The following is a 109,576-nucleotide window of genomic DNA, read 5'->3' as shown; positions in this document are numbered from 1 at the left end:
TTGCAGAAAAATAAGATTCCTTTTTTTGCAGTGACTTTCGTCTCCTTAGCTTTCAGTAATAGGGTCAGAGGGATGGATTTAATAAAACAGGGCTGCCTCTGTTAACAAAATCCAAATCACAGGAAACAAAGGCATAATCCAATTTTCTGTCCAGTATAATATGGAACCCATGCCTTTTTAGAGCTCGTGTCTCTCTCCCTCAGGAATGGCAACAGAGGATGACCCTGAAAAGTCCAGCAGATGCTTTGTGTTTAACAGAAGGCTTTCACACTGCAGACCTGCTGTGGGGAAAGGTTGTGAGGCCTTTACAAAAGCCCTTTCCTCACTTGCACTTCATAGCAGCAGCCAAACGCTGCTGACAACCCCAATGTTCTCCTGCGATGGCATGAAAATGGTCTTATCTCACTCCAGCCCAGGTTTTAACTGGTTTCGTGATGATCCTTCCAACACTGAGTTATCATGAGCCTTTTAGGGCTCCTCCTCCTGATGCTTTTCATGTGGATTCATGTGACTAGACAAGCCTTATTAAACTCCCATTAACCAAAGTCTGAGTTTGCCAGACTAGAAAACGGGAATTTTCAACCTGCAACGCAAAGCATGTGTTCTAGCACTGAACTAAAACTTACATGCCATGAGGGATCAAGTACCTCTAGGGGTCCCAGAATGGAGAACACTGACCTGGATCTTTAGTTTGGAGGGTTGATTAGGGTTAGGTAAAAGTAGTCAACTTTATGCACTAACTTTTGAGAGTATGCAGTGCCCTGCATGACTTTTCAAATATTTGCTGGCAATCCTGAGAACTAGAAGCAAAAGGCAAGGAAACATGCAAAGTACGAGTACCAGGCTCCAGATCTATACCACTTGTCTATGGATGTATACTATTGTTGTTTCTTTCCCAGTGGAATGGATTCTCACAAGGAGTCAGATGACCAAATATTATATATTTTGGAGGGATGGAGAGAAAATCTGTCTAACTCTTAGCAATAAATCCAGCTCCATAGTGGAAAGGAATAATAAAAGGCTCATACATCTCATAAAGCTAACAAGAGTGGATCCCAACTGCAGCTTTGAGCGGGGACCCTAGAAGATAGGTTGTAGGGATTCAGTAGTATGAGGTGTGCAACCAAAAGAGGGAACTTTGGGGAGATGGCTACGCCATCCAAGGAAGTCTCTTTTCCTTCTGTAGGGAAAACAAGGGCAAACACTACTCTGTGACCTCTCTCAAGGCTCCTCGTGTTTGTTTGAGTAACAGAAAGATTCTGCTTTTCCTGATGCCCCTTGACACCTCTAGTTTATGCTTAATGTACTTCAGCAAGAGCTAGATATGAGATCTAGGCATTGAATGATCAGTGAATATTCAGCAGCAACAGCACCAGGCTCGTCCAATGTATGCAAATCGGTTCCCTTTGCATTGATCCAGTGTCATGCCTTTAGTTAGCATATACATTCCACACCACAGCTGCATTCACCTCACCAGATGTTGCTGTGCACTCACCCTCCATCATCCATAATTATAGCCCCACAGTCACAAATGTCCATATATTATTGTGCAGATTTGCATTTGTATTTATTATGCGCATTATATATTGTACGGCATTTGCCCGCTCCTGTCTTAAACGAGTAAGAGTTTTTTTCCCTGCTGTCCCTGATGTCATCACAGAAGCTGCTAACTGTTCATAGTTAGGCTGTTTGCGGGTTGTTAATCATGAAGACTGAAGTTTCCTCAATGGGTGAAAAGGGGATCCTGAAAACTGAGGTTCTCTCTCAGATTCTTTTCAATGGGATCTCTAGCATAGTGCAGAGAAGATGATACTGCTCCAACTCAGAGGTTAGGGTGGGGAGAGAGAGACAGCAAAAAAGATCTTTGCAACTGAAGGAGAAGGAGAGTGAGAAAGAGGAGCATTGTCTGGTTGGAGTTAGCAGGAAACCAGCTTGCAAAGCTGTAAAGAAAGAGTGGCATTAGTTGCTGTTTTGCAATCTCTCAAGTTATGCACCCTCTCCTTACAGGTATGGATAAGCCTGTCCTGTCCTCTGTCCTCTTGTACATAAAGCAAATATCGATGTACATGCAAAGGACACCCAGTGATCTCATTTGCATGATACCATAAGTCAGAATGAGATCCATCTGGTTTTAGCTTAATTTGCTATGTGGAGCCAGTCCCTGGGATTTGCAGATCTTGATTTATGGCTTAGCCAAGGCATAGGTAACTTGTTGCCCAAGGGAGGGAGGGAGATAGAGATGTAGATATAACTCAGTGTCAGACTCGGTGACAAGCCAGTTAATAAATAACACACATCATACACACCATGCACTGATAAACTTTGCTGTAACAACTAGGGGAGCATAGTGCAAAAACAAGCAGATCCTGCAACCACGTGGGAAAGTCACTAAGAAAAGCCATTTTCTCTCTCTTTTCTCTCTCCCCCATCCCCCCAGACAGCTGACTATGACTGTTGAAAAATCACAGCATTTTCCCATTATTTTCAGGTAGGAATATATGAAACCTGACGTTTAAGCCCTAAAGTAGCAATGAGATAGTAAGAAAAACAATCCTTTCAAAATTTCCCTTCCAAATGCTGAGGGGAAAATAGAAAAACTCTTTTTGGTGGGCTGTGGGGAGCTCATCTGTTTTCCTTGATGCTCTGCCTGGCTGCTTAACCCTAATTTTTACATTTTCTTTCATGTATTTGCTGATAAAGGTTTTTTGAATCTGTAATGTTTTCTTTCTACATCCCTGGGCTCACAGCATAACGTAATATCTACCTCCAAAATTTTGAACTCTTCCTTTTGAAGGAGGAGGGTTTGGGGATGGATTTAAGGTTTAGGGAGAGGTTTGGAGGGTTGAAACATCTCTTTTGTCTGTCTCTTAAATGCTATCAAGAATGGAAACAGGAGATCAGCTGCGGGCAAGGTCGGGTGTTAATTATGTCCTGCCCATTCAGGGTAAGCTCTGGGGGCCGCAAATAGGGTTGAAGGGGATACATGCTCCTAGAAGCCGTGAGTTGCCCACCCTTGATCTGGGAAGCCATTTCACCCTGTATCTCACAGTGATCGAACCAATAACTCTGAGACACCCATATGGGCAATCTCAACCTCCTGCTGATGTTCCCCAGGGCTGACTTTGAGAAGCAGAATACTCAATATTGGCATTAATATTTGTGGTTGTTCGGTCGTCAAGCCGTGTCCGACTCGCCGTGGCCCCATGAACCATCTTGTGCCAGGCCTCCCGGTCCTTCGCTGCCTCCCTGAGTTGGCTCAGTTTCACGCTCATGGCTTCGGTGATGCTGTCTAACCATCTCATTGGGTTGTCTTTGTAGGCTAGTACTTCATGCAGCTAGGCAGCACAAGAAGAGGCACTCCAGTCATTCTCTGCTGCACCCCGTCCTCATCCATCTCTTGCCTTGCCTCATTCGTTGTGGTTTGTTGTTTAGTCGTCAAGTCGTGTCCGACTCTTCGTGACCCCATGAACCATATTGCGCCAGGCCTTCCTGTCCTTCACTGCCTCCCTGAGTTTGCTCAGTTTCATGCTCATTGCTTCAGTGATGCTATCTAACCATCTCATCCTCTGCCGTCCTCTTCTCCTTTTGCCTTCAATCCTTCCCAGCATCAGGGTCTTCTCCAAAGACTCCTCTCTTCGCATCAGGTGACCAAAGTATCTGAGCTTGAGCTTCATTAGTGCCATAGAAAACCTTCCTTCCAGAACTACTATAACACCAACATCAACCTCTGTCATCACATCTCTTTAGATGACTTCAAGCAGAACCTGGATAGACATTTGTTAAGGATGCTTTAATTTTTATTCCACACTGAACAGAAGGTTAGGCTCAATGGCCTGAATCAGTATCTCTTAGGTTCTGCAAAACTAGTACTCCATAAAAAGCCTGCAGATACTATATGTCATAAGCATTTATAAAAATACCTTAACCTTGGAAGCTTAGTCACTATTACACATGCAGAGCTGTGCAAATCTTCAGCAAAGCAATTCAACACACCGCCCTGACTACTGCTGTGGTGCCTGTGTGGGAAGGAGATTGCTCCACCGTAACCCTTCAGACTGCAGTGGGGAAAAGGCTCAGTAATGAATCCAGCCACTTTTCTGCACTGGACATGTCTTCTGCATCTGTGCAGAACTTCCTGCTCAAGCCACTGCAAAGTGGGGGATTACTGACTGAAACCACACTGTCAGGTCATCCCCACATACATTTGGCCAGCCTGTTGCAAAGCACCCATGGTTCCAGTGGGTTAAGAGAGTTGGCATTCCCTTTGGCCAGTAGATGGAAGTAGAGATGCAAGAAGAAAACAGAAAGTTGGCATCATATGTTTCTGCCACAACCCAGTAGCCTAGTAGCCTTCTCCATAGTCATAGGTTTGGTTTCCATGTCCTTGAAAAGTTTAAGAAACACTGGCCTAATTATCCCTTCCAACACAATGATTTTTGGGAATATTCATTCCCCTTTGTAAGCAGATGTTAAGTATATGTATACTTTCCTGTTCATAAATGACTGTCACTAACTGCGTCATGTTTTCTTATTACCTGTTACAGATGTTAAGCCCCTTGACAAGAAGATCTGTAAGGCACCATAGCTAGTGAGTTCTACAAAGGTATAGGATGCCATGCCCATGAAGAAAATGCCTTATGCAGTCTGGACTGTAATTTCATCGCCTTTCTTTTTTCTGAAGCCTCCTCAATTTTGTTGATGGGTAGCATCCCCCCCACCCCACCAAGGGGATTCCATGTGTTCAACTATGCCCAAGGGCCTCTGAGAATTAATGGGACTCTGAACCAGGCAATAGCTAACTTGCTGATGCACTGTTCTTATTAACCATTCTGTGATTAACAGGGTCATTACTCCAGTTGAACTTTAGCCTTTTGCCTGGAGCTGAAGAAGAGGGATGAGACAAGAAGCATTTTTAAAATATATTATTCAGCATCTGGATGCCAAAACAACCATCAGTGAAGGCACACTCACCCGTTGCAAAAAAAATGGCAGCATTTCTGGCTCATATCTTGTTTCCCTCTTGCACCAACATAAGGATTGCAATATGATATTCCAGAGCAATTCCTCCCATCTTGCTAATGGCTATAATTCAGGAAGGAAGAGGAAGGAAGATAGGAAGATATCTTTTCAGGCATATTTTAACCAAGCTCCTCCTACATGGAACATCCTTATGAATCAGTTTAAAAAAGGAGTATGATTTATGAAAAGTGGCTATCTAAGAAATATTTAAAAATGTTGTGCTAAGGTAAAAGGCAGGACCTCACACCTGGGATTGGTGTAGGCTTCTCTCTTAGGAACACTGGCCAGCCCTGATGCAAGAACCTAGGAGGGGCTTTTGCATCCTGAAATTACACATGATGCAGAGAGCTTGTTAGAGAACCAGGGAAGGGAAGATATCATTTCTATTCTTGAATTTGTCCCATTTTAAGAGAGGCAGACAAAAGGCAAAAAGTATTGATGTATGATTGGGCTTTATGCATGATCAGATATGGTGGTGTGATGTGGAAACTCCAGAATGACACAGTCAAAGAACAGGTCTAATTTAAGTTCTCCAGTACAAGCTTTTTTCATAGGAAAAGGGGGCTATGCAAGAGCATCACCCCCATGAAATCACTTGGCTGACCAAACAGGGAAACAGGAGGTTATGCTAGACAGGACTTTAGCCTTATCTACGAATGTTCTTCTTATGTCCTTAATTTCTCAAGGCAGGCTCTAATTCCAGACGTTGCATGCAATTAACGAATGATCCAGTTACCCTGAGAAACAGAGTCAACTTTGCTTTTTCATTGCTCTCCGAGCACCTTACTCTGAGTCACTTAATTTGCTCGCTTTCAGTCAGCAAGATGCCAGCGGGAAATGGATCAAGGGAAATGTGACCACTTTGGCACTTGGCTCAAAAGTCAGATTTTTAAGAAGAAACTAGCGTGCTGTTGAGCAACAAAACCTCAAGGGTGTCTGAAAAGACACTGACATTGTTAAGTGGGTAGTGAGAAAAATAATAATTGTGAGGGAGTTTTTGGTTCAGAAAGAGACTGAGCCTACTGTATGCATAGCAGGAATGATGAATCTGTGCTGAATGGTAACCCCAGAGGAGGTACTCAGAAGCCAATCAACTGTGCAGCACTAAATAGCTGCTTGGAAACCCTGCTCCAAGCATGGTCCAGAAATCCTTCATTCTAGCACCTGGAGATTCTGACTGGACAGATAAAATGAAATGTGGTTGTTCCTCAGAAGAAGCCACAGGGCAGCGGAACAGTGAGAGGAGGATGACAGGAAAGACCTTGTCTAATTCTGTGTGACTAAGAGCACAGCCAAATGGCTATGATAGTGGTTTCCTATCATGAAACCATATCGTGAAATGTGTTGCCATAAAGTGTCCTGCCCACATTGTTGAGCCTTATTCTGCCTTGGTAACAAGGCTAGCAAGTGATGCTCTCACTATTTTAAAGTGGGCCATCTTTAATAAAGTGATTGGTGGATATCCAGGCCTCATTTCTTCACCCACCAACCATCATCTACTCGTGAGGAGAGGCAACTATTAGTTGCTTTCATTAATGAGTAGTAAGACAGAGATGGGCAAGTGTAAGCAGGTGCTTGGAATATGAAACCCATTGTTCATAGAAGCAGCAGGATGCACTCATTGGTGACAGAACCAGCAACACACAGTTGGTAGAACCCAGCTCTCTTTCCCAATTTAAACTGCCCTTTTAAAACACAGGTCTAGCACTCAGGTCTAGTGCTCTTTTGAAAGAGTGCTAAACCTCTGCTTATAAGGAACTTTTTAAGAGCTGGTCAGGCATTAAGTGGGCGATGGCTCTGAAGAAGCCAGGTCTCTCCTGGCCATGGAGGGCAGTACCAGTAAGACCACAAGAACTTAACATGACCAATAGAAGCCAGAAGATCCCAATCCCTGACTAGCACATTAAGCACATTGTCAATGAAATGTACTAGGCTGTGTCCACAGTAAAAACCATGTCAGAAGAGGCAGCATACTACTTTAAAACTGGAACAGCTAAGGATGACTTTAAACTGCTTCAGTTGTAGGCTGTGGCTGAGATGAAGGCAATGCCATGAGGACATGGCATTCTGTCCAGTTATGGGGATATGTGGAGAAAACCTAAGAAAGATCCATCGGTGGTGGACAGACATGAGAGTGTATCCGTGGAATCTGTGAGATATCTTTGAGAAGTGAAGTTGGGGATGAACAACCAGCAGTGTTCATCACTTTCATGTCTTGGTTGAGAATTCCCAGAGAAGCATGGATCTGAGGAATGAGACTTCTTCTGATCCAGTGAGACAGAGGCTATGCATGCCCAAGAAGTTACTGAATTAATCGTTGTTAGAGAATGGACACCGTCCCCTTGCCGAAATAGCCATGCTTGCTATTGTTGATGGGAGCTGCAAGTCACTGAATTGAGAAGGTGTCCAGTCACCAAACCTGGAGGGAAGCACTCAATTCTTTGAGTGCTGATTCTTATGGTTCAAAAGAGCATGACAACCTCATGAGAGAAGGATCTTTCGGCTGAGGGAAACCCCCAGGCTTGTAGAAGTACAAAAGCATATTTAAGAAAAAGAACTCCAAGAGCAGACTGAGAAACCAACTCAGTGCAGAGAGATCATGCTTAGGATGCAGGGAATGCTGGCTGACTGTTGGAAAGGGGGAAAGGGTGGAATATCCCGAAAAGGTGCATTTTTGACTGCCTGATTAGAACCCTGAAAAAGAGTCTTCCATGTTGCAACATTCTGTTGCAGATCTCACTTGTACAACATAATTACATATTTTGACTAGGAAACAGCTTCCTCCCTTGACTTATAGTAATAAAGAGGTCTTTTATTTCTGGTCTCTGTTTCTTACTGTAGTCAAGAAAAAGTTCAGAGGTACTGGGCACCTGAGAGAGCGTTCCCAGTACTGTTCCTCGTGGAGATGTTCTGCTGTTCAGATTCGAAGGTGAAGCGTCGCCCCCACTTCCCTTTTTGGAAAGAAGAGGGGGAGTTTCAGATTTCAGAAGAAAGAGTGCAGCTTCTTTGGCTCTTAGAGTCTCAAAGTTAGATGGGAGATGGGGAAAGAGAGGTATGCATTTTAAGGCATTTCTAGCAATTGCTTTGTATAACTGCTATGAATAAAAGAAAACTGTCCCATTTCAGTCTGAAGCTAAAGGATTTGTGGGTTTGGGATCCTTCAGGGCATGTCTTGGCCACCTATGCTTCTCATAAGCCATGCTTCACAAACCACCCTGGTTTATACAAGATGAGCTAAGACCAAACAACCCAAGGGCAGGCGGGAGGAGGTGGTTCCCCTTCCTTCCCAGCTAAAAAAGGCATTTCCTAGCTTTGCCATTCAAGATCCCTCAGATGGAGCAGATGGAGGTTACTCCTAAGATCTAAGACGTGACTAAATCAACACGTATCAAACAGCAGCAAATTTGTAAGAAAAAGGTGAAAGTATCGATCACGTTAGTGGACACAGCAAAATTATTCAGACGGTCTATAAACAACATCATGACCGTATAGCCACTGTGGTCCCCCGGCATCTATGCAAAAACTGTATTTTCCAAGTTTCCTGAATGTGGTATAATCACAACACTGAGGGAAAAAAGATGTTAAATGTTTTGGGGATTTTTCACAAAGAAACAGATTGCCATCTAGAATACAACACACCAGATATAACAAATTTTTTTTTAAGAGTAATTTTTGTAAATGTGGCACTACTCAGGGACAGCAGTTTCAAGGGAAAATAATTGGAATATATATATATATATATATATATATATATATATATATATATATATATATAAATCATTGGTGTGTGTGTGTGTGTGTGTGTGTGTATATATATATATAATTTAAAAATCTAATGACTGAAATAGGTAGATTATGGAAAAGATCTTGCAAAGTCATCCCTATAGTTATTGGTGCATTTGGCAGAATAACAAACATATTAAACCATTTTTTACAAGAATTAAATATTTCAGCTAGACCTCTGTGCCCTTGCAAAAAAACCACTTTGCTGGGCAGATATTATATCTTACAACATTATTTCAAGAATTCCTGGTTTCCTAGCTGGAACTCAAATTTACAAAGAACACTAGTCAAAGAATTTATTCTTGTTGTTTGTTCTTTATACTGTGTCTTTCCTTGATGAATAAAAACATAACAACAATAATAATTTTGTTATGTTTTGTTGTGAACCGCCCAGAGTCCCTCCATGTGAGGGAGTTGGGTGGTGATAAATTTGACAAACAGACAAACAAACAAATAAAGAGTAATAATAATATAACGCCTCTGCTCTGCGAGCTGCATTGGGTGCCAGTTTGCTTCTGGGTCCAATTCAAGGTGTTGGTTATCACCTTTAAAGCCCTACATGGCATGGGACCAGGTTATCTAAGGGACCTCCTCTCCCCTATTACTTCAACCCGTCCCACCCATTTACACAGAGAGGGCATGCTTCAGACCCCCTCAGTAAAAGAACTCCGTCTAGCGGGGTCCAGAAGGCAGGCCTTCTCTGCGGTAGCCCCTCAACATCTTGCCCTCAGAGGTGAGACAGGCCCCCTCACTCCTGGCCTTCCAAAGGGCCTTGAAGACCTGGCTCTGTCACCTGGCCTGGGGTGGGGTGGGGTGGGAATACCTCAAGCATGGGGATGGCTAGCCCCATAGAGGCCTTCTGCCTTCAGCCTCAGATTTTTCATCCTCTTGGTCTCTCCTTCTTCTTTTTAGTAATGTTTTTAATTAAGGTTTTATGTATTTATATATTTAATGTTTTTAATGTTTGTTGTGAATCGCCCAGAGTTCCCCCATTGGGGGGAGATGGGCGGTTGAAAAATTTAATAAATAAATAAATAAATAATACAATACAATACAATGCATTCAGTACAGGCAGTGCAATATGCCCTGAGCTCCGGTGGACCCCCTCCCCATTACCCAGCTTAGCTGTGGCTTTTTCTACTTAAGAGTTGAACATTTATATTATGCTTGTTAAACTGTGCTGTTTAAAACCAAATTGGCCTGGATACTGAAGCAGAGAGGAAGGAAGGGGTCTTCCAATCTTGCTGTTCTTCCAACCAGGAATCAACAGATTATGGTAAGACTAGAAGGGAGGGGTGGAGAAGGGTAAGAATTGCAAAGCAAAGCAAAACTACTGACAAGAACAACAATTGAGATGCATGAATAGCAGCTGCACTGGACCAATCTGGATTGGTATGTCTGGTGTAGTGAAGCTAACTCTTTTCCCATTCCAAAAAAAATAAAACAAAAATGGCATCTTCTCTTCCCATATCTAAAATTTCTCCTGACAACAAAACAATTATATCTAGAAACTGTTCTTTAATGGTTCTAAGTTCACCAGTTGTAGTCCACCATAGTTGGAGGACAAGACTTGGTTAAAGAATTCATAGCTGTCTTCACATCTGGAGGTCAAGGTTGGTACATAATGATCAGGAGAAAGGCCTCTTAAAAATGACACAAAATGTTCTGATATTCAAGCTCTTATTGAATTCGATACATAAGAGAAAAGCAAGATAGCGCATATTCATTTACTTTAATGGCAATTGTATACACTCTACATCAGGGTTCCTGAACCTTGGCAACTTTAAGACGGGTGGACTTCAACTCACAGAATTCTGGGAGTTGAAGTCCACCTGTCTTAAAGTTGCCAAGGTTCAGGAACCCTGCTCTACATACTCTAGCTAACATACAAGAGAAGATAAAATCAAGATTCTAGAAAGTTCTAGGTAACATACTAGAGATTTTTTTCTTGTTAGCTAGAGTATGTATAGTCTAAGATATTGCCTGATGAGAATACCAAATGAAACCAACAAGATAAATGTAGGGAAGGGAAGGGAAGGGAAGGGAAGGGGCTTGGCAGCTGTTCATGCAACAATAAATAAATACTGAACATTTTTGGAAACAGATTGTTCAGTTGATGGACTTTGGTCTGATCAGATCAACAAAGCATGTCTTGAGTCCTTATTAGTAAATATTTCTGTCTTTGCACACAGCGATTTGAGATAAAGGCAAACTGGTAAGAATCGGTGGGTGGGGGGGGCAGGGTTGTCTTACACTTGAAAATCATTGGTATAGACTTGGTTCAAGAGTAATCCGGTATAAAAAAAGCAGAGACTTTTTCATCTGATACAGGCAAACTCTGTTTAACTGATTTATTGGGAAGTTTTTAATATTTTAATAATTTCTATACTATCAACAATGTTTTATTTAACCATTTTAAACATTATTATTCATATAAAATAAAAATGCATAACGTATTTTTACGTTATGTAAGGAGGAGGAGTTAACAAAAATAAAAGAATTAAATACAAAACCCAATGGCAATAGAATCAGAGTTGGTTTAATCCTAAACCTGCATGTATATGTGTGCATATAATTTTATTTGACTTTCTATTATTTCTCCAAAATCTATTCCAAACATATTTAATCATATAGTGTTCCTTTCTTCTATTATTCCATCAAATTCATTTTAAAGAATCTATTAGGGCTGTCTGTTAAAGAGGATAGCTGCTTAGCTTTCATCTCAAATCTAAATTTCTTAACCCAGAACCAACATTGCAGTTGTTATTCATTAACCCCTTTTTTCCTGAAGAAAAGTCCTTACAACACAGAGAGGTATTCCATCACTTGATTTCTTCCAACTCAGCAGTCCTGACTGAACTTCTGGGCCTCCCCTCTGTCTAGTTCTGGTGCACTGTGAACATCTAAAAAGTTCAGCTTTTAAATTCCCCCCTTTTCTCTTTTAGGGCTCTTTAGTGGAGGACATTCTGCTCTGCAAGTCTTCCCTCTGAGTTTCAACAAAAGCCAAGTATAATGGTAAGAAATTTATTTTAATGTTGGGAGAAACTGTATTTGAAATGATGGATGAGTTGGGTTGAGGAGTCCAAGGAAAGATAACCTCATCTGAAATTATCTTGAAGGCACTGAACTGACAGGAGAGAAATGGTGATTTGGTAGTATTTGGGAAAGGAGGCTGTTATCTTACTTTATTTTATTTATTCCTCTGATTTATTTTATCACCATTTCCAGAAGGGACCACATCAGGGGCAGTTTCTGTAGAACACTACTTCATAGTGTACCATATTGTTTGCCCAGAAACAACAAGGTTCCATTCATTGCTCACCTGCTTAAAACATTCCCACCATGGTCTGTTTGAAACTTTGGGGCAGCCACTCACCAGAATAGGGAAGCACTCAGATACAACATGGATTAGCATTCTTTTAATACTAGGGTACCGAGATCCCTCCCCTATGTAGAATATATATAGTTTGTGTGCTCCAAAGCAAAGCTAGTCTCTTGCATTATCTCTTTCTAAGAATGCATCTGAAAATATGTGGCTGGTGTGTAATCATTTGCTTGGAAGTATCCCCACTAATCGGAAAAGGGAGGAACCCATAAGTAAACTATTTTGAGAGTTTTTCTAATGGGAAGCAGAGAACAAATGTTTTAAAGAAATAAATAAATTGAGCAGTACAAAACCTGGTGGGAAGCAAAAACACATTTCGCCATCTGATAAAGTGCTGTGAATGGTTAGCAAGTCTTCCATGGGAGACGTTTTGTGAGAATAACCATGACACATTAGAATTCCAAGTGTGGCCATGGCACAAAAAAGGCTTGGAATTTGAATATTTTTCTGTGAGCTATGTTTGCTATGGATGCAACAGCTTGGGGGTTGGGAATGTATCTTGTTTTTTTGTTTGTTTGTTATTTTCCTCAAGGGTTTCATGAAGGTAAGAATTCCCTTGAATCAAACTTGACTTTGGCTGGCTACATATATATATACCCATGTCACTTTCTTGGCAGCAATACAGAAATGGTTTGCCACTACCTTCTTCCAAGATGGTTGTTTTAACTCCTCAATCTGGCCTATAGCTCTAGGATTTCCTAGTCGTCTCCTATTTAAGTACAGTGTTAGTCAGGCTTTTTTGAGATCAGCCAAAGTCAGCTACATACTGCCACCGCCCAAGAGCGAACAGCTATGGATCATGAGAGATTACAATTGCAGCCTCCAACTTCAAAGTCCAATGTTGGAATGTCAATGGATTTTCATTTCATAAGAGGAACACAGTATCCTTCACAGAGGTGGTTCACATATCTGACCAAGAGTCATCCATGTGCAGAAAGAACCTGCTCCTAAGCTTTTGGGAGCCAGACTCTCTGTCACCTAAACTGGTTATTACAGGATTTCTTGTCCCTTAACAACTGGCTCCAGCCTTTCAAGCCCCTTTTTAGGCTAAGAATGACATTTGAGTAGTGACCCAGGGCCCATACTCCAGAAAGTGGGTGAGACCAAAAGAAAAAAAAGGGCAGGCAGGACCAAGACAGCAACTAAGTTTGATTTAATTGAATTTCAATGCAAAGTTGAAAAGAAATTAATTCAATAAAAGAATATGATTCCTCCCCTCAATTTTTAAATAATTTTTCTCTTCTGTCCTATTAAAAATATTCATTTGGCACCCACTTTTGAAAGCAGTCTGGAGGTGGTGGGACATCCAAATCTTCTGAGGACATCAAACAGTCCTGCAGCTTCAGCTGGGCCCCCTGTCAAAATGGTCTGGGGCCAGGTTATTTGTTCATCATGGAGGTGGTGCAAATGTATGAATTTGCCCAAGTTTTAAGATCAGCATCAGAGGCTAATCTGGTCCATCTTTAAGGTCAGTTAGATCAGTGTTTCTCAATCTCAGCAACTTTAAGATGTGTGGACTTCAACTCCCAGAATTCCCCAGCTAGCATGTTTTCATAATGCAGGAGCCACCTTCAACTGTTTCAAAAGGCTTGTAATTTTTTTTTTAATAAACTGTCTCAATACTTGATGTATTAGTTGGGAAGAGTATATTTTAGAATCTGTAAATTACAGTAGCTTACAATATCTCATTTTGTGCATGTAGCTTGTTTACCATTTCGAGTGGAGTTAGTCCAGTAAGGCAGTCTACAAACAAAGCAATCCTCCCTGTTAAAATAAATCCTGCAGCTAAAACTGACAATCAGTTTTCAGGAGACCTTCTACAATGAATTCTCAAATGGATGGGCTTCCACTATGTCTTTTTGGGCACTAGGTACACGGTGAAGGTGGAGTCAGATTCCAGAACTGGGCTAGGACCTATGGTTCCTCTCCAGAAATGTATTTCCAGCCAACAACAGTTGATGAGATCAAAGAGGTAAGCGTGGAATGGGTGACCTTTCCAACTTTCCATAGATGCACTGTATCAGAAGTCAAGGACTATGGTAAGAAAAATGAAAATGTACTACAACCCTCCCTGCCCCCACCTCTCCAAAATAAGCAAATAATGAAGAATGATTATTTTGGACTGGGCCTTTCTCAACATCCTTTGATTTCAGGAGAAAATTATTGATGTGTCCACCAGGAAACCAAGTAAAATCAAAATCCATTTAAGCATATTCTGTTAGTAAAATCAGTGCAACAGAAAGGTTTTGAAGTGGGGGATGTGGTGATTGGACTATACCACACTTTATTTTTGAAGGGGGTTTCTCAGTCATGAATTTTATTCTGAACATCACTGAGCTAAGTTTCGTCCAATTTGGCAGAAGCACAGAAAAGGGGATTCCAGTTCAACCCTAGGGTAAGCAATCTGGTAGGCTACAATTCCTATTGTTCTCTACCACTATTATGCCAACTGGGACTTATGGGAATTATTATACAGCCTAGGGAAAGTGCCAGGTTGTTTACTTCAAATGTGAAAATGTGTGGTTAACATCTCTGCAGATCTTGGCTCTAGCCAGGCAGAAAAGCAAGAAAGTGAAAGTGGTTGGTGGTGGACACTCCCCATCAGACATTGCCTGCACAGAGGATTTCATGATCCAGATGGGAAGGATGAATAAGATCCTCAAGGTAAAAGAAGTGCTTAGCACAAGAACAGCTATGGCACTGGGTCAGATTCATTATTCATCTATCTTGACTTCAGAATTCTGAAGGTTTCTTTTCTTTTTATGAGAAATGCAGCAAAACCAACAAGACTAAAGACTGCTAGGAATGAGTAAGGAGTTCCTAGATGTTGGTAAAGGAATGGAGAGTAGTTACTTCACTATATATCTGGGCATTATCCACTATGAAAAGTAGTGCTAGGGCTAGCACTCCAGATATGCGCAGATGCCTTCCTGGCCTCCAGGTCACTATTGCAGCCAGATGACCCACAAGTATCTTTAAACTGCCCTATCCTGAACCTTGGCCTAAAGCCTGGCCCTATTCTGAAGCATTCACAGCCCAAAAGAGTCCTGGCACCCTTCATAATGCCTCTTGTTTTGCATATTCCAGCAAACTATATTCCAAATGCTTTTGAGGGGTGGGGGGATAAACTCTTGGTAGTCTCCTTTCATGTCCTAGCACTGTATTATCAATTCTGTTATCATATCCTATCCTGAATCCTGCCCTAAAGCCATTGCAAGCTCCAAGTGGACAGCCTCACTCCCACCCATCTACTATCAGCTGAGTCTATTTGCTTCTCAGAACTATTTGTTGTGATGAACCTTGATCCATTCCAGTGTTTAGCCCAAGTTTTCAGAGTTAGAATCCTCTTGAACCACTGTGCTATTGCCTTGGCTTCATCTTCAGTATTTCCTTAAATGTCAAAGGGGAGTTTCAGAATCTAGTGGAGAATCCACTGGCTGGGTTCACACATCATGCTAAACCACAGTTTGCTTTAATTAAGGCTGATCAACAAAGATACAGCGAGCTGGAATTCTCACATCAAGTGCAGCATAAACCATCTTTAAAGATCACGATGCCTAATTCTATACAGTTATCCAATGGGGTTTTTTGCTTCGTCTTTGGCTTTATATTTAGAACTCCTTGTGTCCACTTTGAAAATAATTCTGAAGAAACAAGCACAGCACCCCTCTACAACTCATTACAGCATGAATACTTTTAAAAGCTTTGATGCATGCTTGAAAAAGATGCTGCTGCTTTAGAATCAAATATTTAATGCAATTTCTTAAGGTGGAGGCATCTTTTCAGGCTTGTGTGGAAGCCTGGAACATGCTTGTGAGAAGTCTGATGCATTTCTTCCAAATTATACTTGGCCCATGCACAGCCATACATTGTTAAGTCCTGATAGAATATTCCTTCCAGGGCTTTTATGATGACCAACATAACAACACACATCATCTCTTGCAGGTGGACAAAGAGAAGAAGCAAGTGACAGTAGAGGCAGGACTTTTACTCTCTGATTTGAATGTGGAGCTGAGCAAACACAACTTGGCTTTACCTATGTAAGTAAGCCTTCACTAAGATGGTATCTTGCCCAGATAGTTGAGATGCATAGAAGATCAAATGTTATGGCTCGTCCATAAATGTGACCAAATGTGTGATAGAATTCTCAGTGACAGAATGGACCAAACCACATTAAAAAGTAAGGGGAGAGAACTGTTTTAGAGAATTCCCTCTTGAAAAAGTCTCCAATGCCAGGGTTCAACATACCTAATCAACATAGACACATATATTGCAAACTTAAGATTCAAGGCACAAATTTGCTTCTACGGCAGCATAGGATGATTTTAGCACAGGAGCTCAGATATAGTTGACTTCAAAGACTTTATAATTGCATACAGAGGGAATCCTTCATCCCATTGACCTTTTTCAGAAAGGCAAATGAATTCTTTTAAAGCAAACTGCAAAAAGAAATGGCTTATGGGCGCATACACAAATTCACTCGTGTGGTGACACCAAGGTGGAAAGAGCTCTTTAATCACAGAAGAACTTAATAAGACTGACTTTTTTCACAGCCAAGGTTATCCAAGAGTAATTACCAACACACGGGCATCCAAAACTGGGTTGTTGTTGTATTTTGCAAGTGGGATGTGGATGAAAATGGGAGAGGAACGTTTAGAGAGATTTTAGAGGAAGCAAGGAAGGATTCCTGGGGGTGGAGGTGGGTCCCCTGCTAATTCAGCACACTCAGGAACAACATTTCAGTTTCAGAAGGGTCAGAAATGCATGCATCCCTGACTATATCCTTGCCAGGATATGCTGAATCCAAGGAACCACGCCAGGATCAGAAATACACATCTGTGTCCAACATCCCTTCATATCCAGTGCCCTATTTTTATGGCTTGATGGGCTGTGACATATGTTCCGCACTCATTGGGGCATGTTTTGGAGCCAGGCAGGTGCAGTTAATTAGCTTTTTGTATGAATGTCACATTTCTTAATATCATTGCCTCAACAGCTACCTTTGGAGGAATCCCAGCTAAATCTCTCCCTTTTATGCCTTTTGGGGCCCAGTTTAGGAGCTGTGTCAGACGTGGCAGCTGCTGGAGTCATTGGCACTGGCACACACAACACCGGCCTCAGTCATGGCATCTTGGCCACTCAGGTAAAACCCCAGTGAGCTGTAGCTAGCAGGGTGTAAAAATTTCCCGGCCACTGTGTGACTGCAGTGAGTCATCAGAATGCCCATATTTCAACTTTTACTCCACTGTGGGAGAAAAAAGTGAGAACAAAGTAGGATTAGTTGAAGTCCCTTGGTATGCAAGGCACCACCGCAGAAGTAGTTATTCAAAAGGCAATTTCTGCCTAGATTTCAAACCCTAGTGGGTACTTGGATGGGAAATCCCAGGACTATAGACTAAATTGGGAAGCTGAAAAACATTCTGGAGGAAGATACCAGCAAACCCCTTCCATATTATTGTCAAAAACACTACATACATATGTTCACCAGGTTGCTGGGAGTTGATTTCAGTTGGAAGAAAATTTCCCCTCGACCATCAGGAATCTGGCAAATAGTAATGTGGTGTTGCTTGACACAACTTGCTGGACTGCCTCCCCCCACCCCACATCTCACTGCAGACAACCCCGGAGAGGAATGATCTGTGCCCAGAACTTTTCCTTAATATTCCAAGACTGTGGTAGACTTTGCTAAGACTTTCAATGCATCACAAAGCTGATGGCATCTCAGGGTCAGAATTTTGCTGGATGACAAGTGTAGTTCCTTCAGGCAATGGTGATCTTGCCCTGCAGTGGCAAATCCCAGCACACCTGGCCTCTGAACTGGAAGCAGACCATCTTTGATTTCCAATTCAGAAGAAGTGCAAGAATCTTCCCAAACTGCAACTCGCATGGAGATCTGATCCAAAAGCTGTGATGATAGGGTGGAGGCAATTAATGAACTTCTCAATCTTCAGGCTTCTAAAAGTAGAATTTCATTAGAGTTTATTTATTTATTATGGCCAATGTAGCCAACCAATTTGCCACAAGAGACATTGTTTTTACATTATTTCTTTATTAAAAATGGGGGGGGGGAGGAATCCCCATAAAATCAATGATATGACAAGAGGAAAGGAAATAAACCAGATGGCAGTTTGACAGATAGTAGGATCTTTAGAAGCTTTTCCTCGATTGAGGTGATGGAAAATGCATTAAAAAAATAAGGCATTTTAAAAGCCATTTGTCTTGCTTGTAAGTACTTGCAGTAAATGTTTGCATATCCAAATAGGTACAGGAGAACTGACATATTGTATGGCACTCCACAAATCTCCCCCCAAATCAATCAATGTGAAGTGATAAGGTACCAAAGAAGGCAGGCTCCGCCAAGGACCTCTCAGTGTTGTTTCTGTTGAAAAACAATAAAAAGGAGCAAGGAGAAAAGGGTCCATCTCTTCTGAACCCCAGCAGTCAATCATGTGTGGGGTTTGAGAGCTCAGTTTAGGTTTTTCCGTGGTTCAGCTATAATTTATTGGCAGCTGGAGCCGAAGTGGAATTTTCCTGAGAACTGTTGTCCTAAGCTTGCTGTTTTCTCCTTGGATCACCCCATCCTCTGTACTCAATTAGACCTCACAACCCTACATTTTAGCAACCTGTTCCTGAGTCTATCTGCCCCTCTTCCCCACATCAGTCACAATGGCATCATACAAACTCTGGTTATGGTTACTGAGGAAAGTACCTGGTTGTGAAAGTGCTAGCATGATCACTAGCACTGTTCACAGAGGCTATAAAATGCAGTGGAGGAAAGGTAACCTAGGGGCTTCTTAACTCCTTCTATTAGCAATTAATTTGATTTTATGGCAGGCAAATGCCTGTAATGTATTAGGAGACACATGCATTGACTATCTCATTGCTTAATGCCTTTTTGTGCGGAATGTGGGCAAGGGGACTTTTGTAACTCCAGGATTTATGGTTGGAACAGGAGAGGTGGTGTTGACTAAATGCTCCATGCCATCTGGATCTCTGGACCCAAGAAAGTGGACTTTCCCTTCCTCTTTCCTATCACACCACTGCAGGCTTAGACCTTGGCAGTTTTCAATGGAAGTGCTGTTTTCTGCTCTCTCTTACTGGTCAGCTTTAACTTGCTTTGGAGGGACTGGGAGCAGAGATTGAAACAGTGGTAATATACCCTAAATGGGAAAAAAGGAGGCCTTCCCAGCAAAGACAGAGGTGCTGTTCCTGTGGATGTCTACCATTTTAATTTCCCATAAGTCTTTTGAGAATGGCACTCTGGAATGCCAAGCTGTAGCACTATTCCCAAATGCCATGCCCTTTGAAGCAAGCAAACTCAGGAAACAGGATTTCTGCAAAGGTCTTTATTGCAAGCAGGGTATTGTAACAGAAAACTTGAAAGCCTGCCAAAACTTAGCATAACTAAGGCAGAGTTTCTCTGAGTCTCTTTCTCACGTGTCCTCTCCTGGACTCAGGGCTCTTGTCTGTAAGGGCCCTGCTTCTGTCTGTAACTGATGTGCTCCCTCTACATTCCCAGGGTCTGTTAGCCAAGGGATGTTTTAGAAATAAATAGCCAGCCACAAAAGGAAGGGACTGTGACCATTTCAGCAATCCTTCCTTCCTTCCTTCCTTCCTTCCTTCCTTCCTTCCTTCCTTCCTTCCTTCCTTCCTTCCTTCCTTCCTTCCTTCCTTTTCTCACACACAGGCCAAATTTGAAGATAAAAGTGCAAAGTTTTGGGCTGGGAAGGCACATATGGCTTATGGGCAGTAATCTGCCCACTCTTTGCAAGCAAGGAAATGTTATACTAAATCAGGGTAAATGTTTAATTGCATCCATATTGCTGGCTCTGATTGGCGTCAACTTTCCAAAGTCTTCCAAATAAGTATTATCTGCTACATGACCCTGTTTTAGCTTGAGGAAGCAGGGATTGATGCTGGGTGTTCTCCACGCAAAAAGGAAGTTCTTTCATTGAAAACTGCCAAGGTCTAAGCCTCCAATGGTGTGGTAGGAAAGAGGAGGGGAAAGTCCACTTTCTTGGGTCCAGAGATCCAGATGGCACAGAGCAGATTGAACTCTGCCATGAAGAAGCTAAGCTACAGATCTTCCTTGAGGATATTTCAGAGATGTATTCCCCTGTATCTCATTACCTATTGTCAGGATCTTGTGAAATTGGCTTGAATCAATCAGAAACCAGGTTGGACTAGAAAAAGCCATTTTCTGAGCAGAGAGGATGCAGGTCTACTGAGGCTTGGTCCACTGAGACCCTCTCCTGAGTAGGTTGTGCCTGCGTAGTTAGATTAGGGAAGCTGATCTAGATAAAAACATCCTCCCCTCTCACAAGACTTCACAGTACCCTCCATCATGGTCAATGGAAACTATTTTACAGCCTCATTGTTCCACGGGGGGTTACTTGAGGGGGCTACTGCTAGGGAGGGAAGGACTTACTATTTACTCTCTATTTCTACAATTCCTTCTTGAAAATCCCCATCCTGTCTGTTACAGTAAAGCGTTAAAACAATTCCACTGTAAAGCCAATGCAATAGAGATAGGAATGTGCCTCTAGATAGGTGTGAAATGCACTTTCCTGAAATGGCAACCTCCTTTCACTTTGGCTCACAGTTGTGTTTATGGAGGGCTACAACCCTGTGCAGTTCATCCCTCAGATCAGAATAAAATCCCCATCCATAGACATGATGATCCTTTCACTTTATGATTGTATGAAAATCAACAAAGAAAGTCATGGTCCAGTAAAAGCAAACCAACATATTATGGCATAACTTCAATAGAGTACCCATCATCAGATGCAGGAATCCTGCAGAATGACAGGGCTAATTGTGGTAGGAAAGTTAAGAAGGCAGATCAGAAAGAGAGACAGAGGAGCAACAGGTAAAAAGTCTTAGGAAATGTCCCTGATTTGATCCCCCGCACAGTGCCTGCCAAGCAACAGCCTGCCCTCCCCCCATTACTTCCTTGCATCTGCTTGGCTTCTTGCCTAAGTCGATTTTATTATTGTTGCTATTATTATTGATTCTTTTAATTTAAAAAACTGGGAAGCCAGCATGCTGCCAAGCAAAACATATCCTGTATTTCCAATAATAACAATAGGCGAGACATAGATTCTAGCACCATTTTTCAAAAATAAAGTGGGGGTAGTGGCAGTGTGTTTTGGCTGGGTGTGTGCTCATCTGTCCCCCCAAAAGTTCAACTGTAAGATGAGGAAGTTGAGGGCATCCTGGAGTGGGAGTTATGGGGAGTAACTTTACTATTTGGTTTAATGGCTGTTTCGTGATTGCTTACTCCCATCATGGGAGCCATTTTGTAAGAATGACCATAACAGGCTGTCGAAATTCCAGATATGTCTGCCAATCCAAAAGTTTAGGAAGCCATAGTAGCTAAGCATAGTTGTCAGGACGTATACAACTGCATTTTCAAGTATGTGCAAAGGTGTGCACAAAATATAAAGGCCCATTTGCACTAATTCACGAATTCAGCGTACATTGACATAACATTGCTGAATAGGACCCTGTTTGCTGCCAATCTTATATACTGTATAGGTGTGGGAGTTTATAGGGGTGAATTGGGGTGGAGTGGAGCTTAGCTGGAGCCCAGGGCTTTGATATTCCTCTCCCCAATTATCCATAGGCCATTAATAGCAGTTCATGGCTGCTTGCAAAACAAATTGCTCTCCCCACTTCAGACCACGGTGGCTGGCTAAATGACTTGCCTTTCAATATGATTGATAATTTGTCCCCTGCAAAAATCTGTGAATTGTAAGAAGTGACAAGGGAGGGCTGTAAAAAAGAAAAAGAGAGAGGGGGAAGGCTAATAAGAGAGGGTGGGTGATCAGTTGAGAGACAAAAGATGGCCTTTCGGGAACCAAGAGGATATAAAATGTATTGGCAGCTGACAGGTTCTGTAGAAGAAGCAAAGGGGAAAATTCTAGGAAATGGGAGAAAGTAGAACAAAGCTTTGTAGCCTTGCAGTAGTAGATTATTTATTTGTTTGTTTATTCACTCAGTTTCCATAGCCACTCGTCTCAATCCAAGTTGAAACTTATTTAATAAGTTATTCTTATTTTATTTGCCTAAAAGACAGCCTGCACCATGAGGGGATGAGGAAGGAAGAAACGTCCGAGAAATCTCAGCTCCCACGTCTCTTTCTGCCTCTGAGCATCAGTTTCCTACCTGAAAACTTCCAGAGGAAGTGTTACAGTGGCAGGGTTTTTCTTCTGGTGCAAGTGCTTATAAATGTGCACATGTTGACATACAGAAGACTGCCCAGTTGGGAGCATGAATCAAAGTAAAATAAAATAAAGCGCAATGGGAATATTTAGGTGACCAGGTGCAAAAGAGCAGAGGGCTCCTGCAGCTTTAACAGCGATCCAGGCACAGAATTGAGCATTTCTGCATCTGCAATGGAAAGGGGCAAAATAAACTCCAAAACAGACTCTCAAAGTGCAGAATGAGTGTTCAGCTGGAAAACAGCAAAGTTAGCAAAAGGAACACAACACACCTTGAGTCAAAGTAAACTAATACTCATGGATGCATCTTGAGTTTAGTAAGCAGGACATAATAGAGGCATATTAGGCATCATTTGGAGAACGTGGGTGCACGTGATACTGGAAGATTAATGGTAGGAGATTCAGGATAGAAAAATGGAAATTCATCACATATTACATTAGACCAGTGTTTCTCAGCCTCACCAACATTTGCACTAATTCATGAATTCAGCATACATTGACATAACGTTGCTGAATAGGACCCTGGCTACATGCTGGCTGGGGAATTCTGGGAGTGGGAGTCCATGCGTCTTAATGTTTCTGGCTGGGGGATTCTGGGAGTTGGAGTCCACACATCTTAATGCTGCTGCGGTTGAGAAACACTGCATTAGATGATAGAATCCACCACCAGAGGATGCAGCACTGATCACAATTGTGCCCAGCCATTGCTTGTTTAATCATAGTTAGTTAAACAAGCTATATTTGCATAGTTCATATAGTACACTAAGTCTAAATGCTGGTTTATAACAATAATGGGAGGGTTCAAATGGCAAATAGGTCAAAGCTAAGCAGTAGTTTAGCATGATGTTGACTATTCTGCCTCGTGTGCATATGCACATGAGTGCAAGAGAGGAAGAAAGAGAAGGTGAAACAGTCCACAAGTTCACATTAGTATATAGCCCAAACCCAACAGGCTACTGCATGATGTAGAACTCTGCAGAGAGCAGAATTTTAAAGCAATTATATTGGCCCATCTTATTATCTCTCTTGCATCCTAGAATGGAAGTCTGTCCTTGTTATATAACCAAAGCAGTAAATGGCTGCCTAGGATAGGAGCAGAGTCTCAGCTGCAAAATTTGCAGAATGATAGGCAGGTTTGTTTCAAATTATTTTAGTGTGATTTCCCTAGAGCTTGTTTTCTCCTCTGAACCACTTTGACCTCAGAAGATTGCCTAGAGATGGAAAAAAGGCCCAGCACAGCAGCACCGTGCAAAAGGCCTCAGACTCTTAATTTTGTCTACTTCCTGTCCCTTGTCTTTTCTTCCCCCTGGGAAGTCATGTTCAGCAAGTGAGAAAGGAGGAAAGGCAAACCAGAGGATTGATGAAATTTGTTCTGTAGAGCCATTGGAGATCCAGAGGGTAGCCTGAAATTCAGCCCACTGGTGCCCTCTGCTGGAGAAAGTTTCCAGAGAGGAAAAACTGGGCTAGGACAGGGAAAAATGGATGGTTGGGATGCTCCCATTTCCGCACTGTGAAGAACTGGGGTCTCCAAGACATTGTCCGTCAGTTACTTACTGCCTCTTTTAGCATCAACCAGCCATTGAGAGTCATCCAGCTCTAGAAGATGCTAGCTTTAAATCATTTTAGGGGATGGGATCTGCCCTTTCTGGCAACTGTAAACTCTGGGCTACAGCCAATGAGGCAACTGTACAACACACCAAGGACATTCCCCACATCCTTACAGAAGCTTGGCAGTAGGTCAAAAGTCATGACTCAGATCTGCAGATGTTCATGTTGCTGAAGCAGATGTTCCTGAACCTGAACAAAACTTTAAACCAGGAGCATCCATACTGGGGCCAATAAAAGCCAAGAGGGTGACTTATGGCTATGCAATTAAAGCTCTGACCCCTTTTACATATTGTACATGTACAATGCACATAAAAATGGGTCGTGCTTCAAACATGCAGTCAAGGCCACCATCCTGACCCTTTTTACTGCCTTCTGAGGACCTTCTGCTTGAATCGATAGTTGAAAAATCTCATTTGAACTGAAACATCAAATGAACCTTAAAACTGAATCACCAGTTCAGAGTAAATCTGCCCGGTGCTTGTCAGATATTTTTCATTTGGAATTAAAATTAGCCATTTATGAGTGATGGAATTCTCCTATCTCTTTTCTCAAATACCTAACAATATGAGCCTTCAGCATTGTTAGTGTTTCAAGTTTTGTTCAGCACCATTCATTTTTTTACTTTGCTTCTTTCTCTCTGTTTCTTAGATTAATCACATGAGTGATCTTACCCAGTCAGGGACCTTATAGTAAATGAGGCTGATATGATTTTTTTTATAGCCAATCAGATTTTGCTGAACCAAAGAGAAGTGAAGACAAGCAAATGGACATTTTTATAAGCAGTCAAAGTAATTCTATTTTATAACACAATGAGCCATCAACTAGCTGACAGCAACTTAGGCTAACTTTTGTCTATGGGGTTAATTTATGGTTCAGTGTATCATGAGACCCCAGTAAATGGATTTGTTCAATTAAAATTGTTCAGATAACCATGGGTAAGCATAGCATGCAAGCATAGCCATTGCTAAAAATATGAGCAGTTTTGACTCTGCTGTAATAAAATAATGTTATGGTAAACTTATTAGGCTGAAGTTGAACTGTAATGACTCTAATGTGGTATCCCATTTATACTGTCCCCAAAGTGCCCTCAGGATAATCACTGTGGAGGCTGGTGGTGTATAAATAAGCACAATTTTTTAAAACCAAATCATATAGTTCAATATCAAGTAATGATGCAGATGAATTCCAGCAGTTTACAGTCTCCCTCATTTATCTGTGAGAAATTGTTACATCAAAGACTCCCAAATGTATGCCTTTCCTGAAATCTTTGCACTGAATTAGTTGGGATTTATGAATCCCAAGTATGTGCAACCTGTTTTGTTTCTTCCTCTTATTGCTTCTGTATCCTAAACACAGGTTAGGAAAGTTTTAACTTACTTCCTTCCTTCCTTCCTTCCTTCCTTCCTTCCTTCCTTCCTTCCTTCCTTCCTTCCTTCCTTCCTTCCTCCCTTCCTCCCTTCCTCCCTTCCTCCCTTCCCTTCCCTGTGGCTGCCTCTCTTCCCAAAGTGACTCTGGGCAGCAAACAAAGTTTAAGCAAAAAACAACAATGTTGTTAAAAACCCACAATACATAATCTAAACAAAAAAGAAGTTGATACTGAGACTAAGAGCAACTTATCTTATGAGGAAGCCCATCTTGCAGTGTGATGATTGCAACATCAACAGAAGATTCAAATGTAGTAAAACACCCTTCTCCAACTTGTGCCCTCAAGATCTCTTGGACCAATTCCTAAAGGCTTATGGGAATTGATGTCCAACAAATCTGAAAGGCACCCAATTGGGAAAAGCTGCAGTAGAAGTTGTAGTGCTTCAGATTGACTCAAGGCAATGCTTTCCAGTGGAATGAGCATATACAATACATTCAGTTGTTTCTTTTCCAGTTAACCTCAAATAAGTGCAATGACACCAACAGTGTTAATGAGCACGTAGGGGTGGTTATTGCAACTACATGGGTGGGTTCAAACAATATACTAAATCCTAAACCAGGTTAAGAAAACAAAGCATCTATGCTTACATCACATGCTGTATCCAAATGAGCCATATTATGGCTTCACTTGATCGAATGATTTGTCATGTTGATTTATCATGTTGAATGATTTATTGTTTTGTTACTGCACACTCCAAGCAAACCAGCCTGTGGCAGTTAAGAACATAAAACAATGACATTATCAATGAAATCCAACAATCTCAGAATAAAATTAAACTTGAAACATGCCACATAAAATCCATAAATAATATCAACACCCAAAACAGCACAACGTAAAAAGCTTCAGACATTAAAAAAACAAAAAACAAATAATCATGTGTAAACCAGGCACTTAGATATCAGGCCCTTTGCAGCTTCCCCCAAACCAAAAGGGATTCTTTCCAAGCATACGTTTCACGGAAGTAATTTTAGCAGGTTCCATTGAGATGGACAGGATAGCGTTAGATGAATTCCAGCAGCTGGACCCTTTCCCATCTAGAATCAATCCATCTGTACATCTGCTATAGTGGAAATGTTTTGATTTCCTTTCTAACAGCCTCCCTATGATCCAGGGAGGAGGCAGATCTCTTCACTGATAACAAGGAAGTTTGCAGCTGGCTGTTTACATAACTAACTCCTGAATCTTTACCGTTTTGGGAACCAACCTTTACACCACCAGAAGAAGGCATGATAGGTAGCTTGGTTCACCCAACATGCTAAGACAAGGGCTGAATCCCTACAACATGCTGAACTACAAACTTTCCAATCATGCTTTAATCTAGCCCAATGTGTTGTATGGACGCAGTCATTGTGTAAACAAGGAAGGGGTACTTTGGGTTAAGTTTGAGCCAAATGATGTTTTTTTAAGGTGCAAAGGTAGAATAGGCAGACAGTGGTGCAAAGTGGGCAGGGCCATGTCATCCACGTGGACAGGATCGGAGAATTCTGCTTTTTTTTTAAGAATCTGGAGGAGTTTGGGGATGGTTATTTTTTAAAAATATTAATCTGAGCCTTATATCACAGATTATGTGTGTATTCTGCCTCAAAACTGTGAGACAGAATATCACTGATTTTCAGCAGTTGTGGTCATCAACACTCTAAGGCAGTGTTATCCAAACTTGGCCACTTTAAGATGAGTGGACTTCAACTCCCAGAATTCCCCAGCCAGCCATGTTGAAGTCCACTCATCTTAAAGTGGCCAAGTTTGGACAACTCTGCTCTAAGGGCTATAGAGAGGTGGGGCCATTCAGCTTCGGGGCCACTGATTCCCCCCACTCCACCCCAGTTTAAACCGGCTTCATCGAGAAATATTATTGGCTTGGCTCATACAACTCACTAAATCATAACCCAGATTACAGGTGGTCTTCATTTAGTGGCTGCCTCATTTAGCAACCATTCACAGTTATAACTGATGAAAAAGTAACTTTGCAACCAATCCTCGCATTTATGATCTTTGCAGGTCTGTAAAGCAAAGGAAAGCTGAAGTAAGATAAGCACAGTCATGGTTTCACTTAGCAACTGTTTCGTTTAACAACCAAGTTGCCAGTCCCAGTTGTGGTTGCTAAATGAAGACTACCTGTAATATGAGTTCATACAACATACTAAGGTATAAAAAAGCCGATCTAGCTTTTAAAAAGCTGTCTTAGTATGTTGCCAATGTGTAACTACTAAATCTGTAATAGCCTGGTTAAATACGTTGTGTGAACACAGCCTAAACGTTATAATTTTAACTCATGGCCCTGGGTCTACCAGTTGGGCAGGTTGACAGATATTGCTTCTTTGATGGTGGGTGCATGCACGAAAACTACAGTAAAGCAGAACTCAACTGAAACTAACTCTTCAAATGTCCTGTAATAGGTGGACTGATTCCCAGATTAAACCAGATTCCTTGCTCTTCCCCTGGTAGGTGGTAGCTATGACGCTGTTGACAGCTTCAGGGGAAATCCTGGAGTGCTCTGAATCTGTGAATCCTGAACTTTACCAAGCAGCATGTGTACATCTGGGCTGCCTGGGCATCATTCTGACAGTCACCTTCCAATGTGTAGCAGAATTCTATCTGCAAGAAACCACCTTTCCATCTACACTCAAGGAGGTAAGCTCAGATGCTGCAGTCAGGAAGTACAATTTAACACCATTTTGAGAGGCATGTGATGTCTCTATCTGTGTGGCCAAAATGCCATTTGATATTTTAATGTCTTGGAAGAATCAAAGCTGCTAGAATAATTCTACCAGCAGGCAGCTGTCATTAGTTAACAGGTATTCTTTTTCTATACACAACAGTCTCAATTCATCTCATTTGTTAGAGAATCTTCTAAGCTGAGGTCCCTAAGTAGGAAGATAAAATTTCTTTTCAGGGAGTGTCCAGTCATCAGAAATTATTTTTTAGTATCTAAAGCAGTGTTTCTCAACCTTAGCAACATTAAGATGTGGGGACTTGGATTTTCAGAATTCCCCAGCCAAACATGCTGGCTGGGGAATTCTGGGAGTTGGAGTCCACACATGTTAACGTTGCCAAGGTTGAGAAACACTGATCTAAAGTGTGCGTGCACATTCCCCATGTGTGCCAAACATTTTAACTCTTCATCTCCCATTCATTGGGAAGAGCAGTGCATATTCCATACATTTATACTTGGAAAATTCCACACACCCATGTTATCTTGCATAAAACAAATTTCTGACAGACTTTTGTCTATGATACAGATGTATCCTTCTAAGAATGCTTTATTTTAAATCAACATTCTTGTTGTGTTTGCTTCTGAGGTAAGTGGGAGCTGTATACTCTCCACTTATTTATTCAACCTATATGCTGAATGTATATTAAGGGAAATTGGTTTGAAAGAAGATGAGCATGGTTTTAAAACTGGAGGAAGAAAAATCAATAACCTGCACTATACTGAAGACACTACCCTGGTAGCTGAAAATGTAAAGGATCTGCAAGCTCTAGTGATAAAAGTTAAGGAACACAGTGAAAAAATGGGACTAAAATTAAATATAAAGAAGAGCAAACTAATGACAACGGGTAGAACAACCAGCCTTAGAATTGACAATGAAGATATTGAAATGGTGGATAGCTTCTGCCTTTCAGGATCAACCATCAACAGTAAAGTAACAAGCAGTCAAGAAATCAACTGCAGACAAGCACTTGGTAGAGCAGCCATGAAGATATTTAAATGGCATGATGTGTCTATACCTACAAAGATCAGAATCATGTAAGCCATGGTATTTCTGTGATACTCTATGGAAGCAAACGTTGGGCTTTGAACAAGCAGGATAGGAAGAGTATTGACATTTTGGTGTTGGAGAAGACCCCTCAGAATACTATGGAGAGCCAAGAAAACAAACAAATTAACCCAGAGTTCTCACTTGAGACAGAAATGGCCAGGCTGAAATTATCCTACTTCATTCTCTCTGTCTTTGACCTACAAATAACTTACAGCAGCCTTTTCCAGCCAGATGGGCTGCTTTCCAAATTCCTAGCCCACATTGCGAAAAGGGACCACGCTATCCCAACCCATCTGGAGGGGGACAGCAGGGAAAGGTTCAGATGAGAACAATTTGTCCCTTAACTTTGCTCAGTTCCTGCCACAACTTTCCTCGGAGGAGAAATAACAACTTTTAAGATCTTTAGTTTAAAAGGCGAGGTATGATATGCAAAATTATTCAGGGAGTAGAGAAAATAAATAGGAAGATATTTTTCTCTTTTTAAAGTAGTAGAAGGTGAGATCATCCAATTAATCTCACTAGTAGAAAGTTGTCTTAGATGCAGCACACAGGTATTTCCTTAGCTGGCTTTCAAGGAGACTTAGTTAAGTTCATGAAGTAAGTTTATTCCAATGATGCTGCTGTTACTGCGGCAGGCTGCCTAGGGTTCATGCAGTTTTCATGACTTAAATTTTATTGGCAGTGTGATTATCATGTTTTAATCTATATTTGGCTTAGACAACTTGTGTTTGGGGACAGTTGATAAATGATGATAATAAAGATAATGAAAATATGTAGAAATAGCCAGGATCAGCCCTCTGAATACCAAGCACTGACCGCCAACTTCAAGAAAAATCTACTACGTTCATGTCCTCCTTTTAAGGGTAATCTGATAGCTCTTTAATGGGACCATCAAGCATAGATCTTCTCAGATACTTTTTCAGGAAATAAAGAGCCTATGAGTGGGCAGCATTTGCTGAAATTGGTAGCATAGAAGAAATAGGGGTGAATGGACCAATTTTTCAAACAAACTGAATTTTCCCCCTTCTCCTCATTGACCTTTTTTTTTTTTTTTTACTGTAGCCTTGGAAGACTTAGTGCCTTACAAACATACTGAACTATAGTTCCCATAACCCCACAGCCAGCCCAGCAATTAATGATGCTAACAGCAGATGTTTCGCCACTACAATGTTGTCTAATAAATCTGGCAAGCACCAAGCATTTGAAGGGTGGCCTAAGCTATTGCTTCAATAAATGAATGTATTTTGGATTCATCCATTATTTGCAATTAACCACGATAGTGGAATTAAACCTTCAGAATAGATGAATCTCTGAATACCTGATACCAGTAAAGGCAGGGCCATTAATAAGGGAGGCCTGTTGCCTTCAAATTCTGATTATAGGCTTCCAAAGGCACTAGGCTGGATACTAATGGAAATGGGATGCTAAGAAGACTTTCTAATTCACCAAGGTCAGGTTGGATAAGAAGCAGCAGTTCTTATTTTAAAAGAAGGAGGGCTGAATGTGGATGGCCAAAAGACCTAAGTCTGAGCCCATAATTTCATGGCTGACCTTGAATGGAAATCTGGATCAGGCACTATGTCACTGTGACACACTGGTTTCACATCTTCATGTGATATCTGAATCATAGTGGCCTCTTCTTTTTCTCTTCTTTGACTCGTTTTCACCAGTTCCATAAATACTGTACGCGTCAATATGTTTTCCCTCAAAGCCTTTTCTGTTTCCTGAGGCAGCTGGAGAGAACAAAATTAACAGAAAGGTCCCCCCCAACTTTTTTTCCTTTTCTTTGTGCCATGTTTTCCTTTGGCACACACATAATATGTCTCATTACTCCTGATTTTGCACATGGGCCTCCAGATTAGGTTGGAGAAACAGATGCTTCTTTTACGTGAAGTTGAACTGCTGAGCCCCACTGGCTGTTCACTTTTTCTGTTTGTCTCCATGGACCATTCTTGTCCAATATATTTTACTCCTCCTTCATTTGCTACATGTAATGTGTGCTTCTTAGTTCCCATGGCCTCATAGGCATAGGTTTGAGAGGTAGGGAGGGAGGGAGGGAGGGAGGGAGATTGCAAAATCATCCTTTAGTTGTGGGCATTTTCTTTCCTGGGTAGTTCAACAGAAAGCTATAGTGAGCCACCATCCTTTTCCAAATGGAAGGCAACCCATGACCAAAAGCTGATGAAAATAGTAATGGTGAACCAAACAAATTCCTCCGCTGCAGAAAAGAACCTGTGTTTGCTAGGAAGACTCAACCTGTTCTTTGGCAGTGACCTGTGGTTAGAGAAGATGGCAGGGTTCCCTGATACGTGAAAATTATTTCAAGGGTTCCTCCAGGGTAAAAAGGTTGAGAAAGGCTGATCTAGTCCAATCCTCAACTGTGTCAGTCAGTTTTGCTGTTGGTTTATTAACTCTGCAATCGTCGCTCCCATCTCCAGAGCAAATTTGTAAGACTTCACATGGGAAGAAGTTTGGATTGCTGTGTTTGTCCAATCTCTCATTTTCTATTTTTTAAGCCATCTGAGAAAATGGAAAACTTAAAGTGGTTCATGGCCAGGAAGCAGCAATTAATTCAAACAACAACTATTGATCATATACACCAGTTATTTGGTGACATAAAGTTTCACTGATCAAATTTTGCTGGCAAAACTTTTAGAAAAATGTGAGGGGGAATTAATACAAGGTATCCCAAAAATCTTAGTGCAGTTTTAAGCTTTAAAAACTGCACTTTTAAGACATCCTATATAAAACTCCTATGTGAATGTTCTTGTTCCTCTGCAGTATTTTTGAGACATTCATATTGATGAGAAGGACTTCCCATAGAATCCTAGAGCAGGAAGGAACATTTAGGCCACCAAGTCTAACCCTCTACTCAGTGCAGGAATCCAAATTAAGCATCCCCAGAAGGTAACTGTCCAGACAAATGAAAGGGAACTCATCATAACTGTCTCCACTGTTGAACTACTCTTGCTGTTAGGAACAATAGCAACTATTTGTTGTTGTCCTTTTCCTGCAGTAAATTAATGGGCTGAAAAATAATCATCTTGCAGAGGAGAACCAGTGACAAAGTGATGGTTAAGGTATTGGATTAGAACTAGGGAAACCCAGATTCATGGCTAACCTCACCAAGGAAGCTCTTTGGGGGAGGGTGTTGGATCATTATTGCTCAACCCAACCTCACACTGACCTCACAGAATTGTTGTGGTGGGTAAAAATGGAGGAGAGAGTATTGTGCATGCCACCTTGAGGTTCTGGAGGAAAGGTGAGAAATAATAAATTCATAATTCTGCCAGTTTTACTCTTGAACATGAATTATTCAGCATATCATCCAGGTGGCCCACCAACACCAGAAACATGAGCAATATCACCCAATTTAAAGATGTGCCCATTCTCAGCTTTGACCACTTGCAGGTCCTTGACAACCTAGAAAATCATCTAAAGAAATCTGAGTATTTCCGCTTCCTTTGGTTCCCTCACAGTGAAAACGTGAGCATCATCTACCAAGATCATACCAACAAGGTGAGTTCATTGTACCATGACAAAACTAATTTGTCATTAACTTTATTGGAGAGAGAAAACTAGGGAGGCAGTCTCCATAAACATCATTGCTTTACAGGTCAAGAAGTTGCATCTAACCTCACCACAGATATGCCCTTATAAGCCTAACTCTAATCCCTGTCAACTATTCCCAGAGCAATTCAAAAGTGTGCAGTTGAGAGAGGCTGGTCTGACCTCCTAACCTTAAACAATTAAAGCACTAGACTTGAATCAGAGAGACCCAGCCATGGAGCTCACTGAGTGAGTTTGGCCAGTCACTCTGTCTCTCAGCCCAAAGTACCTCACAAGGTGGTTGTTGCTGGCATAAATTGAGGGGAGGACCCCATATAAGCCCCTATATGAGCTCTGAAAAGAAAGGTGGGATATCAGTACAATCAATCAATTCCACCTTGGTATATGCTCCTGTTTATGGTGAACTTGGTAGTAAGTGGTTCTCACAATAACATGAGTTTAAAAGCCCGATCCCCAGCCTTTTGACAAGTTCATAATAATCCAGTACTCTTGCTTTTGCAGCCTTCCTCTTCCTCGGCAAACTGGTTTTGGGATTATGCCATTGGATATTATCTGCTGGAGTTCCTTCTTTGGATCAGGTTAGTTTCTATATCTCTAGAATATGGAAGGGCCCCTAAAATTTTAGTGAAATCTTCTTGCATGGTGGATGGAAGGACTGCATTTGTCTTGTTCATATCTCACCATTTTCTGCTTCCCAGGAGACCTCCCATCCAGGTTACCTTGGGGTGGGTTCCTTTAGTTGTAACTCATGAATTTATCTGGTATCTTCCACTCCTTCTCCAAGACTTCAAAAATGAATTAGTGTGTCAACCTGGGACCGTATATTTGATATTCTGATTAATTTTTACTCCTTGAAGTCAAGGGATTTCATCCCACACTGTGAATCAAGCAAGATTACTCACAGACAGACACATGCAGAATGTCTTCCTAGTATTGTAAATCTCACTCCTCTTTACTCTAGTGGTGTGATAGCTGAACTCATGCTGTCCTCTGGTGGGCAGAAGATAAAAGCACCTCTGTGAGGTTGCTGAATTGGCAGAGAAAAAAATTTGCTCCACCCATAATGGATGGACTCTGTTACAGCATTGGGAGATTTGAAAGAACAGGTTAGGGATAGATCTGCCATGGAGAAAATCTATCTATATGGTTGCTAGGAGTCAAAAAACGACGGGATGGCGCATAATCAATCAATCCACCCATAAGCTGCTGAAAAGTGAAGTCCTTTGTGTGGCATCCACAAGTCAAGATAATGTTCTTGGCAACTATACTGAAGTGGTTTGCCATTGCTTTTTGTTTGTTTGTTTGTTTTAACTTTCAGTTTAGACCACAGCCCAGGCATTTCCTGGTGGTCTCCCATCAAATACAAACTAGGTCTGACCTTGCATAGGTTTTCAAGTTCAGCCAAGATTGCCTAGATGCTGCTACATAGTTGTGCTATTCTGCTGAAATCAGTGGGCAAATAGCTATGAAGAGCAATTGGCAAGCTTTTTTGCCTACCAGAATACACCCGTGGAAACATTGAATAACAAGGTTGATCAGGAACTCAAGTCAAACCTCTCTGGTACTTTATTATTTGTGGAATGCTGTTTAATCTCTGATGTTCCTAGCCTTGTACTTCAATAAGAAGGAGACCAGGGAAAAAATGCTAACAGCTATAGACATATGTTGCCACTCCCACATAGATTCCTTTTCATCTTTTCTCTAAGCTACAAAAAGACTTTGTGCTGTGTTAGTGAATAATTGCTGTGACATGAACAGCTTGATTAGATGCAACAATAGGGAAGGCTTTTATTCCCCACCCAGCAAAAGTCTTGCACTGCAAAACTCTCTTTGATGATATCCAGCATGGACGTCTCCCCTCTCCTTCTGCAAGGTAGAAATGAGGGAAGCAGACCTTCAGCGGCTCAGGATATTTTTCAGTCTAGCCCAGGAATGTCTGACTCAGGGCACTCAACTTGGCCATGGTGGCAGGGAATTATGGGCACAGCAACCCCACCACATCTGGATGATATCAGGTTGGGGAAGGGTGGTCCATACCCACACTCCCAAGAGTTGTAATCAAAGATTTGGAAGGTGCCAAGCTGGGGAAGACTTCCTATACTGACTGCTAGAAGAGGAATCATTCCCTGTCACACCTGGAGAGGGTAGCTATTCAATCTGGGGACTTTGGCATGCAGAGCAAGTGCTCTACCACGGAGCTAGAGCCCTTCTCAGTCTGTCATTTCTCCTTCACCTTCAGCACATTCTTGCCCTTCTTGGTGACTTGGATCAACCACTTCTTCTTTTGGCTCCTCTTCACTGGCAAAGTGGAAAATGTCAATTTGAGCTACAAAATCTTCAACTATGAATGCCGGTTCAAGCAGCATGTACAAGACTGGGCCATTCCCATGTAAGTCAAGTTGGTCTCTCTCTCTTTCTGGTAGAAACAAAAGATTCCAGAATGATTTGGAGGATATTTGACATTTAACATTTGACTTCTACCATCAAAAGTTGAATCTATTTAACTCTGTGTTCAGAGATCCTATTCTCCCTGGATTGTTTGAGATTGAGAGCCAGTTTGGTGTAGTGGTTAAGGTGCTGGCCTAGAAACCAGGAGACTGTGAGTTTTAGGCCTCCCTTAGGCATGAAAGCCAGCTGGTTGACTTTGGGCCAGTCACTCTTTCTCAGCCTGACCCACCTCACAGGATGACTGTTGTGGGGAAAATAGGAGTCAGGAGTATTGGGTATGTTTGCCACCTTGAGTTGAATATGAATATTGAATATATATATATGATAAAAATGTAATAATAATAATAAGCCTACACTACAATGAGGTAAAAGGTTGAAGAAGAAAAGGAAACAGGTGTTTGAAATCAAAGAGAGGCACATCATAAATATTGTCTTGAGTTCCATTCAGGGAAAAAGTCACCATATAAATCATTACCTTAAAATAAATAAAGTTCCAGTGTAACAGGGTGAAGAACTGAAACCAGGCCAAAGTAGGCCAGATGATGTCCAAAATATTCAAGAATTAAGAAACAGAAAACAAGTGAAATAAGATTTGTTATGCCCCTGGCTGAAGAGTCATCCTCAGCTGAGAAAAAGGTCATCAGAGGGTCCCATCCCAAGCAACTGTGATGAGATGACCAGTATCCACTATTTCCGGTCCTTGTCATTCAACCCTTGAACTGAAGGCTCAGTCAGTTCCATGTGTAAAATCAGAAGATAGACTTCAACCCTCCACTTAGGTATTGTTAAAACAAGACCTTGCTGTGAAGCTTGCCTGAGATGACAAACACTGTCTTGATTCCCTTTGAATTCAGTGTGTATTTATTACCATACCTTTGCCTGTTGGACTTATAGCCTTGTAATTGCTAATGAATTGATTCCAAACTGTAAGGCCCAGGACATTCTGATCATTTTCAAAGACAGAAGATCATCACTTAAAGGAAGACACTGAATTTTAAAACCCATCTCTGGGCAATTTTTATATTTATATCTTGCTTTCCTTTAGGCTGGCATACACAGTGATTCCTTACTCCCTTAGCTTAGCTAAAGAATTACTAATTTAAGGTCACAGAATTATAGATGAATGGATCTCACTTTTCTGTGGTCTATTTTTCCTTTAATGCACATTAAAAAAATAATTGTTTGTGTTTGAAGAAAAGGTGCTTGAAGAATGATATCATTTCCTCCATGGCCTTGTCTTCTGAAAATTAAAAGTTCCCATTTCCTTCAATCTCTCTTCATATGATTTTGTTTCAGGTCCCTTGATCACACTTGTCCTTCCCTGAATCTAATTGGTTTGGATCATTAAAGGGTGTTGTCCAGAACTGAACATAGTTCTCAAGATGGGCATAGAATAAAATGGAACTCTTTCGTCCCTTGATCTGAAAACAATAGTTCTGCTTCTATGGCCTAAAAGTACATTTGTCTTTTGGGGCGCAGCTGACTCATATTCAGTCTGCAATCAACTACTATTCTTTTCACAAATGCCATTAGCAAGCCAAGTATTCATATCTTATATCTGTGTTTGATTTCTTCTTCTTCCTAGATAAAGAAAATTACATTTGTCTTTATTAAAGTTAATTCTATTATTTTCAGACTATTTCTCTAACAAACCAATTTTTAAAAAAGGTTTGAAAATGAGGGAATTTCAGAACTGTTTTTTCTTTCTTTATTTCATTTAGCTTTCATTTATTTACTGAACACTCCCAGCTATGAGGTTGGCCCACAGTGGTTTTTAAAAGCCCATGGGGTAGCTTTCAGTTTGGACAACCTGGAAAGTGTAATTGTATCCATGTTCATTGAAAATAGAGCCACAGATGTTGCTGGATGCCATTGGGGGTGACAGGATTCCCTTATTTTATTGAACAACAACAACTGGTTGCCCCCAATGGACTTATATCAGCCCTATGAAGTAGACTAGGTCAAGTAACTGACTCTACAGGAAAACTATAACTCTATTTTATTGAGACTGGCTATAGCAACAAAATTTTGCAAGTCTGCCTGTTTTCCCTTCCCTCCTATTTATATACTGGGGAGTTTGAATCTCTTCCTTAAACCTTCTCACCCCCTCCTATGTTTAACGCATGCTTCAGCAGCTGTTGTTGGCCTAACAACTTCTGGATTCCTTCTCCAAGGTCATCTCCATGGTTCCCTACAACTCATGAAAAGGCATGGACAGTTAAACCAGTTTTGGATTGTAATGGAAAGATAGTAACTCCATTCTAAAATATTGGTATGATTTGACTGGTGAGTCTTGTTTTGTTTTGGTGGGGGTTTTTTGTAGTGAGAAAACAAAGGATGCTCTTCTGGAGCTGAAAGGGATACTGGAGACGAACCCCAAAATGGTAGCCCACTACCCAGTAGAAGTGCGCTTCACTCGGGGGGATGACATCCTCCTGAGCCCCTGTTTCCAGAGGGATAGCTGTTACATCAACATTATTATGTACAGGTGAGAAGGGGGGAGGCATAACTGGGGAAGACAAGTTGGGTGGTTGGAGGAATGTGTTTCTTTACCAATGAAAACTAAAGTGAACCTTAATTAACCCTAGGCCAAAAGAGAAGAGTTTAAAAAATGAAACCGAAAAGGGATGAACCCTGTTTTGGCCCCTCATTGCTTCTACATCCTCCACTCAACTTTAATGGCAGCCTCTAGCTGAGCACCTCTGTTTTCTTTCCCAGAATCCCCATCTCTGATGTTAGTCTGGCACAGAAAGAGCTTCTGAGGAAACAAGAATAGCTCCCTTCCTACCAATAGCCATCATTTTATTCCCAGAGGTTTCCTCCCTAGGATGCTCATGGTGCTCCATAGGGGGTCTCTGGGAAAGAAAAATGGCAGCCACCAGAAAAGCACCCTGAAGAACCACCATTCCTGCAGTGAGTTTACCCTTTACCAGCATAAATGGATATAATACATGAACTCTACTACCCTCCCTATTTTTTAAAGCTGAGTCTCAAGCTGAGGTGCAAAGAAGTAGTGGTACATTCTGACCCAATGCTTGTCCTGTTAATGTTCAAAAGAGTGGCATTCAGTATGGTGACTCTCAGTAACACATATCAGCTGTCTGGGGCAATGCTTTTCAAATGGCCTTCTGGAGTGGTGGTGCTTATTGGTGAGATTAATCATTACTGACCAGTTTATGCAGCATTCTTCCAGAAGTGTTGGAGTGATCCTGCAGAGAGATGGACAGGCAGATTGCTATTCCTCAACACCCACTTTCCTTCCCTACAAAGAGTCATTTTAGAGCGGCCTTCCCTATTACGGTGCCCTTCAGATTTGTTGAAAATACAACTACCAGAATTTCCAGCCAACCAGGGATTTTTGAGGCCTGAAGTTCAAACATATCTGGAGGGCCCTAGGCTAAAGAAGGTCATCCTACAGGTCTATTCTCACTGCACATAGGTCAGTTCTGAAAGTTAGACTGACTAACCAGAAACCAGCATCTTGTGGCTGTGAAGACTGGGAGGTCTTCAAGAAGTCCTACCCCCACATGATATTATCATGCTTCCGCTACTAAATATATCTTCTGCATTTACAATGATGCTAACAGCAAACCAGCACTAGCACACTGCAAAATGTGTATGACTTATCTCCTTACCACCCTTTTAAAACCAGTGTTTTCCCCCTTCCCTGCTTCACAGATGGAGGAAAGCAAAGTCATCGAGTGTTTGTGGCATGTACACTTTCTGTGGACTTACTGCCTACTTGCCTGAGCTAATAACCCTCCCCCTCACACCCAGCTTTGTGAGCTAAAAAAAGAAAAAAGACTGTTTAGCAAGCGGGCTTGCAGGATCTTGACTTGCTGGAAAGGAGCCAAGTTAAAACAAAAGCAGTTCACTCCCTTAGTGCTGAAACAGCACGAAGCTATTAGGTAAATCAAGAGGAGAAGAATGGGCTGAAGGCACTCCTTGCAGGCTAAACACCAGGCTAAATGTATCTGAAATCCCCATGATGAGGACAGTAGGAAGGAAGCACACTTTGCATTTAAGGTGCCTTCAGGATGACTGGCAAATGGGGGTGATGGTTGTGGCAGTGGTGTGGCAGAGCAGAAGATTCCCTCTGTAATGAACCACACAAATGTAAGGGAGAGTCATTCAGTGCCTGTTCCCGCCTTCCACTTCTTCCTCTTCCTTTTTCTTTTTAATATAATTTTATTAAAGATGTTTTTAAAAAGAAGATAAAAATGAATACAAACTAATATAAAACGAGAAAAGGAAAAAAAGAAGAAATCAAAGAGAAAGCTAATAGTGAAAGAAAGGGGGGGGGAAGTAAAAGAAAAATAGAAAAGAAAGAAAAAAGATACAAAGAAGTAGCTTCTGATCTTCTTTACGGCAGTTGTAAGCACCATTATAAATTTACCTCTTACTCTATGGTTACAGCATAGCTCTCTTCTTTCCATAATCTATTCCGTCTAATCATCAAAACCATAAATCATGAATTTGTTTTTTTCTGTTTCATGCAAAAAGTCTATAAGGGGTTTCCAGTCAGCAATAAACATAGATAATTGTCTTTTCTCTGATAAGTCAATTTAGCCATCTCAGCAAATTCCATCATCTTCACCAACCATTCCTCCATTGTGGGTAATGCCAAATTTTTCTCTTTCTGCATACAATAATCTCGCCACAGTTGTCATGTATAATTCCATGACTTTTTTCCAGCTGTTTGTCCATCAATCCCAAAAGAAAAACCTCTGGTTTCAATTGTATATTAATCTTTAAAATCCTCTAAATCAGTGTATGTATTTGAACCCAGAATTTTCTAGCTTTTTTACACGTCCACCAAACATGTTAAAATGTCCCTTCTTGTCATTCACATTTCCAACATAAATTTGAAGTGCCTTTATACATACTAGACAATTTCTCTGGTGACATATACCAACGGTCACTTCTTCTTCTTTCTCAAGGCCCTATGGGAAAGATGTTCCACGTCTTGACTACTGGCTTGCCTATGAAAGTGTCATGAAGAAGTTTGGAGGGAGACCACATTGGGCAAAGGTATTAAGTTAAATCTCTCTCTTCTAGCAAACATAGACACTTGTTCACTTGCAGAGTTAGCTCAATTTGCAAACAAAAAAGAAACAGAATGAAAAAAAATAATGCAGGTTTTTACTCATTAGAGCAGTGTTTCTCAACCTTGGCAACTTTAAGCTGTGTGGACTTCAACTCCCAGAATTCTGGGGGTTGAGTTCATTGCTGGCTGGGGAATTCTGGGAGTTGAAGTCCACACAGCTTAAAGTTGCCAAGGTTGAGAAACACTGCATTAGAGGGACAGCCTGATTTGATGTGGTTATTTCCTATGTGTATATACTGTATGTGCTGTCCCTTAATTAGGTACTAAGACTGGCTGCTTCCTCCATCACTGTTCATCATAAGAGGTGGTCTTTGAACCCAACAATATCACAGGGCTTTGTCTGACTTCAAACTAGATCAGTGTTGTCCAAACTTGGCCACTTTAAGATGAGTGGACTTCAACTCCAAGAATTCCCCAGCCAGCCATGCTGGCTGGGGAATTCTGGGAGTTGAAGTCCACTCATCTTAAAGTGGTCAAGTTTGGACAACACTGCACTAGATACAGCAATAAGTCTCTGCTCTGCAGGAATTCATCCACATATTCAGTAGTGAACTCACAACAGAAGATTCATATGTTCAACTCTAAGGGTCTCCACAGAGATGTCTCAAAATCTGCAAGATGGCAGGTATGTTGTGAATGAAGCCCCACCTCTTTTGTACACACATGAAAAGGAGTGAGGCTTTCATCCAGTCTTACAGATTTGGAAACATGCCCCAAGTTGATGCTCCTGCTCAACCCAGCTTAGAATAGTTGCTTTATTGCTGAAGAAAGAAGTCACATACTTGCAGAAGATCCACCTAATGCAAATAGAATTCAGCAGCTCCAGGATTTAAATCCCAAAACTTTTCCTCCTACCTTTTTAAGTCAGTAGATTTCTGACAGTTCTTTTCCCAACCTTGAGATAGAAAGGCTAAGGCAGAACTACTCAGTGTGTATACAACAATTCGCCTGGCTACAGCATTGTTGGTTCCTACCTCAATAGCTTCAGCCTTTATAGATTTGGAGATTTTGACTACAATTAAAAGTAATTAAAATGAATATGTAAATTAGTTGGTCAAGGTCCAAAAAAGAACAAACTGCTCTACAATTTCAAGGCTATGCAATTTCAAGAGACTTACTCTGCACCTGACATGCTAAACTAGGCTAAAATGCAACTGTGCTTCAGGTGAAACCAACCATTCTCTTAGCTTGTTTATGAACCAGGCCATCACTTTAAACCATATTATAGTTTGTTTGGGCACAGCAGGCTATTTAAGCCTTTGTGTTTTGTTAATTCAGAAGTTGTGCAAAGTCAGTCTTATAAGTCTTAAAAGCAAGAAAGTAAACACAGAAGTCCATGAAGTCTGGAATTATGACATGCCAAAGAAGTTTCAAATCTTCTTCATAAAAGCAAGTTACTTCAGGCAATGTAGAATTCATACTTTTATGAACATTATGAGGGAATTGCCTTATGCACTAGTTTAGACCATCATTGCCTGTTCTGAGTGACAACAGCTCTCTGGTTTGGGGCAGGAAGACTTAGAGAAAAGATCTCTAAGATCTTTTCCAACCCTTGCATTGCATTCTATAATTCTGTAAGTGACACAGATGAGTCTAAAGTGAGACTCAGCAAAATCAAAATGGTGTCTGCCACCACAAGATCAAAGCTCCATCCTTTTTTATGTGTGTTGTATTGCATGCTACCATCTCGACTTTTTTCACCCATCTCCCTTATGGACATCCCTGATGTTTCTGAGAACTTCTGGCTCTTAGCTTATGTTAGAATGAAGTAGATTTTGGCTGTACATCAAGAAAAAAATTCCTATTGATAAGAGCTGTTCAGAAATGGAATAGACTACCAGGGGAGGTGGTAGACTCTCCTTTGCTGGCAGTGTTTAAACAGAGGCTGAATGGCCATTCACTGAGCTGCAGCTCCCAACCCTTTTATTTCCTAGGAATACTCTGGGATTTATTTCCAAAAATATGTTGGAAATAGAGATCATAGTTCAGATGACAGTTTCCTATATTTTGAGAGTTTACAAAAACAGAATCAGGTGGAGCAGAAATGTGGCAGATGTCAATGAAGTATTGGTAGATCCTCTAAGTGTCCATAGGAGCCATGTTAGAAACTCAGAGATTACAACCAATTCAGGCAAAGTGCTTTAAGCAATCTGAAGTGAGACAGAGAGATTGATAGATGCTATATACAGTATATTACACGATCATCTACTGTAATTATCAGGAATTGTTGAAAGATCTATCTCAACCTGGTGCTTACCAGATGTTTTAGGTTACAACTTGCAATATCCATAGCCAACATAACCACATCAGGAGGGTAACAGGTGAATTATTTCTATATAGATGTTGTGATCCAATACTTGTTGACACCATTCCCAAGACCATAAAGCAGATTTTCTATCACCAGGCCCATACATGCACCCGGAAGGATTTTGAGAAGATGTACCCAGGTTTTCAGAAGTTCTGTTCTATCCGGGAGAAACTGGACCCCAGAGGAATGTTTTTGAATACTTACCTGGAGAGGGTCTTCTATTGAAGAAAATAGTAGAGAAGGTGGTGGTGACATGGACAAGCCCCTCACTAAGGAGTCTCTGTGGCTATTCTTGATGGATGGATAAAATTTCTTTGTTGGGATCTGATACCAATCCAAGCTGCCAAAAGCACATTCCTTTTGGACTGCCCAGAAGTCCATTTACATATGTTGGATAAATAGAGAAAAAAGTAACAGAAGGGGAGTATTTTTTTTAATCAATTAAAATACAAGCCACTGTTTCTTATTTTCTTAAGAGAAATGCAATGGTATGGCAATGATCGCCTTCTGCCAATTCTTTATTCACACACATTATATTGTGACCCTCCAAGCAATTGCATACTGCTGCCACTTCCACTCCATTCCCTAATTCCTAGAAAGTATTACATAATCTGCAGTTGTCTTCAGATTTGCCAATCTTGGTACGCTGATCATCATCAGCCTTCTCCTTTCAGAGGCCAACCATGTTATCCCTATTACTCTAGCCAAATTTTGTATGGCTGCAAAGAAAATGAGGCAACAACTGAGACAAAAATCATCAACTCATTTTATTTCACTTGCTTTATTATTTTGGGTTTAGCTGATCTTTGATTTTATGAAGAATTGTTTCAATCTTATTTCATAGATGAAGGAAGCATTCTCCTTGTCCACATGCATGATTTATTAGAGCATGGATCGTCTTTCTGTATGTTTTAGATTTCTATTCTAAAATAAAAGCCAGGTGGACCCACAATCAAAATCAAACATGGTCCACCTGTTTGACAGAGTTAGATTGTTTAATTGCTTCCCCTCTTCTGTTACCTCTCAAGAGTATCCTTTTTTTCTTTCTTACATTTTTAGAATTCTGACTCCTCCCCTCCAGTCTCTCCCTAATTTCAGCATCATGAAAAATGTTGGAAAGAACTTGCAGGAGTAATGTTAAGTTTGCTTTATGACACTTTAAATGTGTATTGCAAATGGAATGGGGGTTGGTGGTAGTGCTAGATCAAGGGTAGACAATTTTTGAATAATGGTAGATGGTGGAGTTGACTGAGAGCTGTATGTCAGTAAATATGGCTAGAATTGGTGGTCGATGAGTCAGAATTTGTACACCCTCTCCTTTTCACTCTACCACAACCCATGTACACATTGCCACCACTCTGTACACACAAAGTCAGGATCCACAGCTTGAACCTGGAAGTCACTTCAAAAAGTTGATTGCACTCTGTTAACATGACAGTGCAATCCCTTCTTATATCCACCCTGGTTTAAATCCAGCAGTTGTTTTTCCTGCCTTTTTCGTGATTTAATGAACACCTTGCTTTGCTTTTTTCCACCTTGGTGCTAGATAGCAGATACCTGTTGGCACAATCAGCATTCCTGCTCAGGGAAATTCTAGCTCTCACCACATACACCACAGAATGAAGACAGTGTTAATCCATGTCCCTTGTAGAGAGAAAGGTGGGGAGTTGATTTATGAGTAACAGCAAACAAATACTGGACTCCAAAGATATAGAAAACCTGCTGCAGTTTATTCTTCCCAGACCCTTAAATATTCAGGGTCAGGAGTGGAAAAAAAACCTATTCTCTTTGGAGTGTTAGCAGTCCAAAACCAAGCATACAAAAGAAAAATATTCAAACATAATCAAATCAAGGGAGAAAAATGGGACAGGCAGCAGTAGTCTGAGTCTTGATATCCTCCTTCACACCAGCAAACTCAGTGGGCCTCCCAGCCTCAGCAAACATGTAATTCCCTACTTGTGAAGAGACTGGCCCCTTCCTTTCCTCTTGTAAGGAATTCCAATAGAGGAACTAGATCTATTTAAAGCCTGACAAATGAGCCAGGTCCCTACCAAGCAGCACAGACAGGTGGGAGAATCTGTTAATACAAGCCTTGAAAAGGGAATTTCCATCACTTCCTCTGCAAGCTTCACTTTATCATTGTGCTCTGATATCTACCATCTTCCTTCATACCAGCTGTTTCTGCAGAGCAGCCTTTCCAATCCTCCCCATCAGTACTGGTGCAGCTTGCTGGCACATCAGAGGCAAGCTTGTAACAATGCAATTTGCAGGAGAATTGGGAAGAGGTGGCAACATTCGTTGAACATCTCCATTTGTCCTACAGAAGGTTCCCGAGTTATGCACATTGCCTGTAGAGTGCCTATACTGTCTACTAGCTGAAACCTTTTTTTAATCTAAAAATATTAACATTCCATCAGAGGCTACAGGAACAAAGTAAGACCATATCATCCTTCCAAAATATAAAGGTCAATACAATGCAAAATGCAACATTTGATTCTGCCTTGCATTAAACTGAATTGTTACTTTTGGATATCTTTCAGTTGGGCCAATTCACCTGCCTGCAAACTTTTCTTGATCTGCCTATGGTCTAGTGAAGGGTGGTTCATAAGAAATGTTTTATCAATATTTGCTTTCTATTCCTATAACACTTTGTCAACATTTGGTTCATTTGAATGAGTGAGTTCCTTAATCCTCAAAACGTACAATACTTTATCTACTCCACCCCAATGAATGTAAACTGGACTCTGACAGATCATTGTTGAAGGTGTTTAGTCAGATTTGGACAAATATTTTCCAAACTAAACATAAAGATAACTCCCAAGCAGTTTCAAAGTATACACACAGGAGTAGTCAAGGCCTTCTTATAGAACCTGAAAGACTGGATTTTGCCACAATAATATTTAGGAGAAAGTACTCTGCAAACTAAGCTTTTCCTGCTATGTATTTGGCCTGACTCCTTCCTGAAAGTAGGGATATTGGTGTTCTTTTGATAGCTATATTAATTCCCTTTCCCACGATGCACTAAACTGTTAGGGAGTCAAACAAGCTAATGCCTTCTTCCCACTCCATACTGTTTTTTTTTATTTTCAAATCATGTTTCTGTAGCTAGGTTATTGAATATATTCTGGTAGGTACTGCACAGTGAACCACATTGGACAATCATCATCATCATCATCATGGAGGAATTGGTATACTATATTCCCAGTCTTATTTTTGAGCTTCCCCATTTTATTTTCAAGTTAATTAGCGTGTTCAAGTGCACCATGAGCATTGTCACAGTACAGGATGTTTTCTAAAGCAGCTCAGAACAAGGTTGGCCTCTCTTCCAAGGAGCTTCCAATCTCCATTTTAATAATGGCAGACTTGAAAAGGTGATGTTTATTTATTTATTCATTTAATGTATACCCTGCCTTTCTGCTTATATAAATACTCACTCATCTTATATAAGCATTTGTTCATGATAGACAGAAGGAAAAGGAGATGCAGAAATGGATGTGAAAATTACATTTGGCATAGGTCATGATGCTTACTTAGCTATTATTATTTCGTATGATTCAACCATGTATCCCAATTTTAGGTATCCACCCATTTTTCTACTTGTTTCTTTAATTCTGCATTCAGATACATTGTATTCATTTCTAAGTGCTTTCAGCTGCAATTGTTTACTCAGTTATCTGGAAATTTCACTGAATACATAAGTAAACATATACAGAATTGAGCTGTTGGAATCCCTATAATATTCACCCTCACAACATTCCTATGAAATACACTGAGACCATTTCCTTTCTGCAGTTCATAAACTGAGGCTGGGAAACAATCCAAGGCCACATGGCAAGTTCCTGGCTTCACAAGGTTTTAAAACCAAGATATCTGTTAATTGATTCACTATGGAAATAAAGCCATGATAAATCTGTCAACTATCCACGTGATTCTTAATCCTTGTCCAAACACAAACTCTTCAGGGAAAGAGACATTTCACTTAACAACAACTGAACGAATGCCTTTTCTTTTTGGAGACTAAATCAGTGGTGATTCTGAGGTTCTCTTTTCTCCATCTTCTTGCTCTGCATCAGATAGATAGCTGGATGATGGAACTTCCCAGGGTTGACTTTCAAACAGTGGTGATGCTGGAAGGGATTGAGAGATTAAATAATTAAGCTCAGTATTAGTGAAAGAAATTCCCACCTTCGTCCTATACGTTGCACTTAAGTGCATACAGTCAGATCAGAGACCTATCTACTTGAGCATTCTGTTTCCTGCAAGGGTCAACCATTTTAGGAAGTAATTATATGGGATGCAAAACAAAGCAATTTCTCTTCTGTCATCTACAGCATTCATATTCAAAAGAGATCCAGATGGGCCCTCCCCAAAGTTCAAAACAAGACACAAACATTAGAGCAGGCAGCACCTCCATTTTCTCATCATCCCCCTCTCCTTTTCAACCACTCACCCCATCTTTATTTTAAACAAACAACAATTTACTGACTTGGTGAGCTTCTGCTAGTTCGGGTAAAGGCTTTCCTTCCTTTCTCACTCAGCTTTGGGACTGGCTTTCGGGCAGGTGCAGGACGTATCCCAGCATTCCACTGAGCACTCTGAGAAAATATTTTAGCTGTTGATTTAGTCAGAGGGCAGCTGTTTGGCTGATGCATAGCCCAGCTTGGGCGAACTGAAACTTCTGCCTGCGAGCCAAGTTCTGCTGAGAGGGACATCTAGGAAACAAGGTAGATAAACATGAAATTTGGAACATAGCAAGTAATGAAATTCATGGTGAACATGCAAATGTTCCAATGGAAATGAAGCTTTGACTTCCATGGTTTTAGTGATAAAGTTGAAAAAGATAGATGAACTCAAAGAGATACCTTGCACTGAGCCCAGATTTGGCCGCTGATTTGTCAAGTATTTTCTGCTAAGGGATGTGGGTGGGTGTATGACAGAGTAAATGATGCTAACTGCTAAAAAGCTCTTGGAGGTAGCAAACTTGGGAACATGAAGGGCCATGATTACACCAAATTGCCCTCCAACCATCTAGTATGGAATCCTGAAAATCTCAACTTTTATGATCCTGGGCCTCATAGTGTGCAAGGGGTATAGTCATCCATTCCTAAGCACAATGATACCAAAACCATGAAATGCATGTTGTGATGTCACAATGCAAGCTCTTTTTGTACTTGTATCGTAACATTGCATACAATGTGCATAATTTGTGTTGTGATGTTCATTTCATCATTTACTTCCCCTTGACCCCGCAGACACCCCTGATGAGGAGGGGGAAAGTGTGTGTTCAGTTTTTGCTAAGAATTAGAAAGTAAAAATGGCAGTAGAAAGCGACAGTTCCAGCTGCATCATCTGGCATCTTCATATCTCCAGATGGGGCAGGAGACAAGGCAACTGGGGACTTCTCTCCATCTCTCCTCAAGCCCTCTTACAGTAGATACCTTTTCCCACCTAATATGCTATAATCAATTAGGCCCTGGGTTTGCCATATAGTTAACAGGAAAGGAGGCAAGAGAAAGGCAAGAGAAAGTATGAGTAGGAGACAACTCTTACCAAATTGTGAGGTTTAATTTATGCAAACAACACTTCCTGCCTGCCCCAAATATTATTTTGAAATGTGCAACAGGTTTAAGGCTATAGTGCTATACATATATATATGAGTCCACTGAATTCTGTAAGACTGGTTTCCAAGTACTTAATTTATTTGCTTTTTGTAATCATTTATTGAGAGTCAGTTTGGAGTAAAGGTTAAAGGAACTAGGCTAGAAACAGATACCATAAATTCTAATCCTGACTTAGACGTGAAGCCAGTTGACTGTCTCTGGACCAGTCACTCTCTCTCAGCCCTAGAAAGAAGGCAATGGCAACCCACTACTGAAAAATGTCAACAAGAAAACTGCATGAACTTCTTCATTTAGTCACCAGAAGTCAAGACTGACTTGAAGACAGAAATATATATATGTATGTATGTATGTATGTATGTATGTATGTATGTATATATCTGGCAAATTTGCCAGCTATTCTGCAATATGGGGATTATACATCACATCTGCTGCTAGAGACCTGTCTGGAATTCATATGACAATAACACTGAGGCAGCACTGGCATGTCACAAGCAGCCGAAAACCCTAGCTGGGCTTTCTCTTCTGTGTATTGGGGAGGAACATCTGTTTCTCCTATCCATTGTTGTTTGACTGGAGAGGCTAACTCCCCAGCATGGATTCTCCTTCCCAACATGCATTGAGAGCTCCTGAAGCTATTTGCAAACTATAGGCGGTTAAGGACAACATGGAGGGAAAGCAGTCTGGGTTAGTATGTACCGGGAATGGCTTGCAAATCTATAGGGTGTGGTACTATAGGCTCAAAGTAATACAACCAAACGTGGCAGTCCAGACCAGCCAAACAAGATAACAAAAGCATTATGGAATGCTCACTTGGAAAAATAAAAATCTTTACCTGGCAATCAAAAGATATCAAGTATTTTTATATTTGATTCAAATGATAAAATTCATGTGTTTTAAGAAAGGGATCTTGCATGAGTCGGCTTGACAGCCTACTGAGAGCCTTTAAACAACTTGGGGGAGGGGTGCTTAAAGTGGATGCAACTATGAAGAATGTTTTGATACTTTCTTTGTCTTACAAATGAATTACAAATATCTGGAAAAGAATGGATGAGAATTTTTTCCCCTGGGGAAAACAGCATGATCACAACATGCTAGGTGGAAAGAAGAATCTTGGAATTGTGTTCTACAGCAGTTTGGATAAACTCTAGATTCTTAGAGCAGAGACTAAAATCTTTGACTTTTGGCTTTACTGATATAAAGCCAGTTTATTCAGTTCAAGATCAGAATCTCAATAGGTGATAACACCTAGCTGAACTGGTCTAGGCTACAAAGCTAAGCAGGGTTGGAACTAGTTACTACCTGGATGGCAGACCATCAAGGAACACTAGGGCTAAAAACTAGAAGAGGAAATTGAAAAAAAATCTTTATCTTACAGGGTCAAGAACTTATATGTCTCACTCATAACAGGAAACAGATTGAAAATTAATGGTGTTTGCATATTCAGAATAGGCAGCAATAATTCTTTATGTCCATGCATCTCTGGCTATGACTGCTTTTGGCTTTGGATTCAGGTTTCCCCTAATTGTTCATTTATTAAATTATTTCTTTTTCTATAACAATAATGATGAACAATTGTTAGAAATAATAACATCTTCAGAAATGCAGTTATCTCTCTGAACCAAATAACTATTTGGAACAAAAAATCCTTTTAAACTATTAAAACACATCTCATTACACAACATTAAGTTTTGAATGTTATAGCAAATTAAAGCTTTGGAAGACTCTAACTTGTCCTGAATGACCTGGTGTGCCTGTGCATTCTTTTCAAACTCTCATGCTTCAGTCCTCTTCCCACCAGAAGCAGATAAACAGATCATAGAAGCCCTATCATAATTTATTGTGCTGTCTGAATTGGGGTCCCTGGCTTATTTCTCCCCATATCAAGAAAAAAAAATCTAACTCTAGCTTACAGCTCCAGGGTTTTGGTTCAGATGCCATAAAAGGATCATGAAATAAATGTCCATGTTTTGTTCACCTGTTCCACTTGGCAGGAAAAGCCAAGTGGAAGCACGTGACCAGTATGCTCTCTCATCTGTCTCATTCATGATATGCCAGAGTTGTTTCACATATGGTCGGTTTGGGCTCCCACAGTGCTACTGGCTCAAACAACCAGGAAGATTGAAAGAGGCCATTAAGTCAAACCTTGGGTGTTCAAGATATCTGTAGGTTATAAAATGCAATGAGTATTATCCATGTAGCTTGTGTGTCACCCATCATGATGTAAACTTGACTGTCACTGATTCTGTGCTAGAATCCTACTTTGAGACATGCACAGGAAGCCATTCATGTTTTCTTTATCAAACACATCTTTGTATGGCAGGGCATTCTGTCATGGCATGTGATTTCAGACCCAAAATTTGAAGTGATACTTCACAGATATTGTTTATTAACCTCAATGATAGCTAGTGCTCAGTAATGCAAACCAAAAAGTACATTCATCAACAAGACCTACAATTTCCAATCAGAAGTAGACATTCTTTAGGACTGCAGTCTTAATTTATTTGCCTAATATCTTCCCTAGCACTGTAAAAAACCCAGGACAAGAAAACACTTTCTCAGGAACTCATTATGAAGAGATTATGGCAGATAACAGCTTCCCTGCCAATAGTGTTTAAGTCTGGAAAGGCTAATATCAACGTTTTCCATTTCCTTAGCATTTGGTTGAAGAGGCTGGAGTTAGAGACAATATGTGAATGACAGATATTAATTTGCCTTGACTAAGAAAAAAAAAGATGATGGCAGATAGCAATTGAAAGAGAAGCAGATGGGCATGCTAGAGCTTAAAATGTCAAGGATACTGATGCTACATGACAGGACAGGATGTGGCAGGCAGAATAGGAACCTGCTCCTGCCTCTCTGCCCTCAGGAATAGATGTAGCACATAATGGACAGTGGAAAGCAAATGCTCCAACAGGCTGCATATACCTGATTCCCACAATCCTGTGTTCTTGACAATTCAGCGTTAGGATGCTAAAGGAGAAGGAAGTAAAACATGTTAATCCACAAAGCCTTGGTGAGGATCTTCAGAGTGGGGAAAATAATAGGCACTTGAAGGCGTCCTTTGGAATTCAATCTTTTGAAGGGTTGTTCTGAAAGGTTATTCTTGGGATTCAGCAAGCAAATATTGGGGATTTCATTTCAACACTGAACCAATAATCAACACTGAATTATTTATTAATTACAAAGACTGGATAACCCACTCTTCAAATAAATAACAAATGACAAAATCATTTATGATGGACAGTTCAACAGAAACAGGTAACAAAATCCTAAATATATCTACACTGAAGATATTTCATAGCGGCCAATGGGGCTTGGACCCATGTAGGTCTCCATGATTTCAGCTTAAATTAAATCTTTAATAAAACAAAGATGAAATGTTTCTATACTCTCTCCTTAGAATGATCAGAAATGCCATATTGGTTTCAATATCTTCAAATAAGTAGCATAATTCAAAACAGATTACTAAAACAAGGTGGAACGCTCAGAGACCTGATCAAATTAAAAAAATAACAACACAAAATTCAGAAGCCTGGACATATTTATAAGTTGTTACTGGAATACAGTTCTGACACTGAACAAGTCAAAGGCTGAATGATTAAATGGATGCAGAATCTAAGCAGGACAATTGATATGCAACAATGGGAATACCAACGGAATATAAATATTAAATTTACTGCAAATATTACATCCAGAGCAAATTGATACGCTATGTTTTTTTGTTGATATTATACCCCAGTGTTGGTTACTAGAATAAATAATTGATATTCAAAAAACCACAATAATCAGATTGGATCACTTTTCACACTTGGTGGCAATGTCATAAAACTCAACAATTCTGGAAGATGGTTCATCACATAATGAAACAAATTTAAATGCTGTCTTTTCTTTCCTGCCAGCTGTTTTTCTGTTAAGCATTACTAAGAATTATATTCCTACAAAGTTTATAGAGTTGGCTCTGTATATGGCAACAGCTGCTAGAATACTGTATGCTTCTTACTAGAAATTGCACATAATTCCTTCTTTAGAAGAATGGCAGATTAAACTATGGAAATATGCATCTACCCAGAGTCACTGGGAGTTCAGCAGCATATAAATTCAATATATTATTATTATGCATGTAAAAATAACCATATTTACAAAACAAGTCTGACAGTGAATTTAACTTGGAAACCATTTGTATATCCAGAGTTTAGGTTTCTCTTAATAAATGGCTTTAAAATATTAGATCTTGCCTAATTCATGTTAAGGACAAATTTCTTCAGATTAGATAGAAAATCCCATTAATTACTTATTTTGATTGATAATTCTTGATATAGTGGCTGCCATAGCTAATTATTGAATACTGATTTGGTTTTTAAGTGCTACATTGTCATAAGATCATTTGATGTGCAGTACTAATCTATTGTTACTTTTAAAATTCTTATTCAATTTGTTTAGCTTGTAAAACTCTTTTCTGATTCTTTTTCATTCCTGTATTGCTTTTTTCTTATATTTCCTTTAGTTGCACAAAATCTCTGATTAAAATAAAATAAAATAAAATAAAAATATATGGAAAAAAGAAAGAAAAGAAAGAAAATACTATTCCAAAACAGAAACCAGTTGACCTCTCTGTTGTATCTTGTCCTTACCATTCCATAGATCAGTCCCTGATGTCTTAACATGCCCAGTCTCTCATATCCTTTGCCTGAACTCTACACATCATAAATCCTCCAGCAGTTAATTTATTTAGAAATGTATAAGACCACCCAACTCCACAATGGCTCTGGGCAGCATACAGTAAAATAAATTAGACAATACAATTAAAAAAACCCAAAACATCAGAATAAAAACAACCATTAAAAGACAATCAAACATGCAAGACCTACCATGCACTCTAACCCAAGGCCTGGGGAAAGAGCCTTCAGAGGCTTTTTTGAACATAGCCAAAGTGGGGACAAGATGTATGGAGGATGGGGGAGTGTTCCAGTGGGTAGGTGCTATGACATTTCTTAGGTCCCATCAGGTAACACTGCTTAATAGATGGGACCCAGAGCATGCCACTTGGACAAGTGTCAGCATTATCTAGTCAGTCTGAAGTTATATTGTGTATTGTCTGCATATTGATTATATCTGACCCCAAATCAGATTTACAGGCCTCAAGTAGATGTTAAACAGAAGGGGTGAAAGTGTAGTGCCCAGAGGTACCCCACAGACCAGGGGCCTTGGGCTCAATCTCTTCTCTCCTGACTGACTAGACCAATCACAGAGAAAGGAGGACAACCACTGCAACACTGTGTCTCCCACTCCAAATCCCTGCAGGCAGACCAGAAGGATACCACAGCTGATGAGATTGCAAGCCCCTGAGAGATCAAGAAGAATCATGATGGTTGTCCTACCTCCACTAGAGGTCATTAATAGATGCAGTCACTGCTCTCCCTGTACTATGCTTGGGCCTGAAATGTGACTGAAAGGTATCCAGATAATCAGTTGACTTCAGGACCCTCTGTAGTCGCTGTCCACCACTTTCTCAACAACCTTCCCTAAAAAGGAACGGTTGGAAACTGAATAAAAATTCCCTGGTACAGTTGGGTCCAGAGAAGGCCTTTTGAGGAAGTGGTACACCACTGCCTTCTTCAAGACTGCAGGGACCACATCTCCTCAGTGAAGCCATGATTACAGCATGAACCCAATCATCTATCACCTCCCAGACAGCCTTCACCAACCAAGAGGGGCAGGGATCTAAAAAAAAAAAAAAGTAGTCAGGTTAGCAGACCTGAGATACTGACCACCTCTTCAGGATTTACAAGTTCAAACCTATCTCAGTTAACCACCCAAGATCTTGCTTCTGTCATCTCAAAAGAACTGTCCAGTCAGAGTCCGAGTTATTTTATCTGCCAGATGCCTAGAGTATTCCTTACAGAGGCCCCGTGGATGATCCTGCCACTCATCCCTCCCAAACAAGCAATGGGTCACTTTAAATAGGGCTGCCAGACAGCTATCTGCACAGGAAGAGCAGAAAAATAGCTATGTTTTGCTGCTCTTATCACCACAATGTAATCCCAATATGGGCTCTTACTTGTGCTCAGTTGGACTTATTCTTTATTTTCCTCCAACAGCACTCTTCACGTCTCTTCTCTGTTTCATCTCCTGGAGTTCCTCAGAAAACAAAGGCACACCCCAGGACTCAAGGGTAGTGAGATGAAACATAAGTGCAATCCAGTCTAAAGCCCTCATCACTTGGCTCATTTGGGAGGTGGGGGGGCATTCAGCATCTAGCACTTACAGTAGTTATTGTGGAATAAATATCAGAAGGGAGAATACTGAACATCCATCCCTTAGGGATTTAGTCCAAGGAATCTGAATACAGATTGGAGTCAGATTCTCCTGAATACTTTCCAAATGCAGATGAAATAAGGCAATCAATCTATTAGTCAGGAGATCAGTTTTCTTTTGTCAATGCACTGCTGTTCCCATCTTGGCAAAATATCATTAATGAAGAAAAAAAATCACAAAACTTAATTACGCTCTTCAATAGAATATACAACTTTTTTCATGACTTTACTCTGCACACTTACGAGAACATCCTTCCTATTGCCTATGTCTTTAAAAGCTGATCCCAAGGATACCTCTCTGAGCCCTACCCTCCTAAAAATATTCTGATATGCAAAGATTAAATAGCAGCTTTGAAGTCTGATGGTGTAAATTGTAGGCTGCTAGACTCAAACAGCAATGAACTGCAATGGGGCACAAATAAAGGGGCATTGGGAAAGCTGCCAATAGCCAAGGGCTGGAATCCTTACTGAGTTTGTTGCTCAACCTACACAGTCAAGCAGTCACAATACTTGCCAGAGACTTAGCTTTTCGGAGTTTGTATGTTCCACTGCCTGGTTTCCTCTTTTTCTGAAAGGCTGACTGACTGAGGTCTGGGGTGAGACCTCCTCCTTTTCTTCTACTGCAAGAATGGAGAAGATGAATATATCAAACAAAGCTAAAATGGCTTCTCAAGACAGAGAAGATGGGGAAGTTGTATTTGTGTATCAAAAGATACCTGGGCCTGCAATAAGACTGGTTGGGACAAAAGCCCCAGCTGTGACATGAGAGTATCCTGATCTCAATAAAATTGAGAAGGGATGCATGCATGAGGGCTTAAGAGCAGATATGCAGATGGTTCAGGATTCTGTCTATAATTTTAAAAATTAGTTTTGTAATCCATAACCTGGAGTTGGCTTGTTTTGAAAATGACCACAGCATGTGATAAACCATGATATCTGGATTTTCCAAACAGGAAATACATGCATGTAATAGAAAAACCAATGCATAGTGTCAGCAAACAAATGTGGCCACTGAATTAGATCCTTACTCCTACCACGACCAAGAGTTTCTCACCATCACCCTTTCAATATGGATTTATCCCAACCATCGCCCATGCTGGCATGGGACAATCTGTTAGATCCATCTAAATGCCTAAGTAATTAGATGCCTAAATAAAAAGCAAGACAAAATAAAGTTTTATCCTGCTGAGAATCAACTTTAATAATACGAAGAAGGAAGTATACAGTATATTTTCAAAGTTCATTCCATGAAAACTTCAGCTTGCAGTGCTAGTACCAGCTGGATGCAGAATGATTTATTATGCTCATTCTGATCTGAAAATATCAGACAATTAAAATATCAGACAATCTTGGTGACACCCTTGGGCTACTGTTGCATTATAGATTCTTAGCAATGCTCAGTGTCAGAGACACAAAGATAGATCTAGCACAACTAGGGATTTTACTCAGTGCTCGGAGCTGCTCTATACATATCTGAAGAAGACAACACAATGCTTCTATGATCTTCTCCAGAATTCTGGTGGCATCCAGGCTTAGCTAAAACATCTGAGCAGCCACAAAAACGTCATGTTCTACCTGACTGAAATTAAAGTCCAACTAAGGTGTGCCATTAATCATGAAGGGACATACATGGGGAGATAGCAAATAAAAGGTTTGGCTTTTGAGGATAAATAGGAGAATCTTTTCACCAACTCCTACACAGATAGCAATGTAATATCAAACGTAACAAAGTTAGTTTTGTTGCCACAGACAGACACAGAATAAAATTACTGTAGGAGAAAGGTGTCTTACGCCTGCCTTGCCTGCTCAATGGGATCAAAGTTATCCAAGTAGTTGAAACGAATGATATCTGTTGGATGCTTATCTGATGAACGCCAAGGTGGGAGCTCTCTCTTCTCCTTGTTTATCTTCCTTCTTAATAGAGATGCTGACTGGAGGACTGACAACAAAGACTGTTTCATTTCTGGGACATCTTTTGTTATTGGCTGAACATCAGCCACCACAAAATCATCTTTTGATGGGGTCTAAAGGGAGGGGAAAAAAAGAAAGCAAACCCCATGCTGTTATAGATATTCCATACTATGTTGAGTCTCTCCCCTAATGTCCCCCACAGTATTTCTATTCATTGCTTGAAAACTGTAGTGCACTAGTTCAGCATAAGTCACAGTCTCTCTGTTACAGATTCTGAAGGCACAAAAGAACTAGACAAAGTGGCTCTGTTTATTTAGTCCACTATTCTACTTCTATCAATGGTCAGTCCAAGATTCTCCCTCTCCAACTAGAGACGAAAACAAAACTTCTCCCCCTACATTTTCTTGCTAGGTACCAATATTTCAATGCACATAAATTCTGATTGTATAAATTTTCTTTAGCTGTCATGACCAGTAGTCCTTGACAAATATATCCATGTGAAATTGTCTTTAGGTTTTAAAGCAAAGCAAGCCAGTAGTCATCATTACATTTTGAATGTCACCCATTCTTTACATATTGTGTACGCCCAGAACCTCTGGCTATTCTATTTATGGATAATCTCAAATTATATCACTAGAAATAAAACTGAGTTATATTGGATCAAACCTCCAGCTATTTCAACATCATCTGATCACAATTTTTTTCCAATACCACATAAATTTGCTAGGGAATACACATGGGCCATCTCTGTGCAAACTATGTGCTCTACCATCAAGCCATAGACCTTCCTTTAAGGTTAACATTACCATGCCTTTATATAAACCCTCTCAAGCACCAGCTCAGATATCTGTACATGAGTTTTCAGAAGATTAGACATCTTGTGAGAAAATTCAGACTTTCAGAACAGCATGTAGTACAGTCCTATGAAACTGCTCCACTTTAGTATGAGATTATAAGCCTAAATGTTTTCCACATTTATTAAAACAAACCTGCATATGCATATTTTAAACATTCAGTATAAACTTTCAGATTTATTTCCCAAAATACCTTAGGCTGCACAAATACCTTAGGTTTGGTGACTTGAAATTCTTCTACCTTCTTAACATAGTGTTTTTTCCAGATTCCTTGCTCAAATGGAGTTGGAGAGAAATTGATGTACCACCCAAAGCGCAGACATTTTGGCATCCAGAGCTGATCAAGCTGGGTTAAGTAGTTCCAATGCCAATTTACCTGAAAATGCCAAAGTACCTTTATTGTGTTTCAGAGGGCTGTATCATAGCAAAAACCCATGAGCAATGGGGCATAATCCAAATACAAAAGATATGTTGACATTTTAAAAACACAATGCTGTTGTAACTCAAATTGGTAATTCTAAGGAAGTATGTATTTGAATATATATTCTTTGATATAACCTAGACTCTGGACTGTTGAAATATGTGTCATTGCTACATTTCATAATTGCATATCTTCTAAATTGCAGTATGGGGGTACATGTATTTCCTGCAATTATTTTGGTCAATGCTACTCCAAGGACGATTTTACAGCATAACTGCATCAATAAGAAAAAAGAATTATTGTTGAGTACTTACATCTGTTTTAATTTACATACAAAGCTGTCTAGCACTGCATTAGGTCATTGGTCTGACTGAACAAATACTGTCTGTTCTCACAAGCAATGATTTCCAAATTTTTTTCCAGCCTTGATCACCCAAGTCTCTTTTAATAAGAGAGCCCACATCTTCTGTACATAAAGCAGGTGTTCTAAAAGGATGCTAAAAGTCTTCCTGTTCACCAGTAAAGGCTACCTTACAACCCAGTCTGGTCCCATCTAGATGTATTAAATTACAATTGCCATGATCTTAAGTTAGCACAGTTAGCAGTCATTCTAGCCAGCCATTACTAGAATTGTATCCATCCAGAGGATTTTAAGATAGGGAAGGCTGTAACCCTAGCCCAGTATTGTTTACTCTTGACATAAAATAGGTTTCCAAGGTCATAATTGAAACATATATTTTGAGAACATTTTAATTGGATTTGCCAGACATTAGATCCACAAACTTTGGAACATAAATTATGCATGCTGATCAGCCTGAACAATGAGTTGGAAATTCATCAATGCCACTGTATCTCTAAACTGATCTTCCAATTATGTTCAAGTGTTGTAAAATCACTAGCTGGAAAAGACCCAAATAATTCATCTAGTTCCCATGTCCCCCAGCAAGCCATGTAGGAGTTGACCAACCTTAGTGTGAAAAGCTACACAAAAGAAATTACTCAGAACTTCCTCACTCAGCTCATTCCACTGACAAAGTGCTTTTCTAGTAGGAACTACTTCCTAAACTATAATCAATATTTATTAACTGAGGACAGTTCTTTGTGCCTTATTCTTAGCAAGTAGCATAGGTAACTGTTGTTTTCCCTCAGCTCCTTTAAAAATGTGAAATCTGTTATCATAATCCCCTTAGCTTTCCCCTCTCTAGGCTAAACCTACCCAGTGATTTCAGCTTTGTATCTCTCCGCTGCATCCTTTCCAACATGCTGAGTTTTACCTGGGCACATCGGGAGAGACTTCGAGGATCCAGAAAAGAAAAGATGTACAAAGTTAACACTCGGGGAAGCTGGGTGGTGAAATCCAGTGCTTCAACTGGCACTCGATCCTGCAGCAGTTTGAAACAGAATTTCAGCTGTGAAAGGGAGCAGCGCTCCAAGAAGTCTGTCAGGACTCTTCGCCTTTGACTGTCTGTCCATTTGTCAAACTATGAGGAAAGAGGTGAGTTGTGATTTTTCATGACATCTGGGGACAGCCATTCACAAATGACTTTGCCATTATTATGGTTTGCAAGCAATAAACTGCAGAACCAATTATGCACTTAAGCTAATTCCAAAAGCAAAAGAGATCTCTGCAAATTTCCTTGCTGCAAAGGGCAAGGATGTTTGCCAAGAATTCATTTAGGTCACATTCTGCCTCAAACAGAGGTTGTCTAGGTGTTTATGGATAGCTTATAAGCATGATAAAAAAGGATGCATTTTGCTCTGCCCTCAACATTGTTATTCAAAAGTAGGCTGCACTTTTTGACTGAAATCAGTATCACAGAATCCAACGAGTTGAAAGGGACCGTTTAGGTCAAGCTCCTAAAGCATCCCCCACAAATTACTTTCCAGCCTCTGCTAGAACACATCCAGCTAAAGAAAGGTCACCACTTCCCTCTAAAATTGGGTCCACTTTCAAACTGCTCTTACTACCAAAATATTCTTAACATTCAGTCAGAATATGCCTTCCTGTAACAAGACCATTATTCTGGAGAACAGGCCATCTTGTGTAAGACACCCCTTCAGGTACTTGAAGACTGCTGTGACAACCTCCCTCAGTCACCATGGTTATAATATCTATATACTACTAAAAACTCTCATTGTGTTTATCTCTTTGTCTGTTTGTACCCTCAAGTTAGCCCAAATTGTGCATTATACTGCAACAATTTTTTAATTAAGGTACCTAAAATCTGCTAATTTAAAGAATGCGTAAAAAATCTGGGACCCATTACTCCTGTGGAATTGAAATTTCCACAATGTTCACACCAGTTTTATTTGCAAAGTTGTGGCTGTTGTAGCATCCCTGCAGTCAGACGATTATGATTTCCAATGTTCTCTGCCAGCTTCCCACAAGCAAAGTCAATGGGGAAGCCAGCAGGAAGTCAGAAGTCGCTCCCACTCCCACTGCTTTTTTGCCCACCTGTGGTCATTCTGTTTATCTGTTTAGGTAAGTAAATATTGACTTATTATTGGAGTTCATTTGCCACTTCAATTATTTTTCTATTTATGATACATGCTTTTCTTAGATGATCATGGGACCGTCCAGCACTGGGGTAAAAAAAATATATGGTCAACCTAAAATTTAATGTTCATTCTGGTCACATCAGACTGCACTACCTTTCTCTCAAAGGATGACCCAATGGGTCACAGGGTTGTCTAGTATTTTATATATTTTATGTATCTTATTGTAAGCTGCCTAAAGTCATGTATGGGCAGCTATATAAATTGAATGAATGAATGAATGAATGAATGAATGAATGAATGAATGAATGAATGAATGCTATTGAGAAATACAAAAGTTCTGTACTGGATCACTGGTCACTTAGTTCAAACTCTGTTCCCAAGAAAAGAAAATCAGATGATTTTGAGAATTTCACAGAAATGGCATGATGTAAACACTGTTATATACTGTATACACATTGGGAAACCTATATGTTTGAAGACCTAGAACACATTCTTTATGGATAAGGGATAAATGACCTCTAAATCAGCCTTCCCAAATGAGAGCCCTTCAGACAATTCCTGTAATGAAACAACTGTAGAACTATAGGAGTAAAAATCCTTTAGGCCATGAGAGTCCTATTTGGGGAATACTCTTAAATAAAGCACATGCTCTTTTAAAAACAAACCATATACCAGGTCTGTGGTAAAAAATGCTAATTCTAAGCATTTTGGAATGTGTTTACATTTGCCAGCGTGGTCTAGTGAGTCATTGCACAATAAGTATTGAAGCCTGTGAGACTGACAGAACAATTGAGAAAGAAAAGATTATTACCCATTTCCCCAACAAGTTTCTTCTTTCTTCAAATACCTTTAAAGAAATAAAAGTAATTTTAACATTACTTTTTGTTAGTTTTAACAAGAAATGACTCATTGCACTATTTGAAACAATTAAGTAGATGAAGCTGTCAAAGGAACATGACTGAAGAGGCAATTCTAATTTAGGAAATAATCAGAATCCTGTCTGCATTTTTCAATAGAAAACTTTGGACAATATATAAGGCCAATTTTTGGTATGGGTGTTTGAGTTTATAAAAGGCCCACTTTTCCTGTTAAATACTCTGAAAAGTAATGTCCAAAAATCCAACTTATCCAGCCTCCTGCACCAAAGGTCCATCAAGTCTATCATCCCTAGCTAATCAGATGGGCCCCAGTTGCCCAAAATTAGGATATAAAGACAACAGGTTTCCCAATCTGAATGTTCAGCAGCAACTAACATTTAGAGGTGCACCAATATGGACATGGAGTACCATGTAACTATTACATAGCCCTTACAGACTTATCTGTGAATCTGTCTAATCTTTATATATAGACAAAATACATTTAAGACATATAAAAATCAATTTTAGGTTTATAAAATATTGTAGTATTTGGAGTTTCCAGCACATCTTCAATAGACAAAATGGTTTTATAAAGTCCAGAAAAATGGAGAGGGAGGAATGATAGATGGAAAAATGTGGTTAAGGTATGTTCATCCATGCCTGGTAAGAAACTTAGACGTAACAACAGAGAATCTCTTGACCCACAGATTTATTTATTTATTTGTTTGTTCAATTTGTATAGCTGCCTATCTCACCTAGGTGACTCTGGAAGGCTCACAGCAGGTGAAAAACAACAATCCAATAAAAAACAAGCTAAAAACCAATATACAAAGATATAAAACCATCAATAACCACTTTAAAACAATAAGACTGCTCTTATCAGATACAGAAGTGGTCAATGTTGCGAAAGGTGTTTTCCTCGGGCTTGCTGGGAAGAAGTAACAAACTAAAAAAATCCAGCTATTAAGCTCAAAACTGATTTGAAAGTTTGACATACCCAGTACCCTTATATGTAGAAAGTAGATTAACTAGGTAGTCATTTAAGGTTTGTTAACAGTTAAAACACAGTCAGGTGGCAGCATCTAGCTGACCCTGCCTGATTCCAAATACCTAAACAGAGCTAGACCTGATTAGCATGTGCTTGAGAGACCATCAGGAAATTCCACAGCTATAGGCTAGATTGGGAAGTTAAAAAAATACCAGTAGTCTTTGTTTAGCGACCACAATTGGTACCAGCAACTCGGTCATTAAGAGAAGTGGTCACTAAGTGAAACCATGACTGTGCTTATGATCTTACTTCAGCTTTTCTTTCCTTTACAGATCTGCGAAGGTCATAAATGCAAGGATTGGTCACAAAGTTACTTTTTCATCACCGTCGTACCTGCAAACAGTCGCTGTACGAGGCAATCACTAAACGAGGACAACAAGTAGTCCTTGGGTTGTGACAGCAATTAGTACCAGGATTGCCATTGCTAAGCAATGTGGTTATAAAGTGTGATGTCACATGACCACATTGCTTAGTGACAGTAATCCTAGATAGTCCTGGTTGCTGTTGTAACCCTAAGATACACAGATTGTTAAGTGGGAAGAGGCAGGAGTCCCAGGCAAGGAGTGCAGGGATGCAGCAGGGGTGCCACAGGGGGGTGGGGGAGGCTGGGGGAGGGCCTGGGAAGGCTGGCACAGGCTGCACTCGAGTTGCGGGAAGCTGGGGGAATGCCTGGGAGGGCCAGTGGAGGCTGTGCATGGACAGGGAGGTGCTGCGGGTAGGACAAAAAGTGGGAGTGACTTACCAGAGTGACTTGTGACCTTCCCTGTTGGCTTCCCCATTGAGTTTGCTTGTGGGAAGTCCGCAGGGAAAGTTGCAAATGGTGATCACATGACCCTGGCTCTCTGTGATGTAACCACGAGCCGGGCAATGACACTTTATAGTCCCAACATATGTGAAGGGTATCAAGTTTGGAAAGGCTGAAGTATTGCTATAACGTGAACTATCTGAGTTCTATCTAAGGCAAAATGGCTCTCCAAGCAGAACTGGGTCATATTAGAATCACACAAGAACAATCTTGATACTGTTGCTGCATGACATGCTGGAGGCCTGCATGCTTGTTAAGAAAGTGGATGAGGACACAAATAATTTATAAAGTTCCTAAAACGTACCTTATCATTCATGAGCTGATGATTCAGTGGTGTCCAGGTGCTCATCTTTGTTTGCATCTTGGGACCTTCCAGGTTTTTGGGAGGTGCAAATGCCATGCCTTTTTTACATGGAAAAGGAGCCAAAATAATTAAAGTGCCAATAACTATATGTGACGTATTTGGCAAGTATTAAGGCTGTATACTACCATTCATTTTACATTCTTATATGTATACTTTAAAACAGTCCTTAAAAACAGAAATGTGATGGCAGCTTAAACTAAATCTCAAGTATTTAATATGGCTATTAGGCAACTGTTCTTCTAACACTTAGGAGTGCTAGCTTATAGCTTTCATGGCTGAGAGTATCTGTGCAATAAACACTAATTCAGTACACAGTGCTCTTGCTAAACTTACAATGGCAATAGCATATATTCCCACAAACACCTTTTTGTATAACACTTCATTGTGAAGCATGCTTATCTGAACTGATGTTGCTTATGAAAAATACAATATAGCATCATCAAATTAAGTAAAATGAAAGTAAAACATTTGTTTTTAGAGGGAAAAGTGTGAATTCAAAGATTTATCAAGCAGGCTACCAGCTTGGCTGGCTTCAAAAAAGGGTTGGACCAATTCATGGAAGACATGGGGATCAGCGGCTATTAGCCTCGATGGGAGTGTGAGTGCCTCTGAAGGCCATCTGCTGGGAGATTAGTGGGCTTCCTTGAGCAATTGGTTGGCCACTGTGAGAACAGACTGCTGGATTAGATGGGCCAGGGGTCCTATCCACAAGGCACTGCTTATGTTATGTTCTTAACAGTGTCAAATATGAGTTTTGATTTTCTCGTGTAATTTAGCCATTTAAACAGATATGTATATCTCTCACACACTAATTAGTTCCACTTAAAATATCCTTACTTTTACTAGTGGTTTTTGGCCCATAGGCTGAAACCTATTGCACTAAACAATCAAGAACTACAGAGCCTGTTCTTTTAGACTGGATCCAGGCTAAGCTGGATCATCACATTCAACATACCAGTTTCTTAAAATTGCCAAAGAAAACAACTGGCAACCTGTGCAGGTTTTTCAACATGAGCCTCAGCAGCATAACTGATATATTTGAAACTAACTGAACATTACATCAGATTAGCCCCACATTAAGTGCATTGCAACAGTAGAATTGTGATATAATCAAGACACAGATCACTGTTGCACATCCATTTGGCTCAACCTTCCCCAACCTGTCAGCTTTTAGATATGTTGCACTTGTGACTACAACTCCCAGAATTCCAACCAGCATTCTAACTTAGAATTCTGGCAACTATAGTCCCAACATTTGAAGAGTGCCAGATTGGGGAATATTCAGTTATAATCAGAAAGCTGGAAAGTAACTTAGAGATCATCTAGTCTTCTTCCCTGCCCAATGCAGGAATTCTATACGATAGCATTCCCAATGGGTAGCCATCTAGCCTGTGGCTAAACACCTCCAACACATGAGAGTCTATCATCTCCCACTTTGAACAGCTTTTATCATTATGAAATTTATGATGCCCAACTGAAATCTATTTCCTTGTAATTTAAACCTATTGTTTCTTGACTTCTGGAATAGCTCTTAATGGTGGCCCATCTTACACATAACAGCCTTGTATATCTGAAGATAACTATCATGCCTCTCCACAGTCTTGTCTTCTCCTGGCTAAAAATATCGCAACATCTCCAACTATTCCTCCTAAGTTTTTTTCTTACAGGCCCTTATCATTCTGCTTGTTCTCCTCAGGTCACATTCCAGTTCGTCAGTACAATTACTAAAATGCAATGCCCAGAACTAGACATAATATTCTAGGTGCAGTCTGACCAAAACAAACTAGAAAGGAACTATGACATCTCTTGATCCTGATACTATATTTTTGCTGATGCAGCATAGGATTACCGTATTTTTCTGACAATAAGACGCCCCCATGTACAAGACGCCCCCCACTTTTCTAGCCCAAAATTTAAAAATCAGTATTTTAACGATAGTGCAGAACACATTTTTATTTAGTAATTAGTTAACATTTACCTGATACACTTGGTGGGAGGAGGTCCAAACCGTTTCTCTGCAGCTCTATTTCCAGGCTCTTTTGCTTAACTGATTACATTCAAGCACGAGTGAAACTGCCGATAGCTTGTCTCTGCAAACAGCCTTCCTCCAATTGGTTTGTTCAGCATCAGCTGACATCAGTTACATCAGGCTCGTGATTGGAGGAAGTCTGTTTGGGAGACAAGCTATTTCACTTGTGATTGGAGGCTAGCAATAGGAAGAAGCCTCTCTGCAGAAACAAAGTTTGGCAGTTTTGCAACCGCGATTCTCGGCTGACTTCCTTGAATAAGACGCCCTTCAGTTTTTAGGGTAAGGATTTTAGAAAAAAGTATCGTCTTATAGTCGGAAAAATACGGTATATTTACTTTTTTTGCAGCTGCATTATACTGTTGGCTCATATTGTGATCCACCAAGCCACCAAGTCTACCCAGATCCTTCTCACCCACTATTAAGTCTGCTGTTCCCCATCCAACATTCATGCCTTTGATTTTTCCTATCCAAATGTAGGACTTTGTAGGCATTTGTCTTGCTAGTTTCTCTCCATTTTTCTGGTAATCAAGACCCTCCTGAGTATTGCCCTCTGTGGTGCTTGGAATCTTCCTATGTTCATTTTTGGGTTCTCTGTAAATCTGATAATTGTATTTCTAATCCCTCAGTCATCATTTACAAATATGTTGAACAGCAGAAGTCGTAGAACAAAGCTCTGCAATATACCATTCAACACTTCCTTCCGCTGTAATGTCATATCCTGAATACCATTGTTCAACTAGCTCTTTATCCATCTGATGATAGCATAGACCAGCCCATATTTTGCCATTTTCTCTATTAGAATATCATCTGACTCAAAGATCTTGCTTGACATTCTCTTTACAAAAAAGAACCACAAAAGAAGATTTACTATTCAGAGGCATCTGTTGTGGGGCATCAAAATCTGCAGGGCAGCAAGATTTCCACCCCTTTTGTACCTGTGTGACTTGGCCTTGGATTGTGATACTGTACCTGCTGCCTTACAGATTTTGACCTCTCTGCAGAGGCCGCTGTTACCATTCCTTTAATATACCTTGCTCAGATAGGCCAAGACATCACCCTCACAAAAACATGTAGCTGTCAGATTTCAGTGTTACAGCTGGTTGAGAACTGTTCCTGTCCAGAAACAGGAATATGCAGGCAGTCCCTAGTTAAGAACGAGTTCCTTTCCTAAGTCTGTCTTTAACTTGAATTTGTATGTAAATTGGAACTTATACTTATGAACGGGCTGCCTATTACTAAAACTGGGAGACGGTGTTTTCCTTCCTCGAGCCTACAAACTGCTGAATCGCTGAAAACCGCTGAAAACAGGCTGTATATTAAAAATGTGCAGCTTCCGCAGTTCATTGGCTCAAGGAAGCAGAACACCGCCTGCCATTTTTAGTAATAGGCAGTCCATTCATAAGCATGAGTTGTCTGTAAGTTGGACATTCTTAACCTTGGGACTGCCTGCAGTGAGGCACTATTGCTGCAAGCTGTCATGGTATTCATGTTATCTCCTTGAGGAATTTAAATCAAGAGTGGTTAAGTAATTAGGTTTACAGATTTTTTTTTCTATGAATTATTTGTACTCCCGAAAACACTTCATCAAATATTATGAAGACTGGAGTTTATCTCCGATTCCTTTAAAAACAGTCAATATACTCTAAAGCACAAACATTGTTATCAATGATTATGTACCTAAGGATTTTGAGTCCACACTTTTTACATTGTTTATTTTAACAACCCTTACAATGTTCATTCATCTGGCTAATGCAGAATTGGTTTATTGGCTTGCTTATTTATTTATATATATATATGCTGCCCACTTAAATAGTTGTAGGCAGTTTACAACAATACTTATATAACATACAACTATAAGCCTTTCTAAGATTCTAAAAAGCCCTAAATAAAAATGTAAGTTTCAAACTTAAATTACAATATATATCTATGTATTTATACAATATTTATAATCTGCCCCAATCTCCAAAACTCTAGAAGTTTAGCCACAAAAAATACAGTTAAAAAACAAAAATAGAATAATATAAAACAGCAACAGAACAAGAGTATAAATTGACCTGGTTCTGTGCCCCAGCCTGAGGCCCCGAGTGTGTCCAGGAACCCACTTCTTGGTTGTGTTAGTGATTTGGGTTGTTGTTTCTTGGATGCCTGTATTTTTAATTTTTATAATGTTTTTTGTTGTTTTTATTCTACTTTAATTCTGTTTGCTGTGCAATCACTTGTTGAGATGGGCAGCCGTATAAATTGGATAAATAAATAAATAAATAAATAAGGCCTCCCATACTGAGCTAGTACCAAAAGCATACTGATGTTTGTTGTGTAAAATAGTGCTCTCCATTTAGTGCCAGTGGTTACCAAGGGGATTTTGGGAGTTGTGGTCTGGAGGGCACTAGTTTGAAGAAAACACCAGCCTCGTTTTGAGTAAATCACAGCAGCAGAGTATGAGAGCCTGAATGCTCGCTGAGCACAGAGGCTGCTCGGATGAAGGAGCAGGTGGGAATTCAGGAGAATGGTTGTTATTAGAGGGCAGTAATGAGAAACCTACAGAATTTAGATTGCATGGACTTCAAAAAGTCTGTTTTTCTTTTCAAACCCTATCCCTGAATGCTCACAGTACTGGGGATAATAAACTTCAGCAGGTCCTCTACACCATTGGAAAGTCCAGTGTTTGCTTTTGTCCAGTGTTTGATTAGCCACTTGCTAATCAGCTTCCCACCTACAAGGGTTTCTGCCACACTCCTCTAAAGCATGTATTTTGGAAATTCAAGAAATCAAGAATATATTTTACAACATCAAAATCATAACAATTATGTTTCTAGGAATTCTGGGATGTCAAACTAGCCATAATTGGGCTGGTATACTATAGCCTTTGTTAGTTTGCTTGTGCTCCTCTACCCATTAATAGTAGGGTTGTGCAAAACCTTAGAAAGAGGTATTTGGTAACACACAAGTATACATATGAAACACTTTTCTTCAAATTATTAAAGCAGCCATATCTTTTTCCTGGCTAGTATGGCTGCTTCATAAGCAGCTTGCTTATGCCTCTATGTAAGGCTGCATTAACAATTCAAAATGTACTCCCATGTGTTGTGAAGTACCTCTTTTGAAGGATTAGCACAGCCATAATTAGGGAATGGAACAAGGTTTCTACAGTACTTTTAGCTGTGTCACTTTACAATACCAAAAGACTAGAATTTGAAGTCCCAGTAAACCCCACAGAAAGGCAAGAAGCCAAGGTAAGCTGTTCACAGACATAATTTAATCATGTTTAAGAAAGATTAATTACTGTAATGCTTGTATCATATTAACTAAGGTCATTAGACTGATTTTCTGTGTTGTGTTAATCCTGGTTTAACTCAGCAGAAATGTTAAACTGAGGATTCCAAGGCATACAGGCTTTACAAGTAAGAGTCTGTATTTTAAATGATTGGATAAATCAGTGCATTTAAATCAAGGCAATACAATCCATCAGTTAATATGTAATCCTGGGATTGATTCCATTCATTTTTCCTACACATTGTCTTTTATTTGTTTATGACTTCAAAATACAGGGAAGAAAAAATCCATCAGCATAGGATATAGTATGAAAACAAAAGGGGGGTAGTTTCCCCTTACATGTGAGTAGGGTAATTTTGCCTATATAAAGAATGGCACTAAGAAAAGAGGGAGTGATCACTTCAAGATAACGCTTTCTTCAGCAATCACTTTGGCCCATTAATAAATAAAATAAATAAATAAAATATAATTTTATATGTTATATACAGGATATTGTCTTCTATTTTAACATTTCTCAGTTTCCTCACTCCTTCCATTAGTGGGTGGCCATATACTTTGAACAATCAAATCTTTTGTTCTCTCCATAAAAATCCATTAAGAAGGGGGGGGGGAAACCCCCCAGAATCTAACTAGGAGCCTTCCATCTGGGAGAAACCTGAGTTCACTAAAAGCTATATTATGATGGATATTGGAGAGCATGCATTTTCTTACAGCAGCTGAAATCAAGAATAATGAAAGAAAAATATTGAAACTTATTTGAAAACAAAGAAAGCAGAAATCTCTGCATCACAGATTTGTAAACTAACTCTGAATTAGGAAAGTAGAGAATGCAGCCTTGCAGCACCTTCTTGCAAACCTTCTCCCTAAAACAATGATTTTGTGATTTTATTTGTAATTTGTGCCCTGTTATTTTAGCCTTCAGGGTTTGCATTACACTTCTAATTGATATAGCAGTTTTATCTTAAAATGAACACAATCCACTTGCAATTATTTCTTTGTACACAGGAAAGGGTTTTGATACAATACTTGGGATTACTGAATATTTTGAGAAGTACTTAAGATTTTGAAACTTGGATAAGTATGTATGTCCCTCAATTACTATTTAACACTAACAGTGAATATCCTTGTTTTCTTTACTGTGGCTTACTGAATGAACCACAGCGACTGGACTCATGCAACATACTAAGGTGCCTCAAACTAGGTATTGACATCATGAATAAACAAGTTATTGTCGCTCTTAATTCCTGTTAGAATTATACATTTAGGGCTCCCTTATGCTATTAGAAAATCTATGTATGTTTAAGACAATAGTTTAGGCAAGGCTGATTTTGTATTCAGATGTTACTTTATGTATTATTGATACATTTGAAATTTATGTTTATGCATTTATAAAATAGAATAGTTTAGATAGGATGCCACCGGGCTCTAACAACACTAATGAAGTATTAAAGACTTGGGAGGGTTAGTAGTATCCAGAATATTTTGTTTATTTTACATAAGAGTCCATAAAGAATTTTCAAATATAGTTAATTCAAATCTATCCCACCTTGTGTATACATGAAGTATGATTTAAACAGGTGACTTTCCCTCAGAATTTGGTGCATAATAAATACAATTGGTAATTAATCTATATTTTAAGGAATTACTCTAATCTTTCTTATAGTCACATCATTTCATGAAAGCTTGTAAACCAGTAATTTTTCCAGAAACTCAGATTTTAATTACAAAAAATTGTAATGATTTACAAGGAAATGTGGGTTTAATCTTTCACATTTCCATTGGGAATGGAACTTTGCTTCTTTTATAGACTAGAAAGAAATAGCTTAGAATTCAATTCACTTTTGAGCTCAACTTGAAAATTATTACTTGACTGTGGAAATCTTGGCAAATATGAGGGTCTTTATTTGTTTGGATTTTTTTTTTTAAACAGCAGTTAATGTTTCCATATATATTACAGAATATATATGGAAAATCCCCTTCATGGATCACTGCCTTGTCGTGGCGAAGGGGCTTGCGTAACTCAGTGAAGCCATGAGCTATACCATGCAGGGCCACCCAAGACGGACAGGTCATGACAGAGAGTTCTGACAAAATGTGGTCCACTGGAGAAGGAAATAGCAACCCACTCCAGTATCCTTGCCAAGAAAACCCCATGGACAATGTTAAAAGGCTAAAAGATATGACGCCGGAAGATGAGCCCCTCAGGTTGGAAGGTGTCCAATATGCTACTGGGGAAGAGCGGAGGGCAATTCCAAGTAGCTCCAGAAAGAGTGAAGCGGCTGGGCCAAAGCCAAAAGGACGTTCAGCTGTGGATGTATCTGAAAGCGAAAAGAAGGTCCGATGCTGTAAAGAACAATATTGTATAGGTACCTGGAATGTAAGATCTATGAACCAAGGCAAGCTGGATGTGGTCAAACATGAGATGACAAGATTGAACATCGACATCTTGGGAATCAGCGAACTGAAAGGGACAGGAATGGGTGAATTTAATTCGGGTGACCATTATATCTACTACTGTGGGCAAGAAACCCTTAGAAGAAATGGAGTTGCACTCATAGTCAATAAGAGAGTGGGAAAGGCAGTAATGGGGTACAACCTCAAAAACGACAGAATGATCTCAGTGCGTATCCAAGGCAAACCATTCAATCTCACAGTCATCCAAGTCTATGCCCCAACCACTGATGCTGAAGAAGCTGAAGTTGACCGCTTCTATGAAGACCTACAACACCTTCTAGAACTAGCACCAAAAAAAGATGTCCTTTTCATCATAGGGGATTGGAATGCTAAAGTAGGAAGTCAAGGAGTAATCGGAATAACAGGCAAGTTTGGCCTTGGAGTACAAAATGAAGCAGGGCAAAGGCTAATAGAGTTCTGTCAAGAGAACAAGCTAGTCATAGCAAACACTCTTTTCCAACAACACAAGAGACGACTCTACACATGGACATCACCAGATGGTCAGTACCGAAACCAGATTGATTATATACTTTGCAGCCAAAGATGGAGAAGCTCTATACAGACAGCAAAAACAAGACCAGGAGCTGACTGTGGCTCAGATCATGAGCTTCTTACTGCAAAATTTAGGCTTAAATTGAAGAATGTAGGGAAAACCACTAGACCACTCAGGTATGACTTAGATCATATTCCTTGTGAGTACACAGTGAAGGTGATGAATAGATTTAGATTTGGTAGACAGAGTGCCTGAAGCACTATGGACGGAGGTCCGTAACATTGTACAGGAGGCAGCAACTAAAACCATCCCAAAGAAAAAGAAATGCAAGAAAGCAAAATGGCTGTCTGATGAGGCTTTACAAATAGCTGTGGAAAGAAGGAATGCGAAAAGCAAGGGTGAAAGGGAAAGATATAAGCAACTGAATGCAGATTTCCAGAGAATAGCAAGGAGAGATAAGAAGGCCGCCTTAAATGAACAATGCAAAGAAATCAAGGAAAACAATAGAATGGGGAAGACTAGAGATCTCTACAAGAAAATTGGAGATATGAAAGGAACGTTTAGTGCAAAGATGGGCATGATAAAGGACAAAAAAGGCAGGGACCTAACAGAAGCAGAAGAGATTAAGAAGAGGCGGCAAGAATACACAGAAGAACTATACAAGAAAGATCTTAATGTCCCTGATGTCCACGCTGGTGTGATCACTGACCTTGAGCCAGACATCCTAGAGAGTGAAGTCAAGTGGGCCTTAGGAAGCATTGCTAACAACAAAGCTAGTGGAGATGACAGTATTCCAGCTGAGTTATTTAAAATACTAAAAGACGATGCTGTTAAAGTGCTGCACTCAATATGCCAGCAAGTTTGGAAAACGCAACAGTGGCCATGGGATTGGAAAAGGTCAGTTTATGTTCCAATTCCAAAGAAGGGCAATGCCAAAGAATGCTCAAACTATCGCACAATTGCACTCATTTCACATGCTAGCAAGGTTATGCTCAAAATCCTACAAGCTAGGCTTCAGCAGTACATGAACCGAGAACTACCGGATGTACAAGCTGAGTTTCGAAGAGGCAGAGGAACTAGAGATCAAATCGCCAACATTCGCTGGATCATGGAGAAAGCACGAGAGTTCCAGAAAAATATCTACTTCTGCTTCATTGACTATGCAAAAGTCTTTGATTGTGTGGATCACAACAAACTGTGGCAAATTTTTAAAGAGATGGGAGTACCAGACCACCTTACCTGTCTCCTGAGAAATCTGTATGCGGGCCAAGAAGCAACAGTTAGAACTGGTCATGGAACAACCGATTGGTTCAAAATAGGGAAAGGTGTACGACAAGGCTGTATACTGTCACCCTGCTTATTTAACCTATATGCAGAGTACATCATGAGAAATGCCAGGCTGGAAGAATCACAAGCCGGAATTAAGATTGCAGGGAGAATCATCAACAACCTCAGATATGCGGACGATATCACCCTAATGGCAGAAAGTGAAGAAGAACTAAAGAGCCTCTTGATGAGGGTGAAAGAGGAGAGTGCAAAAGCTGGCTTGAAACTCAACATTAAAAAAACTAAGATCATGGCATCTGGACCCATCAATTCCTGGCAAATAGAAGGGGTAGAAATGGAAGCAGTAACAGACTTCATTTATTTGGGCTCCAAGATCACCGCAGACGGAGACTGCAGCCATGAAATTAAAAGACGTTTGCTCCTTGGGAGGAAAGCTATGGCAAGCCTAGACAGCATATTAAAAAGCAGAGACATCACCTTGCCGACAAAGATCCGCATAGTCAAAGCTATGGTTTTTCCAGTAGTAATGTATGGCTGTGAGAGCTGGACCATAAAGAAGGCTGAGCGCCGAAGAATTGATGCCTTTGAACTGTGGTGCTGGAGAAGACTCTTGAGAGTCCCCTGGACTGCTAGGAGGTCAGACCAGTCAATCTTAAAGGAAATCAACCCTGATTGCTCATTGGAAGGATCGATAATGAAGCTCAAGCTCAGATACTTTGGTCACCTAATGCGAAGAGAGTTCTCTTTGGAGAAGACCCTGATGCTGGGAAAGATTGAAGGCAAAAGGAGAAGAGGACGGCAGAGGATCAGATGGTTAGATAGCATCACTGAAGCAATGAGCATGAAACTGAGCAAACTCAGGGAGGCAGTGAAGGACAGGAAGGCCTGGCGCAATATGGTTCATGGGGTCACGAAGAGTCGGACACGACTTAACAACTAAACAACAACAACAATATGGAAAATGGGTTAAAGATGCTGATTCCTTCATTATGGAGATAGATAGATATATCTATATCTATATCTATATATAGATATATAGATATATGTATGGAGAATCTTATGTTTAAAACACTGCTAAACTTTTTTTTTTTTTTGAAGGGAGGCAAATTGAGCATCCACTATTATATTATTTATCTTTTTTTGTGCCGCTGATTCATCTTTAGGGAGATTATTTGCAGGTCATAAGCTTAAGCGTGTCATCTCAGTTTTCAGATCCTAGTGTGGCATGGCTACAGATGACTATATCTAATATTAACATGAAGCAGAAACCTTCCCCGTTCCTTCAAATCTGCTCCAACAGGTTCTCCAACCCAGCACAGCAGTCTGAAGCATGTGTAAGAGAAATCCATTCCGCTGGTAGATGTCATAGACAAATATGCTCTCTCTTACGGAGTATCCCTAGTATTATGAATCTCTTAATCTAGACAAAAGTTCTCCCTTTTGGGAGGTTATGACATTGGCTTTGAAACTGAAGACTCTTGCCCAGTTCTGAAAACTCTTGCCCAGTTCAGGCAGCACCTTTGAGGCCTACCTGATACCAGTTTTCTAGTGTCAAGAGAAGTGGCCTTGAAAGTTGACAGCAGGGGTGTTGTGGCATTGGGTTTCTCCTCCCAGGTCAGGCCTCTAGAAACAAGTAAAAAATGACCTATTAATTTAGATACATTGTCATTATTTATTTGTTGAAGTTAGTATTTATTGTCCCCCCTCTTGGGGAGATTCCAGCAAAGAAAAAATGAGGTCTACATCTCATTGTACAATGAACTTCTCATATACTCAATGTCAACAATGATGTGCCAGCATAATTAACAATAGTAAAGATAGTATTTCAATATAAGCAGTTACAATACTGCAAATTAGAAACATAATTCCTCAAATATAAGGTAGAAAACACCTTCTAAATAATATCTAATACACATTCAGATTTCTTTCAAATAAAGAAAATGTACTTTTTGCTCCAAAAATATTGTTTGTGTTCCTTATAAATTGGAAGATGTAATAAAAGTAAATAATTAAAAGTCTACACTTACAATCTTTTGTTCTTTGATGCATATTGTGTTGAATTTAAATTGGAAAAAGCATTGGATAGTTCTCATATACTGTATGAGGTTGTATATATGAAACTGAAGAAATAAAATGCCCCTGCTTCCCTTTCCTCCCCTGGTTTTGTTTTACACTAAAAAACAAAGTGGAGGACATACAGACCTTTTTTTCTCAATGTTTGTAAGCAATATGTGGATAATGCAACTGTTTTAAAAAATCCTGATATTGCTAATACTACTACTAATAAAGAATTTTTTTAAACAGTGACTACCCTAACACCTACCTATATAAATATTTCTAAATGTGCTTTAGAAGGTAATTATCCCACTCTCCATTTTCTATTCTATCTTTTCTTCAAGTTCACAGACCAGCAGACTTTAACCCACCTACCCATTGACACTGTTAAACAGATAAGTATGTAAGATAAAGGCTGTCCAAGATCACCACCACTTGAACCTGAGGCCCTAATCTGATTACTTTTTTCTATTCAATATCTCATATTTCTTTTTTCTATAAAATATGTCCAAAACAGCTTATAAAGAAAAAAGTAATAATAATATAAATCATTAGTTATACATATTTCCCCAACATAAAAGCAAGCATTGTAACAATCACCTTTTAAACACAGGCTATAATTTCAAACAAAGCAAAATAAAGAATTAGTAGCATTGAATTAAAAATTGTATCACATATGTTAAGACAGTGGAAGGAACTGTGTGTCATCCACATGTACTGCTGGACATAATTCTCAAAATCTATTACCAAGTTGGCTGTGGCTGATGGTAGCTGGAGTCCAACACCTTTCAGAAGGTTAACTATTTCTTCACACATTAAGTACTGCTATTTCTGTCTAACTGATGCAACACCAGCCCTGGCTCTCACTAATACTTCTGGTTCCACATGAAAGCCATTACCCGCTATATACATCATCATAGATTACAAAACCCACACACACACTGACTGCCATCTGGAGATAGTGGAAGCTACGGTCATGCTGATTGAGTGTGATGGGGACTGTAATCCAAACCATTTGGAAGATATAGAAATGCTGACAAGGGAGGAGGAGAACTGGACTGTAGTCCAGTCTCATTTAAAGCACCAAGATTTGGATGACTGGCTTGCCACCTACAAGCTCTCACCTGTTCTATTTGAACCTTTAACGCTTCAGCACGATTAACGACGTGGTTGCCTTCTTCCACAACTCCCCCACCACTCACACTCCACGACGGCCTAGTCTCTTATACAGTACTTCTTCCTCCGCCGCCGCCTGCGAGTTGATTCTGTTCGCCATGGAAACCGTTGCCTAGTTGCAGAGGCCCATCGGAAGCACAGTGTCCTCCCCCCTTCTTTTGTTCTACCTAGCAACCAAGTGAGAGTGGCGGCAGGGATCGGGATTTCATTGGTTACCTTTTTCTCTTCTTTATTCGTCCCCCCCCCCCGCGCATTCAAGACTCGTGTGGGGGCGGGGCAGAGTGTGAGGAGAAAAGGCGCGGCGGCAGCGGCCGTTGAGGAAGTTGTTCGTCGGGATCTTGTACTCGATGGACCTAGAGCGGCGGAGGCACCTGGAGGAGGCGGAAAAGGATCCGGAGCCAGGTAAACGGTGGCGGGGAAAAGGGACGAGGGTCTTGCATCCTCCTCCTCCTCGTTCCTGAGCCGGTAGTAAAGGAGGAGCCTCTAATTATCTTTCAAGAAGAGGTATGAGCGCCCCGCTTTTTCTTTTGTGTGGAGACCAGTTTCTCTCGCCCCATAGTAACTGTCCCCCAGCCTAGATCAGTTGTGTTGGACTACAGTGCTTAACATCTTCAACCTCAATAATCAAGGGCGGGTTGCCTTCTGTGCGCCTTTTAGGACAATGAAAACCTGATTCAGCCTCTCCTTTCATGACAGAGGAGGTTGGAGAAGGAGGTTGCAGGTATCTCCCTCTTTCTCTTCCGCCCTCCCCTTCCCTTCCCTTCCTCTGGCCCTTCTCTGTCTCCCATACTCTCCTATATCTTCTGGTCAAAGTGGGCTTGGGACTGAAAAACGAGATAAATGAAGTAAATACCTGATTATGCTCTCTCTATCCTTGTAGATGGGGAAAGAAAGGAAGGAGGAGGATTAGGGGAGTCTTTCTTTGTTTTCCCCAGACATATTTCACCCCCATATAGTGGATAGGATGAAGCATATACATACATCATGTAATAATAATAGTTATTGTTTAATGTCACCAGTAATCTTACTTAAAGCTTTTTATGTCTGGCTATTATGTCTGAGCATAGGCCTCCAAACTGGCTGTCAAAACATTAATGCAAAATGTGTGTAATAAAGTGATATTTGATTAAATGTCAAACCTTTTATTAATTCATGTAACTTAACTTGCCTGTGCTGAACCTTGTCCTCATCAGGAAAAAATAGCAATGAAAGAAAATCTCTAGTTTCTTCACTATCTTCTTTTTGATTTTCCACCTTGCCTCTCATGCAGGTACTGAAATAAGGAGGAATGTCTACTGAATTATTTTCAACAAGGATGTGTTTTGCAGGGGCTAGAAGTAATTCTGGGGCAGAGTTGCTTTAGACTCACCTTTTCAGATGAAGTGGAAAATGACTTAATAGTTTGTGTTGATAAATTGATATTCCAAATCATCACTAGTGCGCAAAGAAAAACAATGAGTTACAACAAATATGAAGAAAATCCCTTGGCTTCTTGGTCTTTCCCTAGAAGAAAGACAAGTGGGGACCAGATAAAGATACCCTTTCTGTGGATTTCAGAAAGATATCCATTCTGTGGATTATGGATTTCTGACTGCTGCTGGAAAATTAAAATTAAAGATTAATTAAAATCTTTTTAGTAATGTTTTTAATTAAGGTTTTATTTATTTATATATTTTATGTTTTTAATGTTTGTTGTGAATCGCCCAGAGTTCCCCCACTGGGGGGAGATGGGCGGTTGAAAAATTTAATTAATAAATAAATAAAAGGAATTGTGGAGTGAGAGGATCCTCTGATCCAGCAAAACAGTTTTCCTATTCTTATGACTCCTTAATACTGCAGAAATGCTTCCTCCATTGTCCCCACTGTAATTCTAGCAGCAAATGTATTTTACATAACCTATCCACTTTTGTCCTACTTTAATTCCTCCCCCATAAGGAGAGGCAAGAATTGACAGAGGTGAGTGCCTGCTTCATAATAAAGCTAAAATATTAAATATGCAAAGAAAGAGGGGTAGGTTAGTGTTTTTAATGCAGAAGGAGAAAATGATTAGTTAAATTTTACTGACTTCCATAGGAGGCATTGATTGAGTACTAAGGAACATGTATGGGAAAGTTTTTCCACTTCAGCAAATGACAGCATAGAGAATGAATTTCCTTTTTTAGTTTATGAGATAATTCCCTGGAAGAGATTATAGAAGAACCGTGTAAGCAAAGGTTATATAATGTGAATTATTTTTTCATTCCAGTGATGCAATGAAGATTCATAAATCACTGTTTTTCAAACTTTCTCCACTTGTGGACTACTAAATCAATATTTTGAAATCAAGGACTGCCCAATTACAGAAACACCCCCTCTATATTTTCTTCTATAAAAGTAAGAGAAATTTTTCAGCAAATAAGATCATGAGTATAGTAGCATTTGTGTATGCCTCCCTGCCCTCCCTGTTTAAAAGCCATTTTAAACTAATTTTTCAACCAAAAACATAATACAAAATTAAGTGTGCCTTTAACTCTTGGATTATTTTGTATATTTTATGCCATAATACTAATTTTTAGCACAAACATGATGAATTGTTCTTCTTTAGAAATCTCTGAATACTAAAGGGATAGGAGCAAGTAGATCTCCACCCTAAGTCCTTTATTAAGATATTCACTTACGTATTTCCTATTTGTATTTTTCTTTTTGCATTGCTTGTGCGAGATCATAATTCCAGTTCACATCCACTTATAGACTCACAGTCAGAACTGCACTTGAGATCTATTCACTATTGTCAGTTTTCTGAATTCTGATGTTCATGTTGCTACTTCTATCACCTGTATGCTTCAATTAACTTTTTTTCAGCCACTTACTCATTTTCATGAACTTAGCTGACTTGCAGGGAATCTAGGGAGGTGGGCACTGAAGTGGTTAGCAGATTTCGGTTTAGGCTCAACTGGCACTGAGCATGATGGGCTGCTATAGCTGACAACCTGATAGACCTCTGCAGATCAATGGTTATCTGAGGACCACAATATGAGAATCGCTGATCTAGGCTTTTTTGGTGCTTTTAAGAGATTATGTTCCACTCTGTGCTTCTGTTTTCTTTTAGAAACAAGACAATAGATAGAAGAATAGAATAAACCTGCAGTTAATATATTACCTTTTGTGCAGTGAGAATTAGGATGATGGAGGTAGGGAAAATATGTACCTTCAGGGATAGATTAGTTTGACAATTAAGAGATCTGATTTCTCTTTCCTACTTATGTCGCTGGATTAATTGTTCTTTCATACTAAAATTGCAATTGAAATAATTGTCACAACTAGCACTTTACTGTTGAAACATTAAAATATTGTACCACTAATGACTTATAGAGTGCATCTTCCTCTAAGTTCCAGAGATTTGTTATGTTATCATCATCATTGTTAGTGATTATATGAATCATCTCAGTAACATACAGGAATATTGAGTTATTTTTTTCTGAGTAGTTAGATGATCTATATTAACTATCATATATGATCTGAATTAGCATGTACATGATTATGCTGTACATGGGGTAAAATATTGTGAGTGGTAGCACAGTTTAAATGATTGTGAAATGATTAAGAAGCTGATGGCGCTCTTGTAAATTGAAGTAGGAAAGTTTTATATTAGCTGTCAATTCATATGATTTATTGGGGCAGTGTGGTTGTTGGCCCCCTGTAGGATTTGGGGTCTGGTTTTTTTTATGTTAATCTGTTTCATTTTATTTATTTATTTGCTTTTAAAGTATAAAAGTTGTTTGGAGTTGAGTGATCTCTAAGTCATGTAAATAAATATAAATAAATAAACATACATTTCTTGTATATCTTTGAAGATCCTAAATACTGAATCTTTCAGTAAAGCCTGGAAGCCTGATTTAGTTGCCAGAGACCCTGCAGGAATTATCACCAAATTATCATTTTTAATACGAAAAAAATGAGCATTACTAAATCTTCTGAGAATAATCATATTAACTCTATTTTAATGGGAAAAAAAACTTTTTATCTTGGTTCTACATACTTTTTGACATGTAGCCATAGACATCCAGACTGATGACACATGTTCATGATATCGGGACATAAACCTGATGGTGTGTACTTGTGTCATGTTTTAGGACATAAGTAAATAAATAAATCAAATGATTTGCATCATGATGTTGTGACACGTTTCATCATTTGTTCTCACTTGTTCCTTTGGGAGTGTGTATCAATTTCCAGGATGTAATCTTAAGACCAAATGCAGTGGCCAAAATAAAACCAAAAAACAGTCTTGTTGTAGAAAAATGAATAGGAATGGTAGTAAATTACAGAAATGTTATTCTAACATTTATAGCCTTAATGCCTCCTCTTTTTTCTGAAATGCTGTGAATGTAAAGTTAACTGCTCAAGCTTCATCAATTTCAAATTATACTTATCCAAAAGATCCCTGCACCAAATTCTTTTAATTTACCCATTAATGTTTCGATTCCCTTTAAAGGATCTTCTAAAACCAACACCAAGTCATCTGCAAAACTCTTAACTTGTATGTCTCTTTTTTAACCTTTATTCCCATAATTGTTTAATCTTGTCTTATATCTCTATTCAGTATTTCAAGAACCAAAATAAACAAGAGAGGGGACAATGGGTAGCCTTGTCTTGTTCCTTTTTGTATCTTACATAGTTTTGTTAGATCTCCATTAACAATTATTTGTGCTTTCTGTGAAGTGTAAATCGATTTTACCCATTTTATAAAATTCTCTCCAAAATTCATATCTTTCAATACCTTAAACAAGAAGGCCCAGCTCAAATTGCCAAAGGCCTTCTCTGCATTTAAGAAGATCAATGCAACTTGTTTTTCATTATGTTGCTCGAAATGTTCTAAAATGTCCAGCACGTTTCTAACATTGTCCTTTAACTGTCTTCTAGGTAAAAACCCACATTGATCCTCATGAATAAATTCTTGCAAAATTATTTTCAATCTATCAGCTAGAATTGTTGTGAACAACTTTGTAGTCATTATTCAGTAATGATATCAGTCTATAGTGTCTTGTTAAATTCAAATCTTGTCCCTCTAGGTATTAGTGGTATATTATCCTGTTTCCAACTCTCTGGCATCTTTCCTCCCTGTAAGATAGACTTCATTATGTTTTGTAGAAGTTGTAAAAGTTCATCCTCAAAGCATTTATAATAAACTCCTGATAATCCATCTGGTCCAGGCACCTTTCCTGGTTTAATCTTTTTTATAGCTTCAGAAACTTCCCCATATTGTTATAATTTGTCTCTGTTCCTCTGTAATCTTCAGTAAATTTTGTTTCCTTAGATATTCATCTATTTTCTCTAAAGAAATGTCATTTCCTTTATACAAATTAGAATAATATTGATAAAATGCTTTCTGTATGGCCATATTGTCCATTAATACAGTGTTTTCCTCTTGTAATTTCAATACTCTTTTCTTTTCCTTTTGGTAATTTATATGCCAGTCACTTTTCTGGTTTATTTGGAAACTCAGAAGTTTTTTGCTTTGCATAAGTCATTTTTATTTCCATTTCTTTTACTGTTAACATAGATAACTGTTACTGTAATAGTGTAATCTGTTGGGAAATACTAATATTCTCTGGGAATTTCTTTAATTCCTCTTTTTTCTTTATCTCATCCAAAATAACTTGTGTTTTCTCTTGACTCTTCTTTTTGAGTTCATTATTATTTTGTATAAAATGACCTCTGATAAAAGCTTTACTTGCATCCCAAACCATTCTTAAATCAGTGCCTTTGCTTAAATTATCTTCAAAAAATTCTTTTAGTTTCTTTTTAGGTTCCTTGCTTATTTCTGTTACATTTAATCTCCATCTAAAGGAACTGGATTTCCTTTTATAAACCAAACTTACAGGATTATGATCTGAAAAAGTCTTTGGTAATATCTCCATTTTAGAAACTTTAGTAGACAAGGTCTTTGAAATTCAAATCATATCTATTCTTGAAAAGTATGTTTTTCTGAAAAATAGATATACTCTCTTGAGTTGCTATTTTTCTGGCTCTGTATATCAACCAGCCCTAAATTGTCCATCAAATTTAAAAAAAAAACAACTTTTGGTAATTTGTCTTGAGTGATTTTAATGTTTTTCTCAGAAGTTCTATCCAGTTGTGGGGAAATCACTCCATTCTAATCTCCCATCAAACACCAATTTTCATAAGAGAAAACTATTAGTCTCTCCATAAGTTGTTTATATTGTCTTCATTGGGGCATAAATTCCCAACATCAAAGTCTTAGTCCAATATAAACTAACTTCCACCCCAACAAATCTACCATACTCATCAGTCAGTACAAGTTTTGGTTTAAGTTGGGGATTAATAATATTTATTTTATTTATTTATACATTCGATTTATTGTCCGCCCATCTCCCCCCAATGGGGAACTCTGGGCAGCTCACAAAGTACATATCATACAATTACAGTTATACAATTAATTACGTTATGTGACCGGCAGGGGTCGCTAGGGGGTCATCCGGGCTTTTTCCTCCTCCGTAGATCTTCCTTGCTGCTCATGCCAGCTGCATTCGGAGTTTGGCCAGCACCAGTATTTTGCTCCCCTACGCAGCACCGCCGGTTCCCCCCATCTAAACGGGAGTACCCATTTATCTACTCGCAGATGGAATAGCTTTCGAATTGCTGGGTGAACAAGGAGCTAGGGCAAGGGACAGGAGCTCACCCTGTCCCACGGGGCTGGGCTCGAACCGCGGAGAGCCAATCATTCTGACCGGCAACTCCCACGTCATTAAGCCCTTGCGCAAACAACTCAATTCTTTTTTTTTTTTTTTTGCTGAAACAAATTCTTCACCCAAATTTTTATTAACTAAATATTTTATATCCTTTTTTCTAATATGTGTCTCTTGTAGGCAGATTATATCTTGTTTCAGCTTTTTCAAATAATGCTTTTTTTTCTCTTTTGAGTACCATTTGCTTCATTTTTTCCATGTTAGACATTTATAATCCATAATCAAGCCAAAAATGTAGAAAAACCAGTACCAGTAGCTCCTAGTTCAGTATCATCCCTTTCAGTTTCCTGTTGGATTTTTTGTGTAGTCTCCTCTAACACCTCCATTTGAATCTCCTCCAATTCTTCCTTGAATTTTTCTAGAAATTCTCTTGCCTTCTGGACAGAATTCCATTGAAATCTCTGCTGGTTAAATGTAAAAATCATACCTTCCAGCTTGTCCCAATGAAATACAATCTTTTTCTGTTTTAATCTTTCAGTAGAAAAAAAAATACTCTTTTCTAATAGGCAAGATTCTGATAGGGTTTTTTTAAAAGAAAATTTTATCTGTATTTTCAGTCTTCAGTCTTGCATTAAAATGCTGCTGCAAAACTTGATCCTTTGTCTTCTTCCTGATAAACTATACCAAACATCCATCTGAGTGGCTGGGAGGTGAGAGATTCCATCTAAGCTCATAACCGTGGTGTAGCCTACATGGACGTGAAGCTCAGCCACCTCATTTCTTAATCACTTTGGATTTAATTAATTTATAGCTAAAGAGGGATTTTCTGAACAACAGGTAAAGACTCCACTTGAGTTATCATTTTTTCTGGATTACAAAGTAATAAAGGAAGAAAAAAAAGCAGCTTTAAAGATTTAAGAATTCTGGCAAAAAGGTAACAAGGAATTGAAATAAGAAAGTTTAAAATGGTTAAAGGGGACAGTTATTTTGAAAGATTACTTTTTAGTGAAAGTGCTTTTGAACAATTTGAACTAAATTAAATTAGATAAAAGAACCAGACCTTTACGGGAATGTGTTTTTTTGTTTGTTTGTTTGTTTATTGTTAAAGAACACAAACAATTGGTGGACTATACAAAACAAAAGATAAGCATAATATGAGCCAGATTGATGTTGATCATAACTATGCAGACGTGAGTTGTGATGTTGACTGCAACTATGGAGTGCATTAGAAAAGAAAGTATCAAAGGCACAGGAAGACAAAAGATGGGGGGAAAGGAGGGGAGGCTTGCTTTTTCCTTTTCCCTTGTTTGAGACTCTTTCGTAATGGCAACCACTCGAAAAGTGGCAAGAATGGAGGGGAGGAGGGGGATTGTAGAGCAACCTGCAGAGAAAGGAATTACGCCAGATTTGCTGCAGAAATTATTTGAACAAATGGGTAATACGTTAGAAGCACTTGATACTAAATTGACAGCTTTTGAAAGAAGAATGGATGAAAGATTTGTAAAGATGAAAGAGGAGATGAAAGAAGAAGTTAAGAAGATGGAAAGCTCCGTAAAACAAATGTCTGGAAAGATAAAACAAATTAATGACAAAATGGAAATTTTAGAGAGCAAGGCAGAAGTCATAGAGATCTGGAAAGAGAATTAAATAATTTGACTCTATTGGAATTAAGAGAGAAGGAATTTTTCTTGAGACTTAGAGCAATCAGAGAGGTTTCTGATGAAGATATTAAAGAAAAGATTGTTAAAGTCTTGGGAATTTTTTTGGATTGGGAAGAGGAGGATACAGAGGCAGAAATTGATAAAGTTCATGTAATGAAAATAGTTCTAATCATCTAACACCTTCTCCAACTCTTTATTCTAACATTAAAGAAGAAAATAGAAAGTCTTGTAACATTGATATAATATAGAAATTAGCATATAAGACAAACTGTAATAAAACAGTATGGAATTAGATTTGGCAGTAGTTTGTACTGAAATATATTTATGTGTATAAGTGTGTATGTGTGCATATATGTGTATATGTCTAGGACTCAGAAGTATTGGACTATATGAAATATTCAGAGTAATGCTTCATGAAGCAACTGAAGTGCCCATCTGAACGTACTGCTTAAAACATCAAGCTGCTTGGTCCTCTTGAAGACTTAATGTCATTGCATGCATGAACCTGTATGTGCATGCATAGAAGACAATTCTATCAGGATTACTAGTAATGCACCTTCCAAATATTTTGCATAGATCTAATAAGTAACAAAGTATTTTATTTGTTGCTTATTAGATCTATGCAAAATATTTATCTCGTGTTTATTTAGAAGTTCATGTCAGGATACAGAGGAATCTCTCTCAATTATATCCCTATGACAACCCTGTGAGGTAGATTGGGCTACAAAAGAATGACTGATCCAAAGCCACTCAGTAAGCTCCATGGTCAAGCAGGGACTTGAGGCTGTGTCTTTCTAGTCTACATCCAGTACTTAAAGTAGCATACTACTTTGAACTTTAATAACGCATTTATGTTCTTATCCTTAGATTATTGATAGAAGAAGAGAGACTGTCAAGATGGAGTCTGTTTGGGAATGCGGTTAGTCAATATGTTATGATGATACAGTACAACTTGCATGGTGATATGGAAGAAAAAAACAAGATGAAGTACCTTATTAGTGCTTTGGAAATAAAAGTATTCTGCTGGACTATGCTAAGATCTATTAGTATGAAGAGTTATTCAGTCTCTGAAGAACTTTAGGATGAAAAGTTGAAGTATCCAGCAATGTCTGATAAATAATTTGGGGACCCTCATGACTGTTGCAGAAGAATGGCTGTAAATTGGGTGATCCATTATCTTTGGCTTTTGGCAGTTCTGGCAAGATGCACTGGGGGCCACAGCCTATTCTCATGTGAACCCATAATCCTGAGGATGTGCCAAGATCTTCCATATAATACCACATTTATGCCTAACCTTTTGAATCATTATGATCAACAAACAGCAGCTCTAGCAATGGAGGTAAGTATTTTCATTCAAAATATAAATAGTTAATCAAGATCTTCACTACAGTTGTTCACAATTATCAAAACAGAGAAGAACATAAATGTATTTGCAACCTTTGTGCTATTTGGGGGTATTCACAAAGCGTAAAACCTTCATGAGAGGTTATCACATGTAATTAATTATGTGTACTCTGGATCTAGAGGGGTTTTTTTTTTGTAAAATTGCTTTTTATATACAGTAGTGAGTGATGAGAATTCCTTAAAATGAAAATATATAACATGTGGATAAATGTGGCTGTGATGGATTAGTGCAGTAAGAGTGGATCTCGAACCAGTTTTATTCATATTTACTTTTAGTAAACATATGGTAGTTCTGCTCATGAGCAGTTTTTTATCTTGAGGAATTATAAAGAGTTAGTTGAACAAGTGCTCCCTGTGCTTTGGTGGACTACATGTAACTGATAAAGTTATTGGTGACCTTTACAAAACAAATATTTCTATTCTTAAAGGAATCTATTTGCAACTGGAATGGAGGCTTTTTAAAAGGGAATATATTTTTGAGGAGGGGGTTATAACTGAGGCTACAGAGATTCTTCTGGAGATGTTGACTTCTAAGATGATGAAAGTGCTGATGGGGAAGAATGTAGGGGAAGCATTGTTGTATGTGGTAAGAAAGAGAAAATAAAACATACTGAGCTACACCAGATGGAAAATGAAGAAGGTGTGGCTAGTGCCTTACACCCTTTTTGCAGTTCACTAATCAGATCTCCACTGTTTCCAGGAAGGGAAGGGAAATGAAAGAATCCTAAACCCTATTTCTTTTCTTGTTTTTTCTGATACCCATCTATAGCTGTTGTAATGTAGACCAATTCCATAAGCATTCTTTCTACCCAAAATGAAGGGTGCAATCTGTAAGATAAGGCAGGAACTACCTATTTCCAAGCTAAAGAAAACAATTATGTAAACATATCTCATCCACTTCCCAAAGCTATCAAACACCTGCCAAATATGCAGGTAGTCCCTGGTTTACATGTCTGGTTTACAGACGGCCCGTAATTAAGAACGGAGCCTACTGTAGCAAAATTCAAGTTAAATACACAATGGTTCAAGTTAATTACACAATACTACTTATATAGTATTATACAATAATACTGTTCTGGCTTACATACAAAATTGATTTACGGATAGACCTTGGGAATGCAACTTGTTCTTAAACTGTATATTAATTTATAAAGATGGCTGGAAGAAGCCTAGATTTTAAATTTTGCAGCATAGATATATAAAGCTCTGATTTCTTTGACTTGCAATAGCCAGTTTGTTTGTTTGTTTATTTATCAAATTCATATGGCCACCTATCTCACAAAAAGTGACTCTGGGCGGTATACAACAATGAATTAAAACAATAAATATATAAAAACAGTCATTATTAAAAAATGTAAAAAAACCACAAGGCACAAGTGAGAATAAATGCTAACCATAGCAATGGAGCCACCTCAAGATCTCACTGGTCTCCTGGGACCCCCAGGCCTGATGACAAAGCCAGGTCTTGAGGGACTTCCAGAACATTAACATGTATGGAGCTAGGGCAAGCCCACCTTTACAGGATACAGGCCAATATCTCTTCCATGGTATCCTGGTACCATGAGAATTACTGCATTAGATCAAAATGAGGGCACTCAGACGTAGATTAGATAAAATTATAAATGGCATTCTTGTATAAAAATATCCCAAACAATTCACAATATAAAAACAGTAAAAAAAAATTCTGAAAGAGTATATTATCACCTACTCTGCTAAGATATGGAAAATTTTCTGACTTTGCAGTAATAGAATATAGAAACTTTTGGGGGGGGGGAAATTGTGCCTGCAGAATATGAATTTTTCATTTTTTCCCTCCCATGTTTAATTTCTTTTTTTTTTAAAAAATTCTCACTCCATCTCCAAAGTGAAATACAACTGTGAAATTTGGGAATTTTACAAGTGGTAAGTACTAGGATTTACCACAATAGTACTGTTGTTTCATGTCAAACGGTCAATATTGGCTGGTATAAAAAATGTAGCGGCCACACTCACTCCAAAGCACTTTGTCACACTGTATCAGCATCCCTTTAACTCATTTGCATTTTATTTCTTGGGATTGTATTTTCTGCAGGCTCAGGAAAAGATGCAGCATCTTTAAGGAGGTACTGATAGGTGTGGCATATATACCCACATCTGCTCTGAATCAGCTGTTTGGCTTTGAATCCAATGCAATTCACATGATATGTTATTATTCCAGTACAGACTAAAGTTTGATTGCTTGTTATATCCTGCAATTTAGACCGGCTTTTTTTTTTCTCAAAAGTTCAGATTTATTTGTAATTTTTTACTCATGCTCCTTAAGCTTTGACTGATGCACATTTACTATCTACTGACAGGGTTACAGTTTATTTTCCATCTTGTACACTTTTGTAGGTTTGTGTTTGCTTGTTGTCCCTTACATTTTAATGATTATTTGAGGCTGCCAAAAAGCACCTCATTGGTTGAGAAAGGTAAGATGCTTTGTGGCTTCTTTATATAAAAGATTAGGATTCCAGTATTGGTCCATTTGAGCTATCCAGTTTGTATAAGCAGAATTACTAGGAGCTGTCCAGCTGAAGAGCTGTCCAGCTGCAGTTAGACTGTGAACTGTTAACTTACCAAAAAAAAAAAAAAAAAAACTAAGCAGTTTGCTTTTATTAGGAATGTGTGTGAATTGATTGATACAGCTGCTTTGCCTCTATTCCTGCTTGTTTTTGTGGTATTTTTATTATTTCTGGAACAGTTGGTTCCTTCCTCAATCATTACATTTTGCTTGTTTTATACTATTATCAACTTCCTGAATCAGATGCCCTCGAGATATGTTGTTATTCCATCTCCTTCAGCAAGCTGATAAGATGGTAAATAAAATATGGAAGTTTTATTCCAATAATATATATTTTTGAAGGAATTTTATATTAGCTTTGTTTTAGGGTCAATCAGTCAGATGCCTTAGTATTAGAGTTAATTCAAAATGTAGGAGAGACTTAATAACGATAAAATTATTTTGTTGAAAATCATGAGAAATATGCACTGTAATTTTTAAGTAACCCAATAGAGTCCTACACACACAAAAAAAATACTATATTTTTTCAGTTCAAAGTGCCGATCTGAAAATATGTATGGCTATGATGTCCAGTAAAATTTGCTCCCATATCTTTTCTAAGTTTAACAAAATATAATACAAAATATAGTACAAAAGGAATATGCATAAAGAATTGGTAAAAGGAAAGTATTTGAGTGCTTGACAGACTTGAAACTGGAAGCCTGTTGAGTAGGAACTACGAGCAGATTGCTTAGCAATGGCAATCCCTGCAGTCCTAGTTGCCGTCATTAGCCAAATCCCACAGTCATTAGGTGAGGCAACTTCCTGCTGGCTTCCCACAACCAAAGTCAGCGGGGAAGCTGGCAGGAAGCTGCAAGTCTCAGGCCAGTAGGCAGGTAAGTGGCTGCTGCCAGGTGGGGGATGAGTGAGGGATGTGTGGGGGAGGATCAGGGAGGGTGCTCAAGGGTGTGAGGGAGGGTCGGAGAGTGCATGAGGGGATGCGTGATAGGTGGCATGGGTCAGGTGTGTAAGGAGGTGTGCTCTTCAACAGGCATGCAGCATGGGTCACGGAGGGCACAGGGGTGTGAGGCACGGCGTGGGTCGGGTGTGTGAAAGGCATGGGTCAGGGAGGGTGCGAGGCAGTGCATGAGGGAGCAAGGGAGGTGTGGCAAGAGTTGGGGAGGGTGTGCGGGAGTGCACAAGTGGCCAGCATGGCGTGAGCACAGAGGAGTTAGGGGAGGGTGCGTAGGTGGGGGAGATTTACCCCAGCGACTTGTAACCTTCCCTGCCAGCTTCCCCATTAACTTTCTGGGGAAGCCGGCAGGGAAGGTTGCAAATGTTGATCATGTGATTGTGGGGCACTGCAACTGGTCATAAGTGCGAACCAGTTGCCAAGCACCCAGATCACAATCATGTGACCGGAAAGGTGCTGGGATGGCCAGAACTCCGAGGACCAGTTATAACCACCATTCATTCAGCAACATCATAACTTTGAATGGTCACTGAACGAATGGTCATAGGTTGAGGTCTACCTATGCTGGGATGGCCAGAACTCCGAGGGCCAGTTATAACCACCATTCATTCAGCACCATCATAACTTTGAATGGTCACTGAACGAATGGTCATAGGTTGAGGTCTACCTATCCATGCATTGTGCAGCCACAAATCCTTTTGTGGCTCTCAGAAATCATGCTGCTGAATTTCAGCAGCAAACTATTTAAAAATTTTCCATCTTTTTTTTTAAACTTTACATATGCATCTGGAATATCCATAACTCCCCAAAAAACCACAAAGCTTCCTGGATAACTTGCCCTGCTCACTTAAATGATCAATCTACTCTCTATGAGCCTCAGTGCCAGAGAAAAAGAGAACCTTGCCCACATTTGTTCTGTAGGAACTGTAGTCCCCAATGCACATGATAGTGAGAACTTACCTTTATACGGTCTCTGATCTGCTCATAGCTGATTAAAAGAAAGTCTAATTGTTTCATGTGGGCTCCTTAAGCCTGCAAATGCCAGATTTCTGTCTGTTGCAGCAATGGCAGCTCTGCCTCTTGAGCATATAATTATTATTGGTGGTAGGAGGAAACAACTGAATTTAGTATTCTGTACAGAACCACTTTTCAGGAGGAAGCCAACATAAAACATGTTGCAATTACTTTTTAGGTGACAAAAATACTCTCAATATGTCTTCATCATAGCCTTTTTTATTTTCAAAGCCCTTGTTTCCGTTTGAAGTGAAAAGTAAGCTAAATGTGGTAGATGAGATCAGATCTTTTAACTATATTTTTATCACTTGCCATTTAACATCATAGATACTAGAGTTCCTGATCTGTAAGGCCCCCACATTTGAACAGCTCACTTATCTCTTAAGACACGGAGAGGCACCAGCACTACAAATAAAAATATTGTGCATCTCTTCAATCTTTTCCCTGTTAGGATAGAAATGGAAAAACGTGGGAGTTTCAGTGGAAGATGTTTAAATCATCTGGAACTATGGTGAAACTCTGTGAATGAAAAACAGTGATGTTATAATAAAAGTCTCATCTAGTTTTTTTCCTTAGTTATTAATCTCTTTAAAGCTCCAACCATATGATTTATTGGAATGGCAGGGGGGAAAAAACAGTAGTTATATCAGGACAAACTGTTAAAATGTTGCTGTAGATTTCAGGGGCAGCTTTACAAATTAATAGTGTGCAGACCAGTTCTATGAAGAAGCAGGTGTTTTTTTTTAATTATTCCAGTGTAACTCCCTGATAAGTCAGGTTAAAACTGATTTGTGTGTGTATTTGTCATGATTGTATATTTCATGGTATCCTTGGCTCTGTTTCCCATATCATGTTTGTATGTATCATATTAGCAAGACCTTTCCTCTATTCAGTAAAGAACTGTTCCTATGGATACCAGCCTTTTGTGGTGTGACAAAGGTTGGTGTTCTGATTCTCATGAGCCAAATTATACCCTTTGACTCTACCCTTTTCACACTTCAGGCTAAGCTTGGCCTGTGGTAGGCCTGAAATCCTATGAGTGCAGTGTTCCCATGGTAATGGGTATGGAACTCTGATAGGAGGGGGCAGACTGTGAATAGAACATGCAAGCCTTAATAATTTGAATGTGAATAAAGGAGAAAGATTCCTTGGAGCTTTATCTCCCTGTGCTGCAAGGCTCTATAATTGGTTAGTGGAAAGGAACTTTTTCCAGGTTATAAACTTGCTTATATTTTCTTTTTCTTGATTTGGATGAAATGAAATTGTTCGTATCAAAGGCAGTGATCAACAACAAAGGCTTTAGATTAAACTGTGTTTCTATTCAGTTTCTGGTTTTGCAAAGACGCTTCCAACTGAAGTTCAGAATACATGCAGTTGAAAGGCGGGAGGAGGGAAGCTTTGCTTGCCTAGACATGAGCAGTTGCCGTGCATTCAAGAGGAATTATCCATAAGAAAATTGAATTAATTTATATTTTATATATTACATAATTGATTGTGAGCTAAAGAAATATGTATCCCATATGAAAAAAGTGGGGGGTTGTGATTCTTGGGACTCCTTATAATTTGAAGTTTTCTCTCTTTCACGGAGGGAAAGAGGAAGGGTAAGGGAAGTAAAATATCATGTTTTTGGAATCCAGAATATGAATATTCAGTCTAATCTGTTTGAAATAAATATAAGCATAGTCAAGAATCCAATTAAAATGCAATTCATATTCATTACAAGAGCAGAAGAGGTACATAAACTCTATCCTGACACTAATTATAATGGAGCATAGTAATTAAAAATTAAAAGAGAAAAGCTGTTTTGCTCTGAATAAAGCTCCCCTTGCCCTCTCATAGAAGCATCCTTTTCCTTCTAGCTGCCTTTATATATATATATATATATATATATATATATATATATATATACACACACACACACACACACATACATACACACACTTCTCCTTGCATGATTTTTTTTGAAAAATGTCAAGCTAAAAAGTTGTTATTAAAACATTCCTTCTCTTTCTCTCCCTTTCTCAATAATGTTTATCCTCTCCCCCCACGAAACTTAAAGATTTTGTGGACCCATGCTGCTTCTATAAGGATTCTGTACTATAACAATTTTTAAGATTTTAGTTCACAATATATTGCCATTGACTCCAAGTTAAAATCTGTTCATTGATTTAATCCTTCTCCTATCCCCTGCATTTAAAGTACTGAAAGGGAAAGAGACTGATAAAATGACTTTCTGCATATAGGTAGCTGCTAATTCAGAATTTGCATCCTCTAATAATAATATGCATTCACTGGGAGTATCAGCAGTCATTGGGACTGCTGACAGCTTGTCTTCCAGTACTTCTTATGTCTAGACAGTGTACTGTATAATATTGGGATATGGGATTGAGATATTGCCTCACATTTGATGTGCACCCTTCTTCCAAGTAATTCTAAGTGCCATACATGTTATCACATCCTCTCAAAAATTCTGAAAAGGAATGAGCAAAGAGGTAATGATTTTCTCAAGGCCACCCAGTGAGTTGTTTGTTAGTCATTTCAATCAAGATTTTCCTGGCTTTTAACCCAGTATTATCAGTACAATATAGGTAGTCCCCGGGTTAAGAACGCCTGGTTTACGGACGACCCATAATTAAGAACAGAGCCTATTGTGGCTAAATTTGAGTTAAATACACAATGATTTGACTTAAATGCATAATGGTTTGAGTTCATTACACAATACTACTTATTTATACTTACTTCAACTGAACATTATTGCCTTGATTTCTTTTTTACTTTCCCCCCACCCCTTTTCTGTGACTGTTTTAACCTAAGTTCTGTACCTAAAAATATGATACTTGGCTGAATACTCTACCTAAACATTTAATATTTGACTATTTAATTCTTTACCTGAAAGTGAATTCTGGTTTACTACAAACATTATACTGGAAATGAAAGATAGAATCTTTCGTTCTTATGTTGAAATTATTTTCTACCTAGAGTAACGTATGAGTTAGTTTTGACCAAATATAAAGCATTGAATGGTTGGGAATGTAAACTTTCGCCTAGGAATCAAGTACTGCTAAAATGTAAGAAGTTAAGTTGCAGCTTGAATATATGAATATGAATACATACACATACACATACACATACACACAAAAGGAGATTTGTGGCTGAGGGCATAGTGTTTTCTTGTCTAGTGGGTATGCTTTATCAATATCTCTCATGAAATCATATTGTATTACATATGTATTAAAAATGCAGACCACCAGCAATATATATTAGGCATCATGAAATTGATTAATTTATAGGTCTTACTATATACCTAAAATTACAAATTGGGAGAGGGTGTATCATGCTTTTGGCAGATGGGCAACAGTCACCTTGATGTCACAAGTTACATAGAGTTACATTAGTCAGAAATAGCACAGTAAAAGGAGTTAATGTTATTGAACAAATTTTTAGGTAGGATTTCTCTGCTGTTTTTTGTCTGACATACATATTATTTTACTTATTTTCTCAACGCTGTGCAAAGATTCTGAAATCTTTGATTTTGATGTGTACAGTGATGGTTTGTACTTAACATAGAATTTGGCTGTTTAAATATTGGCCCAGAGTTACTTACTTTTGCTTTCTTTATATAGCCATTTCATCCTATGGTAAACCTTGACTGCTCCCGAGACTTTCGGCCATTCCTGTGTGCTCTCTATGCTCCCGTTTGCATGGAATATGGTAGAGTCACCCTCCCATGTCGCAGAATTTGTCAAAGAGCATATAGTGAATGTTCAAAACTCATGGAGATGTTTGGTGTGTCTTGGCCTGAAGACATGGAATGCAACAGGTGAGTGAATCCTCAGGATTTGTATTTATTAAAATTACCACCTACATTTGTAATGTTTTTCAAGATTTATTTTCAGACTACATGCTGTACCCCTCCCATATTTTCTTGTGATTGTGATATTTTCTTGGGGGTGAAACCAACTCTGAGCTCCCTGCTCTCATTATAAATATTCAAATATATAATTTTCTTACTCAGAGTTTACATTTGTTTTGAATCAAGAATCATGGACTTAGGAAACATGGCTTTGCCATGTTTTACAGCCCCTTCTAAGCACAATTTCTTCTGAGGGCTCACCACAAGCTCTGGGAGGACATTGCTAGCGTGCCTTTGCCAAAGTTGAAACAAGTTGAAAACAACTTCTGCACAGGTGTATCACTTGCATAGAAGCCTCTTCTGGCTTTGGTAAGTGACAGATAGGAGTTAGGTATAAGCTTGAAACAAATTATGTCACCTCTTTATTTCAGTGAAGAAGAAAAAAACATAACTTCCACAATACAATTCTCTTTTCAAGGGAAATCTAAATCCTTTCAACCATGCTTACAGACTACTGTAGTCCAGTTGTTAAATTCCAGAATTAGAGTCTGAAAAAATATGCTGTAGAATATTTAGTAGAGTAGAAAGTTATGTTGTATAAGTTCTAAGACAAAACTGAAAAAGAATGCAATAGATTCTGAATGAAAAATGCAAGAAGAAATGTACAGGAATCCATCTTCCTGTGTTATTTTGTATGCTTAGTCAGGAAAAGTATATCTTGGCTAGATATCATTGGATAAACAATGCGATGTTAGTATTCCAGATTTATTATTTTATATATTTTGCTGGCTTTTAACAATGTCTTTTGGCTAAAGGACCCTATGATGTAAATTGTGTAAGACAAGAGATTACAGATTTCTTTTTGAAGCTTTTGTACACTAAAATTGACTGTTTCCCAGAAGACAGGGACAACTGCACAGTGGACATGGCCAACCCCAAAGGCTTACTTGGTCAAAAATATACATTGTTTGATCAAGCAGACAAAGCAACACAATATATTGTTTTTCATTCAAATTGAACATTCATTCAAATGTTTTTAAGACATTTGCTTGTTTGTCTTTCTAGGTTTTCTGCAAAAATTAGATTTCTTACACAAAAGATGCAGTTGACTAAATCTCATATTTTAACATGAAATAATCAGACAAATCTTCACGCGCAACCCTCTGAAAAGCATAATTGATGAACCTGGTGCTGATAGTTGGATATATGAAATTATTAGACTAGAATTTGTACAGGTAGTCCTTGACATATGACCATTTGTTCAGCAACCATTTGAAATTACAACAGTGCTGAATGAATGGTGGTTACGACTAATACTTGGAGTTATGGCTGTCCCAGCACCCCCATGGTCACGTGATTGGGATCTGGGCGTTTGGCAACTGATTCACACTTACGACCGGTTGCCAATACCCCGCAATCACGTGATTGCCATTTGTAACGTTCCCTATCAGCTTCTCCAGAAAGTCAATGGGGAAACTCTGGGCTCGTGCCACACCAACCACTTGTGCATCCTCCCCAACCCACATGGCACCTCTCGCGCACCCTCCCCAACCCATGCAGTGCCTCTCACACAACCCCATGCACCCTCCCTGACTCTCCCCCACACCACCTCATTCCCTCCCCATCCCAGCAGCAGCCATCTTCCTGCCTGCTGGCCTGGGACTTGCAACTTCCTGCCAGCTTCCCCACTGACTGGTTGTGGGAAGCTGGCAGGAAGTTGCCTCACCCAACAACCGTGGGATTCAGTTAACAACAGCAACCAGGACTGCAGGCATTGCCATCATAAGTTGAGGACAACCTGTATAACAGTTTGATTTCTGTACATAGAATCCTATGATTTAATTTGATTTTTTTCTTATCACTTTTTGACACTTGACTATTCCTCCAAACCAAGTCTTTTTTAAAGTACCAGAACAGGCAAAACAATGCTTATATCTAAAAAATTATTACAGGTCCTTTGGTCTTGCTATTCTAGGTTCCCAGACTGTGATGAGCCTTACCCTCGTCTTGTTGACCTCAATGTAGTTGGGGAACCAACAGAAAAAGCACCAGTGGAAGTGCAAAGAGACTATGGTTTTTGGTGCCCTCGAGAACTGAAAATAGACCCTGATCTGGGCTACACATTCCTGCGGGTACGGGACTGCTCCCCTCCTTGTCCAAATATGTACTTTAGACAAGAAGAGCTCTCTTTCGCACGATACTTCATTGGTGTGATCTCCATTGTCTGCCTTTCTGCTACCTTGTTCACTTTCTTGACTTTCCTGATTGATGTCACAAGATTTCGCTACCCAGAAAGACCCATAATCTTCTATGCTGTTTGTTACATGATGGTGTCCCTAATTTTCTTCATTGGCTTTTTGCTAGAAGACCGGGTTGCCTGCAATGCCTCTGGCCCTGCCACATACAAGGCTTCCACAGTGACGCAGGGCTCTCACAATAAAGCATGCACCATGCTTTTCATGGTACTGTATTTCTTTACCATGGCTGGGAGCGTCTGGTGGGTAATTCTTACCATCACTTGGTTTTTGGCAGCTGTCCCAAAATGGGGTAGTGAAGCCATTGAGAAGAAGGCCCTCCTCTTCCATGCTAGTGCATGGGGCATCCCTGGAACCCTTACCATCATTCTCCTAGCTATGAATAAAATAGAAGGTGACAACATCAGTGGCGTATGTTTTGTTGGCCTTTATGATGTGGATGCCTTGAGATACTTTGTTCTTGCTCCTCTCTGCCTGTATGTGGTGGTTGGAGTTTCTTTGCTACTTGCTGGCATCATTTCTTTAAATCGGGTTCGTATTGAAATTCCCTTAGAGAAGGAAAACCAGGACAAGTTGGTGAAATTCATGATTCGGATTGGCGTCTTCAGTGTACTGTATCTTGTGCCACTCTTGGTTGTCATTGGCTGCTATTTCTATGAGCAAGCTTACCGAAGTGTGTGGGAGACAACATGGATTCAAGAACGGTGCAAGGAATATCACATACCTTGCCCTTATCAGGTAAGTGAGCCTATCTTTTAAACCATTTCCTCATGGTCAATTCCTTTTATTTTCCTCAAGGCAGAAAGCGCATTGCTTTTTCTATAACTGGTACCAGTCTCCTGCAATATACTTATTAAGTAGAAACACACTACCTGGCATAATTGTATAGGTGACTTGAAATATGACTCAGAAGAAACTCAGTTTTAAAAAATGAAATATGCAATTGAGAATGTGAATGTGAATTTTTAGAAAGTGTGACCTTCAAAGGAAATAGAATCAATCGGTATTTTAAAAAAAATCCTTGTATTATTTTAAATGCACTGAAAAAGTCCTACAGTTAATAAATGGAGATAAGTACAATTTCCCTTAATAAAACAACTTAAATACACTAGGCACTAAACATGCTAATATAGATTAGCTCACAATACTTGCCTCTGGGTTTACAGTGTGAGGATATGACACAAAAGCATTTGCCAAACATGAAAAATGAACAAAAGAACACAGTGAACATGCCAAATGACAATTAGATGGCTGATGAAATTGCACACTAGTTTGAAATGGAGAGGTTATTGATTGGAGCCCATTCAGAGGGGACAAACTGCAACTGCTTCACCATTAAATTCCTCTTTTTTTAAGCAGATAAAATGCTGTTATGAGATGATAGATAAGATTCTGGAACAACAGCTCTTTCTTTTTGTGTATATATCACAAGGCCATATTTGAAAAAAGGTCATGTGATAGATTTCCAACTTTTGCATTCCCAGCTCCAACCATAAACAGCACATCTTGCTTGCATGTTCTGTCAATTTCAGATTGAACTTGACCATAACACTTGTCAACATCCTCTTCTAGTTTAGTATGCCAATGTAATAAGTTGTATATCATGATGCTGTAGCCTTTTGTAGCTGGAATTTGTGAAAAATTGTGTCAAAAAGATACTTTTGACACGGTCAAAAAGAATTGTATTCAGTCAATAGTAGTCAGTAATCTATGTGGTCTCTAGGAGTTGGAAATGACTTGATTGCTCATCATCATCATCATCATCATCATCCCGACTGATGATTCCCTGCCCTTTTCTTTAGTGGCCTTTTCTGTTGAACTTTAATTCTTATGCCAATAATTCTTGGCAAATTGTTGAAGTTTCTACAGCAGCAGCTGCCTCTTAGCTGACACATAAGAGCAGTTGTTTTTGAAGAACAAAAATACAAATTAGCTCAATTATCTATCTTCAGAATTACATAATGCTCATTTTATTCTTTGACATTGTGTGGGAGAGCCACATTAGTCTATGGTAGTCAAAAATCAGAAGATGTCTAGTGGCACCTTTTCAGAGTAACACATTTTTTTTAAAGGCATGATTTTTATGAGCTAGAGCTAACTTGAGCAGATGCATAAAGTGGCTAAACCCTTTCTTTGTTTTCAAAAGAGCTGTTATGCTTTACCTCAGGTATATATAGATCTACCTGTAAGTGGTTGAAAATTAGCAAGAATATGTTCACTATTAATATTAAATTTAAAGAGGGGAAATTGTAGAAAAATGAAAATGAAAAATCAAAATCAAGTATTGTTTAGTAAACAGTAGTTGGCTGACTTCACATAACATGTTAAACAAGGAACCATGTCTTACAAACCACACATTGTCAAACCACACACTAAGCCAAAATCAAACAAACCACATTATGGTTTAGGATAGTGTATATGAACCCAGTATGTGTCTTGGTTAAAATGTAGATTATATTGGCCTATTTTGTGTATTCCTACCACTAGATCTGGGGTGGTCCTTGGGCATACTCTTTTTAACCATGTGGAATATCTTTTCTGCTGGACCTGATGGGATGGGCAGATATAATTGGGTGGAAGTAGTCCCTCAAATAACCCAGCCCCATGCCATGAAGGGCTTTAAAGGTCAAAAGCAGCACCTTGAATTGGATCCAGAAGCAAACTGGCAACCAGTGCAGCTCACGGAGCAAAGGTGTAACCTGTGCTGTTCTAGGGGCACACATAACTGCCCACACTACTGCATTTTGCACTAGCTGAAGCTTCCAGATGCTCTTCAAGGACAGCCCCATGTAGACCACATTACAGTAGTCCATTCAGGAGGTGACCAGGGCATGAGTGGCTATAAGCAGAGCTTCCTGGTCCAGGAACAGGTGCAACTGGTGCACAACATGAAGCCACACAAAAGCCCTCCTAGCCACAACTGCTACCTGCTTTTCAAGCAGGAGTCATGAGTCTAGGAGGATCCCCAAGTTGTATACTGGGTCTGTGTAAGGCAGTATAACCCCATCCAGTACCAAAGATGACACAGTCCTTGAGCTGGAGGGCCCAAACTAACTTCTTTAGCTTTTAATTTTATATATTTTTGTAAAGATTTTATAGTTCTTTTTACTTGTAAGCCACCTAGAGTCACTTATACAGTGAGATGGGTGGTGCATAAATTTGATTAATAAATAAACAAAAACCCAAAGCCACTCAGTCTTGCCAGGGTTCAGCTGAAGCCTGTTATTCCCTATCCAGGCTCCCACAGCCTCCAGGCTCCAGAATATCAACAGCGTTGCTTAAGTCACCAGGGGCAGAAAGGTATAACTGGGTATCATCAGCATACTGATACCTCACCCCATGGAGATGGATAATCTCACCCAGCAGCTTCATGTAGATGATTGTCCTGCACATTACTTTTGTTCTTGAGAATTAAACTTCCTAGGCTGGCAGATGGTTTTTCTCTTGAAGTGGAGCATCTTGGTCCAAACAAGGCAACCTATTTGACTCCAAAGACCATTCTTTTTCTCTGTATGGAAGCATTCTCCAGGGATAAATATTTAAAGAATCTCAGATTATAGTTGTTCACTTTCTCTCACCATCTGGTCTGTTCTATTATGTCATTTAAATTATTGATAAGGGGCTAAAGGAAGCAGCTGCAATTTGAAATTCAAGAAATCAAAAGTTCTCAACAAACAACCCTAGCTTTTAATGGCTACACAGAGAGTTTATCTCTTGAATGCTGCACAGCATCAATTGCGAAAATAGAGGTCAAAGCAGTACTGCATTTTTAGGTGAGTTTCTATCCCGTCATGTCAACAGGGATCAGCAGTCACTTCATTGTATAATCATTGTTGGCGCCCCTCTCTAATATCTTCAGTACCACATTGTCTTGGAGCCATAAGTCATTCAGATGACATTTGACAACACTATAAAAGCCTCCAGATTTAGCTTCTCTGAAAGCTTTCTATGTGCAGACAATCCAGTTCCCTCTATTTCAAGAATAGGAATGATGTTTACCAAATATTGCTCAAACACAAGAATAATGCATTATAAATATGAAGCTTGCAAACAAGGTATACATGTAGGTATTTTTGTAGTACTGTATGAACAACTGCCTTTTCCTTACTAATTTGATACCATTCTCAGTCCAGCAATGATTGCTAAATTAATTGTACAAATTAATAATGAAGGTGTTGGGAACACCATTTCAGGAGAACAAACCTTTCCCATATGCCTCTCAAGAGGGATTCTGGAGATGATACTGCATATATTGCCAAAGATGGAAACTGTTCAGCCAGCTCTTGGTATATAATCTTGTATTTGAATTTATCAAATCTAGGTGTAAATTTGTATCAGATTTATCATCTAGGTGCAATCCTACTTCCAGCCTCTGCTCCACAGTATTTTCTATCCTTTGCCAGCAAATTATTATGTTTATCAATACTGCATTCCCAGAACAGTTTATAAGAGAATAAAAATAGTCTTAAATAAAACCATCACAATTAAATCAGTGCTTAAAATAATAAATACAAAAACTAAAATTAATTTTAAAAGTAAAAAAAAGCAAAATGACATATAATGTGAATGGGCAGGAAGTATTTTTCTTTGCCACCATCGTATTTATCATTCCATCCACTTTGGCTCATAGGCATGTTAGAGTGGACCCGATTTTCACATCTGAGAATGAAAGTTGCATCGGTGACTTTAAAAGTTCACTCTTCCAACGTATGATAAAAGGACTCTTTTAAAGTTGTTAATCTCAGATTGTGTCCCCGTATAATTCACAGCTTTTCAACAAATAATTATCATAGGAAGCATCTTATTCATTATTAGATCTATATTCCATCTTAAATTTGGGAGTTTCAAATGATGTCCATGAAGATCTCCGTTTATTTTATCCTTTAAGAATTTGTGAGGTAGATTAGACTGAGAGACAGTGATTGGTTCAAAGTGAGTTCCATGCTTGAGTAGGAACTTGAGCCTCAGTGCCCCTGGTTGCAATCCAAAACTTTATCCTGTATAATAAATTGCTTCTTGTGTTTTCAGATCATCAAAGAGAATATCTAGCAATAATATAAAATTAATGTGTCTTTTCTCCAGAATGTTACATATTCAAAGCATAACCTCTCTATGCTTATAATTTTGAATAAACTAGAAGTAGAACCCTGTTGGTGATCTTTTGGGGATTCTATGCCTGAAAACCCCTGTAATAAAATGGGTGGGATATGCCACAAAACTCATATATGCACATCTGTTTTCAATATATGAACTATATCCTTCAATCCTTCAAATATGTGCATTCCAACAATTAACAAGAACATCACTCCCTTCCCCTCCATTCAGCAACAAGGGCTGAAAAAAGCCTTCTAGTGGTATCAGTGGAAACTTTTTCAAGCCTAACTGCCATGCTGGATAGCTGATTTAAGGAGTCCCCAGTGCTGGGGAATTTTAGTTCTTCCATCCCAAGCTGTGACTCCTAAACTGTCCCCATATTACAGTCTAACCTGGAAAAAAAAGCAGTTCTTAGATGTCAAATTTGATCTTGTGACTATACACTTCTTGTCTGTTTATTCTGAATATCCTTATAGTGTCTTTCTACTAACTGGTATTGGGGAGGAGATCTGGAGCAATGTGATCTGGTTTTTCCCAGCCATCCATGACTAAACAGAGTCAGCTGTTTCTGCATAATTATTCACATATTATTCCAGTAAAAGCTGACAGAAGCAGTTTCTGGGTACAGAATTAGACCAAGCTAAATCCAAAAATGCAAGGGAATTCTTGGAAGCTTGGTATTCAGACAAGGCAGCCATCAACAGGCACATAAACAACATCTACATACTATTCAAAAGAGACAATAGAAAGGAAAACAAAAGACCAGAACATCTCCTCACCAGCAATCATCACCCAGATAAACAGAGATTAACACCAAGATTACCACCAGGCATTTACAAGCAGTAAAGAATATCTTAATCAAGGAACTACCAGAGGGAAAAAAAATAGAACAAAACAAAGCCCCCACCACCACCACCAACACTGGCAGGGCATGCCACAATATATAAACAGAGAGCAAACCCCATCCCATTCTAGCACTGAAGATGTTACCTACCCGGGTAATGAAACGTTTGCAAGAAAACAACCAAGCTCAGAGAACCCCAGGGACTGCACAATTTGAGATTTTCTTGCTGATACTGCTTATTTTAATGGTTTTATCAGCACACACTATTTATAAAAATTATTTGAAGAATGTGAGGAAATTCTGTTTTAAACTGAGGTTTCTCTGTGGTCTGGTCTGGTCTGCACATCATGCTAAAGCATAATGAGTTTGGGCTCTGATTTAACAGCATAATGTGCTATATGCTATTCAGGCCACCATGATATGTTAATAAAAAAACTTGCACTGATTTAAAATTGATCCTTGGATTTTGTAGCTATGGAAATTGAATGCTTTTTGGGTTTGTCTATAGCAATTATTTTTAAAAGACTTAGTACCTGGAATTTTATCTGTGCAGCACTCTGCCTTCTTGTTACTCTTGCCTCTTTTCTACAGGTTACCCAGATGAGTCGTCCAGACTTGATCCTCTTCCTTATGAAGTATCTGATGGCTCTCATAGTGGGAATCCCATCAGTCTTTTGGGTTGGAAGTAAAAAGACTTGCTTTGAATGGGCCAGCTTTTTTCATGGGCGTAGGAAAAAAGAGTGAGTTAAAGTCCATATACTTGGAAGTTGGCTATGCTGGAGAAGGTTGAAATATAGGAGAGGCCAAATCTGCTTTTTCTAGTTGATATGTCAGCCAAAGTCCATAAATATCATTCCTGGCTACTGCTGCTACCTATGCTTTCAGAATTATAAATGCATCCAGAAACATCTCCTAACTATGATTTTTAGGAGGTATGCAAACCTACACAATATTGGTTGAATCACTCTGTCCAGGACACAGATTTTCCATTGAGTTTACTTCCTGAATTTTCAGCTTGTTTCCCCTCCTCAGCTCCAAAATTATCTGTTGGGGTTTATGGGTTAAAAACAGAGGTCAGGTTGCCATATACAGATGACATTGCAATCCAAAACTGAAGGTGACTTTCCCTGGTAATTTTATATATTGTAAATGTTAACAGTATGGGGAACAAAACAGAACTCAGTGGGACCCCATAGACCAAATAATATGTTGCAAAGCAAACTTGTCCCTGCATCACTTGCCAGGACTGATTAGTTAGGTACAATTAAAGGCCCCATAATACTATGCCTCCCCAAACTCTATTATTATATTAGATGCAGTAAATAAGATGGCAGAAACTCAGCTAGTCTACAGCAGCCAGGTGGAGTGACCAAAGTTGTGCCCAAGGACGTAATAGCTTATACCCCTATGTCTGTAGTGGTATCAATATTCTGGGAATGATGCAGTGCTCCTGCTGTAACTGCAGTGGTAATTTTTAAACCATTTTCAACCCGCCTGCCATGCATTCTCTTGATTTTGAATGATACAGATACAACAGAAATGTGCAATTCATGCAGTATGGTCAGAGCTTTTTTGTTGCCTAGCTTCTTCTACATGCTGCTGCTTCCATTTGTCTTCCAGTATTAAACTGATTGTTATTCACCAGGGTCGTTAATGAGAGCCGGCAAGTGCTTCAGGAACCCGACTTTGCTCAGTCTCTCTTAAGAGATCCAAATACACCCATAATTCGCAAATCCAGAGGCACTTCCACCCAAGGGACTTCTACTCATGCCTCCTCTACACAATTGGCTGTGATGGATGACCAGCGAAGCAAAGCAGGCAGTGTGCATAGCAAAGTCAGTAGCTACCATGGCAGCTTGCATAGGTCACGAGATGGCAGGTGAGGAGATTAAAATGTTATTCTGCAAATACATAAGCAAAGTGCAAATTCATATTAAACCCAGGGCAGGATGAATTCAAGGGAAATGATTGAGTATAAGATCCTAGTTGTAACAGTTGTATGCAATTGTTCTCCTTTCTACCCACCCTCATTTGAAATAAAGTTTAGCAAGTTGTTGGTTTTCTAGGGCTTAAGATATCTTTCCCTACCCTGGTATGTTCCTAATGACAAAACCTGGAACCAGTTCATTGTGTATGTCTAAAACATACCTAGAGGACATCATATTGAAGAAGTCAGCCTTTGGTTGAGCTTCTGTTACAAGATCTCTCCTCTTTAAGAGAAATTCAGTGCAGATTAGGAGATCTAAATCTCTGATTCTTGGCAATTCCATTCTATAATATATTCAGTGATACATAACTATATACTATTTAATAAGGGCATTGGTGTATAGAACATTTTATCACCATTCCAAAATGCGTATTTTATATCTTTTATATATCCTACTAGCCAGGTGGTTACTAAATATGAATTAATTCCAGATTTAATCATACAGCAGTAGAACACCCTCCAGCATAGTTCATGCAGAAAATTCTGGGATTGCAGATTGAAATCTACACTTCTAGAGGGCAACCAGGTTGTGAAAAGCTGGAATGGACTAAACCGTTGATGAAATGGCTGTCAGTGATGCGTTCTGAAGAAGCCATTTCTCAGTCCAGCCATATTTGTGAACTATCATCCTGTCTCTAACCTCTCCTTTTCAGGGAAGTTTGCAGAGAAGACAGTGGTGGCTCAGCTACAATGGGCCGTAGAGAAAATGGATATTTAGATCCTTTTCAGTTAGGCTTAGACCCATTGCAAGTGACAGATAACATTGATCAGATGGATGACCTGTGTTGGGACCTTGAAGGAGGCTCTCTTAGTTCTATTAGATTGATCATGGTATCTTACTGGATGGCCTATAGGGAGTGGGGGTTGAAGATTTTACTTCTAGCACAGTAGGCAGTTCCAGTCAGTATTGTTGGGGGAGGAGCATTTGAGCCGATGGATGCTGTAGCATGGGTTACTAGGGGCTCATCATTCCCTACCCTGTTTTTTAACATCCATAAGAAATTGCTAGAAGCAGTCATCTGTCAGTTTCTCAATATACTGATGATACTCAACTGTACATTGTACCCCAGACTGAATTGGAGATGTAGTAGTAATCTTAACCCTGTGTTTAGGGAGAGAGAAACAAAGACAGAGTTGGTATTTGCCCAGAAATGGTTGCATTATGGTTCCATCTACAACTATGGGGGCAGGGGGTAGTCCTTCTCCTTAAGAAGCTGGTTCTCAACTTGGAGGTGGAATCCATGGCCAGACAGGCATTCACCGAGCTGAAATTGGTGCACAAATTTCTATCTTATTTGGACCAAGCTGCTCTGGCAACAGTGACTCATGTGCTGGTCAACATACAATTAGATTATTATAACATGCTTTACATGAGGAAGTCTTTGAAAATGATTCAGAAGCTTTAATTGCTGCAAAATGCAGTGACCAGGCTGCTAGCAGGTAAGTGTTACTATCTTGGCATTACATCAGTTCTTTGGTCACTGTACTGGTTGCCAATAGGCTTCTGGGTCTAATTCACAGTGCTGGTTTGGCCTTTAAAGCTCCATATAGTTTGTCTCCAGAGTACCTTAGGGACCATCTCCTCCAAATGGCATTTGCCTTGCCCATGCATGCATACAGGGAAGGGATGTTGAGAGTTTTGTCCCCATGAACAAAACATGAACATCAGAATAGTTTTTTCCCTCGTGCCATTGCTTTGCTGAATACCATGTGATCTTTTTTTTGCTCTTATCCAAACGCACCGTTGATTTTGCTGTTATCACCGAAGATAAATTCCTTGTGTATGTTTTATACTTGGCCATTAAAGTATTGGTATTGGTATTGGTATGAAAATTCAGACAGTCATTTCCTGTTATGACCTTCATGCTTTGGACTATTTTGCCCATGAGGTTTGCCCAACACCCACTCTCCTAGTTTTCTGGAAGAGAAGAGTGTTATTTGAGCAGACATTCAGATTTACAGTGGTACCTCGGGTTACGAACTTAATTCGTTCCATGACTCTGGTCGCAGCCCGAATTGGTCGCAACCCGAAGCAAATTTCCCCATAAGGTTCAATGTAATTACCATTAATCCGTTCTGGCGTGGAGGACAGGGAGGCGGCTATTGCTTGGAGGGAGAGTCCCCTTCCCTACGACCACATGTCAGGGGCGGAAAATGGCCGCAGACCACGTGTCAGGGGCGGAAAAATGGCCACGGACCACGTCAGGGGCGGAAAATGGCCGTGGACCACATGTCAGGGGCGGAAAAATGGCCGCAGACCACGTGTCGGGCAGAAAATGGCCGCGGACCATGTGTCGGGCGGAAAAATGGCCGCGGACCATGTGTCAGGGGCGGAAAATGGCCGCAGACCACGTGTCGGGTGGAAAAATGCCCGCGGACCGTGTCACGGGAGGGAAAATGGCCGCGTATCCTGTTCATATCCCGAGGCGGAGTTCGCAAACTGAGGCAAAATTTTGCGGCCGGAGCTGGTCGTAACCCAAAAAGTTCGTTAACAGAAGCGTTCGTAACCCGAGGTTCCACTGTATTTGGATGGTCAATATACATGAGCGCTGTTGTTATTTTCCTTTTTGTTTTTATTTGCATTTGTATTACTCATGCTGTTTTATATTTTTATCTTATGTAAACAGCCAGGAGTTGTGACTGAGCTGGGCAGTATTAAAGTATTTGAATGAATAAATAAATAAAATAACAGGAGAGAATAACTGAAATGGTTTTAAAAGATAAATTCTTGAAGAATATGGTTATCAGTGATCATCAGTTCTGATGGCTGTGCTATATTCAGAGTAAGAGTTAGCATTCCTTTGTTAGAGAGCAGAAGTGGAGAAAAACTGTTGCCCTTATATTCTCATTATGGGCTTATATGACACATCTGATATGGGCTTATATGACAGATCTGATTATGAAATACAGAATGATGACCTAGATAGCCTCATCCAGGAGGTTTCTTACAGTCAGATTGTCCATATTTAACTTGTCCCTCAGTGAATATAAAGTAAGTATGCTTAAAATTGGAACCAACATGTTACATACAAGTAAAAAGTAATAAACTATGCTATTTTTTTTTTTTTTACTGAACACTGATAAGAGTCCTACAAATGGAAATGCTTGGATTAAACTGGAAGCCATCTGAGTTTTGCTTATCTAATTTATATATTTGGGGGATGATTAGATAATATTTGAATGTTTTCAATGCATACATGTCCGTGTTACTAAAAAGATAAGTCTTTATGAATTAGATATACCCCTTGTAGTTACCGTGGAATTGAAGATCGACTACCTCATGGCAGTATGTCCCGACTGACTGACCACTCCAGGCATAGCAGTTCCCACCGGCTCAATGATCAGTCACGTCACAGCAGCATCAGGGACCTCAGTGGAAATCCAGTAACTCACATAACTCACGGCACCAGCATGAACCGAGTTATTGAAGAGGATGGGACCAGCGCGTGATCTGCACTTCTTTTCCCATGAAATGAACAGTATTCATTTCTTATCAGAATAATATATCAGCTTTTATCCCTCTTATGAGTCAGAATGGCACCCAGTTTGGTCACTGCCTTTTCCTGTAGCTCAACATTTCTTAGAAAGGTTGCCTCTAAGCAAGTATGATATTGATTAAGTCTACAAGCTAACTGTTGATGCATTTAGGATTGCTTACCATATTTATTTATTTGTTGATGTTTGTTGATTTATTTGTTGATGTTTCCCCCCAAATCTCTTTTAAAAATCCTTATGCATCTATAAGAGTCATACTATGAAAAGTTTCCCAAAGTAGAAGACTGGGTTTGCTTTTTGGGGGAGGGAGGGGGAAAGATCTGTTTTGCATTTTTTTCATTCTAATTAAATAATGAACTAGTTAGCTGTTCTCCTGCAGCACAGAGGATAGGCTGCATATTAAAAACTGTACAGAGGGCATCGGTAGGGAATTGCCAAGAGTTTATACACTGGAAATGCAGCAAAAGGAAAAATGAGCAGAAATCCTAAATAATGGTATTGGCTCTTAAGTTAAATTGCTGGTCTTGATGGGGAGGGGAGGGGAGGGGAGGGGAGGGGGGAGGTTATCAACAATTGGTGTAAAGTTTCTTGTATTGTTTGTGCTTTAGTAGAAAATACTCCAATTTCCTACTTGTTTTCAAAGAGAAAGAAGGGAAGTGGAGTTGGTTCTTAATTACCAAACTGAATTCAACACTTTCAAAATCCTCATTGGATAGGAGAGAAAATGATTTCTTAATATAGCTACTTTTGTAGTCCTTAGGAATATTAGGAAAATTCCCCCATGCTTCAACCCTTTCAGCATCAGTGCCTTGAACAGTTCTTGCTGTATCTAGGGCATTTTTGGGAGGAAAGGTTTAATGGCCTCTATTAGGATCAAGGAATCTGAGATGTTTTTTGAGAGAGAAAGGGCAAGGAGATCTATAAGATAATATGTACTGTAGTTTGAATAATCTGTTAGCCTTTTATGAAGAATATTTGCTGAGGCCAGCAGACAGCCACTAAGGAGAAAAGGTTACATTTGCTTGTTTTCAGATCCAAATTCAAGATATGCATATGGAGAACAGAAGAACAAATACAGCTTTTTCCATTCCCTTCTTTAAGCCTGGGTTCAAAATAAAGGTGTTATTTGGAATCTTTTAAAAATAGTAGCTTGGGATAAGGGAAGGAAGGCTGCTTTAACAAGGTGGTTGGGTTCACGTATAATTCAGTTGAGTAAACCACACTAGCCTGGATTAAGCTATAACAGAACAAACTGCATCATAGTTTAGCCTTATATATAAGACCAGCCACTGGCATGCCAAACCCTTCAGTATATTGTAAGGAGCTTTTTGAATTCTGCCCACCTGTGAAGCACTAGCTCTCAAGTATTATTTCAAAGCTCTTCAGTTTTTAGAGACCAACTCAGTGAGCAGCAGTGGAGATTGTAGTTCCAGAATAGGGGATTTTTCTCATTTGAAAATGCAACTGAAAATATATTGTACAAGACAGTAAGACCAATTAAACAGAATGGGCTTTACCTCCAAGTTAAGTTACAAAGGGTCAATTCTTAAGTGCAACGTAATAACCACCTATGGTTTTGTATTCATTCACACTTACAAATGGTATACAAATGAGCAATTCAAATATGCAAATCTGCAGTTCTTAATTAAAACATTGCCCATGCTTGTCTTGGACAGTGAACTTGATT

The 109,576-nt window shown here is 39.4% G+C and overlaps 3 protein-coding genes across 3 annotated transcripts; 2 read left to right on the top strand and 1 right to left on the bottom strand.

Annotated features, from left to right (window-relative positions):
- Positions 1–11,690: 11,690 nt before the first annotated feature.
- Positions 11,691–43,627, top strand: LOC103058013 (L-gulonolactone oxidase-like). Its single transcript, XM_025173546.2, has 12 exons — positions 11,691–11,817; positions 14,058–14,159; positions 14,726–14,851; positions 16,133–16,227; positions 17,240–17,330; positions 27,890–28,075; positions 32,617–32,724; positions 33,277–33,353; positions 35,015–35,164; positions 37,547–37,711; positions 40,164–40,254; positions 42,735–43,627. The coding sequence occupies exons 1-12, from the start codon at positions 11,815–11,817 to the stop codon at positions 42,861–42,863; spliced, it is 1,323 nt and encodes a 440-aa protein (XP_025029314.1). The 5' UTR covers positions 11,691–11,814; the 3' UTR covers positions 42,864–43,627.
- A 2,596-nt stretch (positions 43,628–46,223) lies between these two features.
- Positions 46,224–63,368, bottom strand: FBXO16 (F-box protein 16). Its single transcript, XM_088152418.1, has 9 exons — positions 63,273–63,368; positions 61,070–61,105; positions 59,034–59,240; positions 57,550–57,714; positions 56,365–56,597; positions 55,088–55,193; positions 51,185–51,229; positions 47,125–47,350; positions 46,224–46,765 (listed from the first exon to the last, which is right to left on the bottom strand). Exons 1-9 carry the CDS (start codon positions 63,366–63,368, stop codon positions 46,656–46,658), a joined length of 1,224 nt encoding a protein of 407 aa, XP_088008544.1. The 3' UTR covers positions 46,224–46,655.
- A 21,956-nt stretch (positions 63,369–85,324) lies between these two features.
- Positions 85,325–108,404, top strand: FZD3 (frizzled class receptor 3). Its single transcript, XM_007435117.4, has 6 exons — positions 85,325–85,788; positions 93,985–94,181; positions 96,190–97,207; positions 102,999–103,147; positions 104,053–104,286; positions 107,631–108,404. The coding sequence occupies exons 1-6, from the start codon at positions 85,600–85,602 to the stop codon at positions 107,842–107,844; spliced, it is 2,001 nt and encodes a 666-aa protein (XP_007435179.1). The 5' UTR covers positions 85,325–85,599; the 3' UTR covers positions 107,845–108,404.
- The last annotated feature ends 1,172 nt before the right edge of the window (positions 108,405–109,576 follow it).

This window comes from Python bivittatus, unplaced genomic scaffold (genome assembly GCF_059951505.1).
Source record: "Python bivittatus isolate LINGU-HERP-01145 unplaced genomic scaffold, Pbiv_v1 ctg000690_np1212, whole genome shotgun sequence".
NCBI lineage: Eukaryota > Metazoa > Chordata > Lepidosauria > Squamata > Pythonidae > Python > Python bivittatus.
This window is presented reverse-complemented; position numbering and strand designations above follow the sequence as displayed.

Coding starts and splice junctions, on each gene's coding strand:
- FZD3 (XM_007435117.4), top strand. CDS start 85,600: ATGGCTGTAAATTGGGTGATCCATTATCTTTGGCTTTTGGCAGTTCTG. Junction 97,208..102,998: donor ACATACCTTGCCCTTATCAG/GTAAGTGAGCCT, acceptor TCTTTTCTACAG/GTTACCCAGATGAGTCGTCC. Junction 103,148..104,052: donor CATGGGCGTAGGAAAAAAGA/GTGAGTTAAAGT, acceptor GTTATTCACCAG/GGTCGTTAATGAGAGCCGGC.
- LOC103058013 (XM_025173546.2), top strand. Junction 14,160..14,725: donor CAGTTGATGAGATCAAAGAG/GTAAGCGTGGAA, acceptor ACATCTCTGCAG/ATCTTGGCTCTAGCCAGGCA. Junction 16,228..17,239: donor CACAACTTGGCTTTACCTAT/GTAAGTAAGCCT, acceptor TTTGGGGCCCAG/TTTAGGAGCTGTGTCAGACG.
- FBXO16 (XM_088152418.1), bottom strand. CDS start 63,368: ATGGCATTTGCACCTCCCAAAAACCTGGAAGGTCCCAAGATGCAAACA. Junction 61,106..63,272: donor ATCAGCTCATGAATGATAAG/GTACGTTTTAGG, acceptor ATTTCTTTAAAG/GTATTTGAAGAAAGAAGAAA. Junction 55,194..56,364: donor ATTGAGCAGGCAAGGCAGGC/GTAAGACACCTT, acceptor CCATTCTTGCAG/TAGAAGAAAAGGAGGAGGTC.